At 38.1% G+C, this 126,332-nt stretch overlaps 1 protein-coding gene across 1 annotated transcript; it reads right to left on the bottom strand.

Moving 5' to 3' along the window:
* Window positions 1-61,043: 61,043 nt before the first annotated feature.
* On the bottom strand, window positions 61,044-121,147 carry LOC114198974 (uncharacterized). Its single transcript, XM_028090697.2, has 6 exons — window positions 120,931-121,147; window positions 119,326-119,481; window positions 104,842-104,899; window positions 72,078-72,204; window positions 71,672-71,767; window positions 61,044-64,267 (listed from the first exon to the last, which is right to left on the bottom strand). Exons 2-6 carry the CDS (start codon window positions 119,328-119,330, stop codon window positions 62,445-62,447), a joined length of 2,109 nt encoding a protein of 702 aa, XP_027946498.1. The 5' UTR covers window positions 119,331-119,481; window positions 120,931-121,147; the 3' UTR covers window positions 61,044-62,444.
* Window positions 121,148-126,332: the final 5,185 nt, after the last annotated feature.

Genomic DNA, 126,332 nt, shown 5'->3' with positions numbered 1-126,332 from the left:
TTTTCCAATTTACTATTTTTTGGAATTTGTTTAGGGTCCTCTTTTGCCATGGAAAATGATTTTTATGTTATCTAATTTACGAGTATTTTCTTTTAAGCCTTCCGAGTTTTTATGCATATTAAAAAGGCCCTCTGCATCTTGAGATAATTTTAAAATGGTCCCATGATTTCTACTGTTAACTTTTGCTTTCATTTTTTTACATTAAAGTTTTTTGTGCAAGAATCTAATTTTGCCACTATGTTATACTCCATTTCTCAGCACCATTTACAAATAATCCATCTTTTCCTACTTATTTGAAATGTCACCTTTAGCATATACCAAATTACCACACGTATTTGGGTACATTCATGTAATTCCTATTCTGTTGCATTAATTTGTCAAGTCTACCATCTCTAATTGTTTTGATATTGCTGGGTATAATTGTGAATTTGTCTATTTCTCTTTTTCAGTTCTAGCAGTTTTTGCGTTATGTGTTTTGAAGCTCTTGCAGGAAATGGCAAACATTTGGGATTGTTACACTTTTTTTATTTCTTAATTACATTGCTGTCTATTTATCTATCTATCTATCTATCTATCTATCTATCTATCTACCTATCTATCCATCCATCATCTATCTGTTATGACCAGATAGGGTTTATTACAAGAATGCAAGCCTAGATCAATCAATATCTGGGAATTTGTCAACCTTTAACAATATAATTCATGATAATATGGAGCTTGTAAACATAAAGTAAAAGAGAAACCCTACAGGATTATGTAAATAGAAACCAAAATTTTGATAAAATTTGGCAGCTCTAATACACTTCTTTTTTTAAATTTTTAAATTTTTTTAAAGTAGGCTCCATGCCCAGCATGGGGCTTGAACTCATGACCCCAAGATCAAGAGTTGAATGTTCCACTGACTGAGCCAGCCAGGCACCACTAATACACTTCCTTTTTTAAATCTTTTTTTTTTTCTGTAGTGTATGGTTGGTTTTTTTGTTTTGTTTTGTTTGTTTTTTTGCAGGAGGTATAGTTGACACACAATGTTACATTCGTTTCAGGTGTACAACATAGTGATTCAACAGGTTTATACATATTATGCTATATTCACCACAAGTGTAGCTACCATCTGTCTCCATACATTACAATGTCATTGACTATATTCCTTATGCTGTTTCTTTTATTCTTGTGATTTATTCATTCCATATTGGAAGCCTGTATCTCTTACTCCCCTTCACCCATTTTCCCTCCCCCCTCCCATCTGATAACCATCAATTCTCTGTATTTATGGGTCTGATTCTGCTTTTTTTTGTTTATTCATTTGTTGATTGTTATGTACTTTTAATCGATCCTCTTATCATTATAAAACAATTTTCTTTGTCCCTGGTAATATTTTTGTTCCCAAATCTATTTTGTCTGATATTAATATACACACTTTAGCTTTTTTTAATTAGTATTAGATAGCCTATCTTTCCCCATCTTTTTACTTTTAACCTATTTGTGTCTTTCTCTTTCTTTTTTCAAGTAAGCTCTACACCCAAAATGGAGCTTGAATTTACAGTCCAAGACTAAGAGTCATGCTCTTCCAACTGAGCCAATCAGGCATCCCTGTGTCTTTCTATTTAAACTGGGTTTCTCATAGGCAGCATATAATTTGTTTTTAATTTTTTTTTAAATTCAGTCTGAAAATCTTTGCTGCTTAACTGGGGTGTTGAGACCACTCACATTTTAAGAATAATTTATTGAGGTGAAATTCACATAATATGAAATTAGCCATTTTTAAGTGAACACTTGGCAGCATTTAATACATTCACAATGTTGTGCAACCACCATTTCTCTCTAGGTCCAAAATATTTCCATCATTCCAAAGTAAAATTCCTTACCTATTCAGCAATTTCTCCCCATTCTCCTCTCCCCTCATAACCTGTCAACCACTAAACTGCATTCTATCTCTATTGATTTATCTATTTTGGATATTCCATATAGATGGAACCATACAATATATGATCTTTTGTATCTGGTTTCTTTAGCATAATGGTTTGCAGGTTCATTCATGTAAGCATTATCTGTACTTCATTCCTTTTTATGGTTGAATAATATTCCACTGTATGCAAATACCACATTTTGTTTATCTGTTAATATGTCGGCAGAGATTTGGGATAGTTATACCTTTAGTCCACTGTGAATAGTACTGCTATGAACATGCATGTACATGTCCTTCTTTTCAGTTCTTTGGGGCATATGCCTAGGAGAATTATTGAGTCATATGGTTATTTTGTACTTAACTTTCTGAGGAACTGCCAACTGTTTTCTAGAGTGGCTGAGCATTTTAGATTCCCAGCGGCACTGTTCAGTGGTTCCAGCTTCTCCACACCCTCACTAATGCTTACTTTCCTTTTTTAGATTAAGCCATCCTAATGGATGTGAATTGGTACGTCATGTGGTTTTGATTTGCATTTCCCTAATGACTAATGATGTTAAATATCTTTTCCTATATTTGTTGGCCATTTGTATATCTTTTCTGGAGGAATGTCTATTCAAGTCCTTGCCCAGATTTTAACTGGGCTGTTTATCTTTTTGTCAAGTCTTAAAGAGTTCTTTATATATACTGGATACCAGACCCTATTGTATATAAAAATTTGCAAAGATTTTTCTCCCATTCTGTAGGTTATCTTTTCATATTCTTGATAATGTCCTTTAATGCACAGAAGTTATTAATTTTTATTAAGTCTAATTTACGTGACCACTGAGATGGAAGCAATAGGGATGATTGTCATTTCTGTGCCTGCTTTCTCTGACCTATTGGCGGGGAGGTAATGGGAATTTTAACATCCCCTTTTGCCCCAAAGATGGAAATTTCTTGTTCAGGGAAGCAGAACTATCCCATCAATCTTTGACTGCTCCTACCTAGACTCTTATATGAGGGAGAAATAAATATATGATATTTACATCACTGTGTTTTGGGGTCTTTATTCTATCAGTTTAATCTGTACCCTACCTTATACAACCCCAGTGTGCCATACAAATATTACCATTTTCTGTTTGTGCTATGATGAAGGTTGGAAATCACCATGACTTGGATCACTTCTTCTTTGTCCCTTTTGCTAGCACCTTCTCCTCAGTTTCATCAAGGGGGAAATCCTTTCCCTCCTACCCATCCAGGTAGGGATATAGATTGGATACCCCCAATTCTTGCAGAAAAATTGGGCATATAGTGGGTGTTGGCCATAGGAAGCCACTGCCTTGCTTTGGGTGGCACCTGGGGTAAAGCTTAGTGAGCCTCAGTGCTGGAAGTCCCAGGATGGCCCCACCCACAACCCCTCAGGATCCCAGCACCCATGAAAAACTGTGCCTGCATCATGGGTTGCCCTGGCATAGTGTGTTTCCTCAAGTGTTGCTTTTCTAGCTGGGAGACAGGAGTTTTGCCTCCTCCAAGACAGACACCTTTCATTGTTGTTTCTGCAGCCCTCACAAATCTTTATCCTGGTCTGAGATGAACAGTGATACCAGGGAAACCGAGCCTCCCAAAGGTTATCTCCACGCCTCTGAGCTAGGTTATAAGGCTGCCAAAATTAACGTGAACTGCCGGCTTCTTGGCTCACTAGTACCTTTGGACAAGCATCACTAGAGCGCTTCTCTCCTAAGAGTAGCCCCCCCCCCCCCCCCCCCCCCGCCAAGGGCTGCCAGACAACAGCACCTCCGGGCTGCGTTGGTGGGGGAGGAGTCCATAGAACTGTTCCTCTTACATCCTTTGGAGCTTGTTCCTTTCTACTTCTGATTTCGGTGCCCTTCATCCACTCCCTCCGCTAGTACCCCTTCTCCTGTGCAAAAACACCGCTTGAGGCCAAGCCCTAGCTCGGCGGGCTGGAACCGGAAGCGGAGGAGATTTGGCCCTGGGTCTTACTCTGCCCACCACCTGCGCGGGTTAGATTACTCGGAGCACCTGCTTCTCGCTCCTGAACTAGGAGCCCCAGAGTCCTTCGCGCAGGATCTGTTCCAGCCTTCCCTCGCAGCTACGCTTCCCAGAGACCACCGGGGCCCGATTGGGTCTTATGACGCACGTGGCAGCGTCCGTGCCTGGCATTTCTTAGGGTGAGAGGGGTGGGCGGCTGATTCTTGTTTCTGTCGGTTGCGTCGGGGGGTAATCGGCGCTGCTTCTCTCCCGCGGCGCCCTAGGTAGTGCGGCACGGTGCCCTCTCACCCCCTGTTCTGGAGAGAAAGTTGTGAACTCAATCTCCTAGAGCCTAAGGCAAGTTCCGTGGAAAAATGCAGCCATTTTGACCAGGGATGTGGGCTCTCTTGGGTGTCTGAGGGACGCAACCCCAGCCTTTTGGGGTTTTTTTGGGGGGCTGAAGAATCTTGTGTATCAGGGGCCAGAGAAGGAAGCTTGCTTCCTTTGTTTCAAATGAGTTTCAAATCATGTGTTTGGAAGCTAGAAGTCTTCTGTCTCCTTTTTCTTCCTCCAGTCCTATGGAACTCGGTACTACTCACCAGAGGAGCCTGAGGGAAGAAGTTTGCACCACTTAAGCCTTAAAATCATGGCCCAGATGAATTGCTATCTTCCTTCTTTCCTCTAAACGCCATCTTGTTTTTCATGACTTATTTTGTCTAAAGTTTGCTATCCTAACAGGCTCTCTTGGCAATTGGTCTTCAGTTCTTCCTATTGCAAGAATTGAATAGTGGGCGAGAGGGCTAAAGAAATGTTCTCAAATAACCCACTTCCCACTCTTATGATCTCTTCCCTCCCCGCTCTCTCTTCATGTATTTACTCAGGAAATTATTCCACACATCCAGGGAACTCAGTGCTCTGCACAGCTCTGATGGTGCAGAAATACGTGTCTTGGAGGGAATTAGAAAGCTTTGCAACCTGTGGTGTCATCTGGAATATTGACCAGCCTATAAGGCACAGGAACTGGCCAGCCAGAAAGACAGGTCAGAGATGGAGCAAGGCCTTGGTAGCCACCTCATAGATCTGATATTAACCCTTGGTTTCAAGATTGAGGGGAAATGGGGAAAGGGATTTGAATAGTTCAGTTTGGAGGGTGGTTGGTGTAGGAGGTGTTTACCAATCATTTTATCAATCCATAAGGCTCTAAGACTGACACATTCTCTACGCATTTTAACAATTATGAAATTGAGATGCCTTTTTATCAACCAATGGTATATTCAACTTGATGAAATACAGTAACATTGCCTACATCATACATAGCAGTTTTTAAGGCCAGAGGGGAGATAGTCCTGATACCTGATAGGGGGCACCTGCTTTAGGAGGAATTTAAAAGGTTTGTCATTGAGGCCTTTAGCAGAGATGCGGGTCAACAGGGTAGGAGTTCAGACAGGGAATCGATGGGAGATGAAGCACAAGGTTCATTGTTGAAGGGTCTGGTTTAAAGTTGAAGCAGTTTGGGTAATGAAGATCTGTGTGCAACTTTGGGTTAGCCTTCCCAGCTCTCTGTTCATCAGGGTGTGGTGTGGCCCAGTGGACAGTTAAATGTCGCAAGTAAGGAGCTGATCTCCTTAACCTGAAGTTTGGGGACTCCCTGAACAAGTTTCTAGGGGTCCATGAACTCTCTGTGTGCACAGTGAGTTGTATGTACAGTGTTGCATATTGGGGCCTTGCTGTATTTTTCTAGGGAACAGGTCCAAAATTTGGCTTATATTCCTAAAGAGATATATAACTCCTGTTTTAGTTCAGGCTGCTACAACAAAATACCATAAACTGAATGACTTCTGCAACAAACATTTATTTCACACCGTTCTGGAGTCTGGAAGCCAGATTCAGGGTGCTAGCAGGGTTGGGTTCTGTCCAGGTTGCAGACTGGCAACTTTGTATATCTTCACATGGCCCAAAGAGTGCTCTGGTACATTTGTCTTTTTTTTTTTTTTTTTAAGCTTTTATTTATTTATTTGACAGAGAGAGACAGTGAGAGAGGGAACACAAGCAGAGGGAGTGGGAGAGGGAGAAGCAGGCTCTCCACTGAGTGGGGAGCCCGATGTAGGGCTTGATCCCAGGACCTTGGGATCCTGGGATCCCATTTTGTTAGGTGCCATACAGAGTATTTTCACTGCCCTAAAAATCCTCTGTGCTCTACCTGTTCATCCTTCCTGCCCCACCCTCAACCCCTGGCAACCACTGATCTTTCTACTGTCTCCATAGTTTTTTTTCCACAGTGTCATGTGGTTGAAATCATACTGCCTGTAGCCTTTTAAGATTGGCTTCTTTCACTTAGTAATATGCATTTAAGTTTCCCAAATGTCTTCATGGCTTGACAGTACATTTCTTTTTAGTGCTGAATGATACTCTGTTGCCTGGATGTACCACAGTTTATTCATTTAACTACTGAAGGACATCTTGGTTATTTCCAAGTTTTGGCAGTTGTGAATAAAGCTGCTATAAACATCTGTGTACAGATTTTTGTGTGGACATAAGTTTTCAGCTCATTTGGGTAAATACCAAGGAGTATGATTGCTGGATTGAATTGTTAAAAGAGTATGTTTGGTTTTGAAAGAAACTGCCAAACTTCCAAATTGCTGTACCATTTTGCATTCCCACCACTAATGTATAAGAGTTCCTGTTCTACATCCTCATCAGCATTTGTTAGTGTTCTGGATTTTGGCCATTTTTTAAAAATTTTTTTATGATTTTGGCCATTTTAATAGGTGTGTGGTGGTATCTTGTTTTAATTTCATTTCTCTGATGACATATGGTGTGGAGCATCTTTTCATATGCTTATTTATCATCTGTATGTCTTTTTTTTTAAGTCATCCTTTTTTTTTTTTAAGATTTTATTTATTTATTTGACAGAGAGAGACTCAGAAAGAGAGAAGGAACACAAGCAGGGGGAGTGGGAGAGGGAGAAGCAGGCTTCCCGCTGAGCAGGGAGCCTGATGTGGGGCTCAATCCCACGACTCTGGGACCATGACCTGAGCCAAAGGCAGATGCTTAACGACTGAGCCACCCAGGTGCCCCTCATCTGTATGTCTTTTTTGGTGAGGTGTCTGTTCAGATCTTTTGCCCATTTTTAAGTCAAGTTGCTTGTTTTATTGAGTTTTAAGAGGGCTTTGTATATTTTGGGTAACTTCTTTACCAGATATATCTTTTGCAAATATTTTCTCATAGTCTGTAGCTTGTTTTCTCATTCTCTTGACATAGGTAAATATTTAAAAAAAAATTTATCCTATTTTTTGAAATAAGTTACAGAAAAATTTTAAAAATGTCATTAGGAAAAATATTAAATAGTGTTCACAGTGACAAACCAGAATACTCCAGAAATTAAAGTGTATTTAAATAGTATTTATGGTAAAAAAAATTTTTTTTTAAATCTATTGTAAAACAAGTATCTGCACATGGGTATTTCTTTAAATTGGTTATTTTTGTGGGGGAAAGGTCGGAGGAATTCACACTTATGTAGCATCTACAATGGGATATCGCACCATGCCATCTGCTTTATCTCTGTTGTTTCACAAGTTCTGGTCTAAGATTTCACTTAAGGCCCATGTTTCCTTATTGATTTTCTGTCTGGATGATCTATCCATTGATGAAATAGTAGGGGTATTAAAGTCCCCTACTGTTATTGATTGATGTCTATTTCTCCCTTTAGGTCTGCTAACATTTGCTGTATATATATTTATGTGTTCTATTTTGGGTGTATAAATATTAACAAATGTTATATTCTCTTGTTAGATTGACCCCTTTATTATTATATGATGACCTTCTTTGTCTCTTATTACTTTCTTTGTCTTAAAGTCCATTTTGTCTAAGTATAGCTACCTCAGCTTCCTCTTGGTTTCTATTTGCATGGAATATCTTTTTCTATCCCTTCACTTTCTGTCTGTGTATGTCCTTACATCTGAAGTCTCTTGTGACAGATGAAACTTGTTGTTCAAGCATACCCTAGCTCTTGGTTGTCTAATTTTTGTGATTATCCAAGTAGCCTACTTTGTTCTTAGTGGCTCCTGTAACCAAACCCAAGTTCGTCTGCCCAATGCACAGCAAAAGGCAATCACTTAGACATGGAGTATGCAGCAAGGAAAGGGTTTATAAAATAGGAAGTTGAATGAAGAAACAGAAAAGCAAGCCTTAAATCTGACTCCTGGAAGCAGGGAGAGTCAAGGATTTTTTAAAAAGATTTTATGTATGTATTATTTAAGAGAAAGAGAGTGAGTGGGGGTAGGGGCAGAGGGAGAGAGAGAATCCCAAGCAGACTCTGCACTGAGCACAGAGCCTGACAAAGGGCTTGATAGCACAAGCCTGAGATCATGACCTGAGCCAAAATCGAGAGTTAGATGCTTAACTGACTGAGCCACCCAGGTGTCCCAGGAGAGTTAAGGATTTTTAAAGGCAGTGGAAAAGGGCCTGGGTAAATGGTAGAGGAGTTATGTGACTCAAAATCAGGTAAAGGAGGGTACTAAGTAGAGGAAGATTAATTTCATTTTGTTGTGCTCAAAGAGAGGTCAGTGGTTCTCACCATTTCTGGCTGGCTTCTTGATGATTAATTGAGTCTCTGCAAAACAACTAAATCAAGACTTATTTATCATGGTATCAGGCAAGAATATTCTCTTATAGAAACATGGTGGCAGATAGCATGCTGAGAACAAGCAAATTCGGGTAAAAGAGACCTAGCTCTGCTCATCTGCCCTGTTAACTCTGTGGTTACCAGTTTCACTCCTAGTAGTTGAGGCTGTGCCAACCCTTGTCAGTGATCCAAAGTAGAAGATTTCGGTCAGCAATTCAGGCTGACTGGAAGCCAGACCCTCAGGCAGCTTTTAAAGTATGCAGGGGAAGACGGGGAGATGGGTATCTCCATCTGTCCCTTCTGCACTGAGCCCTGGGGGATGGTTAGTTAAGAGCCGTTTCTTTGTTTGCTGGTGTACTGTTGAACCCTTGAGCACAAGCCCTACAGGCCACCAGAGCCAGGTGCTCCAGGACAGCAGCCACAAAAGCCCGGGTGCCAGGTATGTCCACAGGCTTCTTTCTGGTAGACGCTGCTGACCTGGGGTGGAACAGAGAGAGAGCATGGAACTGGCACCCACCAGCCTTCCTGATCTCTGGAGAGGATTGGCCTCTAGATGTGTATTTAATCAGGAGTCTGGCCTTTAGGCCACAGCTATGAAGATAAGCTGTTAGGCCTCTTTCACAGAAAGACAGGGAGGTGTAGTCTGCTGCCTATCTAGAAGTGCCCTGGCTGGGGGATAGCTCCTTAAGGTCTCTTTCTCTATTTGTTACAGTTCTGTGGGACCCCTGGATGTAAGCCTTACTGGCCAGCAGAGCCCTGGTGGTCCCTGGTGGCACCCACAAAAACTGAGATTTTAAAGATGTGCCCAAGCTCCTTTCCAGGAGATCGCAGAGACCCGGATCAAGGCAGAGGGAACAGCATGAAGATGGTACCTGCTGGCCTCCACGGTCCGATCTATCACAGCTGCTAATTCAGGAAATGAACGGTAAGTCTTGGTGCATTGCCGAGGCCAACTGCTCCGCTCCATCCTGGGGAATCCCGAAGGGAATGGACAAGTTGAAGCATAGCTCCTGGCTGGGTTTGCCGACACTGTTGCCAAACAAACTTGGATAAAGCTATTGCAAGAGAAGCCAGTAACTCAAGAGATGAGGGTTTGGAAAAGAGGGAGAAATTTATCTTGGGTGCCAGCAGCTAGCTCGGGGAGGTGGCAGGCTCAGGCCTTAGCAGCCATCCTCTCCGCCTGTAAGATTGATACCTAGATTTTTATAAGGAGAGGTTGGGAGGGTATGTGCAAGAGAGCAGATTTTGATCATGGGCAGGTAAGGGGACGTGTGAGATGTGGTCTTCTAGGCATTCCAATAGCTGTCAGGGTTTTTCTGGCCTGATGGTGGGAATATTCCAGTCATTGTCAATGCCTCAAGAGTATGCGATAAGAAATAACTGTTGAGGGGCGCCTGGGTGGCTCAGTCGGTTAAGCGGCTGCCTTCGGCTCAGGTCATGATCCCAGGGCCCTGGGATCAAGCCCCACATCGGGTTCCTTGCTCAGCGGAGAGCCTGTTTCTCCCTCTCCCTCTCTCTCTGCCTGCCTGCCACTCCCCCTGCTTGTGCTCTCTATCTCTCTCTGTGTGTCAAATAAATAAATAAAATCTTAAAAAAAAAGAAACTGTTGAGGTCTAGTTGAGCAAGAGGGCTCACTGACATTTGGAGAGTAATGTAGGCCCCTAAATGTGGGTTAAATACCTGCCCCACAGGCTAAAGCTTTAAGAAAAGCAAACAGTTTTCTCTCACAGAAAGAATGGATGCATTTCAGTCATCTGCCTTTGTGCTGGGCTCTGTGAGGGTAAATAGTAAGTCTGGCCAAGCCCTCAAAGAACTGTTTCTGTTTGTTATAGCCTCATGAGTCTCATGGACGAAAGCCCGGTTGGCTTTCAAAACTTTTGGGGTCTTGTCTCTTAGGTGCAGGTCTTAAAAGTTGGGGTTCCAGATGAGGGGTTAAAATCCTTTGCCCCTCAGGAAGAAGCTTGGAGTTGTGGGTTTCCCTCCTTATTTTGGTTGCTGTGCCGGGGGTGAGGTTTATGGTGAGATTGTGTCTCAGTCTCTCCTACCCAGTCCCGTGTGAGTTCTTTCTTTTTCACCCAATGTGTGGGAGTTGCTTAGCTATATTTTGAGTTTCTTTCAAAGGGAATTGTTCCATCTGTAGTTGTAAATGTAAGGTTACCATCCTGAACTAGAACCTCATTCTTTTTTCTTTAAGGGTAATACATGTTCAAAGCCAGATAGCTCTATTGTCTTGTCCTATAGAATCTCAGAAGTCCAACAGATTTCCTTCATCCCATCCCATTTTCTCTGCTGCATTTAGACCCAACTGGCAGTGTGTCTGCTGGTATAATCCCATTCTCTATTCCTGTCTTCAACTGAGATGCCTGATTAAAGCCATTAGTAATCTCTTATGGAGTGATTGTGGAGTCACACTCTTGCTCTTTTATCCAGAACACACCTTCTCCCTTTTTTTGCAATATGGGTAGGCTGAGAATTTTCCAGATCTTCAGGTTCAGTTCCTTTTTGCTTAACAATTTCAATTTATCTCCCTCTCCTCTTGCATTTTACAATAGCAATAGGAAACCAGGCTGCACCTTCAATACTTTGCTTAGAAATCTCTGTAGCTAAATATCCAAGGTTGTCAGTCACAAGTTCTACCTTCCACAGAGCACTAGAACACGGGCTTTGTCACTTCCTAACAAGGATCACCTTTATTCCAGTTTCCTAGAGCATGTTCATAATTTCCATCTGATAGCTCACCAGAATCACTCTTAATTTGTAGCTTTCTACCAATAGTCTCTAATGCAATCTAGTTAGGTTGTGAATTTGAGACCTTTCTTGTTTATTGAGAAAGGCTTGTATTGCTATATATTTCCTTCCTAGGACTGCCTTTGCTGCATCCCAAAGATTTTGAACAGCTGTGTTTTCATTTTCATTTGTTTCCATGAATTTTTAAAATTCTTCTTTAATTTCCTGGTTGACCCATTCATTCTTTAGTAGGATGCTCTTTAGCCTCCATGTATTTGAGTTCTTTCCGAATTTCCTCTTGTGATTGAGTTCGAGTTTCAAATCACTGTGGTCCAAAAATATGCAGGGAATGATCCCAAGTATCTTTTGGTACTGGTTGAGACCTGTTTGTGACCCAGGATGTGATCTATTCTGGAGACTGTTCCATGTGCACTAGAGAAGAATGTGTATTCCATTGCTTTGGGATGGAATGTTCTGAATATATCTGTGAAGTCCATCTGGTCCAGTTTGTCCGCTATTTCCTTGTTGATCTTTTGCTTAGATGATCTTTACATTTCAGTGAGGGCGGTGTTAAAGTCCTCTATTATTGTATTACTGTTGATGTGTTTCTTTGATTTTGTTATTAATTGGCTTATATAATTGGCTGCTCCCATGTTAGGGGCATAAATATTTATAATTATTAGATCTTCTTGTTGGATAGACCCTTTGAGTATGATAGTGTCCTTCCTCATCTCTTATTATAGTCTTTGGTTTAAAATCTAATTTGTCTGATATAAGGATTGCCACCCCAGCTTTTATCTATTAGCATGATAAATGGTTTTCCACCCCCTCACTTTAAATCTGGAGGTGTCTTTGGGTCTAAAATGAGTCTCTTGCAGACAGCATATCAGTGGATCTTGCTTTTTTATCCAATCTGATACCCTATGTCTTTTGCCTGGGGCATTTAGCCCATTTACATTCAGGGTAACTATTGAAAGATACGAATTTAGTGCCATTGTACTGCCTGTAAGCTGACTGTTACTGTATATTGTCTCTGTTCCTTTCTGGTCTATGTTACTTTTGGGCTCTCTTTTTGCTTAGAGGACCCCTTTCAATATTTCTTGTAGGGCTCATTTGGTGATCGTAAATTCTTAGTTTCTTTTTGTCCTGGAAGCTTTTTATCGCTCCTTCTATTTTCATTGACAGCCTATCTGGATAAAGTATTCTTGGCTGCATATTTTTCTCGTTTAATACCCTGATATATAGTGCCAGTGCTTTCTGGCCTGCCAGGTCTCTGTGGATAGGTCTGCTGCCAATCTAATGTTTCTACCATTGTAGGTTACAGACCTCTTGTCCTGAGCTGCTTTCAGGATTTTCTCTTTGTCAAAAATATCTTTTTGGTATTAGCCATTCTGACTGGTGTTGAGGTGATATCTAATTGGGTGCTCCTTACTATTAGATGTCAGGGTGTTGACCTATTTTTATTGATTTTGAGGGGGGTTCTCTGTGACTCCTGGATTTTGATGCATTTTTCCTTCCCGAAATTAGGGAAGTTCTCCGCTATAATTTGCTCCAATATACCTTCTGCCCCCCCTCTCTTTCTTCTTCTTCTGGGATCCCAATTATTCTAAGATAGTTTCACTTTATGGTGTCACTTATCTCTTGAATTCTCCCTTCGTGATCCAGTAGTTTATCTCTCTTTTTCTCAGCTTCTTTATTCTCTCTCCATTATTTGGTCTTCTATATCACTAATTCTCTTTTCTGCCTCATTTATCCTAGCAGTTAGAGCCTCCATTTTTTATTGCACCTCATTAATAGCCTTTTTTATTTCAACTTGGTTAGATTTTATTTCTTCAGAAAGGGATTCTCTAGTGTCTTCTATGCTTTTTTCAAGCCTAGCTAGTATCTTTATAATCTTTATAACTCTAGTTCCGACATCTTACTAATGTCCATATTGATTAGGTCCCTGGCAGTCGGTACTGCCTCTTGTTTTGTTTTTTTTTTTTTTTAAGATTTTATTTATTTATTTGACAGAGAGAGACACAGCGAGAAAAGGAACACAAGCAGGGGGAGTGGGAGAGGGAGAAGCAGGCTTCCCGCTGAGCAGGGGGCCTGATGCAGGGCTCAATCCCAGGATGCTGGGATCATGACCTGAGCTGAAGGCAGACGCTTAATGACTGAGCCACCCACCCAGGTGCCCCTCTTGTTCTTTTTTTTGAAGTGAGTTTTTCCGTTTTGTCATTTTGTCCAGAGAAGAATGGATGAATGAGACAACAAAATGCTAAAAGGGTAACAATGACCCCAGAGAAATATACACTAAACAAATCAGAAGAGACCTTGCAGAAAGTGGTCGCTTTTCTGTTCATAGAGTTGCTGCTATTTTCTTCGATCTCTTGTTGAGTTTGTAGGTGTCAGAACGGTTTGACAGCTATCTAGCTGAATTCCTGGAATTCCTGAAATTTAGGTCTCCTATTCCTCCGCCATCTTGGACCACATCTCAAGTACCCTCTTTAATACCCATCACTCATCCAGCCCATCCCTCACCCACCTCCATCAATCCTCAGTTTGTTCTCTATTGTTAATAGTCTCTTATGGTTTGTTTCCCTCTGTCCTTTTCCCCCCCTCCCCATATGTTCATGTTTTCTTTCTTAAATTCCACATATGAGTGGAAGGCCCGCAGGGAGATGGAGAGGCCGTATCACTCTCTTAAATGTACTCCAAGCAGGAGAACGACTTCTCCCCATGTTACCCTGGGGGCCCTCAGGCTGCCCACCCTTGGGCTTCACCCTGCTTCCCCACTGGAGCACCACTGAGCTCCCTAGGCCTGACCCTGGCCATGTCACAGACATCCAAAACTTCAGACTCTGCACTCCACTGTTTATAAAAAACTGGCAGTATTGTAACACTCTCCTTTTTTCCCATCAATGGTTTTGGGGAATATTTTTCTTGTGCAGTCCCCTGCATGTGTTTTCACTCTTTTTTTTTTTTCTTTTCCACACTTTCTTCTTTCTCTCTCACTACTCCCTCCCCAGTCAGGGCTCCCTACCCTGGGCAGCACTCATGGCTCTTTTATCCCATGAATCAACTCTCTGCAGTTCCTACTTTCCACAGGTCGTTTTTCCATTTTGTGGATGTGCAGTTTTGTTCTCTAAGACTTCCGATTGATTTCTTGGGTGTTCAGAATGACTTGATACTTATGTAGCTGTGTTCCAGTGAGAAGGGAAGCTTAGGGCCCCTACTTCTCCGTCATCTTACGTCTTTCCCCTACACCACATCTTCTTCATCCATTCATCAGTCAGTGGACACTTGGGCTTTTCCCATAATTTGGCTCTTGTAAATAATGCTGCTATAACATCAGTGTGCATGTGTCCCTTTGAATTAGTATTTTTGCATTCTTTGTATACCACATCTTCTTTATCTATTCATCTATTGATGGACACTTAGGTTGCTTCCATATCCTGGCTATTGTAAATAATGCTGCAACAAATATAGGGGTTCATATATCTTTTTGAATTAGTGTTTTTGTTTTCTTCAGGTAAATATCCGGAATGGAATTATTAGGTCATGTGGTATTTCTCTTTTAAATTTTTCCAAGAACCTCCACACTGTTTTCCATAGGGGTTACACTAATTTACATTCCCACCAACAGCGTACAAGAGCTCCTTTTTCTCCACATTTTCACCAACACCTGTTACTTCTTTTTGATAAAATTTTTAAAAGATTTATTTATTTATTTTAGAGAGAGTGAGTGAGCATGAGCAGGGGGAGGGCCAGAGGGAAAGGAAGAATCTCAAGCAGATTCCCCACTGAGCTTGGAGCCCATCATGGGGTTTGATCTCGTGACCCTGAGATCATGTCCTGGGCTGAAATCAAGAGTCGGATGCTTAACCAGCTGAACCACCCAGGCACCCTGTTTCTTGTCTTTTTGATTTTAGCCATTCTGACTGGTGTGAGGTGATATCTAATTGTGGTTTTGATTTGCATTTTCCTGATGATTAGTGATGTTGAGCATGTTTTCATGTGTTTGTCTTTTTTTTTTTTTTTGAAAAATGTCTATTTAAGTCTCTTGTCCATTTTTTAATCAGATTCTTTTTGGTGTTAAACTTCTTTCACCCAGGAAAACCATGTCTAGTTCCTTTATTTTAACTGCTCCATAATATTCCACCTTTATTTGCCCATTACCTGAGTGATGGATACTAGATTGCCTCTCAACCCACCATCAAACACCACCCCTTCAGTAACACAACAAACAAGACTGATTAAATTCTTATAGATCTCTCTTAAGGAAATGTAAAAATTTCTCTGGATTATTTTCCTGGGAATGGGATTGCTCTATCATAGGGTTCACTTGTACTTAATTTGACTAAGAACTGCCAGGCCACTCTCCAGAAGGGCTGTATATTCCTGCCAGTGGTGTATATGGGTTCCTCTTTCCCACACTACTACCAAGATCTGGCATTATCCAGCTTTCTAACTTTTCACCATCAGGCAAGTATAGTTGGTATCTTGTTTAAATTTTATTTATCTGACTACTGAAAAGTTTGACTATTGTTTATTTGACTTCTTAACTGTTTGGTTTTCCCATTCTGCAAATTGACTTTTCGTATCTTTTTTTTTTTAACTGGGGTATTTATCTTTTTCTTTTTGGTTTGCATGACTTAGTTGTGTATTCTACTTCATAGTCTAGTTGGTAGTTAATGGTAGTGTTAGATGTTACAAACATCTTCTCTTAGCCTTCACTTTTTTCTGGTAATTTTGGGGTCCTTTGCTTAATAAACATTAATTTTGGTGTAGTAAAAGCCATTAATTCCTTTTTCTACTTAGTTTTTGCTTTCTTGGATCTGTTTAAGGTCTCCCCAATTTAGATTACAAAAATATTCTACAAGATTTTCTCCCATTAGTTTTATCTTTCACAATTAGGGTTTTATTCCACATGGAATTGTAATTTGTATAGGGCACAATGTAGTAACCCACTTTTATTTTTTCTCATGTAATGAACAGTTTCCTAATACTATTTCCTTTTTTTTTAATGATTTTATTTATTTGAAAGAGTGAGAGTGAGCAGGAACGGGGGAAGGGGAGAGGCAGGAGAGGGAGAAGCAGACTCTCCACTGAGCAGGGAGCACAATGCAGGATCCATGGGATCATTTTGATTGAAGGTATAGTTTCAGTACTCCCATATAAAGGAATGTCACAAGAGTCACAAGATTTATTATCACTTAGGGATCCCAGAAGTGAAGGGGTGAAATTGAGCTTGGGGAAGGGCAGTCTTCTATCCCAGGTCATGAGCAAGCAGGACTTAATGAACAGGGTAGCAAGCACCTATTACTTATAAGGTGGTTGGGGTGGAGGTCACTAACTTTTCACAGGCTTACCTCTAAGTGGTTATTTAAAAAGGTGCCCCAGAAAAGTAAAGTTCGGCATCCTAAACTCAAGTCCTTTTCTAAATGTTTAGACTCTGGATGTGAGCAGGGTTATCATAGTGTAAAATGCCTAGGTACCACCTTAGAAAAACAAAGGTGTTTTCCTCAACGGTTGTTTTTCTCATCACACAATGGCCTAGAGACTACATCCTGGAAGCCAAGAGAAAAGGCCAGAACTCTTTTTGGGCAAGGTTAAATTCTTTACTACACAGTCTGTTTGTCTGATATTATGCCAGCACAATGCCATTTTCATTACCTCAGCTTTGTAGTTTGTTTTTAATCTGATGAGGCAAGTCACTTCTTGATATTCTTTTCTACGGTTGACTTAACTATTCATGGATTTTATTCCTCTAAATAGATTTTAGAGTAAGATTTTAAGATAGCTCAGAAAATTCCACTGGAATCTTACTGGGAATCTCATTGAATTTATATATTAATTTGGAGAAAATTGATATCTTTATTTTGTTGTCATTTGATCCAAGAAGGTAGAATATCTTTATCATTATATTTACTCAGAATTTCTCCTTTAACAGTTTAAAAACTTTTCCATAGAGCTTTGTGTGCTCTGTGTTAATTCCTAGATACTCATTGCTCATGTAGAGAAATACTGTTGCTTCTAATAAATTAATCTTGAATCTAGCAAACTAGCTAATTTCTCTTCTAACAGTTTACATGTTGATTTGGGTTTTCTAAGTAGATTATCTTAATTTCTTCAAACATTGACAGTTTTCTTCTTTCCATTCAAGGCCTTCCACACCTTATTGTCTTAGAGCATTGTTCAGGAATTCTAGTAATGTCACTTACTAGTAGTAGTGGTCATTCTTGTTTCTTCATTATGAACTACAATTTGCCATAGGATTTTGGTGTGTAAGTTGCATCTAATTATCAAAGATCTCTTTTAGCCATAATTTGTTAGAGGTTTTTGTTTTCAGTGACTAGTTCTTGAATTAAATCAATTCAGTATTCACCTATTGAGATTACTGTATTTTTACCCTTTTACGCTATTAATGTGGGGAATTATTGGGGTTGACTTTTGGTGTGTTGAACCATTATTACAGTCCTAGAATAAAATTTACCTGAATGAGAAATAGGCTTTGAGTACAATTTAAATTCCTTTAAAGGTTATTGGTACATTCTATTTTTTAAAAAGATCTTAATTACTTTACCAGAGAGAGAGAGCACATGTGCACAAGCAGGGGGAGTGGCAGGCAGAGGGAGAAGCAGGCTCCCCATTGAGCAAGGAGCCTGATGTGGACGGGACTCTATTCCATGACCCTGGGATCATGACCTGAGCTGAAGCAGATGCTTTACTGACTGAGCCACCCAGGCGTCCCTTATTGATACATTCTAGAGTTCTATTTCCTCTTGTGCCTAGTTTGGTATTTTAAATAATTTGTCCAATTCATTTTGGCTTCCAAAGTTATTTGTGTATAGTGGCTCCTAATATTTTATTTCTTTAATCTCTTCTTTGTGGTTAGTTATTTCTGAACTTCTTTCCTATTTACTAGACAATATTCAGAATTTTGCTTCTTATTTCATATCCATGCCTCCTTGCCCTTCTCTCCTAGGCTGATGTCTCCAGTTTCCTTGTGGGTATAGTCTTTTGGTTTTGTGGATGGGAAGAAAACTTGGAAATCTCTTTGTTTTGAATACAGACTTGCAACAAACTTCCTATTTTCAGCCTCCTCCACTATGACATCAGCCTCCTTTTTCTTGCATCTCCTGACTCTCCTGAGTCTTTCTAGGGTTCTATGAGGCAAATCACCTCATTTTTCATTGGTATGTCTTTCTGCATGTACTAAATTGCAGAATTATCTGCACTGCTGAATCAGTCATTAGTATTTCATACTTTTATCTTCTTTTAAAAACTACACAGTCACTATATGCAACACAGTGCAGTCCTAAAAATCATCATGCTATGCCAAATGGCCCAATAAAAACCACACGGCTTATTAACAAGAATAGAGGCACAATGTCCAAAATTTTCACCATTGACTCAAAAAATATAGGAACTTAATAAAAAATGGCAGCACAGTTTTTTTAATGGCTAAGTACATTGAATATTATAATAAATACAGTAATTTACCTTGAAAAAGACCTGAAGTTTTCTTATGGGTGTGGGCATCTATGTTCCCAGTGGCCAGCCAGTCCAGCTCTCACTCCTGCCACCGAATGTGCAAGAAGTAAATGAAAGAGAGAGAGAATAACAGTAAGAGAAAAGACAAATACAGCAAAGGACACAGAGGGAAATAGATTGAGAGGAAAGAAGGGGAAATGAAAGGGAGATATGAGGCTGCAAGGCCAGGAGGACCATGTTGTGAGTTATTGTGAAGTTATGGGTAGATGGTTATCTGAAATTGGACAAAAAGTTGTAACACATGGATCGGTGTGACGCATTGTTCTTATGAGGTGTGTGTCTATATGTGGTTAGTGTTTTCCCATATAGCTTGGTTCAGCTGAGTTACTTTTTGCATTCACTTAGTGTTCCTCAAATGAAATTACACTTAAGCAAATCAAAATCCATATTATGCTCAAGTTATTTCCTAATGTATAATCATGTTAATACATGCTCACATTTAAAAGCAAGGATTATCACAGAACTGACTATATTTGAAATCTTTGCCCATTGTTTTCTCCTTACTTGTCCTTATCCATGTGAATGAATTCCTGTTATGTGGTTTCAGGAGGAAGACATGTGGTCAATATATTATGCTTAACCAGAAGTCCTAAAATGACTATTCTTAGAATCATAGCTCTGTATCTTTTTTTTTTTTAAAGATTTTATTTATTTATTTGAGAGAGAGAGAATGAGAGACAGCATGAGAAGGAAGAGGGTCAGAGGGAGAAGCAGACCCCCTGCTGAGCAGGGAGCCCGATGTGGGACTCGATCCTGGGACTCCAAGATCATGACCTGAGCTGAAGGCAGTCACTTAACCAACTGAGCCACCCAGGCGCCCATAGTATCTCTGTATCTTGCTAGCTGAGGTATGGACTTAACCCCCATTGATCTTTTTTTTTTTTTTTTTTAAGATTTTATTTATTTGACAGAGAGAGACACAGTGAGAGAGGGAACACAAGCAGGGGGAGTGGGAGAGGGAGAAGCAGGCTTCCTGCTGAGCAGGAAGCCCGATGCAGGGCTCGATCCCAGGAGTGTGGGATCCTGACCTGGGCCGAAGGCAGATGCTTAATGACTGAACCACCCAGGTGCTCCTATCTTTGATTCTTTATTTGTAAAAGGAAGGCAGTAACTTTAACCTAATTGTATATTGTTGAGAATAAAATGCACACACCTGATATAGAATACTAGGAGAAACTGAAAAAGTTGTTACAGATGCTATTTTTATAATTCTCAATTTCTTTATGGAAAATGTAGGATATATAACCAGAGTCATTCAGTGAGAATTACATTTTTTATAGTTCTGAAACATCTTTATTGTAGTATAATTAACAAATATTAAACTACACATATTTAAAGTTGTTCAAGTTGATACATTTTGACATATGTATACACATGTGAAACCATCACCACAATCAAGATTGCTAACATGGGGCACATGGGTGCCTCATTCAGTTAAGCGTCTGATTCTTGGTTTCAGCTCACATCATGATCTCAGGGTCATGAGATCAAGCCCCATGTCAGGCTGCACACTCAGTGGGGAGTCTGCTTGAGATTGTCTCTCTCTCCTTCTTCCTCTGCCCCTCCCCGTCCTCTCTCATGCACACTCTCTTTCAAATACATATATTTTTTTAAAGATTGCTAACATATTCATCGTCCCCAAAAGTTTCCTCATGCTCCTTTGTAATCCTACCCTCCTGTTCCCTTGTACCTCCTCCCAAATACCCATTCTCTCCCTATAGATTAGTTTGCATTTCCTAAAGTTTTCTATAATATGTACTCTCCTTTTATCTGGCTTCTTTTACTCAGCATGATTATTTTGAGATCCATTCATGTGGCAATAATCCATTCCTTTTTATTGATGAATAGAATTCCACTGGGTGGATACTACAATTTATCCATTTACCTATTGATGCAATTTTTTTTTTCCTGAGGATCTGGCTATTATAAATATAGCTGTTTTGCACATTTCTACAAGTCTTGGTATGGACATCTGACTTCATTGGAAAATATTTAGGAGTGGAATGCTTCAGTCATGGTAGTTATGTGTTTAACTTTAAAAAATATTTTAAAAAGTTTTCTAAACTGTTTTCCAAGGTGGTTGTACCATTTTATATTTGTAAAAGTAGTGCATGAGAGAACCAGTTCCTCCATGTCCTTGCCAACACATGGTATGGTCAGTCTTTTTAATTGTACACATTATAGTAGGTACACAGTGTATCATGTGGTTTTAATTTGCACTTTCCTAATAACTGATGATGTTATGATGTTGAGCATCTTTTTATGCTTATTTGACACCTGTATATATTCTTTTTTTTTTTTTAAAGATTTTATTTATTTATTTGAGAGACAGAGAGAATGAGAGAGAAAGCACATGAGATGGGGGGAGGGTCAGAGGGAGAAGCAGACTCCCTGCTGAGCAGGGAGCCCGATGCGGGACTCGATCCAGGGACTCCAGGATCATGACCTGAGCCGAAGGCAGTCGCTTAACCAACTGAGCCACCCAGGCGCCCGTATATATTCTTTGATAAAATATCTATTGAAATATTTTGCCATTTTTTGTATTTACGTTTAAAAAACTTAAGTACAGTTGACATGTAATGTTAGTTTAAGGTGTACAATACAGGGGCGCCTGGGTGGCTCAGTTGTTAAGCATCTGCCTTCAGCTCAGGTCATGATCCCAGGGTCCTGGGATCGAGCCCCGCATCGGGCTCCCTGCTCCGTGGGAAGCCTGCTTCTCCCTCTCCCACTCCCCCTGCTTGTGTTCCCTCTCTCGCTGTGTCTCTCTCTGTCAAATAGATAAATAAAATCTTTAAAAAAAAAGGTATACAATATAGTGATTGAACAACTCTATGTTATGCTATGCTCACCATGAGTGTAGCTACCATCTGTCAGCACACAATGCTATTACAATACCATTGACTATATTCCCTATGCTGTACCTTTTTTTCCTGTGACTGGTTCATTCCACAGCTGGAAGCCTGTATCTTCTACTCCCCTTCAGCTATTTTGCCCATCCCCCTCCCTCCCCTCTGACAACCATCAGTTCTCTGTATTCATAGGTCTGATCCTGCTTTTTGTTTGTTTTTTAGATTCCAAACATAAGTAAAATTATATGCTTTGTTTTTAGATTCCATATACTAGTGAAAACATATGCTCTTTGTCTTTTCCTTGTCTGACTTATTTCACTTAGAATAATATCACCTTGTTCCATCTGTATTGTTGCAAATGGCATGATTTCATCCTTTTTATGGCTGAGGAATATTGTGTGTGTGAGTGTATATATACATCCTGTTAATCCGTTCATCTGTTGATGGACACCTGGGTACATATATCTTTTTGAATTAGTATTTTGTTTTCATTGAGTAAATACTCAGCAGTGGAATTAGAGGATTGTAAGGTTTTTAATTTTTTGAGGAGTTTCCATACTGTTTTACAAAGTGGCTGTACCAATTTACATTCCCACCAGCAGTGCACAAATACTCCTTGTTCTTCAAATCCTTGCCAACGATTGTTATTTCTTGTCTTTTTTATTTTAGCCATTCTGGCAGGTGTAAGGTGATAATTTCATTGTGGTTTTGTTTTGCATTTCTCTGATGATTAGTAATATTGAGCATTTTTTCACGTGTCTATTGGCCATTTGTATATCTTCTTTGGAAAAATGTCTCTTCAGGTCCTCTACCCATTTTTAATTGGATTATTTGTATTTACGGTTTGGATTGTATAAGTTCTTTATATATTTTGGGTATTAACCCTGTATCAGATGTATCATTTGCAAATATCTTCTCCCATTCAGTAGGTTGCCTTTTTGTTTTGGTTTCCTTCACTGTGTAAAACTTTTTATTTTGATGTGCTCCCAATAGTTTTTCTTTTTGTTTCCCTTGCCTTACCAGACATATCTAGAAAAATGTTGCTATGACCAATGTCGGAGAAGTTACTGCCTATGTTCTCTTCTAGGAGTTTTATGGTTTCAGGTCTCACATTTAGGTCTTTAACCCATTTTGATCCTTTTATGTATGGTATATAAAACTTACCTGGTTTCAGTTTTTTGCATGTAGCTGTTCAGTTTTCTTAGCACATTTGTTTTTTAATTTAAATTTTTTCATCGTGGTAAGTGTACTCTTTAATCCCCATCACCTATTTCACCCATCCCCCCACCCACCTCCTCTCTGGTTTGTTCTCTCTAGTTGAGTCTGTTTCTTGATTTGTCTCTATTTTTTCCATTGCTTGTTTCTTTTATTTCTTAAATTCCACATATGAGTGAAACCATATGTCATTTGTCTTTCTCTGACTGACTGACTTCACTCTGGCTCCATCCATGTTATTGCAAATGGCAAGATTTCATTATTTATGGCTGAGTAATATTCTATTGTGTATATTTATACCACCTCTTTATCCATTCATCTATTGATGGATACTTGGGCTGCTTTCATAATTTGACTATTGTAAATAATGCTGCTCTAAACATAGGGAGCATGTATCCAGTTGAATTAGTGTTTTTGCATTTATGGGTGAATACCCAGTGGTGCGATTACTGGATTGTAGGGTAGTTCTATTTTTAATTTTTTGAGGAAACTCCATGTTGTCTTTCACAATGGCCACACCAGTTTGCATTCCCATCAACAGTGCATGAGTTCCTTTTTCTCCACATCCTCATCAACACCTGATGTTTCTTATTGATTTTAGTCATTCTGATAGGTGGGAGGTGATATTTCATTGTAGTTTTGATTTGTATTTCCCTGATAGTAAGTGGTGTTGAGTATTTTTCATGTGTCTATTGGCCATATCTTTTTGGAGAAATGTCTGTTCATGTCTTCTGTCCGTTTTTCAACTGAATTATTTTTGGTGTTGAGTTGTATCAATTTTTGTTTTCTTTTTTCTTTTTAAAATTTATTTAAATTCAATTAGGAAACATAGTACATCATTAGTTTCAGATGTAGAGTTCAGCAACTGATGACTTGTATCAATTTTTTATATTTTTTGGACACTAACCCTTTATCAGATATGTCATTTGTAAATTACTTTGCCCATTCTGTAGGTTGCCTTCTAGTTTTCTTGATTGCTTCCTTTGCTGGGCAGAAACTTTTTAGTTTGATATAGTCCCAATAGTTTATTTTTGGTTTTATTTCCCATGCCTCAGGAGACATATCTAGAAAAATGTTGCTTTGGTTAATGTCAGAGAAATTACTGCTTATGCTGTCTTCTAGGATTTTTATGGTTTTAGGTCTCACATTTAGGTCTTTAAACCATTTTGAATTTATTTTTGTGTGTGGTGTAAGAAAGTGATCCAGTTTCATTCTTTTGCATGTAGCTGTCCAGTTTTCCCAATACCATTATTGAAAAGACTGTCTTTTTCCCATTGGATATTCCTGCCTCCTTTGTTGAAGATTAATTGACCATATAATTGTGAGTTTAGTTTTGAGTTTTCTATTTTGATCCATTGATCTATGTGTCTGTTTTTGTGCCAGTACCATACTGTTTTGATTACTGTAGCTTTGTAATATAACTTGGAGTCTGGAATTGTGGTACCTCCAGCTTTGCTTTTCTTTTTCAAGATTGCTTTATCTATTTGGGGTTTTTTGGTTCCATACAAATTTTAGGATTGTTTGTTCTAGCTCTGTGAAAAATGCTGTTGGTATTTTGATAGGGATTGCATTAAATGTGTAAATTGCTTTGGGTAATGTAGACATTTTAACAATATTTGTTCTTCTGATACATGAACATGGAATGTTTTCCATTTCTTTGTGTCTTCTTCAATTTCTTTCATCAGCATTTTATAGTTTTCAGAGTATAGGTCTTTCACCTCTTTGGTTAAGTTTATTCTAGGTATTTTTTTTTTTTTTTGGTGCAGTTATAAATAGGATTATATTGGGGTGCCTGGGTGGCTCAGTTGTTAAGCATCTGACTTTGGCTCAGGTCATGATTCCAGGGTCCTGGGATCAAGCCCCGCATTGGGCTCCCTGCTCAGTGGGAAGCCTGCTTCTCCCTCTCCCACTCCCCTTGCTTGTGTTCCCTCTCTTGCTGTGTCTCTCTCTGTCAAATAAATAAATAAAATCTTTAAAAAATAGGATTATCTTAATTTCTCTTTCTGCTGCTTTATTATTGTCTAGAAATGAAGAGATATCTGTACATTGACTTTGTATCTGAGAATTTACTGAATTTATGAGTTTTAGAAGTTTTTTGGTGGAGTCTTTAGAGTTTTCTAGATATGTTATCTGCAAATAATGAAAGTTTTACTTATTCCTTGCTGATTTGGATGCCTTTTATTTCTTTTTGTTGTCTAATTGCTGTGGCTAGCACTTCTAGTACTATGTTGAACAAAAGTGGTGAGAATGGAAATCCTTATCTCTTGTTCTTGACCTCGGGAAAAGCTCTCAATTCTTCCCCCACTGAGTATGATGTTTGTTGTGGGTTCTTCAGATAAGGCCTTTATTATGTTGTGCTATGTTCCCCTCTAAACGTACTTTGTTCAGGGTTTTTATCATGAATGGATGTTGTATGAATCATCATGAATGATGTATTTTGTCAAATGCTTATTCTGCATCTGTTGAAATGATCATATGGTTTTTATCTTTTCTCTTATTGATGTGATGTATCACATTGATTGATTTGTTAATATTCAATCACCCTTGCAACACAGGAATAAATCCCATTTGATAGTGGTGAATTTTTTAAAAATGTATTGGATTCAGTTTGCTGATATTTTGTTGAGGAGTTTTGCATCTATGTTCGTCAGAGATACTGGCCTGTAGTTTTCTTTTTTTTGTGGTGTCTTTACCTGGTTTTGGTTTCAGGATAATGCTGGCCTCACAGAATGAGTTTGTTTTTTCCTTCCTCTTGTATATTTTGTAATAATTTGAGAAGAATAAGTATTAACTCTTCTTTAAATATTTGGTGGAATTCACCTGTGAAGCCATCTGGTCCTGGACTTTTGTTTGTTGAGAGTTTTTTGATTACCTACTCAGTTTCCTTGGTAGTAATCTGTCTGTTCAAATTTTCTATTTCTTCCTGCTTTACTTTTGGTAGGTTATATGTTTGTAGGAGCTTATCCATTTTTTCTAGGTTGTCCAATTTGTTGGCATATAAGTTTTTATAATATTCTCTTACAACTGTGTTTCTGTAGTGTTGGTTATTATTTCTCCTGTCTCATTTGTGATTTTGTTTGAGTCCTTTCTCTCTCTCTCGATAAGTCTAGCTAGAGATTTATTAATTTTGTTGATTTTTTTTTCAAAGAGCCAGTTCCTGATTTCATTGATCTGTTCTATTGTTTTTTTTTTTAAGTTTCTTTATCATACTTTCTGCTCTTATCTTTATTATTTCCTTCCTCCTGCTGGGTTTGGTTTTTGTATGTGGCTCTTTGTCTAGCTCCATTAGGGGTAAGAATACGTTGTTTATTTGAGATATTTCTTGCTTCTTGAGGTAGGCCTATATTGCCATAAACTTCACACTTGGAACCGTTTTTGCTGAATCCCAAATATTTTGGACCATTATGTTTTCATTTTCATTTGTTTCCATGTAATATTTTTTATTTCTTCGTTGATTTCTTGGTTGACCCAGTCATTGTTTAGTAACATGTCATTTAATCTCCATGTATTTTTGCTCTTTCCAGATTTTTTCTTGTGGTTGATGTCTAGTTTCATAGTGTTGTAGTCAGAAAAGATGACTTGGTATGACTTCAGTGTTTTTGAATTTGTTGAGACTTGTTTTGTGGCCTAATACGTGATCTATTCTGGAGACTGTGCCATGTGCACTTGAAAAGAATATGTATTCTTCTGTTTTAGGATAGAATGTTCTGAATGTATGTGTTAAATCCATTAAATTCATTGTGTTATTCAAAGCCACTCTTTCCTTGTTGTTTTTGTTTCGATTATGTGGCCATCAGTGTAAGTGGGATGTTAAAATCCACTACTATTACTGTATTGCTATCAATTATTTCCTTTATGTTTGTTATTTATGTATTTGGGTGCTCCCATGTTGGATGCATAAATATTTACAATTGTTAAATCTTTTTTTTTAAGATTTTATTTATTTATTTGACAGAGACAAAGAGCACAAGTGGGGAGGAGAGGGAGAAGCGGGCTCCCTGCTGCAGGGCTTGATCCAGGACCTTGGGATCATGACCTGAGCTGAAGGCAGATGCTTAACTGACAGCCATCCAGGTGCCCCAGTTGTTAAATCTTCTTGTTGGATTGTCTCCTTTATGATTATACAGTGTTCTTCTTTGTCTCTTGTAATAGAATTTGTTTTAAAGTCTAAAGTGATAGAAGTATTGCTAAACTGGCTTTCTTTTGATATCCACTTGTATGATAAATAATTCTCCATCCCCCAACTTCAGTTTGCAGGTGTCTTTCAGTCTGAAATGAGTCTCTTGTAGGCAGCATATAGATGGGTCTTGTTTTTTTATCTACTCTGTCACTCTGTGTTTTTTCATTAGATTGTTTACTCCTTTTACATTTAAAGTAATTATTGATAGATATATTTTGCCATTTTGTTACTTGTTTTGTAGTTGTTTCTATAGATTTTCTCTGATCCTTTCTTGCTTCTATGGTTTGTTGGCTTCCTTTAGTGATATAATTGAATTCCTTTCTCTTTTTTCTTTGCATAGCTGTTACTGGTTTTTGATTTGTGGTAGCATGAGGTTTGTTATACTACTGCATATACCAGTCTATATTAAGTTGATGGTGGTTTAAGTTGAACCCATTCTTTACTTTCTCCTTTACATTTTAGGTATATAGTGTCATAGTTTACATCTTCGTATTTAATGAATCCATCCACTGATTTCTTTTTTTACAGAAAAACTTATTTTTACTGCTTTGTGTTTTTAACTTTTCATACTCTCACTTCTGTTCTTTCCTTTCCACTCATAGAATCCCCTTTAATATTTCTTCTAGGGCTGGTTTAGTGGTCATGACTCCTTTAGTTTTTATCTGAGAAAATCTTTACCTCTCCTATTCTGAATGACAGGTTTATGGATAGAGTATTCTTGGGTGCAAATTTTTCCTTTCAGCACTTTCAATATATCATGCCCCTCCCTTCTGACCTGCAAAGTTTCTTCCCAGCACATTTATTGAGGAGACTTTTTCCCATTGTATATTCTTGTTTCCTCTGTCATAGATTAACTGACCGTATAAATGTGGGCTTTTTTTCTGGGTTCTCCATTCTGTTCCATTGATTTGTTTTTGTTTTGGTACCATGTTTTTTTTCTTATTATTATGTTAGTCACCATACAGTACATCATTAGTTTTTGATGTGGTGATCCATGATCCATTGTTTTTGTATAACACCCAGTGCTCCATGCAGGACGTGCCCTCCTTAATACTCATCACTGGGTTAACCAACCCCCCTCCCCCCTCCCCTCTAAAGCCCTGTTTGTTTCTCAGAGTCCATAGTCTCTCATGGTTCATCTCCCCCTCCAATCCCCCCCCCCCGCTCATTTTTCCCTTCCTTCTCCTAATGTCCTCCAAGCTATTCCTTATGTTCCACAAATAAGTGAAACCATATGATATTTGACTTTCTCGGCTTGACTTATTTTACTTAGCATAATCTCCTCCAGTCCCATCCATGTGGATGTAAAAGTTGGGTATTCATCCTTTCTGATGGCTGAGTAATATTCCATTGTCTGTGTGGACCACATCTTCTTTATCCATTCATCTGTTGAAGGGCATCTCAGCTCTTTCCACAGTTTGGCTATTGTGGACATTGCTGCTATGAACATTGGGGTGCATGTGGCCCTTCTTTTCACTACATCTGTGTCTTTGGGGTAAATACCCAGGAGTGCAATTACTGGGTCATAGGGTAGCTCTATTTTTAATTTTTTGAGGAAACTCCACACTCTTTTCCAAAGTGGCTGTACCAACTTGTATTCCCACCAACAATGTAAGAGGGTTCCCCTTTCTTCACAACCTCTCCAACATTTGTTGTTTCTTTCCCTGTCCATTTTTGCCATTCTAACTGGTGTAAGGTGTATCTCAATGTGGTTTTGATTTGAATTTCCCTGATGGCTAATGATGACGAACATTTTTTTATGTGTCTGTCAGCCATTTGTATGTCTTCTTCTGAGAAGTGTCTTTTCATGTCTTCTGCCCATTTTTTGACTTGATTATTTGTTTTTTGGGGGTTTGAGAAGTTCTTTATAGATCTTGGATACCAGCCCTTTATCTGTAGTGTCATTTGCAAATATATTCTCCCATTCTGTGGGTTGCCTCTTTCTTTTGTTGACTGTTTCCTTTGCTGTGCAGGAGCTTTTTATCTTGATGAAGTCCCAAAAGTTCATTTTTGCTTTTGTTTCACTAGCTTTTGGAGCTCTATCTTGAAAGAAGTTGCTGTGGCTGATGTCAAAGAGGTTACTGCCTATGTTCTCCTCTAGGATTTTGATGGATTCCTGTCTCACATTGAGGTCTTTCATCCATTTTGAGTTTTTCTTTGTGTATGGTGTTAGAGAATGGTCGAGTTTCATTCTTCTGCATGTGGCTGTCCAATTTTCCCAGCACCATTTATTGAAGAGACTGTCTTTTTTTCATTGCATATTTTTCCTGCTTTGTCAAAGAAGATTATTTGACATAGAGTTGAGGGTCCATATCTGGGCTCTCTATTCTGTTCCATTGGTCTATATGTCTGTTTTTGTGCCAGTACCATGCTGTCTTGGTGATCACAGCTTTGTAATATAGCTTGAAATCGGGCAACGTGATGCCCCCAGCTTTTTCTTTTTCAACATTTCCTTGGTGACTCGGGGTCTCTTCTGATTCCATACAAATTTTAGGATTGTTTGTTCCAGCACTTTGAAAAATGTCATTGGAATTTTGATCGGGATGGCATTGAAGGTATAGAGTGCTCTGGGTAGCATAGACATTTTAACAATGTTTATTCTCCTGATCCATGAGCATGGAATGTTTTTCCATCTTTTTGTGTCTTCTTCAATTTCTTTCATGAGTGTTCTGTAGTTCTTAGAGTATAGATGAGTATAGATCCTTTACCTCTTTGGTTAGGTTTATTCCGAGGTATCCTGTGGTTTTTGGTGCTATTGTAAATGGAATCGTTTCTCTAATTTCTCTTTCTACAGTTGCATTGTTAGTGTATAAGAAAGCAACTGATTTCTGTGCATTGATTTTGTATCCTTCCACATTACTGAATAGCTGTATGAGTTCTAGTAATTTGGGGGTGGAGTCTTTTGCGTTTTCCACATAAAGTATCATGTCATCTGCAAAAAGTTTGACTTCTTTGCCAATTTGAATACCTTTTATTTCTTTTTGTTGTCTGCTGTTGCTAAGACTTCTAGTACTATGTTGAACAACAGTGGCAAGAGTGGGCATTCTTGACGTGTTCCTGATCTTAAGGGAAAGGCTCTCAGCTTTTCCCCATTGAGGATGATATTCACTGTGGGTTTTTCATAGATGGATTTTATGAACTTGAGGAATGTTCCCTCAATCCCTATACTCTGAAGAGTTTTAATCAGGAAATGATGTTGTATTTTGTCAAATGCTTTTTCTGCATCAATTGAGAGAACCATATGGTTCTTCTCTCTCCTCTTATTAATGTGTTCTATCCCATTGATTGATTTGCGAATGTTGAACCAACCTTGCATCCCGGGAATAAATCCCACTTGGTCGTGGTGGATGATCCTTTTAATGTACTGTTGGATCCTATTAGCTAGGATTTTGTTGAGGATTTTGGAATCCATATTCATCAGGGATATCGGTCTGAAATTCTCCTTTTTGATGGGGTCTTTGCCCAGTTTGGGGATTAAGGTAATGCTGGCCTCATAGAATGAGTCTGGAAGCTTTCCTTCTGTTTCTATTTTTTGAAACAGCTTTAGTAGAATAGATATTATTTCTTCTTTGAATGGTAGAATTCCCCAGGGAATCCATCAGGCCCTGGACTCCTGTTTTTTTGGGAGGTTTTTGATCACTGCTTCAATCTTGTTACCGGTTATTGGCCTATTCAGGTTGTCAATTTCTTCCTGTTTCAGTCTTTGCAGCTTATAGGTTTCCAGGAAAGCATCCATTTCATCCAGATTTCTCAGTTTATTGGCATATAGTTGTTGATAATTTCTAATAATTGTTTCTGTTTCCTTGGTGTTAGTCGTGATCTCTCCCCTTTCATTCATAATTTTATTAATTTGGGTCCTTTCTCTTTTCTTTTGGATAAGTCTGGCCAGTGGTTTATCGATCTTATCAATTCTTTCAAAGAACCAGCTTCTAGTTTCGTTGATCTGATCTACTGTGTTTCTGGTTTCTAGTTCATTGATCTCTGCTCTAATCTTAATTATTTATCTTCTGATGCGTGGCTTAGACATCGTTTGTTGCTTTTTCTATAGTTCTTTAAAGTGTAGAGTTAGTTGGTGAATTCGGGATTTTTCTATTTTTTTGAGTGAGGCTTGGATGGCTATGTATTTCCCCCTTAGGACCGCCTTTTCAGTATCCCATAGGTTTTAGACCAATGTGTTTTCGTTCTCATTGGTTTCCATGAGTTGTTTAAGTTCTTCTTTGATTTCCTGGTGGACCCAAATATTCTTGAGCAGAGTGGTCTTTAGCTTCCAAGTGTTCGAATTTTTGCCAAATTTTTTCTTGTGATTGAGTTCCAGTTTTAAAGCATTGTGGTCTGAGAATATGCAGGGAATAATCTCAATCTTTTGTTATCGGTTGAGACCTGATTTGTGACCCAGTATGTGGTCTATTCTGGAGAAAGTTCCATGTGTGCTCGAGAAGAATGAGTATTCTGTTGTTTTAGGGTGGAATGTTATGTATATATCTATGAGGTCCATCTGGTCCAGCGTGTCATTCAAAGCTCTTGTTTCCTTGTTGATTTTCTGCTTAGATGATCTGTCCATTGCTGAGAGTGGAGTATTGAGGTCTCCTACAATTAATGTATTGTTATCAATATGACCCTTTATTTTGGTTAACAGTTGGCTTATGTAGATGGCTGCTCCCGTGTTGGAGGCGTAGATATTTACAATTGTTAGATCTTCTTGTTGGATAGACCCTTTAAGAATGATATAGTGTCCTTCTGTGTCTCTAACTACAGTCTTTAGTTTAAAATCTAATTTGTCTGATATAAGAATTGCTACCCTGGCTTTCTTTTGAGGTCTGCTGGCATGGAAGATCGATCTCCATCCCTTCACTCTGTCTTGATGTATCTTTAGGTTCAAAATGAGTCTCTTGTAGACAGCATTATGGATGGGTCCTGTCTTTTTATCCAGCCTGCAGCCCTGTGCTGTTTCATGGGAGCATTTAGGCCGTTCACGTTGAGAGTGATTATTGAAAGATAGGAATTGTCATCATGTTGCCTGTGAAGACCTTGTTTTTATAGATTATCCCTGTAAATTTCTGTTGTATATCTCTCTTGGGGTCTTTCTCCTTTTTTTTTTTTTAAGATTTTATTTATTTATTCATGAGAGACGGAGAGAGAGAGGGAGAGAGAGAGAGAGAGAAGCACAGGGAGAAGCAGGCTCCCAAGGAGCAGGGAGCCCGATGCGGGACTCGATCCCAGGACCCTGGGATCATGACCTGAGCCGAAGGCAGACGCTTAACCATCTGAGCCACCCAGGCGCCCGTCTTTCTCCTTTTATAGAGCCCCCCCTTAATATTTCTTGCAGAGCCGGCTTAGTGATCACATATTCTTTCAATTTCTGCCGGTCTTGGAAGCTCTGCATCTCTCTATCCATTCTAAATGACAGCCTTGCCAGATAAAGTATTCTTGGCTGCATGTTCTTCTCGTTTAGTACTCTGAATATGTCTTGCCAGGCCTTTCTGGCTTGCCAGTCTCTCTGGATAGGTCTGACATTATTCTAATGTTCCTCCCTCTGTACATAAGGAATCTCTTCCCCCTAACTGCCCTTAAGATGGTTTCCTTGGTTCTAAGATTTGCAAGTTTTACTCTTACATGCCGGGGTGTTGGCCTGTTTTCCTTGATCTTGGGAGGGGTCCTCTCTGCCTCTAGGACGCGAATATTTGTTTCATTCCCCAGATTAGGGAAGTTCTCAGCTACGATTTGCTCAAGTATATCTTCTAGTCCTCTCTTGCTCCAGTCCCTCCGGGATTGCGATAATTCTGACATTGGAACACTTCATGGTGTCACTTATTTCTCTGATTCTATTTTCATGGATTCTGAGTTGTTTTTCCCTGGCCTCCTCTTTTCCCTTTTTATCTATTAAATTGTCTTCCAGGTCGCTTATTCGTTCTTCTGCCTCAGTTACCCTAGCTGTTAGATTATCTAGATTAGATTGGATCTCATTGATGGCATTTTTAAGTTCTGCCAATTCAGCTTTCATTTCTGCCCTTAGAGACTCTATGTTGCCATTAATTGATTTCTCCATTCTAGCTATTGTCTTCACAATTGCCAGCCTGAATTCCATCTCCAACATCTTGGTTATATCTCAATCCATTTGTAAATCTGTGGCATAAGTCATAATCTCTGAGTCTTTCCTATTTTGGGGGTTCCTCCTCCTAGTCATTCTGTTGATGGGTGTTTTAGGGAGTGTATAGAGTCCAAATTATTGACCACAGTCCAAGCAAGATGCACCTGTTTTCTAGGGACCTTAGGGTTGCTGACCTCTTGTTTTCCCAGGCTGTCTTCTGGGGGAGAGGCGTGCTGTGCTGTTACTCAGGCAACCCTGTTTGGGCAGAATGGCCCTGCCCCCTGGGGGGGGATGGGCTCAGTGAAAACCGTTTTGGGGGGGCTTTTGTTCTCTAGCGGCTTTCCACATCTCTTATATGAGAGTCAGACCAGAAGAGACCCATTTCCAACCCTTTGCCTCAGAGCAGAGAGATCGCAGTCTGTGCTTCAGTGAGCTCTCCAGGCCACACTATCTCCGTTTCTGTCTGTGCTGCTATAAACTGCAGTGTCCTGGGTTGTGCTCCCCTCAGCAGGGCTCCCAGTCCTCGCCTCCAGGTTGGGCATGTCTCTGTCCTTTGTGCTTCTAAAACCACCAGCTGTCCCCAGTTCCCACGCATGACCCTGCAGCTCCAGTTTCCATCGGGGGGCTGCCCTAAAGTCCTTTCCCCACTGCTACTGGTCTGCAAGTCTGTGTCCCGTCCCTGGCACAGGAGGCTATTGCTCACTGGCGGTGTAGGATCCCCATGGACAGACTCCCTCCTGTTGCCATTTATCCTCCGATATCTGCCTGTGGAATCACGGCTCCCCGCTTCGTACCTCAAAAACAATTGCCTGTGATATTCTGTTTGTAGAGATCCAGATCTTCTTACATCTCAGGCTGATTTTGTGGGTGCGCAGAATGGTCTGGTAGATATCCAGCTCAATTCTGGGGACCAGTTGGAATAGGGTCCCCTACTCTGCCATCTTTTCAAAATTCCCCCATATGGTTTTGATTACTATAACTTTGTAGTGTATCTTGAAATCTGGATTGTGATACCTCCAGCTATTCTTTCTTAAGATTGCTTTGACTCTTCTGGGTGTTTTGTGGTTTTAGCATTATTCTAGTTCTGTGCTTTTGGTATTTGGTAGGGATTGCTTTGAGTCTGTAGATTACTTTGTGCAGTATGGATATTTTAACAATATTAATTCTTCCAATCCTTGAGCATGGAATATCTTTCCATTTCTTTGTGTCATTTTCAGTTTCTTTCAACAATGTTTTATAGTTTTCAAAGTACAGTCTTTTACCTCCTTGGTTAAGTTTATTTCCAGATATTTGGTGCAATTGTAAATGGAATTTTTTTTCATTTTTCATTCTGCTACTTATGAGTATATAGAAATGCTACCAATATCTGGGTATTAATTTTTTATCCAACTTTACTCAATTCATTTATTCTAATAGGTTTTTGGTGGAATCTTTAGGGTGTTTTATATATCATGTCATCTGCAGGTAGAGACAGTTTAACTTCTTTTTGGTACTGATGCCTTTTCTTTTTCTTGTCCAATTACTTTGGCTAGGAATTCCAGTACTATGTTGAATAAAAGTGGTGAGAACAGACATCTTTGTCTTGTTCCTGATCTTAGAGGAAAAGCTTTTAGTTATTCATCATTGAGTGTGATGTTAGCTATGGGTTTTTTTTTACATATGGCCTTTGTTATGTCAAGGTGTGTTCCCTCTATACCCACTTTGTTTTGATCATAAATGCATGTTATGTTTTGTCAAATACTTTTTCTGCATTTAGTGAGATGATCATGTAATTTTTATCCTTCATTTTCTTAATGTGGTATATCATATTGAATGTTTTGCAAAGATTGAACCATTCTTGAATTTATAGATAAACCCCACTTCATTGTGGTGAATGATCTTTTAAATGTATTGTTGAATGCAGTTTGCTGATATTTTGTTGAGGATTTTTGCACCTATATTCATCAGGGATATTGGCCTGTAATTTTATTTTTTGGGGGGTGGTTCTTTGTCCATTTTGTTATCAGGGTGATGTTTGCCTTGTAGAATGAATTGGATGCTTTCCTTTCTCTTCTACTTTTTGAAATAGTTTGAAAAGATACTCTTCTTTCAATGTTTGATAGAATTCATTGGTCTCATGTATGGTCATCCCCTGTGTAGACTGTGTGCGTTTGGTGACTTTCACTGGCTGGATGGAGCTGTTGCTTACATGGGCTGGGGGTTGTGGGGTACTCTTTGCTGGGGCTGCCCTGGCAGGACGGCTGGGGCCAAAGTGGACACACACTGGGGTGTTCCTGAGGCACTCCGCATAGAGCGTTCTCTGGCAGGAAAGCTGATGCTGATGCAAGTGCAGGGTGAGGTGTCCTGGGACCCTACACACAGAAGGCACCTTGGTAGGATAACAGAAGCTGAAGTGGTCACAGTCCAATGCAGCCCCTGTGCTCTCTGTGCATAGGGCACCTTGGCAGAACAGCAAAAGCTGACATGGATGTAGACTGGAGTGGTCCCTGGGTTCTACATGGGACACCCTGGCAGGACAACAGAAGCTAAAGTCATTGTAAGCCTGAGTTTTCTTGTTCTGTGTAGATGATGCCCTTGCAGGATGGATGGAGCAGAGGTGGGCATCAGCCAGTGTGGTCTTTGGGCTCTCTATTAAAAGTATGCCTGGCAGGACAGCTGAAGCTGAGGTGGATGTCAGCTGGATGTCCCAGGGTTCTCTGTACTGAGGGTGACCTAGCAGAACAGCTGAAAGTGAGGTGGATGCAAGCTAGGGTGTCCCTGGGTGCTCATTGCTCATGGCAGTGTGTGCCCTGGTGGAGTGATGGCACTTAGGCTAGTATAGGCAGCGCCATCCTAGTGCTTTCCATGCAGGGGGTGCCTCTGTGGGGTGGATGAACCAAAGCAGGCATGGGCCATTGTTTCCTGGGGTGCTCCATGAAGGGTGGGGCTGTCCCGTGCTCTCCAAGCAGGAGGTGCTTCGGCAGTGTGGCAGGGCTGAAGCAGGTATTAATGGGAAGGTCCTGCAGTATTCTGTGTTGGGGTGCCCTAGCAAGCCATCTAAAGCTGAAGTGGCGTAGGCCTAGTATGTTCGAAGGTGCTTTGTGCCTGTGTCACCTTGATGCAATGGCTGGAGCTGTAGGGAGCACTGACCAGGTGTATCCTGGTGTGCACTGCCCTGTGTCTACCTTGGTGGGACAGTTGGGGCTGGTGTGGGCTAGGGGCCTGGGGCTCACTGACGTGGCAGACCAGGTTAGGGCACTGGATCCTGCTCACATTCATGATATCAAGATGGAGGGAGAGTGTAAACCATGTTTCTCACCAGCCCCCCAACCTGGAGAGTTCCAGGAGCTTTTCCAGCATTTGGCAGAATTCTAGGGCCGGCTCTTCTATATGTTAGTTGCTCTTTTAAATTGTGGCTTTCTTTCTGTGTCCCTGAGTGTCTGGGGCTGGTCTAGGCTAGGAACATGCGCCACTCTGAGGTGACAGGCCAGCTGTGGGATCTGGACCCTGCTCCAGTCTGCACTCTCAAGGTGGAGGAGTAGTGTAAATCATGGTGCTCACCAGCCCCACCAACCTGGAGGGAGTTCCAGTAGCTCTTCCACCATTTGGTGGAATTCTAGGGTTGGATTTTTTTTTTTTTAAAGATTTCTTCATTTTAGAGCAAGAGAGCCAAGTGTGTGTGTGAAGGGTGGGGAGGGGGGGGGGAGCCGAGGGAGAGAATCTGAAGCAGGCTCCCTGCTGAGCACAGAGCCTGACATGGGGTCTGATCTCATGACCCTGAGATCATGACCTGAGCCAAAATCAAGAGTTGGACGCTCAAACCACTGAACCACCCAGGCACCCCTGGGGTTGGATCTTTTATATAGTAGTTGCTCTTTTAAACCATACCTTTTTACCTGTGCCCCAGGGCAGATGAATCTGCTTCTGGTCCCTCCATGCTATCCTTTCCCACTGCAATTTACTTTATCGGAGATGGGTGTTCTCTCCATTACCATGTCTCAGTCTCTCTCGCTGTTCTCAGTTGTTCTAGGTTTTGTTCTGCAGAAGCTGTTCAGTCATCCCTCAGTTCTTTAGGAGGAACTGATGTATAAATAGGTATAGATCTGGTCTGTGCAGGAAGTGAATTCAATGTCTTCCAAGTCCAAGTCACAATCTTGGACTAGACTTTCATGAATTAAATATATTTAAGTACCTCTTTATACCAATGGGGTAGAAGGTAGATTCCTAAACAGGGTTAATTACTACATAATTGCTGAATTAATCATATAGGCTATCCTTATGACAAATATGAATTTTATTGAGTCTTAAGGAGAAAACATTGTATAGTAAAGGGCATATACTGTGGTACCAACTAGATATGAAATTTATTCCTAGCTATGCCATTTTCTCCATGTTTCCTTATCTGCAAAATGGGGTTGCTGTGAGAATTAAATTGGAAAAAGACCTAAGCTAACTGTACCCAAGAACTGGTCAATTATTATTAAAGACAGGATGCACAGTATTTAGGTATAGGGGGTGAGTAGGGATTCCTGATGAAAAGTGAGTTAGATATTCTTCAGAGTAAAATCATTTGACTAAATTAGATTACTTAAGTTATATTTAATAATGTGGTTATGTGTATTCCAGATGACATGCAGCCTCAGGTGCCTCATCTGGGACATTCTCAGACTCGTTTACCTAAAGAGTGGCAGCTAATGTTCTCTCCCCTGAGCCTTTAACACATTGTTGCTCATAGGGTACCTGGAAGATGATGATGGAGGTTTTAGCCATAGAAGGGGCTCAAATATTATTCTTCCTTCCCTCTTCACATTCCAAGGAGCATTACTGAGGTAGCACTTTTTTTTTCCACCCATGTAGGGCTTTTCCTCCCACTATTACAGGTGTAGGATACTCCCAAATCCTGCCCTTCCCATGCAGGAGATGGGAGACTTAGCCTTGACATTTCTTCTCTGTCATTTGCTTCCTCTGGAAATGACTCGCCTGGAATCAACAAGATATCTGTGATGGATTAAAAATAAGCCAGGAGTCATTTGACATTTTTCTTATTGTGGAGAAATATCTAATGCCTTACCTCCTGAATCTGGGATGTTCTTAATGGTTTGGTTGACCAATAGAATATGGCAGAATTAATGTTCTTTTACTTCTGAAGCGAGGTTATAAGAAGCCTGTAGCTTCTGCCTAGTTGTCTTGGAACACTCAATCTTGGGATGCTCCATATTGGAACCCAACCACCATAGTGTAAAAAAACAAAGCCAACCTGGGGTCATATTCAACTGCCATTCATATAAGTGAATAAATAGTGAGCATCCCAAATTTCATGAAAGACCTAAAACTACACATACAAGAAACTCAATGAACTTCAAGGAAGATAATCTCCAAGGTCCACACCAAGACACGTAAAATAAAGTGGTTGAAAGACAAAGAGAATATCTTGTCACAGACAAGGGATCGTCAATAAAATTAACAGCTGATTTCGCATGAGAAATCACATGGGCTAGAAGGCAATGGGATGAAAAATTAAAGTACCAACCAAATGTGTATTGGCAAAACTTCCCTTTGAAAATGAAGGAAAAATTAATACATTTCCAGATAAACAAAGGGCAAGAGAATTTGTCTCTACTAGACCTGCCCTGCAAGAAATGCTAAAAGGAGTTCTAAAGGCTGAAATAAAAGGACACGAGACAGTAACTCAAAGTCATACAAAGAAATAAAGATTACCAACAAAGGTAACTACATAGGTGTACATATGAAAGCTAGTGTATTTCTGGCTTATCTGTTTCCTACATGATTAGAAGAAAAAAGCATAAAACAATAATTCTAAATCTATGTCAATGGGCACATGATATATAAACACGTGATTTGCAAAATTACAACAAAAATTTGGGACAGAGTTGGATAGGAGCTACTGAACTAATTTGGCATTAGTTCAAAGTAGATTGGCATAAAGTTAGAATGTTAACTGTAATTCCCATAGTAACCTCTAAGAAAATGTATTAAAAAGGAAGGGAAATAAAAATGTCACACTAGAAAAAGAAGGTATTAGAAGAGTTGAGGGACAAAAATCATATGGAAAATAGTAATAGCGGAATGAGTCCTGCATAATCAGTAATCATTTTAAATGTAAATGAACTAACGAATTAAAAAACGAGTCAAAACGGATTAAAAAATGAAAGAAAAAACAATGCAACTATATACTGCACAGAAGAGACTCATTTTAGACCCAAGACACTAGTAGATACAACGTTAAATTATGGAAAAAGATATTCCATGCAAATAACAACCAGAAGAGTTCTGGGGTAGCTATATTAGTATACAAAATGTGTTTTAGGTTTAAATTGTTACAAGAGACAAAGAAAATTATATAATGATGAAAGGGTCAATTCATCAAAAAGATAAAGATATATGCACCAGACACTCAAAATATATGAAGTACACATGGACAGAATTGAAGGGAGAAATAGTTCCACAACAGTAGTTGGGAGACTTAAATACCTTACTTTCAGTAATGGATAAAACACATAGACAGAAGATCCATAAGTAACTGGAGGACTTGAACAATACTAAAACCCAAATAACCCTAACCAATATATTTGGACACTCCACCCAACAACAGCAGATACACATTCTTCTCAAGTGCACATGAACATTGCAATTCTTAATTTAAAACAAAAGACTACAAAGTATTTTCTCTGACCAATAGAATGAAGCTTGGCATCAATAGTAGAAGGAAACTAAATTTCACAAATATGTGGGAATTAAACAACATACTCTTAACTGGTTAGTCAAAGAAATCACTGTGTAAATTAGAAAATACTTTGAGATAAAGTACAATAAAAAAAAAATACCAAAATTTATGAGAGGCAATGAAAACAAAATTTAGAAGGAAATTCACAGCTGTAAATGCCTACTTAAAAAAAAGAAAATGTCAACCTAACTTTATATCTTAATTAGAAAATGAGGAGCAAACTAAATCCATAGCTGGAGGAAGGAAGAAAATAGATTAAAACAGAGATAAACAATATACAGAATAAAAAAATATAGAGAATCAATGAAACCAAAAATTGGTTCTTTGAAATGATCAACAAAATTGACAAACTTTAGATAAACTGCTTAAGAAAAAAAGAGAGTGCAAATAATTAAAATTGGAAATAAAAGTGAGAACATTACCATCCTTACAAAAATTGAAAAGGATTTTAGGTGAAAAACAATTGTACCTCAAATAATGTAGATTAAATGTATAAAACTCTAGGGGCGCCTGGGTGGCTCAGTCGTTAAGCATCTGCCTTCGGCTCAGGTCATGATCTTGGGGTCCTGGGATCGAGCCCCACATCGGGCTCCCTGCTCCGCGGGCAGTCTGCTTCTCCCTCTCCCACTCCCCCTGCTTGTGTTCCCTCTCTTGCTGTGTCTCTGTCAAATAAATAAATAAAATCTTTAAAAAAAAAAATCTACATAAACAGAAATTACCAAGATTGACTCAAAAGAAATAGAAAATCTAAAGTGACTTACAACAAAAGATTGAATCAGTAGCTCAAGACCTCCAAAAAAGAAAAGTCAAGAACTAGATGGCATCATCAGTGAATTTTAAACATTTAAAGAAATGTAACACCAGTCCTACTCAAACTGTTCCAAAAGAGGAGGGAATGCTTCCTTGAAGCCAGCCTTATCCTGATACCAAAGCCAGACAAAAATACCACTAGATATGAAAACTACTGATGAATATCTCTCATGGCCACAGATACAAAAATCCTGAACAAAGTATTAGCAAATCATATCCAGTAGCACATTAAAGGGATTATTACAGCATGATCAAGTGGGATTTATGCCAGGAATGCAAGGTGGTTCAACATATGAAAATAAATCTACATAACACACTGCATTAATAGAACAAAGGGGGAAAACCCCACATCATCCTCTCAATTGATGTAGAAGCAGCATTTGAAAAAAGTCAACACCTTTTCAGGATAACAGTGCTTAGCAAACTAGGAAAAGAAGGGAATTTCCTTAACGTGATAAAGGGCATTTATGAAAAACCCACAGCTAACATCATTCCCAGTAGTAAAAGACTGAAATCTTTCTCAACATCAGGATCAAAACAAGAATGTCAGCTTTTACCACTGATACTCAGTTTGCTGCTGAAAGTTGTAGCCAGAAAAATTAAGAAAAATAAATAAAAAGCATTCCAATTGGAAAGGATGAAGGAAAACTCCAATTGGAAAGGATGAAGGAAAACTATCTCTGTTTGTAGATGACATGATTCTAAATATAGAAAAGCCTAAGATATCCACACAAAAGAACTGGCCATTAGAGCTAACAAATTGAGCAAAATATAGGGTACAGGATCAGCACATAAAAATCAACTGTGTTTGTATTCACCAACAATTAACAGTCCCCAAAGGAAAGTAAGACTATGATTCTATTTATAATAGCATTCAAAAGAATAAAAAAACTAGGAATGAATTTAAGGAAATGAAAACTTCAAAATATTGCTGAACAAAACTCAAGTCATAATTAAATGTAGACATTTCATTTTCATGGATTGGAAGACATAATATTGTAATAGTGTGCTAGGGCTACCATAAAAAAATACCACAGACTGGACGGCTTGAAAAACAGAAATTCATTTCTCACAGTTCTGGAGGCTGGATATCCAAGATCAGGGTGTTGGCAGATTTTTCCTGAGGTCTTTCTTCTTGACATGCAGATGGCCACTTTCTTGCAGTGTCCTCACATGGCCTTTTCTCTGTGTGCTTTCCTGGTGTCTCTTCTTATAAGAACATTATTCCTATTGGATTAGGGCCCCACCCTTATGCCTTCATTTGACTTTAAATGACTCCTTACAGGCTCCATCTCCAAATACAGTCACATGATTGGTTAAGGCTTCAACATATGAGTTTTGGGGACACAATTCAGTTTATAACAACTGGTAAGATATCAACATTCCCCAAAGTGATGTACAGATTCATTGCAATTCCTATTAAAATTCACAGTCTTCCTTTGTAACCTGGAAAAGCTGATCCTCAAAATCATACAGAATTTCACCAGCCCCAAATAGCCAAAACAATATTGAAAAGGAAAAGCAAAGTTGGAAGATTCACACTGCAACTTCACTACTTACTTCCAAGCTACAGTAATCAAAACAGTGTGGTACTGACGTAAGGAAAGACATAGGGACTAGTGGAATAGAGTTGAGTCTAGAAATAAACCCAAACATCTATATTCTTTTGATTTTTGATGATGATACCAAGACCATTCAATGGGGGAACAAATAATCTCTTTAAGAAATGGTGCTGGGACTACTGGCTAAGTACACGTACAAGAATTTAAGTGGACCCTTGACTGACTCCGTATATAAAAATTAACTTGGAACTGACCAATGACTCAAATTTAAGAGCTAAAAGTAGGATGGTTCAAGATGCCAGCATGGGAAGATCCCGAGCTTATTTCCTCCAGTGAACACAACAAATCTATGACTACAGATGGGAATAACTCCCTCTGAACTAGAAACTGGATGAATCGAGATGGGTAAAATAAACATGGATACGGTCTTGCTAAGGGGAAAAAACACACCCCAGGTGTGGTGTTCCATGGTTGGGAGGTACCTCAAAAGTAGAGAACTTTTATCAGAGGAACAAGAGATTCAGGAGAGAGGAGAGATAAAAACACCTCGCTTTGAAAACCAACAGGGAATATGTCTAGGGAAACTACAGAAATGTAGATAAAGGAAAACTCGCTCTTAAAGGGCTTACACAGACTCACTTGGCCTGGAAACCAGTAGAAAAACACCAGATCAAAAAGTGCATAGATCATACATGAAGGAGATTCACTTACTAATCTTGGAGCCTCTGTTGGAAAGGCAAAAGGAACCTGGGCCTTTTCCCTGGGGACTGAGACACTGGTGGAAGTTATTTTTGCTCTCTTATTCTGCCCTGATGATTCTGCTCTGGCAGGTGCCATTCTTTAATCCTCCCTATAGACTGTTGATGCCAGAGGGCATAGGCTGCTGAGTGCCCCACACAATCCTGCACTTTGGCGAGGCCTTGCAGCCAACAGGATGATAACCCTGCTTACCGGCCTCCCCACAGCAGTTTCAGCCAGGCTGAGGGCCAGCCCTGTGCATGGCACATATGCAGCAGTAAGGCTCCACCAGGACAAGAGGGTGCACACCCCCCACAAACTGGATACCCCTGGAGCAGCTGGCTCTAGTGGCCAGGGGGGATTGCACTTCAGGGCTCCATAGGCCATCTCCACCTAAGGCCATTCCTTCAAGTCTGGGAGATGTAGCTGAACTACCTAATACATAGGAACAAAGAGGCAAAAGGAGGAGACAGAAAAATACGTTTCAAATGAAAGAGTAAGACAAAACCTCATGAAAATAGCTGAATTAAATGGCAATAAGCAGTCAACCTAATGAGTTCAAAGTAATAGTCACAAAGATGGTTTTTGTACTCAGGAGAAGAATGGATGCACACAGTGAGAACTTAGAAAATAGAAGGAAGTACCAATCAGAGCTGAAGAATACAATAACAAATGAAAAATAGAGGGAATAAACAGCAGATGATACAGAAGAATAGATCAGCAATCTGGAAGACAGGACAGAGGAAATCTTGCAAACTGAACAGCAAAAAGAAAAAAAGAATTTTTAAAAATGAGGATAGTTTAAGGGACCTCTGGGACAATGTCAGATATACTAACATTCACATTAGAAGGGCCCAGAAGGAGAAGAGAGAAAGGGCAGAAACCTTATTTGAAGAAATAATAGCTGAAAAATTCCCTAAGCTGGCAAATGAAACACCAAGTCCAGGAAGCATAAAGAGTCTCAAACAAGATGAATGCAAAGACATCCACACCAGGACACATAATTAAAATGTCAAAAATTAAAGATAAAGAGAATCTTAAAAACAGCAAGAGAAAAGCAACTCATTATGTATAAGGAAACCCCCATAAGATTAGATTATCAGCCGATTTCCCCCCCCCCAGGAGATACTTTTCAGGCCAAAGGCAATGGTGCAATGTATTTGAAGTGCTGAAAAGAAAAAAACGCATACAACCAACTATATACTACCTGGCAAGTTTATCATTCAAAATTGAAGAGGAGGGTTCTGGTCCAAGATGGTGAAGTAAGACCTTGACCTCCCCTCCTCCATAGAACACACCAAATTATACCTATTTATAGTGCAGTTCCTCCTAAAGAAGAACTGAGGGCTGACTGAACCGCTTCTACACAAAATCTAGAATGGCAAAAGAGAACAGCAAGAGAGCTGGAGACATGGTAATGTACGGAACTCCCATCCCCACTGCTGTGAACTGCAGTGGGGAGGGACAGAACTGAGCAAGTGCGAACAGATTCGTCCATCTATCCTTGGGCACAGGTTTAAAAGAGCAACTAGGTTATGAAAGAGCCAGCCCCAGAACGCTGCCAAATGGCAGAAAAGCTGCTGGAACAATTGTGGGGGGTGGGGTCAGAGGGACTGGAGGTTTACGTTCCTCCCTCCACCTCGAAAGTGCAGATGGGAGCAGGGTCTGGACACCATAGCTGGCCTGGCACTTCAGGCCAGGTCCCCTAACTCACACCAGTTCTGGATGCACTGGGGCACAGAAAAAAAAAAAAGCCACCATTTAAAAGAGCAACTAGCATATAAAAAAGCCAGCCCTAGAACTCCACCAAATGGTGGTGGGGGGGAGGGGGTGGGGGACTGCTGGAAAACTCTACATACCTAATGGGCATGCTGCCTCAGAGAACACTGGGGATCCCTAGCCCACACCAGCCCTGGATGCACTGAGGAACAGAAAAAAAAGCTCTGGTTTGAAAGAACAAGCAGCATGGAGCCACCCCTAGAACTCCACCAAATAACGAGGGAGCTGCTGGAACTTTCCCCTGGTGGGAAGGGCTGATGATGGACATGGTCTATGCTCCCCCTCCACATGGAAAGCACAGACCAGTCAATGGTCCAGGTACCTTAACTAGCCTGTAGCCTGATGCCTCAGTAAGCCACAGGCTCATGGCCCACACTAGTCCAAGTTATCCCACCGGGGCAGCCACTGGGCAGTGCACACCAGAACACCCCTGCTTAAAGTGCACTGCAACCCCAGCCTTGCACCGGTGATGCAGGCACACTGGACCCTGCAACACTCCAGGCCCTCACCAAGTCAGCTTCAGTTTCTTTGCTAGAGCACCCCTGGCAAGAGACAGCTTCGGAGACTTCTGGCTGGCATCTGCCTTGGATCTAGCTGCCCTGGTAGGGTGCCCTGGTGTGGAGTACCTTGGGAATCCCCAGCCCATGTCTACTGTGGCTGCAGCCACCCTGCCAGGCCAAATCCTACATGGAGTGCCCTGCCACACTGCTGCCTGCACTTGCCTCAGCCAGGGCACCCCATGCTCTGAGCACACTGAGACACTCCAGCTTCTAACCACTTAACTTCAGCCATCCTGCCATTGCACGTTTTGCACACAGAGCCCAGAAACCACATCGGCTCACACCAAGTTTAGCTTTGGCTGTCCTAGCAGAGTGTCCCAAGTGCAGGGCACCCCGAACTACCCCCTGGCCTCTACCCCACCGCAACATACTAGCCACTCCTCCAAGGCATCATCTGTGCAGAGTTCTGGTTTACACCCACTCAGCTTCTGCTATCCTGCCAAGGTGCCTTCTGTGCACAGGGTCCCAAGACACCTCACCTTGCACTTACATCAGCTTTCCTGCCAGGGAACACTCTATGTGGAGTGCCTCAGGAACACTCCAGTGTGTGTTCACTTCAGTCCCAGCTATTCTGCCAGGGCAGCCCCAGAACAGAGTACTCCACAACCCCCAGCCCATGCAAGTCACAGCTCCAACCATCCATTAAAAGTCACCAAGTGGGGCGCCTGGGTGGCTGAGTCAGTTAGGCGTCTGCCTTCGGCTTGGGTCATGATCCCAGGGTCCTGATCCCAGGGTCCTGGGATCGAGCCCTGCATCGGGCTCCCCGCTCCACAGGAGGCCTGCTTCTCCCTCTACCACTCCCCCTGCTTGTGTTCCTGCTCTCGCTGTGTCTCTCTCTGTCAAATAAATAAATAAAATCTTAAAAAAAAAAGAAAAGTCACTAAGCACACACAGTCTACAGGGGTGACCATACCTGAGACCATTCCTTCAAGTTTAGAAGTAGCTGTTCTGCTTAACTCATAGAAACAAGCACAGAATGTCAAGCACAACGGGGAGACAGAGAAATATACTCCAAAAGAAAGAATACAACAAAACCATAGAAAAAGAACTAAATGAATCAGAGATGAACAGTATGCCTGACAAAAATTTAAAGTAATAACTGTGAAGATGTTCACTGGGCTGGAAAGAAGAGTAGAAGAACTCAGTGAGACCTTCAAAAAAGAGAAAACATAAAAAACCAATCACAGTTGAAGAATACAATAAGTGAAATGAAAAATATACTAAAGGAATCAACAGATTAGAGAGAGTATGCAGAAGAATGGATCAGCAATCTGGAAGACAGGATAATGGGAATCACTGAAGGTGAACGGCAAAAAGAAAAAAAGGATTTTTATGACCCCTCTGCTTCAGGTTTTGTGAAATGCTGCTTTATGTGTAGAGAAATAAAAGAGGGTAGGTGGGAAATTAAAAAAAAATAATAATGAAGTTAGGTTAAGGATCTCTTGGACAATGTCAAATGAAAAAAGGTTCACATTATAGTGGTCCCAGAACACGGAGAGAGAAAGGGCAGAAAACTTACCTGAAGAAATAATAGCTGAAAACTTCCCTAGCCTAGGGAAGGAAATAATAGATATCTAGGTTCAAGAAGCGTGAGAGTTCCAAACAAGATGAACCCAAGAAGGTCCATGCTATAATACATAACAATTAAAATGCCAAAGGTTAAAGATAAAGAATTTTATAAGTGGCAAGAGAAAAGCAAAACATTATGTATGAGGGAAACCTTCTAAGGGTATCAGCTGATTTTTCAGCAGAAACTTTGCAGACCAGAATTGAGTGGTATGATATATTCACAGTGCTAAAAGGAAAAAAACTGCAATCCAGGAAGATTATCATTCATTTTTGAAGGAGAGAGTTTCCCAGACAGACAGACATTAAAGGAGTTTATCACAACCAAACTGGCCTTACAAGAAATGTTAAAGGAAGTTCTTTAAGGGGAAAAGAAATGGCTATAGAGATAGGAAAATTATGAATAAAAAGATGTGAAATATGACAGCATATACAATAAAACCTGGAGGAGGGAGTAAAAAAAAAAGTTGATTTCAAAGAATGTGTTTGACACTAAATGACCATCAACTTAGAATATGCTGCCATTTACTTTGGTTACCGCAAGGTTCATATATATCCTGAGATTCAAAACCTATAATAAATACCCAAAAAAGAAACAAAGCCAAATATAACACTATAGAAACTCACCAATCACAAAGAAGGAACACAGAAAAGTACAAAAACAAGAAAACAATGAACAAAATGGCAATAAGCACATACCTCTCAACAATTACTTTAAATGCAGATGGGCTAAATGCTCCACTCAAAAGACATATGGTGGTTAAAAAAAACAAAAAAACAAGACCTGGGGCGCCTGGTTGGCTCAGCCAGTTAAGTATCTGCCTTCAGCTCAGGTCGTGATCCCAGGGTCCTGGGATCGAGCCCCACATCGGGCTCCCTGCTCTGTGGGGAGTCTGCTTCTCCCTTTGCCTCTGCCTCTCTCTCTCGTGAATGAATAAATGCATGCATGCATGAATGAATGAATAAAATCTTTTAAAAAAAATAAAAATGCCAAGACCCAGCTATATGCTATCTACAAGAAACTCATTTCAGACAAAGAAACACACAGGCTAAAAGTAAAGGGATGGTTAAACATTTACCAGGCAAATGGGAACGAAGCAAAAGCTGGGATAGTAATACTTGTATCAGACAAAACAGACTTAAAAAAAAAGCATAATGATAAAGGAATCAACACAACAGAAAATCCAACATTGGAGCACTAAATATGTAAAGCAAATATTAACAGACATAAAGGGATATATTGATAGTACTACAATAATAGGAAGGGACTTTTTTTTTTTTAAGATTTTATTTTATTTGACAGAGAGGCACAGCGAGAGAAGGAACACAAGCAAGGGAAGTGAGAAAGCGACAAGCAGGCTTCCCACTGAGCAGGGAGCCTGATGCAGGGCTCTATCCCAGGACCCTGGGATCATGACCTGAGCCAAAGGCAGACGCTTAACGACTGAGCCACCTAGGTGCCCCAGGAGGGGACTTAAACACCCCACTTACATCAATGGATAGATTAACCAGGCAGAAAGTCAATGAAGAAACAATGTCTTTAAGCAAATTATTAGACTAGATAGATATAACAACTATAGGACATTCCATCCAAAAAGAACAGAGTACACAGTGTTTTTAACTCTACATGACACATTCTCCTTGACAGAGCACATGTTACATCACACACATCACACTATATATAGGAACTCATCAATCACAAAGAGAGCAAGAGAAGAAAAGAATATAGAGAAGAACTACAAAAACAACAAAATGGCAATAAAGCACATACCTCTCAATCATTACTTTAAATGTGAATGGCCTAAATACTCCATTCAAAAGACACAGGATGACAGAATGTATAAAAAAAAAACAAGACCTACCTATATAATGCTTACAAGATGCTCAGCTCAGATCTAAAGACACCTACCAAGTGAAAATGAAGAGATGGAAAAACATTTACCATGCAAACAAGTATAAAAATTTGTATAATACTAATATCAGACTACATAGACTTTAAAACAGACTGTAACAAAAGGAAGGTCATTACATAATGATGAAGGGATAAGTCCAATAAGAGGATGTAAGAATTGTAAATATCTATGCACCCAACATTTGAGCACCTAAATACAGAAAGCAAATATTAATGGATATAGAGAAATTGCTGGTAATTTGATAGTATGAGGGGACTTTAACACCCCACTTATATCAATGAATAGGGCAGCCATGCAGAAAATCAATCATGATATCAGTGTCTTTGAACAACACATTAGACCAATTGGTCATAACAGATAAATACAGAACATTCTATCCAAAAACAACAGAATACACATTCTTTTCAAGTGCACATGGAACATTCTCCAGAATACATTGCATGTTAGACCAAAAAACAAGTATCAAGAAATTTAAGAATACTGAAATCATAGCACACATCTTTTCTGATCACAATGTTATGAGCTAGAAATCACAAGAAAAAAAACTGGAAAAAACATGAACACATGGAAGCTAAACAACATGCCACTAATAAGCAATTGGTCAAGGAAGAAATTTTAAAAATACATAAAGACAAGTGAAAATGAATACACAATGGTTCAAAATCTTTGGGATACAGTGAATGCAGTTTTAAGAGGGAGATATATAGGGATACAGGCCTACCTCAAAAGCAAGAAAAATCTCATAATCTTACACCTAAAGGAATAAGAAAAAGAATAAATAAAGGCCAAGGTGAGTAGAGAGGAGGAAATAAAGAGAGCAGAAATAAAGGATGTAGAGACTAAACAGAAAGAAAAAAAGAAAAAAATCAATGAAACCAAGAACTGTTTCTTTGAAATGAGAAACAAAATTGATAAACTTTTAGCCAAACTCATCAAGAAAAAAAGAGAAAGCATCCAAATAAATACAATCAGAAATGAAAGAGGATGTATTTAGCATGAGCCCTGAAAGAGGCTATATGGAAAGCTGAGCGTCAAGGCAATAAATATTGCAATTACCCAGTTTAAAAAAAAAAAAAGAAATGAAAGAGGAGAATAACCAACAAAATAGAACTACAACGGATTATAAGAGAGTACTATGAAAAATTATATGTCAGCCTATTTGACAATCTAGAAAGAGATACATTCCTAGAAACATACAATCTTTCAAAACTGAGTAAGGAAGAAATAGCAAATCTGAACAGACCAATTATTAGTAATAAAATTGAATCAGCAATTTAAAAAATTACCCCAAAATAAAAGTCCTGTATCAAATATTTTTTCATGGACTTCTACCAAACATTTAAAAAGAATTAGTACCTTTTCTCCTGAAACTATTTCATAAAGTGGAAGAGGAAGGAAAGCTCCCAAATACATTCTACAAAGCCAGCATTACTCTTCCAAAACCAGACAAAGACACCACTGAAAAAAAACCCCAAAGCAAGAAAAGAGCCATTATCTCTGATGAACATAGATGCAACAGTCTGCAGTAAAATATTAGTAAACTATATTCAACAATACATTAAAAGGATTATTCCCCATGATGAAGTGGGAATTATTCCAGGGATAAAAGGATGGTTCAGTGTTTGCAAATTAATCAGTGTGATACACCACATTAACAAAATGAAGGATGAAGATCATACGATTATCTCAATAGATGCAGAAAAAGTATTTGACAAAATTGAACATGATTTGTGATTAAATTCTCAACAAAGTAGGTTTAGAGGGAACATACCACAACGCAGTGAAGGCCACATATGAAAAATCCACAGGTAACATCATACACAATGGTGAAAATAGAGCTTTTCTTCTGTTCTTCTAGGATTAGGTAATTAGAGAAGAATAAGAAATAAAAGTCATCCATTTTAGAAAGAATTTAAACTGTCACTACTTGCAGATGACATGATAGTATACATGAAAACCCTAAAGATGACACACACACACATGCACACACAAACTATTAGAATGAGTGAATTCAGTGAAGTTGCAGGATACAACGTTAATACCTGGAAATAGGCTGTATGTCTGTATGGTCATACCAAAATAGCAGAATGAAAAATTAAGACAACAGTTCCATTTACAATTGCACCAGAAAGAAAAAATACCTAGGAATGAACTTAACTGGGGAGGCTAAAGACCTATATTCTGAAAACCCTAAAACACTGATGAAAGAAACTGAAGATGACACAAATGGAAAGCTATTCCATGCTCAAGGATTGGAAGAATATTGTTAAAATGTCCATACTACACAAAGCAATCTACAGATTCAATGTAATCCCTATCAAAATACCAACAGCATTTTTCACAGAACTAGAACAAATGCTAAAATTTGTATGGGACCACAAAAGACAGAATAGTCAAAGCAATCTTGAAAAAAAAGAACAAAGTTGAAGGTAACACAATCCCAGATTTCAAGATATACTACAAGCTATTATAATCAAAACAGTATGAAACTGATACAGAAATAGATCAGTGGAACAGAGAGCCCAGAAATAAACTGACATTTATATGGCCAATTAATCTATGATGGAGGCGGCAAGAATTTACAGTCTCTTTAATAAATGGTGTTAGGAAAGCTGGACAACTACCTGCAAAAGAATGTACTTGGACCACTTTCTAAAACCATACACAAAACCTCAAAATGACTTAAGGACCTAAATATAAGACTGTGAACCATAAAATTCTAGAAAAGTATACAGGTAGTAATTTTTCTGACATCAGGCATAGTACAAGTTCTCTAGATATATCTGTTAAGGCAAGGGAAACAAAACCAAAAATAAACAATTGGGAGTATACCAAATGAAAGTTTTGAACAGCGAAGCAAACCATTAACAAAAGAAAAGGCAACTTAATGAATTGAAGATATTTGCAAATGATATATCTGACAAGGGGTTTATATCCAAAATAAAGAACTTATACAACTTAACAACCTAAAAACAAGTAATCTGATGAAAAAAATGGGCAAATGACCTGAATAGATATTTTTCAAAAGAATACAAAGATGGCCAACAAACACATGAAAAGATGCTCATCACTAATTATCAAAAAATCCAAACCACAATAATTTATCATCTTATATCTGTCAGAATGGCTAAACTAAAGACAAAAAAATAATAAGTGTTGGTAAGGATGTGGAGAAAAATGAACCCTCATGCACTCACTGCTGGTAGGAATGGAAATTGGTACAGCTACTGTGGAAAACAATATCATGGTTCCTCAAAAAATTAAAAATAGATATACCATATGATCCAATATTTCCACTATTGGGTATTTACTGAAAGAAAATGAAAAGAGTAATTTGAAAAGATACATGCATCCCTATGTTTATGGCAGCATTATTTAGAATAGCTAAAATATGGAAGCAAGTGTTTATCAATAGATGAAACACATTAAGGAAGATGTGGTACAATGGAATAATACAATGGAATATTATGTAGCCACAAAAGAAGATTAGATCTTGCCATTTGCAACATCATGGATGGACCTAAAAGGTATTATGCTGTGAAATAAGTCAGACCAAGTAACATAAATGTCGTATGATTTCACTCATATGTAGAGTCTAAAAAACAAAAGAAATGAATAAAGAAATAAAAATGGAATCATACCTATAAATACAGAGAACAAGGTGATCATTGCCAGAGGGGAGGTGGGTAGAATAGGGTGAAGGGGAGTGGTGGAAGATACGGCTTTCAGTTATGGAATGAATAGATCACGGGAATAAAAAGCATAGTATAGGGAATCTCATCAGTCATTATGTAATACCATTGTATGGTGCCAGATGGTATAACAGAGAGAAGCTGAATCACTATGTTGTACACCTGAACATAATGTAACATTGTGTGTCAACTACAGTTAAATAAGAAAAGTATAGAAACCTTTGAAGAGGCAATAATGAGTTTCCCAGATATGTAAAAGCTAAAGGAACTGTTTGCCATTGAATGAGCTTCATAAGAAATATTAAAGAGACTTTTTTAATCAGAAAAGGCCATAACTGGATATAAAAAAATATATGAAAGAGAAAATCCCATTGGCAAAGGTGATCATATAGTAGTGGACCAACCACTTATAAAGCTGCTATTAAAGTTAAAAGACAAAAGGAATATGAATCATATCTACAACAGTTATTTAAGGGATACACACAAATGTCAAATATGACAAAAAACTTATTACACGCAAGGGGGGTGGTGAAAAAAATGTAGTGCTTTTAGAATGTGTTTGAATGTAAGAGATCACCAATCTAAAATATATTGCAATCTACAAAAATAAAGAGAAAGGAATCCAAACATGACACTAAAGAAAGTCATTAAGTCACAAGGGAAGAGGGAGAAGAAGAAATGAACTACTAAAACAAAAAAACAACAAAATGGCAATAAATACATATATAATTACTTTAAATGTGAATGGAATAAATGCTCCAATCAAAAGATAGGGTGGCTGAATGGATTAAAAATCAAGAAGAACCTATATGCTGCTTACAAGAGACTCACTTCAGATCTAAAGATACAGACTAAGGCAGAATGGATGGGAAAAGATTCTATGCAAATGGAAATGAAAATAATACTGGGGTAGCAATACTTATTTAACAAAACAGTTTAAAACCAAGGTGTAACAAGACAAGTGCATTACATAACAAATGAGTTGATCCAATAAAATACAATACTTGTATATATTTATGTGTTCAACATTGGAGTACCTAAATATATAAAGGTAGTATTAATAGACACAATGGAAAAAATTGACAGTCATACAATAATAGTAGGGGTCTTTAACACCTCACATCAGTGGGTAGATCACCTAGATAGAAAATTAATAAAAAAAGCATTGGCCTTATACACATTAGAACAGATGGATTTAACAGATATATACAGAACATTCCACTCCAGAATACACATTCTTCTCAAGTGGACATAAAACATTCTCCAGGATAAATCACATGTTAGGGCAGAAAACAAGTCTCAATAAATTTAAAAGACTGAAGTCATATCAAGCATATTTACCAACCACATGTATGCAACTAGGAATCAAGAATAAGAAGAAAACTGGAAAAACACAAACGTGGAGACAAAACAACATGCTAATAAACAACCAATGGGTCAATGAAGAAATCAAAGAGGAAATTAAAAAAATAGCTTGAGGCAAATAAAAATGAAAACACAATATTCAAAATCCATGAGATGCAGCAAAAACTGTTCTAAGAGAAGTTTATACCAATACAGGCCCAGGTAAAGAAACAAAAGGAAGGAAAGCTTCCAAACATTCTGTGAGGCCAGCATTACACTGATACCAAAACCAGACAAGGAAGGGAGGACAGGAGAGAGGGAGGAAGGTAGTAAGCAGCAATTATCCCTGATGAACATGGATGCTAAAATCCTCAACAAACTGAATTCAAAAATACGTTGAAAGAATCATACACCATGGTCAAGTGGATGGTTCAATACATGCAAATCAAGCAATGAGATACACCACATTAACAAAAAAGTATAAAAATCTTGTGATCATCAAAAGATCCAGAAAAACCAACCTGACAAAATTCATCACATATTTATGATAAAAACTCTCAACCAAGTTTATACAGGGTGTGTACATCAATACATAATAAATGCTGTATATGATAAACCCACAGTAAACATCATACTCAGTGGAGAAAAGCTAATAGCTTTCCTCTCTAAGATCAGGAACAAGACAAGGATTCCCACTCTCACCACTTTTATTCATCATAGTATTGGAAATCCTAGCCATAGCAATTAGGTAAGAAAAATAAGTAAGGTGGGGAACCTGAGTTGCTCAGTCAGTTAAGCGTCTGCCTTCGGCTTGGGTCATGATCCCAGGGTCCAGGGATCAAGCCCCGCATCGGGCTCCCTGCTCGGCGGGAAGCCTGCTTTCCCTCTCCCGCTCCCCCTGCTTGTGTTCCCTCTCTGTCTCACTCTCTGTCAAATAAATAAATAAATTCCTAAAAAAAAAAGTAAGGCACCCAAATCAGAAAGGAAAAAGTTAAACTGTCACTATTTGCAGATGACATGATATTGTATATAGAAAACCCTAAGACTCCACCAAAAATCTATTAGAATAAATGAATTCAGTGAAGTTGCAGGATACAAAGTGAAAAAGTAAAATCTAAAATTAGTATTTATTAGTAACAATCTGTTGCCTGTCTATATACTAATAAAAATTATCATAAAGATAAATTAAGAAAAGTCTCATTTACAATTGCACTAGAAAGAATTAAATACCTAGGAATAAATTTAACCAAGGAGGTGAAAGAACTGTTCTTTGAAAACTATAAGACACTGATGGAAGAAATTGAAGGTGACACAAACAGGGCGCCTGGGTGGCTCAGTTGGTTAGGCGACTGCCTTCGGCTCAGGTCATGATCCTGGAGTCCTGGGATTGAGTCCCGCATCGGGCTCCCTGCTCGGTGGGGAGTCTACTGCTCCTTCTGACCCTTCCCCCTCTCATGCTCTATCTCATTCTCTTTCTCAAATAAATAAATAAATCTTAAAAAAAAAAAAAGTGACACAAACAAGTGGAAAGATACTATGCTCATGGATTGGAAGAATTTATACCCAAAGCAACCTACAAATTCAGTGTGATCCCTATCAAAATCTCAATGGCATTTTTCACAAAACTAGAACAAATGATCCTAACATTTGAAGAGAACCACAAAACACCTCAAATAACCAATGCAATCTTGAGAAGAACAAAGCTGGAGGTATTGTGCTGTCTTATTTCAAGCTATACTACAAAGCTATAGTAATCAAAATAGAATGATATTGGCACAAAAACAGACATATATATACAATGGAACAATATAGACAGCCCAGAAATAAACCCAGGCTAATATGGTCAATTTATCTATGACAAAGGAGGCAAGAATACACAATGGCGAAAGACAGTCTCTTTCATAAATGGACCAGTTTCTTATACCGTATACAAAAATAAACTCAAAATGGATTAAAGACTTAAATTTGAAACCTGATACCGTAAGATTCCTAGAAGAAAACATAGGCAGTAAACTCTGACACCAGTCTTAGCAATATATTTTTGGATCTCCTTAGGCAAGGACAACAAAAGCAACAATATACAAATGGACTACATCAAATAAGAAAGCTATTGCACAGCAAAGGAGACCATCAATAAAAAGAAAAGGCAACATACTGAGAGAATGTATTTGCCAGTAGTATGTCCAATAAACAGTTAACATTCAGAATATTTTTAAAAAGTTCTCATACAACTCAACATAAAAGTAGTCTGATTAACAAAGGGCAGAAAATCTGAACATTTTTCCAAGGAATATGACACATGAAAAGATGCTCAACATCACTTAACTATCAGGGAAATGCAAGTAAAAACCACAATGTGATATTACCTTGTATCTATCAGAATGGCTTTTATAAACAACAACAAAATGTTGCCAATTGCAACAACATGGATGAACCTAGAGAATATTATGCTAAGTGAAGTCAGACAAAAAAAGACAAATACTGTATGATTTCATTTATATGTGACATCTAAAAAACAAAACAGAAACATAGACACTCATAGATATAGAGAACTGATGGTTAGTGGGGAGCAGGTGGTTTGGACAAAATAGTGAAGGGTCTTATGAGGTACAATCTTTCAGTTATAAGACACAGGATGTAATATACAGCATAGAGAATATAGTCAATATACTATAAAAATTTTGGTGACAATAATTGGATTATTGTGGTGACCAATTTGTCATATATATAAATATTAAATCACTATGTTGTACATCTAAAACTAATACTGTATGTCATTTATTCAATTTAATAAGAATGGAAAAAAATGAAAAGTGTAAACTCTTAGAAAACATAGGAGTAAATCTTCCTGACCTTGGATTTGCCAGTGGATTTAGATTTCACCCTAGAAGCAAAAGAAAGAAAAGACAAATTGGAGTTTAGAAAAATCATAATCTATTATCTGTGAAAGGACATTAAAAAGGTGAAAAGAGAACATATACAATGGGAAAAAATGTTTGCAAATCATAAATTTTTGTTGTCTTCTGGTTGGCTTTTTATTTGATTTTAGTAAGGAAAGAACAGGGAAATGAAGCTGATTTAAAAGTATCTACTGAAAATATCTACACCTACCCAGAAATTAAGTTAGTTAACTGGCATTCTTGCCTCTCCCCAGTTTTATTGAGATATAATCAAGATACTTCACTGTATAAGTTTTAAAACATAACGATCTAACTTAAATATATTTTGAAATCTAACATTCTATAGATACGAAAAAAAAAAACTTGGGATGAGAAGTTTTAGATCTACTCTCTTAACTTTAAAATATACCATATGGCAGTGTTAACCACAGTCATCATGAGGTACATTACATCCCTAGTACTTATTTATCTAATAACTGAAAGTTTGTACCTTTTGGCCACCTTAATTCCCCCTCCCACCGCCTCTGGTAACCACAAAACTGACCTCTGAGTATTCTGTTTTTTACATTCCACATGTAAGTGAGAGCATATGGTATTTGTCTTTCTCATTTGACTGACTTCACTTAGTGTAATGCCCTCAAGGTCCATACGTGTTGTCGCAAATGGCAGGATTTCCTTTCTTGTGGTTGAATATTCCATTGTACGTGTGCATGTGCCACAAATTCTTTATCCGTCCATCCATCGATAGACACTTAGCTTGCTCCCTGGTCTTAGCTATAGTAAATTATCTTGCTGTGAACATGGAAGTGCAGATACCTCTTTAACATAGTGTTTTTGTTTCCTTTGGATGTATTCCCAGAAACAGAATTGCTGGATTATATGGTAGTTTGTTTTTGTTTTTTGAGGAATCTGCATACTATTTTCCATAGCGGCTTGAACCAACCTCAATACCAACAGTGCACAAATGCTCCCTTTTCTCCACATCCTTGCCAGCATTTATCTTTTGTCTTTGGTGACAGCAGCTTTAACAGGAGTGAAGTGTTACTTCATTGTGGCTTTGATTTGCATTTCCTTAGTTACTAGTGATGTTGAACATCTTTTCATGTAACTGTTGGACATTTGTATATCTTCTGCTCAAGAGATTCAAATCCTAACACCACTCAGCTTGTTTGTGGCTCTGGTCATTTTAATTAAAGAGAAAAAAAGCAATCAACTTTTCATCCTCCCCTTTATCAGAGCCCAGTGAACTGAATTTCTGCTCCCATCCAACAAGCTCTAGCAACAAGGTGGCGCTAGTTATCACTGTTTCCTCTCCATTCTTCACACTCCTGTTTTAGCTGGGCTGAATGGGAGACTGAACTTCCACCCCTATCCATTGAAAATAGGGTGGGCATCAGTGCTCCACTTTTGCTTGAGTTGAGTCAGTGGGCCTCAGTAGGGAGCCAAGCATCCACCCCCACCTGGACCCTCAAGCTATGCCTAAACAGGGTGACTGCCTGCAAAAAGGGAGGTTAAGTAGGATCTAGAGTCTCAGAATGCAGTACACAAAATGTCCATAATAGAAATGAAAATCACTCATTGTATCAAAAACGGGAATATCTCAAATTTAATGAGAAGACAAAAGACATCAACACCAAGGTGATTGGAGTTATCTGGCAAGGAATTTAAAGCAATCATCATAAAAGTGCTTCAGTGAAAAAATTATGTACATACTTAAGCCAAGTGGAAAAAAACTCAAGGAAAAACATAAGGAACATGAAATATTTTGAAATGAAAAATACAGTAAAGAAAACAAAAGACTCAGTGGATGTCCTCAAGAGCAGAATGGCAAGTACAGAGGAAAGTATCGGTGAAATTGGAGATAGAACAAGATAAATTACCCATTATGAACAACAGAGAGGGAAAATATGCTAAGTCTTACAAGGGAAGAATAAAAAAGTTTGAGGCTGAAAAAGCACCCAAAGGAATAATGGCAGAAAATTCCCCAACTGTGGCAATAAATATAAGCCTACAGATTCAAGAAGCCGAGCAAACTCTAAACAGTGTAAGCCCAAAGAAATTCATGCCAAGATGCATGATAATCAAACTTAAGAAAACTGAAGACTAGAAACAATTCTTGAAAGCAGCTAGGGAGAAACAACACATTATGTATAGAAGAACGGTCCAAATGAGAGTTTGTTTTTTTTTTTTTTAAGGATTTTATTTATTTGAGAGAGAGCACAAGCAGGGGAAGCAGCAGGCAGAGGGAAAGGGAGCAGGTTCCCCACTGAGCAGGGAGCCCAACACAGGACTTGATTCCAGGACCCTGGGATCATGACCTGAGCTGAAGGCAGCCACTTAACTACTGAGCCACCCAGGCTCACCCGAATGAGATTTCTTATTAGAAAATGTGAAGGCCGGAAAGAAGTGGCACCTTTTTCAAGTGCTGGAAGATTGAGCAATCAGAATTTTCCATCAGCAAGAAGTATCCTTTAGGAACAAAGGTGAAATGAAAACCTACTCAGATGATGGAAAACTAAGATAATTTGTCACCAGGAGACCTACACTAAAAGTAGCTAAAGGAAGTTCTTTCAGCAAAGAAACATGGAACATGAGGAATGACGAAAGAACAGAAAAAGTGAAGATAAAGGTACATTTAATAGACTTATCTTTCTCCTGTAGAGCTTCCTAAATTATGCTAGATGGTTAAAGCAAAAATGGTAACACTGTCTCATATAGTTCTCAAGGTATACAGAGGAAATATTTGATACAATTATATAATAAAGTGAGGGGAAATGAAAGAATCTCAGTTGAGATAAGGTTTTGAACTGGTTAAATGTTGACACAAGTCGACTATGGAAGTTATGTATGTATAATGTAATGCCCAGAGCAACTACTAAAAAATCCACAGAGATACACTCAAGAACTCTAAAGTAGAATTCTAAAACATGCTAAAGTAACCCACAGTAAGGCATGAAAAGGACAGAGGAACAAAATAGAGGGAATGACCAACCAATAAAGTGGCAGATTAATGTTCATAGCAGGTTTGTGTACTAACCAAAAATTGGAGGGTGCCTGGGTGGCTCAGATGGTTAGGCATTTGCCTTTGGCTTGGGTCATGATCCAGGGGTCCTGAGATCAAGCCCCACATAGGGCTCCCTGCTGAGTGGGGAGCCTTCTTCTCCCTTTCCCTCTGCCTGCCACTCCCTCTGCTTGTACTCTCTCCCTAATAAAAAAAATAAAAAATCTTTAAAAAAAAATTGGAAACCCAATGTCTTTCAAAGGCTCAAAACTATGATATATCCATACCATGGAAAAATACTGGGAAATTAAAAAAACAAAAAATGAATGTATCAGGAACAGTGGGGATTTATCTCAAGGGAATCATGTTGAATGAAAAACACCAATCTCAAAAGGTTATATAGTATACGATTCCATCTATTTTTTAAGATTTTGAGAGAGAGGGTGAAGGGGAAGGAGGGGCAAAGCGTCTCAAGCAGACTCTGTGCTCAGCACAGAGCCTGACGTGGGACTCAGTCTCAGGACCCAGAGATCATGACCTGAACTGACACCAAGAGTCCAACACTCAATGAACTGCACCACCAAGGTGCTCCAATTAAAACATCTTTTGAAAGTCCCAGTAGAAAACAGACAAAATATATGAATGAGCTATTCACAGAAAAGGAAATCTGAGTTCCATAAATATTTGAAATCAAGGTCTAAATATAAAACATTTTAGATGTGGTACAGGGAAGTGAGCTTTCATATCCACTGGGCACATACCTTACACATCTAAAATCACCAGCATCTGCACCCTCATTTAAGGATTCAGAAACCAAATAAAGCTTTGTTGAGATATGCTAAAATTCCATTGCTCTGATGCAGGCATCTATACTTGGCTTGACACTGTCAGAACACTAATCATGTTTTACATGTATGAATGGTCTCTCCTCAGTTTGAAACCAAGCCAAATGTAGGTGATTTTCTTTTCCAGATGGAGAGCCAATTATCTCAACAAATGACTATTTCTTTTGTTTCTTCACTGCTTTCAACTAGAGAATTTGTGTTTGAAATGAAAATAAAAAATTTTAAATTTGCATCAAGTAAATGCTATGTATATACTGCTGGTTTTTATTATCTGAATTAATATTGTGAGGAGAGGGTAAGCATAGTATCATCTTAATTCAGTTTGGTTTGTGTATTATTAAAGATAATTTTCTATAAATGTTAGTATTTGATCATAATCCATTTTTAAGTTTTTTCTATAGGTCGTGTCCTTCACCCATTTGATTCTTAGAGAAATAGGAAAATAAAGGCAAGACTACAAAAGATAGCAACATAATCTTAACAACCAGATTTGTTACAAGCATATTTGCTTTCATTCTTTTATTAAAGAAATGTTACAGATAAATATAACAATTCCATCTAATCCTCTCCCACTTCCTGAAAGGCAACCAATGTCATAAATGGATGTATGACCAATACACAGTACTGTTCTTTGCATTATTTTATTAATACAAATGTTACATCTTTTCATTGTACATTTTGCTTTTCTCTCAATATTTATATTGTGATCTATGTAACTATATGTTAAATTTGTACCTTCTCTCTAAATACTGCATTCTATCATGGCAATAATTACATGGTATTAGTCTATCCTTCTACTGAGAATTTGTTGTCCAATTTCGTAATACAAATCACGACGAACATAGAGATGTATATCTTCGTGCCTCTGAATGCAATACACCAAAGTAGAAAAGACTAATTCATATTTATGTGTTTTTAGAGTGATCCAGTTACTCTAAAGTAAAAAAATCTTTTTCATTTTCATCAGAGTTTTAGAATTTTGCTTTTTATATTCTGGTCTTCAATCTACCTGGATTTTATTTTTGGATATGGTATAAAGTAGAGAGCTATCATTTTTGTTCATATGACTCTTCCATTTATTCAATAGGCCATTCTTTCTCCAGTGACTTCAATAGCAGTACCATACACAAAATTTCGATTATCTTTCTTCAATCCTTGTTTTGTTTCCACTGATTTATTTACTTATCAGGAACATATTGTTTAGACACACCAGCTTTAAATAAAATATGTGATGCCATCTGGTAGACTGTGTCTTCTCTTTTTTCACTTGTTTCAGCTATTTGTGGTCCTTTATATTCTCATATAAAATTTTAAATCAGTTTGTGAAATTCTTAAAATTTAGCGAAAACTTTGAGTGGAAGTACCTTAGAGACTTATGAATTTATATTTTTGAAAATGTGTTTTCAGACAGTGTTATTTTTCTCAAAATTTCAGGTCCTATTTTGTGCCCGTCAAAATGTTTTCTAACTTTATATATATGTGTGTGTCTTGTAATTACTGTTGTTTATCCTTAAACATTTTACATCAACACATTTTCGAATTAACTATTTCTTGTGTAAGAGGATATTTTTATAGTTTCTCTCTTTTTCCCCCAATCTTCTTTTTCTTAATGCAATGGCTAGGATAGGAGCTCAACTGTGATGCTGATATGCTGGTACAGATACCTCATTTCATATTTTAATAAGATTGCTGCATAAATATCAACAGAGGTCTATGAAGGTTTTTGATGTTCAGTTTATTCATTACACAATTTGTCATGTTGTGTAAGAATTCTCATGTTTCACAATTATGTGACTTCTTCCAAAGGCTTTTCACATTCATAGTTTTCTGCTCTAGAACCGATTATGTAATGTGAAAGGAGATGCTAATTCTGAAGGCTTTTCCATCTTCACACTATTCATAGTGTTTCCATTTCTACTGAGTATGAATTCTCTGGTGTCTAACAAGGTGTGACTTTTGGCTAAAAGCCTTACCACACTCATTACAATGATAAGGCTTCTCACCTGTATGTTTTCTCATATGAAGTGTAAGAGATGAGATTTGAGAGAAGGCTTTTCCACATTTACTACAGTCAAAGGGTTTCTCACCTGTATGACCTCGTATATGTATAGTAAGGGATGAGCTTTGAGAGAAGGCTTTTCCACATTTATTACATTCATAAGGTTTCTCACCTGTATGACCTCTCATGTGCACAATAAGAGAAGTTCTTTGAGAGAAAGCTTTTCCACATTCATTACATACATAGGGCTTCTCACCAGTATGACTTCTCATATGTAAATTGAGCAATGAGCACTGAGAGAAGGCTTTCCCACATTTATCACATTCATAAGGCTTTTCTCCTGTGTGACTTCTCAGATGAAGAGTAAGGGATGCAATTTGAGAAAAGGCTTTACCACATTCATTACAATCATAAGGTTTCTCTCCAGTGTGAACTTTCTGATGTGTAATAAAGTTTTGCTTTTGGCTGAAGGCTTTACCACATTCATTACATTCATAGGGTTTCTCTCCAGAATGAATTTTTTCATGGGCAATGAGATTTGATTTCTGGCTAAAGGCTTTGCCACATTCCTTACATATGTAGGGTTTTTCTCCAGTGTGAATTCTCTGGTGTCTAACAAGATTTGACATCTGAATGAAAGCTTTCCCACATTCATTACATTCATAAGGTTTTTCTCTAGTATGAATCTTTTGGTGTGTGATGAAGTTTTTCTTGTGGCTGAAGGCTTTTCTACATTCCTTACATTCATAAGGTTTTTCACCAGTATGACTTCTCATATGTACAGTAAGGGCTGAACTTTGAGAGAAGGATTTTCCACATTCATTACATTCATAGGGTTTCTCACCTGTATGAATTCTTACATGTATAATAAGCATGGAAAACTGAGAGAAGGCTTTTCCACATTTATCACATTTATAAGGTTTTTCTCCTGTATGACTTCTCATATGAAGAGCAAGGGATGCAATTCGAGGGAAGGCTTTACCACATTCATTACATGCATAAGGTTTCTCCCCGGTATGAACTTTCTGATGTGCAGTGAGGCTTTGCTTCTGGCTGAATGCTTTCCCACATTCATTACATTCATACGGTTTCTCTCCAGTATGAATTTTTTCATGATCAATGAGATTTGATTTCTGGCTGAAGGATTTCCCACATTCCTTACATGCATAGGGTTTCTCCCCAGTATGAATTCTTTGATGTCTAATGAGATTTGACATTTTAATGAAAGCTTTCCCACATTCATTACATTCATAAGCCTGCTCCCTACTATGAATTTTATGATGTTTAATGAGTTTTTCCTTCTGGCTGAAAGCTTTTCTACATTTTTTACATTCATAAGGTTTCTCTCCAGTATGAATTCTCAGGTGTCTGATGAGGTCCAAGGTTTGACTGAATCCTTTCCCACAATGATTACACTTAAAGGGGGTTACTGCAAGATGGGATGGATTAATGCAAAATGATTTTATAGGTTCATTATATTCAGAATGTTCCTTTCTTATAAAGATTCTACTATTATTATGACAGTCAAAATTATTATGTTCTAAACACTTCCCATACAAGTCATATTCATAGAGATTGTGACTGGAAGGAAAAAAGTCCGAGTTAAGAGGAAATGCACTTGCAAATTTCTTACGACATTCATTGACTTTTTCTTCAGTCAGTGTTTTTGTGAATTTATCTTCAAATTGTGTCAAAAGTCTGTCCCGGATTTTCTGTTCATCAATTCCCCACATTTCTCCTAAAACAGATTGCAAATAAATAATCACTTGAAAAATTTTCCAATATTGTAAAATGAAGAAAATTTCAGAAAATATGCTATCATGGGATTGATTCTTGGCTTAAGGCTTAGTTTCCCATTATAAAGCAAATTTCATGTGCATAGATCTCCTATTTTCTAAGCTTTAGGAAATCCCAGGAAAAATAGGAGTAGAGGAAAATAAGAGAACAAATAGCTTTGATTGTGTTTAAAAATGGGATCTGAAACAAAATAGATGACTGCTGGGTAAATAAAAGGGAGAATGCAGAATGTACAAATAAAGTAAGAAGATAGGAAAAAACAAAAATAGGAAGTTAAAAATCATTCTGTAGGACTCTGTTAAAATAAACTCTTACAAACTTCTCGATATAAATAATTTTTTGGAAAATGCAAATTACCAAAACTGAACCTGTAAGAGGCAGGAAACCTGTATGAACCAACTTCCACCAAATAAAGAGAAAAATAATGAAAAAGCAATTCCATAAAAACAAATCAGAAAGGCCCAGAAAGATTCACATGAGACTTTGAACACTTAGGGGACATTTGCTTTCATGATTTACAAAATGTTATAAAAGAAAAAAGAGAATTTCCAATTTTTTGTGTGTGAAACATAACATTAATACCAAGACCTGAAAAAGATAACAACCAAAAAAGCAAACTACACACCAATTTTACTTATGCATACCAAGGTAAGTTTCTACCTAAAATATCAAAATAACCCAAAGGAAAAAAAAAGTGACCTAGAACACATGAAATATAAGCTACATCATACTTGAGTAGGTGTTACTGTTTTTTTTTTACAGATACAAAAGTATGTTTTACTATTAGAAAAATCTTCTATAAGCAAATATATTAAAAGGTCAAAGTAAAAAAATCAAGTAATCATTTCCAAAGATATTTTTAAAAATGATAAAACTAAACATCGATTTTCCACAAAGAAACCTTCAAAAAAAAAAAATGGGAATACTTATTTAACTTGAGAAAAAGTACCGTGTAACTTAAACATGAGCACCATATTTAAGAAGAAAAATCCACCCCCAGCCAAAAAAAAAAAAATCCCAAAGAACTGACATAAGTACTATCACCACTATTATTACAGTACTTCATAATGCATTAAGAGAAAGAAATCAGAGGTAGAAAAACGTGGAAAGGAAAGATAAGATTAACATTTTTGTCAACAATAAAACAATTTACCTGCAAAATCAAAAGTGAAAAATTATTATAAAAGATAAAAACGTCATTAAAATCACTATATATTGGATATTAATACTTGGTTTCAATAGCATTCATATACACAAACACTATTTAGAAAACGTAAGACTATACTTAACAATCACAACAAAAAAATATGAAAAATATGGGAATCCAAGATCTTCAGAAAACTAAAATGCACACACAGATTTGACCAAATGGAGAAGTGCTACAGGTTGAACTGTTTGTACTGCAAAAAAGATATGTTGAAATCCTAATTCCCAGTACCTCAGAATGTGAAGTTATTTGGAAAAAGGGTCACTGAAGATGGAATTAGTTAAAATGAGGTCATACCAGAGTAGGGTAACTCATAATCTGACTGGTGTTCTTATAGAAAGGATGCAACATGAACAGACAAACATAGGGAGAACACTATGTGAAAATAAGGACACAGACTGACTTTATGCCATCAAAAGCCAAGGAATATCTAGGGCTACTAGAAGCTGAAAGAGGGAAGGAAGGGTCTTTACAGGTTTCAGAGGGAGCATGGCCTGCCAACACCCTGATTTAGTATTTCTAGCCTCCAGAACTGTGAGAATAAATTCCTGTTAGTCTAAGCCACCCAGTTTGGGGTACTTTGTTATGGCAGCCCTAGGAAACTAAGAAAAAAGGTATATCACATTGCTGGTAATGAACATTCAACAGCAAAAATGACACTTATTCACAAGCTAACCTGACAAAGTAATTTCAATAAAAATGTTTGAAAATACAGGTACAGCTCAAAGGAAAATGAGGCTACGGGTTGCCACCTTAAGAGAGGAAATGTGTAAGAGAAGAGCTACTTTTCAATATGTATCCTTTTGTACTTCAGAGATGTATTATGTATTTTAAAAAGTAAATAAAATTGTTCTGAATACTGCAGTAATAAAGTGAGAACAAACAACGGGCAGGTAAAAATTTGATCAAAGAGTTGGAACATAAAACTGGAAGAGCCTACTTAGCATGACTGGATAGGGAGTAAGTACTGTGAGTAGAAGGGAAAACAAAGAGGGAGAAATTGAGCTTAAATATGGCATAATAAATACATGAATTTATTTCATCCCACCCCAAATCACACCAATGTGAGATAAAGAAAAATGCATAAACTAACAAAGACTATCAAAAAGGAGATGGAAGATCACTGTCTTAAGAAATGGAAGCAGAGGTGGTGTGGTCTGCGTGCGGAACTGTGCAGGTCACGTCTTGCCATCTGGATTCGTTCTTGGTGTGTGAGACCCAATTGTGCGAAATATGAATTGGCAAGTAAGGTCAACATTCAGACCTAGAGCAAGATGAGATGATGAAAAATCTTTGCAGCCAGTTGGGCCTGTGATTGCCCAGCTGCCTCGCGCTGAGCAACCTCTAGGGGAGGAGCCACCAACTAAGCGTCAGAATAGTATACCTGATCAAGAGAAAAAACAAGGAGCATCTATGGTTCAAGGGTCTGCCCTGGAACCTTATCAAAAGGAACTGGCTGGTGAAAAGACTGGGCGTGAGCGTGGAGATGGTTCTGCTGTCAAAGGGAGGGGACTTGCAAATCTAGAGCCCCTTAAGATGCCAGGGGCAGGTGAATGGAAACCAAAGGTTTAAACGAAAACAAGCTGAAGCCACATGGGCAGTTCTTGTGTTGAAAAGTGGCTAAAATTCTCTCAATAAAGTTTTGCAGTTTTGTCCAAAGAAGAAAAAAAAAAAGAAATGGAAGCAAAAATGCTATCAAGTCAGGGACATGAGGCAGAGGATACAAAATAAAAGAACTGGCTCAAGCACAGAGTAAGTGCAAGCCTACATACTGAAGGATAACATTCAGTTCCCTGTTCCTGCTGAGCTCCAAGACTGGAAAATGGAGATTGTTCTCCCTCTCTGCCAGACTGATAATAAAGGAAGGAAAATTCCTGTGCAGCTGTAAAGCAGATAAAGTTAGAGACTTGGTTGCAGATTGCAAATGTAGAAAAGAAGGCAGAATACTAACCTTTTGGGTCACTTAGGGGAAGAAGAGAAGTTCCTTAAGCAAATGATGTTGAAAAAGGTAAGATTAGGTTGTCAAAGTACCACCCAAAGAGAAATGAAAAAGAATTCCAAGGGCACAATCAAAATATCAGATGTGACACAAGACTCCATGTTTTAAGATGGTGGAATGGAAAAGCAGCTGATTCTACAAATAATGGGAATGAATTCTCATTGATTCTTGAATGATCCTAGGGGTGGCTATAACCCCAACTATAATAAATGAGTTAGTGTTGACAAATACAGTGAAGGCTGGCACAGGGGAAGAAGGATTCTAAAAGACAGCTGTTCATGCTGATCTTGGGCAGAACAAGCAGCTGACAGTGTCAAAATGGATATCACACCTTGAAGGTTAAAATTAATTATCCCATGATTACAACAATGAAATTTGGGAGTGTAGACTGGTTACAGGAGACTTGTTATCCCAAGATATCCCAGCCAGGACTGAACAAGGAAGCACTGTAACATTTACTTTTTTAGGAAGAAGTCTGTTGGGGTGGTAGTGTAAGATTCAGAGTTATGAGAAATGTTGCAGCTGCAGTTCCTTTTTGGATGAGGAAAAATAAAGCCTAAACATACTTTTATACATAAAACCATGTAGAATAAAGGGCTTCAATATGAAGAACAAATGCATTCATATACATCAAGAATTGGTAAACTTTTTCTTAAAGTGTCAGATAGTATATATTTTCACACAATCTTTGATACAACTATTCAATTTTGCCATTATACTGTGAAAGAAATCCTACACAAGATGTAAATGGGTGTGGCTATGTTTTAATAAAACTTTATTTACAAAAATAAGTGGCAGGCCTACAAACCAGTTTGCTGATGATCCCTGTTGTAGACTGGAGTACTCATTTTCTTTCCCTAACATTACCCTTTTTTAAAAAAACAAGTCAAGGAAGAACTAGCCTACCACTAAAAATGAGAAGGTGCTGAACTCAGATCTATAAAAAGTATTACAAGAAAAAAAGCATAAAAGAAACATGATATAAAGCAGACAAAAGGCACCAGCTAAAACAATTATGGCACACAGTAAATGAAAATGTTGACTATTTCCATGAATGGAAAAACTTAATGAAAATAAATCTATACATCAAGAGCTCAAAATATAAATAAATGAGGAAGAAACAATAAGAAAACAGAAAGGGATGGCAGAACCAAGGAAAGAAACGGAAGAGTAAAATAAAAACAAAGAATACCATGCAAGTTGGGGGGGAAAAGAGACTAGATAGTACTTTTAGTATTGAAGTTATGGTATGGTAACCTCACACTGAAAAATAAGATAATGGTAAAACAAACTTTGATGCGGGGTGCCTGGGTGGCTCAGTCATTAAGTATCTGCCTTCGATTCAGGTCATGATCCCAGGGTCCTGGGATCTAGCCCCGCATCAGGCTCCCCGCTCAGTGGGAAGCCTGCTTCTCCTTCTCACACTCCCCTTGCTTGTGTTCCCTTTCTTGCTGTCTCTGTCAAATAAATAAAACCTTTAAAAAAAAAATTTTTTTTTTGATGCATTACTGGGCTTATAGAAAGTAGCATAAATCTCCAAGAACACCACAATACTCTCCATCCCACAACTGAGTATAATACACTAAAAAATGAGAAAAACAAAAATAAGTATTAGCCAAAATCAGGTCTGCAAGAGGGATTTAGAAAACAAGCTGGAAGATGAATCTGACTTGACTACCTAGGCAAATGAAAGCCCTATGAACTGAAGCATAAGCCTCAGGCCAGGAATAAGGAAAAAGACCAACTGAGGTTCCTACAAAAAGGACATTCAAAGAAGGTCAACTGGTCTTCACTTGGTAATACCTGTTGGCACCTACCAGAAGCACATGTGAATCACCTTCAGAAGAATGCAACCCCCCAATTCCGGACAGTAAGATTATTGCAAAAAGGTTTAAAAATGCCGAATTCACAATCAGTAGTCATCAAGCATGTGAAGAATCAAATACAATAAAATCATCAAAAGAAGATATTTAACCAAGGACTTAAAATATTAGAATTGTCAGATACAAAAAACAGAAGAGCTATATAGAATATTTTTAAAGAAGCAAATGATAAAAACACAAACATGAACAAGCCACAGAAATTAATAGAAAGGGCCAGAAAGACGTAGGGGGGAAAAGCGCCAAAAACAACAAAACAACAACAACAACAACAACAAAAAAGGGAGGAATTTCTAAAAGTACAAAATAGTACTACTGAATTTTTTTAAACAAATGAGATAAAAGATGAATAAACACAGCTGAAGAGAGAATGAGTAAATCTGAAGCTATATCTGAGTTAATTACTGAGAAGTCAACATAGAAAGAGAGGCGGAAAATAGTAAAGAAAATGAAAAAAAAAAAAAAAAAAAAGATGGAGGTAAAAAGATCTAGCCTTTATCTTTAGGAGTCCCAGAAGGAGAGTGTAGAGAGAATGAAGGAAAGCCAATATCTGATGATGTTGGCTAAGAAGTCTGCAGAGTTAGTGAAGACAAAAATAAGAGAACACTATGGGAAATTTTATACAAACAGATTGGAAAATAAAGATGAAACAAGTGGTTAAATATACCAGACTACCTCGGAACATCTGTATATGGTAAACACCTTTACAGATACAGAGCAAACTTAAATATTTACAGAAATTATGTTGTTCAACTCTGTACAAATTAATTTGAAACTCAGAATTAAGTGGGTAATTTTCCAGAATATAACCTATTACCAAAAACTAATGCCAAAAGAGACAAAACATCTACAAAGAACAGTTATAAAGTAACAAAGGATAAAAGCTATCAAGAGCATTTTCCTTCAATAACCCACAAGGTCCAAAAAGGTGAACAAGTAAGATAAACCAAAATTTTAAGGGAGTTATGTGTTATTATAAGTATTTCAGAACAAGAAGAAATGGTTTTAAATTCTATTTATGAAACCAGCGTAACAATGAATTCAAAGCCTGAAAAAGCTGGAACAATTATTTACATTCATGGCAGAAATGTGAGGATGAGTAATTACTAAGAAGTATGTAGACATAATTCACCTATATACATAAAGGAAAAAAATCATAGGATAATCTCTTGTAAGAAAAGATTATTTTAACTAAATGAAAATTAAAAAAAACTTAAGGTGGCAAAAGTACTTCAAAGAGGAATGTCCAACTGTGAAAAAATACTGGAAAAACATACAACAGATAAAAGGCTAATCATAATCATATCAGTATATTCATACAGATTAAGAATTCAACAGAAAAGGGGGCAAAAGACATAAGCCGTTTATAAAGAAAAATATAGAGAGAGTTTAAACATATGAAAACATCCTTGACTTCACTCATAATAAAGAAAATACAAATTCCAAACTAAAATGAATTGTTTTCACCTATCAAATTGGGAAAGTTTTTAAAAATGCTAAGACTATGCTGGCAGAAATCACTGGTAGAAATAAAAATGTAGTTTCTTTGGAGGGCAAAAAAAGATTTGGCAATATCTACCAAATTAGAAATATACATGTGTGTGTGTTTATACATACTGTCTATATGTGTATGTATGTATACATATATGTATATAGGTACACGTGTGTATAAACACATGCAGACAATTCTGTGCACAAATACATGACAAATGTAGCAGAAAACTATCAGAAAAGTATCACTGACTTTAAAACTTATTGAGTAAAACAGCTGTAGCCATTACTGAAGTATGAGAGCAAAAGCCAAAAACACAGTGGGAAATGTGACTACGAGTACAAAATACAATGCTAAGGCATTTATAACAGAAAGAAGAGGAGAAAGTCTTCAACATAAGTTTATTTGAACAACTGGTTATGTGAATATGTGAATGCAAAAGGAAAGGATTCTATGTAACAAGGTGGGGAGAGACTGAAGATGCTAATAATAAAATGATTGTCAAGGTAAAGCTGGAAATTAGGAAATATTGGTATTTAGCACACAGGTAAAAAGGCCAACTAGTCCTTTAAGTTCTATGGAAAGAAGAATGTTATCTAGAAAAGACCATCTTAGGTTAATAAATTATTCACACAAATTATCACTTAAAAGTCTACAGTCTTTAGGAAAATAACTTTGAAAAACATTTCAGAGGGGTCAACTAGTCATGGATTAATCATTAAAGAGTCATGGCCCCTTCTCACCCATCTGTTCCCTCCCTAACTAACCTGGACAGTGTCGCCTTAACACTTCTTCCTCCACCACCCAAGGTTCTTCTTCTTGCTCCAACTTGAAAATCACATCAGGTTTGGTGAATGGACAGCCTGTCGAAGGGAAGTAACATAAAACGTGGGCATAAATACCAGGAACAAAAAAATCATTCAAGAATTGACACTGGCCCAGGGAAATCAGGCTTTCTGAAGGACAAGGACATGGTTTGTGGGGATACTGCCCCTGAAACATAAGCAAGGATGACCTTTTGTTTTGAAAGCTGCAGCACCCACATTCATGTGAGTAAAGGCACCTAAAGGCCAAATTCACTCTAACATTTAAAGGTTCCACACATTTCAGAAATTTGGGGGAAAAAAGGTACTTTACTCCCAGAATTTGAGTTATACAAGAAACTACCCTTACCCACTGTGATTAAGTTGTTATAGTTTTCTAGCATCACATTCCGGTACAGGTTCCTCTGAGCAGGATCCAACTGCTGCCACTCTTCCTGGGTGAAGTCAATAGCCACATCTTTGAATGTCACTGTTCCCTGTAACAACATACTCCTACTCAATCTGAAGTCATCCATTTTAAATGATGTGGACAAAACATACTGAACCATGTTCTCATAGTATCCAAAGGTAAGAGGTTATTTAAAAATTTACCTGGTTTTGTTATTTTCTAAAAACAACAACATATTAACAATATTCTGTCAGTTTATATTCATTCACAGAATCAGGAAGCACGTATCTTTAATACCTACCATGGGTTAAAGAGATCTCGGGCACCAATTTATACTGAGTGTGGAAAAGGGAGGAATATACAACTTTACTCAACTGGTTTGGGAACTCACTAGATGCCTGTGACTCACTGAGGCAGGAAAAAATGAAAACTGGATTTGGATGGAAGCAGAAGCAGGGAGAGAATGAAATGCACAATTTGAAGTACAGTAGCAGCTGGATGTACTATTCATTAGATCAGGAGAAATCTAGAAAAATGAGGCTGTATTGTTCATAAGCCTATAATAAGTGTCTGAAGCCATGAAAATGGGATATGAGTGTTAACAAAGTTCCCATATATTAAAAAGAACAGACAGTAGCATACAAATAACAGATAAATTAAAAAAAAAGATTCATTAAGAAAGTTTTTTAAATGGTCTGAACTAGAATTACAACTAGAACCATGAGAAAACAGTATCAAGAAAACTTTAGAATAAGTTCCAGAAATGAGATGCTGGTGACAAGTTTCATGAGAGCAATATGATTTATATATAGAAATATAATGCAATCTTCCTAATTAAAAACTGAAACATTCAAAAGAGTATAAACATAAGAAAAAAAATCTTCAACAGCAACAGAACAAAGATCTGTCCAAATTTCCTATGCTTTGAGGAATTTCTAGGAGAGACTGGGTGAGATAAAAAGAAATCACCAGGAGCTAATTCACAATCAGTATTTTTAAGAATTTTTTTGTAGGTCTAGAAGGACCCTATGAGGGGCGCCTGGGTGGCTTAGTCGGTTAAGCATCTGCCTTTGGCTCAGGTCATGATCCCAGGGTCCTGGGATCAAGCCCCACATCGGGCTCCCTGCTCAGCAGGGAGTCTGTTCTTCCCTCTCCCTCTGCCTCTCTCCCCAGCTTGTACTCTCTCAAATAAATAAGATATTAAAAAATAAATAAAAGGGGGGCCCTGGGTGGCTCAGTTGTTAAGTGTCTGCCTTCGCCTCAGATCGTGATCCCAGGGTCCTGGGATCGAGCCCCGCATTGGGCTCCCTGCTCGGCGGAAAGCCTGCTTCTCCTCTCCCTCTCCCACCGCCCCTGCTTGTGTTCCCTCTCTCGCCGTGTCTCTGTCAAATAAATAAATACAGTCTTAAAAAATAAATAAATAATAAAAAATAAATAAAAGGACCCTATGAACATGAACATCTACTAACACAAAGGGTTCAGAGTAGGCTGTGGGACTGAAATTCTCTTTTGGAATCCTATCTAATAAATATCAAGGTCTTTGAAATAAACTGGTTTAAGAAACCAAAGGCCATATGCCTGAATAAGACATCCCCCATTTGTTTTCCTGCCTCAACAACAATTTGGTTTCCATCTATGGACAAAAGTACCTTTGTGGGAGCTGCTGGATAGAGCACCATACACCAAGAGACTAAGGAGGAGACTTGCCTACTCATGCATTGGGTAACAGACATATAAGAGCTCAACCCAAGGTGTGGATTCTGTGATGATCCATGAACCAACTCTACCCCTCTTGGTTGTGGTCCAGAACCCTTGGAAAAAGTGGTCTTAGACAATCATTCGTGGGTAAGAGAACTTTTGTGGAAATCCAGTCCACAGCAGAGAAGTTCCAACGTATTGCTGGGAGCAAAAAATATGAGTTTGGACCCATCACAGAGGGTAAGAGGAACAGTTTGATTTTACTCATCACCTATCTCCCAAGGCAGCACACACAGCTTAGGACCATGAGAGATGTTCATGGTCAATGAACTTATCTGTGGAGGAAAGTGAGAATGTATGAGTGAGCACTCGGTTTCCTAGCTGTGTGGGACAGTGCCAAAGTGGTTTACTTCTTCTCACCCCATCTAGAGTACTGAATTCTGAGCTGCATGACTGGAGGGTAGAATGAATCTGGTTGAACAGGAGATAGGAGTCTCATAAGGCATTAAAGGGATCCAGATCCTACTGTGTTGCAAACTCCACTAAGAAGCCTGCTCATGAGCTGCTCCATGTACTTTGCCTAGAGATCCCTTCCCCCATGGGCACCCTCAGAGCTCTGCAGACCACACCCCTACAAACTCCCACCCTGTAGCAGAGAGCTAGTCTGAATGCAGGCCAGGGAGAGACCACAAACGTGAGCTTTAGTGCCACCTTTGGAAAAACAAAAAAGAGGCTGTCAGCAAGCACCCTGGTGTGCTACAGGATCAAGAAAAGGCATACAAGCTTAAGAATTCTGCCACAAGAGAGAGCAAGAATAGTGGGGCAGGTGTATTGATAGAAGTTCTGAGAAAGCCTCAGAATCCCTAGCAGTGCTGATGGAAGTTATTTCTCTCCTGAAGGTAGTTAACGACTGGAGGAGGGGAGAGCTACTTCAAATGCAAAGATAGCAATGCAAACTTCAAGAACCGTGAAAAAATCAGGAAACATGATATTGCAAAAGGAACAGAATAATCTACCAGTAACTGATCTCAAAGACATGGAAATGTGATTTTTCCAATAAAGAATTCAAAATAGCTGTTTTAAGGAAACTCAAAGAGCTATGAAAAAATACAGAAACATGATATTAGGAAAACATACATGAATAAAATGATAAATTTCACAAAGAAATCATAAAAAAAGAACCAAACAATGGAACACCATATCAAAAACTAATGATGTAATGTATGATGACTAACAACGTAATAAAATTAAAAAAAAAAAAAAAAGGACCAAACAAATTCTGGAGCAGAAAAATACAATAAATGAAATGCACTAAAGAGCATCAATAGCACAATGGATTAAGCAGAAGAAAGAATCTGTGAGTTAGAAGACGGGAACTATAAATTACCTAGTCAGAGGAGAAAGAGTGAAGAAAGTCTATATGAATTATGGTGCATCAGCAAACGAAACTACATTCACATTATGAGAATCTCAGAATGTGAAGAATGAGAAAAAGGGCAGAAAGCCTATTTAAAGAAATAATGCCTAAAAACTTCCAAATCTGGAGAGAGATTTTGATATCCAAGTTCATAAAGCTCAAAGGTCACCAAACTCAATTCTAAAAAAATCTTCTCCAAGACACATAAAAATCAAAAACAAAAAGAATCTTAACAACAGCAAGAGAAAAGAAGCTTGTAACTTACAGAGAACCCCCATGAGGCTAACAGATTTTTCAGCAGAAATCTTACAGGCCAGGAGAGAGAGCAGGATGATGTATTCAAAGTACTGAAGGAAAAAATCCACAAACCAAGAATACACTATCCACCAAAGTTGTCCTTCAGAAATGAAGAAGAGAGAAAGATTTTCCCAACAAGAGTTGAGGGAGTCCATCACCACTAGAACAATCTCCCAAGAAATGCTGAAAGAAGTTCAAGCTGAAATGAGACACTAATTAGTAACATGAAGACAAAGGTATGTAACACACTGGTAGAAGTAAATATATAGATGAATTCAGAAAACTTTAATACTATAATATGGTGGTTGTTAAACACTTAACTCTAGTATAAAGGTTAAAGGACAAGAACATCAAAAACTAATGACATACTTATATGTTGGCTAACTGAATTTAAATTAAAAAATTTAAGAAATAACGATAGCTACAATAGCTTGTTAATGAATACAATACTGCAACATCAAAAACATTAAAAAGGGGAGTAAAAAATAGATTATTTTTGTCTGTGATTAAAGTTAAGTTGTCACTAGCATAAAATAGAATATCCATAAAGTGTTTTATGTAAGCCTCATGGTAACCATAAAGCAAAACCTACAGCAGATACACAGAGGATAAAAAGAAGGGAATCAGAGCATGCCATTACATAAAATCATTCACCAAAGCAAACAGCAAGAGAGAAGAAAACCACAGGAGAACTAAAGAATAGCCAGAAAACTATGAATACAATGACATAAGTTCTTACCTATTAATAATTATTCCAAATGTGGATGAATTCTTCAATCAAAAGTCATAGAGTGTTTGGATGGATAAAAAATAAGACCCAACTACATGCTGTCTACAAGAGACTCACTTCAGTTTTAAGGACACATATAGGTTCAAAGAGAAGTTACGATAAAAGATTCTCCACACATGCAGAAACCTAAGGTAGCTATCCTTATATCAGGCAAAACAGACTTTAAACTAAAAACCATTAACAAGAGACAAAGAAGGTCATTATAAAATGATAAAAAAATCAATTCATCAAGAAGATATAACAATCATAAATACATAAACACACACATTGGAGCACCTACATATTAAGCAAATATTAACATCTGAAGGGAGAACTAGACGACAATGTAAGAATTGTAGGGGGCTTCACTTTTAATCATGGATATATCATCCAGATAGAAAATCAAATAAGGAAACACTGGAATTCAACTATACTTTAGAACAAATAGACCTAAAAGATATACAGAATATCCCATCCAAAAGCACCAGAATACATATTATTCTCAAATGTACAATGATCATTCCCCAGGACAGATCTTTTGATAGGTCAGAAAACAAGTCTTAGTAAACTGAAGAAGACTGAAATCATATGAGGTATCTTTTCTGACCAAAATGGAATGAAACTAGGGAACAATAACAGGAGGAAATCTAGAAAAATCACAAATAAGTGAAAATTAAACACCACACCCAACAATCAGTGGGGTCAAGGAAGAAATCAAAAGGGAAATTAAAATATACCTAAAAAGAAAATGGAAACACAATATACCAAAATGTATGGGATATAGCAAATTCGTACTAAAATGAAGTTAAAAGCAATAAATACACACATTAAGAAAAAAACATAGATCACAAATAAACATAACTGTACACTTCAAGGACCTAGGAAAAAGAACTAACCAAGTTGAAAGTTAGCAGAAGTAAGGAAATAAAGACCAGGACAGAAATAAACACCAACCAAGAAAACAACAGAAAAGATCAATGAAACTAAGGATTTTTCTGACAGACATAAAAAAATTAGAAGAGTCGAATAAAATCAGAACTCAAAGAGGAGACATTACAACACATTTGTTGTTGGTAATTCCATTACCACAGAAATACAAACGATCGTCAGAGACTACTATGAACAATTATACACCAACAAATTGAATAACCTAAAAGAAATAGATAAATTCCTAGAAACATACCACCTACCAAGACCAAATCATGAAGAAACAAAATCTGAACGGACCCATAACAAGAAAAGAGATTAAATGGGTAATCAAAAATCTCCCAAAAGAGAAGAGCCAGGATTGGATGGTTTTCCTGGTGAATTCCAGCAAACATTTAAAGAAGAACTGGCAAAAATTTTTCTGAAATTTTTCTAAAAACTGAAGAATACTCCCAACCTCATTTTATGAAACCAGCTATACCGTGATACCAAACCATGTAAGGACATTAGAAAACTATAGGCCAATATAATAGCAAGCCAAATATATTAGCAAACCAAATTCAACAGCACATTAAAAGGATCATACACTATGATCAAGTTGGACTTATTCCTAGGATTCAAGGATGGTTCAACATATGCAAATCAATAAATGTGATACACCACATTATCAGAATGATAAAACCATATGATCATCTCAATAGGTGCAGAAAAAAGGTAGAGAAAAATACCATTTTACAATAACAATTCTCAAGAAAATGAGTATTCAAGTAAAATATCTGAACATGATAAATGAATAAATGACAAACCTACAGGTAACATCATACTTAATGGTAAAAGGTCAGTAACAAGGTGAAGGTGCCCACTCTCATCACTCCTATTCAACACAGTCCTGGAAGTTCTAACCACAGCAATCAGGCAAGAAATAGAGATAAAAGGTATCCAAAGAGAAAAGAAAGAAGTAAAACTGTCTTTGTTTGCCGATGATACGACCTTACATATAAAAAAATCTCCTAAAGACTCCACCAAAAAACTGTTAGAACTAATCAGTGAATTCAGTAAAGTTGCAGGATATGAAATCAACATACAGAAATCAGTTACATCTATACATTAACAAGATATCTGTAAAAATATGAAATAAAATCCCATTCATAATACCATCAAAAACAGTAAAATACTTTGGAATAAATTTAACCAAGGATGTGAAAGATCTGTATAGTAAATATTACAACACTCTGATGAAATAAATGGGAGAAGACACAAACAAATGGAAAGATATCCCATGTTCATGGATCAGAAGAATTAATATTGTTAAAATGTGCTTACTTCCTAAAGCCATCTACTGATTCAGTGAAATCCCTATCAAAATTCCCAATGTGCAATGGTCCTGGGAGAATTTAAGGGAACAATACCACAGCCATTTCCCTCCACGTTATTTCTGTCATGTGTTCATGATTGCACATTCTAAGTTTACACAATAAAACCTCTATTTCTAATGTCTATAAATTCTTAGTTTACTAAAGGAAGTACCACATGGTCTGGGTAAATAAAACCAGATTTAGTACTCAAAAAAAAAAAAATTCCAATTTTTCCATAGACATAGAAAAAAAATTTGTATGGAACCACAAAAGACCCCACATACCCAAAACAATCCTGAGAAAAAACAAAGCTGGAGGAATCACCTTTCCTGACTTCAAACTATAATACAAAGTTACAATAATTAAAACAGTATAGTACTGGCATTAAAACAGTATGGTACTGGCATAAAAAGACATATAGGCCAATCAGAATCAAGAGTACAGAAATAAACCCATGCATACAAGGTCAATTAATATTTGACAAGGGAGTAAAAAATACTCATGGGGAAAGGATAGCCTCTTCAATAAATGGTGCTGGGAAAATTGGATAATCACACGCAGAAGAATGAAAATGAACCCCTAGTACAACATGCACTAAAATTAATTCAAAATGGGTTACTAACTTAAATACAACACCAGAAACTATAAATCTCCTAAAAGAAAACATAGGGAAAAAGCTCCTTGACGTTAGTTTTGGCAATGAGTTTTTGGATATGACATCAAAAGCACAAGCAACAAAAAGCAAAAATAAAGTGAGACGAGCAAACTAAAAAGCTTCTACACAACAAAGGAAACAATAAAAAAGTGAAAAGGTGATCAATAGAATACAGGAGAAATTATTTGCAAAACATGTATCTGATATGGGATTAATATCCAAAATATACAAAGAACTCATACACTTCAATAGCAAAACATCAAACAATCTCGTTAAAAATTGACCAGAGACCTGAACTGACATTTTTCCAAAGAAAACCTACAAATGGCCAAAAGGTATATGAAAAGATATATCACATCACTAGTCATAAGAGAAATGATGATTACCCCAAAACCACAATGAGGTATCATCTTACATCTGTTAGAATGGCTATCATCAAAAAGAAAACAGATTAAGAGTTGATGAGCATGTGGAGAAAAGGGACCCCTTGTACACTTTGGTGATATGGCCACCATGCAAAAGAGTATACAGGTTCCTTAAAAAATTAAAAATAGAGGGCGCCTGGGTGGCTCATTGGTTAAGCGACTGCCTTTGGCTCAGGTCACGATCCTGGAGTCCCGGGATTGAGTCCCGCATCGGGCTCCCTGCTCGGCGGGGAGTCTGCTTCTCCCTCTGACCCTCCCCCCTCTCATGTGCTCTCTCTCTCATTCTCGCTCTCTCAAATAAATAAAAATCTTAAAAAAAAAAAATAGAATTGCCATATGATCCAGCAATTCTGTTCTGGGTATATGTCCAAAGGAAATAAAATAAGAATCTTGAAAAAATATCTGCACTCCCATGTTCACTGTAACATTATTCACAATAGCCAAGATATGGAGACAACCTACATATCTAAGGATGAATAAATAAAGATGATGTGGTATGTACACACACACACACACACACACACACACACACACACACACACACACACACACACACACACAGGAGTTTACTCAGCCATGAGAAAAGGAAGTCCTGCCATCTGCAACACTGGGTGGATCCTGAGGGTATTATGCTAAGTGAAGTAAGTGAGACAGAGAAAGACAAATACTCTATGATCTCACTCATATGTGAACTCTTAAAAAGCCAAACTCTTAGAAACAGAGTAGAGTGGTGGTACCAGGGGCTGGGAAGTGTGGGAATGGGTATAAATGTGAAATGTTGGTCAATGGGTATAAACTTCTAATTATAAGGTAAATAATTTCTAAGTATTTAATGTACAGAGCAAGGTGATTACAGTTAAGAACAATGTATTCTTGGAAGTTGCTGAGAGAGTAGGTCTTAAATGTTCTCAACACAGAAAGAAATGGTAATCATGTGACAGGATGGAGATATTAGCTGGTCCTATGGAGGTAATAATTTTGTAATACACAAATACATCAAATCAACACCATTTATTATTTTTTAAGTAAGCTCTATGCCCAATGTGTGGGTCAGACTCACAACTCTGAGATCAAGAGTTGCATGCTCTGCTGACTGAGCCAGCCAGGTGCCCCACCATTGTACACTTTAAACTAACACAGTATTATATGTAAATTACATCTTAATAAAGCTGAAGAAAGAATTATTTAAAAAAGAAAGCAAAATGTCAAATTTTTAAGACCCTGAAATTCAGGGAGTTGTTGGGAATTCCCCTAACTGGGATAATGACCAAACTAAGCTTGAACAAAGGACCTGGTTAAGAAGTAGGACTGAGGAAAAAACATAATGCAGAAAGCTGGGATCAGCAAAATGGTTTCACTAATCACACTGAAGGACAGAAGCATATAAGATGAATTCTTGATAATACTGCCTCAGCCTCAGATTTCTCCTAAGATGGATCAATAAACTAGTAAATAAAATTTAAAAACCAACACCACAGATTTGACAAGAAAATCCTAACTGCACCCAGCTCAAGAGTGAGAGAATTCAAAAAGAAATCATTAAAATAATCTTGAAAATACTTAAGAAAAATAATTTTGTAAACATGAAAATATAGTCTTAAAATGAGAAATCTAGGACTTACATACATAAATCTCCATATTTAAAAGTTGACGTTTTTAAAAAAGATTTTATTTATGTGTCAGAGAGAGAGGATGCGGGATTTCATCCCAGGACCCTGGGATCATGACCTGAGCTGAAGGCAGACACTTAACTGACTGAGCCACCCAGGCGTCCCTAAAAGTTGATGTTTTAAACATAAATAATGAAGCAGACAAACACTAACCCTCTCCATCTACCCTGCTAGCACTGTGTGCCCCCACCTGATGTCCACATGCCAACCTTCCCCATCCAACTCATCCACCTCAGCATGCATCTCTCTAAAGCAGCTCCTACCTCGTCACCCTGGCAGGTAGCCCTGGACAGACTTGTGCCGCTCCAACTGACTCCTGCCTTGGGGAGGAGGACCAATAACCCCACACACCAGTGCACATGCAGTTCCTGCAGCAGGGTCTCTTAGCTCATTGTACAGGAAGCAAACCCTGCCCTTCAGTGCACCTACAGCTGTGATAGGCTAATTGTAGACAGGTAGGCTAAAAGTTGGCCCTACCCACCAACAAGCCCATGTTGGTGGCAGCCAGGTCCCTCAATGACTCAGGGAGCAAATCCTGCTCAGTGTGCCCACAAAAAGCAAAGCAGGGGGCACCAGGGTGGCTCAGCTGGTTAAGTGTCTGCCTTTGGCTCAGGCCATGATCCCAGGGTCCTGGGATTGAGCCCCACATCAGGCTCCATGCTCAGTGGGGAGCCTGCTTATCCCTCTCCTTCTGCCACTCTCCCTGCTTGTGCTCTTATTTATTAAATAAATAAATAAAATCTCAAAAGCAAAGCAGATCATTGCAACTAGCTTGGCTGAAGGCAAATACAGCTCAGGCACAACAGGAGAGAGCATGAAGCCTACACAGGGGACACCACTGGAGGACCTGGTTCTGGTCACCAGTAAGGATTGCATTACAGGGAACCACAGGACCTTTTCTCATAAGTCCTCAACTTTCAAGATAAGGAGATGTAGCTGGCCTACCTAATACACAAAAAACATACACAGAAAATAAGACAAAAAGAGATAGAATATGTCCCAAATGAACGTACAAGACAAAATCAAGAGTAAAAAAGCTAAACTAAAGGGAAATAAACAATATGCCTGATAAAGAATTCAAAGTAACGATCATAAAGATTCTGACTGGACATTAAGAGTGGATGAACTCAGAATTCAGTAAAGCGATAGAAAATATGAAAAAGAACCAGTCAGAGCTGAAGAATTCAACAATTGATATAAAAAATATACTAGGGGGAATTAACAGCAGATTAGAGAATGTAGAATGGAGCAATGATCTGGGAGAAATGAAACAAGGTGAACAGCAAAATAATAATAATGTGAAGAAGGAGGTGGAGGAGGAGGAGAGGAAGAGGAAGGAAGAAGAAAAGTGAAGAAGAGAGATTTAAAAAGGCAGCAGATGCAGAATAATAGGTTAAGGGAACTCTGCAAGGTCATTAAGAGAAATAACATTTATATTACAGGTATCTGAAAAGGAGAAGAGAGAGATGAGGGGGCAGAAAACTTGGGAGAAATAATAGCTGAAAACTTTCCTAATGTGGGGAAGGAAAGAGCCAAGTTCAGGAGCTACAGAGAGCCCCAAACAAGATGACCCCAAGTAGGTCCACACCAAGACACACAGTTTTAATGGCAAAAAGTTGATAAAGAGAGAATTTTAAAGCAGCAAAAGACAAGAAGTGTTACATACAAGGGAAACCTCATAAGGCTATTAGCTGATTTTTCAGCAGGAACTTTGCAGGCCATTAAGAAAGTGGCATGAAATATTCGAAGTGCTGAAAGGGAAAAACCTACACCAAGAATAATCCACACAGCAAGGTTATCATTCAGCATAAAAAGACTATGGACTCAAGAAACAAACTGAGGATTTTAGAGGGGAGGGGGTGGGGGGATGGGTTAGCCTGGTGATGGGTATTAAGGAGGACACATACTGCATGGAGCACTGGGTGTTATACGAAAACAATGAATCATGGATCACTACATCAAAAACTAATGATGTATTGTATGGTGACTAACATAATAAAATTAAAAAAAAAAAAAAAAAAGATAGTTTCCCAGACCAAAAAAAAAAGTTAAAGGAGTTCATCACCACTAAACCATCTCTACAAGACATGTTAAAGAGAACTCTTTTAAGTGGAGAGAAAAGGCCAAAACTAGGAGTGAGGAAATTATGTAAGAAAAAAATTCACATATAAAAGCAAACATATAATAAAGGTAGTAGGTTAATCACTTAAAAAGCCAGTACAGAAATTAAAACACAAAAGTAGCAACATCGATTACATCTATGAAAATTAGTCAAGGGACACAAAAGAAAAAGATGTAAAATATGACATCATATACATAAAATGTGGAGGGGGAGTAAAAACTTAGTGCTTTTAGAATGTGTTCAAACTCAAGCAACAACTTAATATACACTGCTATACACAAAAGATGTTACATATGAACCCAAAGGGTAACCACAAAATCAATATAATACCTATACAAAAAATAAAGGGAATAAAACCCAAGCATAACAGCAACCATCCAACCACAAGGGAAGAGAGCAAGAGAAGAAAAAACAGAAGAGCTACAAAAATAAGAAAACAATTAACAAAACGGAAATAAGTACATACCTATCAATAATCCTATTAAATGGAGACTAAATGCTCCAATCAAAAGACACAGGGTACTAAATTGATAAAAAACCCAGTATCTATCTATATGCTTGCTGCCTATCAGATTCACTTCAGACCTAAGGAAACAAAGAGACTCAATGTGAACAGATCGAAAAACATATACCATGCAAATAGAAGCCAAAAAAAAAAAAAAAAAGCTAGGATAGCAATACTTTCATAAAACAGAACAGACTTAAAGACTAGCAAGAGACAAAGAAGGGTACTGCATAATGATAAAGGGATCAATCCAAGTGAAGGATATAACAATTGTAAATATCTATGCACCCAAAACATATATAAAAGAAATTGACATAAAGGGAACATTTGATAATAATACAGTAGTAGAAAAGGCTTTAACAACCACAACACACTTACACCAATGGACAGATCCTTCAGACAGATAATCAACAAGAAAACAGTGGCTCTGAATGACACATTAGACCAGATGGACCTAACAGATATATACAGAACATTACTTCCCAAAACAACAGAATACACATTATGTTCAAGGGGAAATGAAAAATTCTCCAGGACAGATCACATTTAGACTCAAAAGAAGTCTCAATAAATTTAAGACTGAAATCATATGAAGCATCTTTTCCAACCTCAATAGTATGAAAATAGAAAAAAAAAAACTGGGAAAAACAAAAACACTGAGGCTAAACAACATGTTATTAAACAACCAATGGGTCAACAAAGAAATCAATGAGGAAATTAAAAAAAAAATCAAATGAGGAAATATGGAGACAAATGAAAATGAAAACAGCAGTCCAAAATTTAGGGGATGTTGCAAAAGCTGTTAGAGAAGCTTATAGTGATAAATGGCCTACCTCAAGAAACAAGAAAAATCTGAAATAAACAATCTAATCTTACACCACAAGGAGTTTGAAAAAGAAAAACAAATGAAGCCTAAAGCCAGCAGAAGAAAGGAAATGATAAAGATTAGAACAAAAATAAAGGATACAGGAACTAAAAAAACAATAGAAAAGATCATTGAAACCAGGAGCTGGGTCTTTGAAAAAATTAAAAAGAGAAAGGACCCAAATAAATAAAATCACAAATGAGAGATGAGAAATAACAACACCACACGAATTCAAATAATTATAAGAGAATTATGAAAAAGTATATGCCAACAAATTGGAGAACCTGGAAGAAACGGATAAATTCCTCCAACATATAAACTACCAAAACTGAAACAGGAAGAAATAGAAAACCTGAATAGATAAAGAACCAGAAAAGAAATAAAATCAGTAATAAAAAAACTCCCAACAAACAAAAGTCCAGGACCACATGGCTTCAGAGGTGAATTCTACCAAACATTTAAAGAAGAGTTAACACCTATTCCTCTCAAACTATTCCAAAAAGTAGAGAAGGAAGGAAAACTTTCAAATTCATTCTATGAGGCCAGAATTACCCTGATACCAAAAGCAGATAAAGACATCACTAAAAAAGAGAACTACAGGCCAATATCCCTGATGAACATAGATGCAAAAATTCTCAATAAAATACTAGCAAACTGAATCCAACAATACATTTAAAATATCACTCATCACGATGAAGTGGGATTTACTCCTGGGTTGCAAAGGGTGGTTCAATATTCACCAATCAATTAACATGATACATCACATTAATAAAAGAACAGATAAGAACCACATGATCGTTTCAGTAAATGCAGAAAAAGCATTTGAACCAAGTACAGCATCCATTCATACTAAAATCCCTCAACAAAGTAGGATTAGAGGGAACGTATCTCAACATAATAAAGGCCACATATGAAAAACCCACAACAAATATCCTAAATGAGGAAAAACTGAGAGCTTTTCCTCTACTGTCAGGAACACGACAGGGATGTCAACTCTCACCACTTTTATTCAACATAGTACTGGAAGTCTTAGCCACAGCAGTTAGACAACAAAAAGAAATAAAAGGCATCCAAACAGGTATTGAGGAAGTAAAACTTTCACTATTTGCAGATGACATGATACTATATATATAGAAAACCCAAAGACTCCACAAAAAAACTGCTGGAACTGATAAACGAATTCAGTAAAGCCACAGGATACAAAATCTACAGAAATCTGTTGCATTTCTATTCTTCAATAATGAAGCAGCAGAAAGAGAAATCAAGGAATCCCACTTAAAACTGTACCCAAAACAATTAAGATACCTAGGAATAAACCTAACCAAAAGAGGGAAAGACCTGTACTCTGAAAACTATAAAACACTGATGAAAGAAATTGAAGATGACACAAAGAAATAGATATTCCATGCTCATAGATTGGAAGAACAAATACTGTTAAAATGTCTGTACTACCCAAAGCAATATACATTTAATGCAATCTCTAGCAAAATATCAACAGCAGTTTTTCACAGAACTAGAACAATCCTAAAATTTGTATGGAACCATGAAAGACCCAGAATAGACAAAGCAACCTTGAAAAAGAAAAGCAATGCTGGAGGCATCACAATTCTGGACTTCAAGTTATATTACAAAGTTGCAATAATCAAAAAAGTATGGTACTGGCACAAAAACAAACACACAATCAATGGAACAGAAAACCCAGAAATGAACCCACAATTATATGGTCAATTAATCTTTTCCAATATCCAATGGAAACAACAGTCTTTTCAACAAATGGTGTTGGGAAAACTGGACAGCAAAATGCAAAATGCAAACACTAGTTCAAAAAGATATATGAACCCCTATGTTTACTGCAGCCTTCTTTATAATAGCCAAGATATCAGTGTCCACTGATAGATGAACGGATAAAGAAAATGTGATATATATATATACATACATACAAATATGATGGAATATTACTCAGCCATAAAAACAACATAAATGTATCCAGAGGGTATTACGCTTAGTGAAATAAGCAAGAGAGGGAAAGACAAGTATCAGCTGTTTCATTTCTATGTGAAATCTAAAATACAAAACAAATGAACATATAAAAAAAACCAAAATAAAGACTCAAATACAGGGAATTGGTAGTTGCCAGAGAGTAGGTGGGTGGGGAGAATAGAGGGGATTAAGATGTATGACCTCCCAGGTATAGAATGAGTAAGTCACAAAGATGAAAATTACAGCATAGAAAATATAGTGAATAATTTTTTAATTTTCTTGTACAGTGATTGATGGTGTAACCACTTATCATGGGGAACAATGAGTAATGTAAGAATTGCTGAATCAATATACTATACACTTGAAACTGAAATAGCTTGTGAATTACACTCCAATAATAAAATAAAAGGAAGTATGAAATATACATGATCTAAAAAGAAAAAGAAGAAATCCCATAATAGTGTGCTACTTTAGCATAGAATATTACTCTTCTACCCCAGGATGTATTCTTCCTCTTTTCCAAAGTATTGGCTGGGCTCATGGCCTCCTGAAAAAAATTATCATTCTTCAATTCCTGGAATCTATGTATTTTTATACAGTCATATTCTAGATAATGAGATGAAAGTAGAAATATTATGTGCAACTACCGGTGAGTTTAAAGGGATGAGATACCTCTTCTGTCTTCCTACTTCCTGTGGAATGGTAAGGAAATGTGATAACCAGGCAAATCTAGTCATTTGGGTCAATGAAGCAGAAGCCAACTATTAGAGGATAATGAGAAAGAGCAATGATATAGAAGGATTCTGGTTCCCTATTCCTTGGAGATAGAAGACTAGATCTGTTTGTTGGTACCTGAACTTCTACATGAGGGACAAATAAAATTCTGTCTTGTTTAAGCATCTGTTATCTAGGATTGCTGTCATAAGCCGTCAATAGGCAAATCTATAGAGACAGATAAAAATGCTCATGCCAGACAGAGAGCATTTCAAAGTACTATCTTTGCAGCAACCATGGAGGTATGTTCTTAGATCTCCTTCGAGAGAACCAGCTTTGAGAAGCATAGTTGGTGAACATCCTCCAGCTGTTCATCTTTGCTTCTACTATTGAGTTCATGCTGAGACCATGATCTTCCCAAGCTACTCCCAGCCAAGACTAACAGTGAGAGTATTAGAGCCTGAACCATTTCTACCTGATATGAGACTCTTCTAATGGGAGAGCTTTGGTCAGCAACTTTCCACTGGCCTGGCTAAGGCTCTGTCAGAGTTGCATGGTGATCTGAGTTAGCAGAAGAAAAATCAACAAGTTTAGAGAGAAAGAGATCAAAAGTAAATATGCAATCTAAGGAAGAAAGAAAAATTTAAAAAATGAACGCAGACTTAGAGAAATGTGAAACAGCAATAATCACATGAACATATGAATATATGAACATCAGAGAGGAAAGAACAGAAAAACATTGAAAGAAATGGCTGAAAACTTCCTAGTTTTTGATTTTTAAAAACCCCCTAATACAGAAATCCAAAACCCTCAAAGAACCCTAAGCAGGATGAACATGCAGATACAAACCTAAACACATCATAATCAAGAGGTTAAAAGTAGAATTCCAGGGAAGACGGTGGAGCAGGAGGACACTAAGCTCACCTGTCCTACAAATACAACTCACATGACAGTAAGTAACCCAGAAAATGTCAGAACAACTCACTACAGCTAAATATAGAGAAGAGGCACCATCAAATAGGGTAGGAAGGGTGGAGACATGGTCAGGAACTAAACAGACCCACGGGACTGTATTCGAGGGGAAAGGATGCCGCTGGCACAGACAGTGGAGAGAAACAGACACTCTCATTGGGGAGGTCCAGTGAGATGAATTCCCCAGAATATTGGCTTTGAAAACCAAAGGGGCTAAGACTGAGAAGTTCTTACAGTAAGTGGGACTCAAGGGGCGCCTGGGTGGCTCAGATGGTTAAGTGTTTGCCTTCGGCTCAGGTCATGATCCCAGGGTCCTGGGATCAAGCCCTGCAGCGGGCTCCCTGCTCGGCGGGAAGCCTGCTTCTCCCTCTCCCACTCCCCCTGCTTGTGTTCCCTCTCTCGCTGTGTCTCTCTCTGTCAAATAAATAAATAAAATCTTTAAAAAAAAAAAAAAAAGTAAGTGGGACTCAAATCCTGGAACTTTAAAAATCAGCAGGCTCAGGTCTGGGAGAAGTTGGAGAGAGGAAACTGAGCCCCTATCCATAAAGAGCATAAAAAGCCCCACAGAGATATAACATAGAAACAGCAGTTTTAAAAACTCCCAGGGTATACGGGAGGGAGATTTGTTTACTAATCTCAGAGCGTGTGCTAGAGAGGCAGGGATCCTCGGGAGGCTTTTCCAGGAATAGCAAGAACCAGTACAGTGGCTACACTGGCTACCTAACTTGCTAACAGTGTGCCCTGCCCACATGCCTCTGCGGACACACTCCTTCCAGCCAGGCCTCAGCTCCAGGTCCCCTTACACAGCAGAGCCGGGCAAACCTTGCTAACAGTATGCATTCTGTGGATTCGCTTCTGTGGATTCGCCCCCTGCAATATGCTCTTAGGAGAGCCCAACCAGAGCAGTGCCACAAGCCTGGCAGTGGGTAAGCAGCCCTCACAGGGGCCAACACCACTCCAAAGTGACCCCTGCCCTGGTGAGAGGGGAAGATAACCATGCACAACAATCAGACTATGGCCTTAGTAATAGGCTGGGAGCAACAACACAAGAAACAACAAGTGTTGGCAACAATGTAAAGAAAAAGAATCCCTTGTGCAATTGTTGTAGGCATTGTGGAAAATACTATGTACGTTCTACAAAAAATTTAAAAAACTATCATGACCCAGTTATTACCCTACTGGTATTTACCCAAAGATTAAGAAAATACTAATTAGAAAAGACATATGCACCCCTATGTTTATTGCAGTATTATTGATAATAGCAAAATTATGGAATCAACCCGTTTCCCATTGATAGATAAATAAAAACGATGTAGTACACACACACAGACCATCCAATGGAATACTACTTAACCATAAAAAGAATGAGATCTTGCCATTTGTAGCAACATGGATGGAGCCAGAGAGTATAATACTAAGTGAAACAAGTCAGAGAAAGACAAATACCATATGATTGCACTCATATATGAAATTTAAGAAACAAAACAAAGAAAAAAAGGGGGGAGGGCCTGGGTGGCTCAGTCCTTAAGTGTCTGCCTTCGGCTCAGGTCATGATTCCAGGTCCTGGGATCGAGCCCCGTTTCGGGCTCCCTGCTTGGCGGGAAGCCTGCTTCTCCCTCTCCCACTCCCACTGCTTGTATTCCCTCGCTGTATCTCTCTCTGTCAAATAAATAAAATCTTAAAAAAAAAAAAAGACAAAGCCAGAAACAGACTCTTAACTATAGAAAACATACTAATGGTTACCAGAGGGGAAGTGGATGGAGGGATGGGTGAAATAAGTGAAGGGGATTAAGAGACACTTATAATGATCACTGAGTAGTATACAGAATTGAATTACTGTATTTTATACCTGAAGCTAATATAACACTGTAGGTTAACTATACCGGTTTTAAAATAAAATAAAACTTTAAAAATGCTGAAAGTAAAGATAAAGAGAAAACCTTATAAACAGCAAGAGAAAAGTAATCCATTATCTACAGATCACAATAAAATTTAACAGCTGACTTCTCATCTGAAACACTGAAAGCCAAACGGCAATGAGACAATATATTCAACATGCTTAAAGAAAAAACACTATCTAGCAATATTTTTTTAAAAGATTTACTTATTTGGGGGGCGGAGCAAGATGGTGGAGGAGTAGGAGACCTGGATTTCGTCTGGTCCCAGGAATTCAGCTGGATAGGGATCAAACCATGCTGAACACCTACGAACTCAACAGGAGATCGAGCGAAAGAATACCAACAACTCTCTCAAGAGAAAAGCGACCACTTTCTGGAAGGTAGGACCGTGCAGAGAAGTGAATCCAAGGCAATATTTGATATTCGGGAGGATAGACGGCGGGGGGAAGGGGGCCTCCAGCCACTGCTTCTAGCAAGTGATAGAGCAGTGGAGCACAAAATTAGAACTTTTAGAAGTTGGCACCGCTGAGGGACCTTGCTCCAGTGGCTAAAGAGGGGGTGGAACCCTCGCGGGACAGTGTGGTCTCAGGACCCTCGGGGTCACAGAAAGACGGGGGGTGCCTGAGTACGGCAGAGCTCCCAGGTATCGGAGTGGGGAAGCCAGCAGCAGAGACGGAGCAGAGGAGTGGGCTCTCAGCTCAGGGTTGCCATAAACTGTGATCCACGGCACAGTCGGGCCACTGCTCTTCCAGCAGGGACCCAACAAGGGGCAGATCCTGGGAGACTCCCCTTCCTCCCCTGGGAGGAGCGGTGCGGGAGCACACCGCAGGAATCTGCTGGGTTTGGAGAATTCACACGGGGTTGGGTGCTGGAGATAGAAACACTCAGTCACAGGCCAGGTGAGCATGGAGTGCAGCCGGAGACTGGGGAAACAGGAGTGACTGACTGCTTTTCTCCGGCTCACTGAGGAGTGGGACCCCGAGTTCTCGGCTCCCCTGCGGTAGAGATTGGGAAGCCGCCATTTTCACTCTCTTCCAAAGCTGAACGGAAAGCTTGCAGGGAACAAAAGCTCCCAAGAGCAAACCCGAGCAGATTACTTACCCCGGACTGGCAAGGGTGGGACAATTCCGCCTCCGGCAAAAACATTTGGGAACCATGGCAAAAGGCCCCTCGCCTAGATCAGCAAGAACAGCCAGCCAAGACCAAGTTTACCGATCAATGAGAACGGCAGAACTCCAACACTAGAGGAATACTGCACATAGAATTCATGTTTTTTTTTTAACCACGATTCTTTAGTCTTTCAACGTCAATTTTTTAAATTTTTTTGAATTTTTCTTTTTCTGTCTTTCAACCAACATCTTATCAATCCCTTTTTTAAAACACATTTTTATTTTTCATTTTTAGAGTCATATTCTATCCCTTCATAGCAGTTACCCTTACTTTTGCATATAAGTTGTTTTCTCTTTAAAATTTTGAGATACAGTTTCTTCTAACAGATCAAAATATACCCTAAATATCTAGTGTATGGCTTTGTTCTAGTCTCCTGCCTGATCACATTCTCTTTTTTTTTCCTTTTAAATCCTCTTCTTTCTTTTTTCAAACTTCTTATCAATTCCTTTTATAAAATCTTTTATAATTTTCATCTTTACAATCATATTCCATCTCTTCATCGTATTAACCCTTATTTTTGTACATATATTTTTTCTTTCTTTAAAATTTTGGGAGGCACTTTCTTCGAACAGACCAAAATACACCCAAAATCCAGTGTGTGGCACTGATCTATGTACCAGTCTGATCATATTCTGTTTTTGTTTTGTTTTGTTTTGTTCTGTTTTTGTTTGTTTTGATCTTTTTCTTTCTTTTTCTTTTTTCTTTCTTTCCCTTTCATTTCCCCTGGTTTCAGGTCTTTTCTGATTTGTTTAGAGTATATTTTCTGTGGATGTTGTTACCCTGTTACCATTTTGTTCTCTCATTCATCTGTTCTCCTCTGGACAAAATGACAAGACGGAAAAAATCACCTCAACAAAAAGAACAAGAGGCAGTACTGACTGCCAGGGACCTACTCAATATGGACATTAGTACAGGGTCAGAACTAGAGTTCAGAATGATGATTTTAAAGATACTAGCTGGGCTTGAAAAAAGCATGGAAGTTATTAGAGAAACCCTTTCTGGAGAAATAAAAACTAAAATCTAACCAAGGTGAAATCAAAAAGGCTATTAATGAGGTGCAATCAAAAATGGGGGCTCGAACTGCTAGGATAAATGAGGCAGAAAAGAGAATTAGTGATATAGAAGACCAAATGATGGAAAATAAAGAATCTGAGAAAAAGAGAGATAAACAACTACTGGATCATGAGGGCAGAATTCGAGATAAGCGATACCGTAAGATGAAACATTAAAATAATTGGGATCACAGAAGAAGAAGAGAGGGGCAGAAGGTATATTGGAGCAAATTATAGCAGAGAACTTCCCTAATTTGGGGAAGGAAACCGGCATCAAAATCCAGGAGGCACAGAGAAGCCCTCTCAAAATCAATAAAAATAGGTCAACACCCCGACATCTAATAGTAAAACTTACGAGTCTCAGAGACAAAGAGAAAATCCTGAAAGCAGCTCGGGACAAGAGATCCGTAACCTACAATGGTAGAAACATTAGATTGGCAACAGACCTATCCACAGAGACCTGCAGGCCAGAAAGGACTGGCATGGTATATTCAGAGCACTAAATGAGAAAAATATGCAGCCAAGAATACTATATCCAGCTAGGCTGTCATTGAAAATAAAAGGAGAGATAAAAAGCTTCCAGGACAAACAAAAACTAAAGGAATTGGCAAACACAAAACCAGCCCTACAAGAAATATTGAAAGATGTCCTCTAAGTAAAGACAGAGCCTAAAAGCAACATAGACCAGAAAAGAACACAGACAATATACACTAACAGTCACCTTACTGGCAATACAATGGCACTAAATTCATATCTTTCAATAGTTACCCTGAATGTAAATGGGCTAAATGCCCCAATCAAAAGACACAGGCTATCAGATTGGATAAAAAAACAAGACCCATCGATATGCTGTCTGTAAGAGACTCATTTTAGACCCAAAGACACCCCCACATTGAAAGTGAGGGGGTGGAAAACCATTTACCATGCTAATGGACACCGAAAGAAAGCTGGGGTGGCAATCCTTATATCAGACAAATTAGATTTTAAACCAAAGACTGTAATAAGAGATGAGGAAGGACACTATATCCTACTTAAAGGGTCTATCCAACAAGAAGATCTAACAATTGTAAATATCTATGCCCCTAACATGGGAGCAGCCAATTATATAAGGCAATTAATAACAAAAGCAAAGAAACACAATGACAACAATACAATAATAGTGGGGGACTTTAACACCCCCCTCACTGAAATGGACAGGTCATCTAAGCAAAAGATCAACAAGGAAATAAAGACTTTAAATGACACACTGGACTAAATGGACTTCACAGATATATTCAGAACACTCCATCCCAAAGCAATAGAATACACATTCTTCTCTAGTGCCCATGGAACATTCTCCAGAATAGATTGCATCCTAGGTCCCAAATCAGGTCTCAACCGGTACCAAAAGACTGGGATCATTCCCTGCATATTTTCAGACCACAATGCTTTGAAACTAGAACTCAATCACAAGATGAAAGTTGGAAAGAACTCAAATACATGGAGGCTAAAGAGCATCCTACTGAAGAATGAATGGGTCAACCAGGAAATTAAAGAAGAATTAAAAAAATTCATGGAAACCAATGAAAATGAAAACACAACCGTTCAAAATCTTTGGGATACAGCAAAGGCAGTCCTAAGAGGAAAGTATATAGCAAAGCCTTTCTCAAGAAACAAGAAAGGTCTCAAATACACAACCTAACCCTACACCTAAAGGAGCTGGAGAGAGAACAGCAAATAAAGCCTAAACCCAGCAGGAGAAGAGAAATAATAAAGATCAGAGCAGAAATCAATGAAATAGAAACCAAAAGAACAGTAGAACAGATCAACAAAACAAGGAGCTGGTTCTTTGAAAGAATTAACAAGACTGATAAACCCCTGGCCAGACTTATCAAAAAGAAAAGAGAAATGACCCAAATCAACAAAATCATGAATGAAAGAGAGATCACAACCAACACCAAAGAAATACAAACAATTATAAGAACATATTATGAGCAACTCTATGCCAGCAAATGAGATAATCTGGACGAAATCGATGCATTCCTAGAGATGTATCAACTACCAAAACTGAACCAGGAAGAAATAGAAAACCTGAACAGACCTATAACCACTAAGGAAATTAAAGCAGTCATCAAAAATCTCCCAACAAAAGCGCAGGGCCAGATGGCTTCCCAGGGGAATTCTACCAAACATTTAAAGAAGAATTAATACCTATTCTTCTGAAACTGTTCCAAAAAATAGAAATGGAAGGAAAACTTCCAAACTCGTTTTATGAGGCCACCAATACCTTGATCGCCAAACCAGACAAAGACCCCATCAAAAAGGAAAATAACAGACCAATATCCTTGATGAACACGGATGCAAAAATTCTCACCAAAATACTAGCCAATAGGATCCAACAGTACATTAAAAGGATTATTCACCACGACCAAGTGGGATTTATCCCTGGGCTGCACGGTTGGTTCAACATCCGCAAATCAATGTGATACAATACATTAATAAAAGAAAGAACAAGAAACATATGATCCTCTCAATCGATGCAGAAAAAGCATCTGACAAAGTACAGCATCGTTTCTTGATTAAAACTCTTCAGAGTATAGGGATAGAGGGTACATACCTCAATATCATAAAAGCCATCTATGAAAAGCCCACAGCGAATATCATTCTCAATGGGGAAAAACTGAGAGCTTTCCCAATAAGGTCAGGAACACGGCAGGGATGTCCACTCTCACCACTGCTATTCAACATAGTATTAGAAGTCCTAGCCACAGCAATCAGACAACAAAAAGAAATAAAAGGCATCCAAATTGGCAAAAAAGAAGTCAAACTCTCACTCTTTTCAGATGATATGATACTTTATGTGGAAAACCCAAAAGACTCCACCCCAAACCTCTAGAACTCATACAGGAATTCAGTAAAGTGGCAGGATATAAAATCAATGCACAGAAATCAGTGGCATTCCTATACACCAACAAGACAGAAGAAAGAGAAATTAAGGAGTCAATCCCATTTATAATTGTACCCAAAACCATAAGATACCTAGGAATAAATCTAACCAAAGAAGCAAAGACTCTGTACTCAGAAAACTATAAAATACTCATGAAAGAAATTGAGGAAGACACAAAGAAATGGAAAAACATTCCATGCTCATGGACTGGAAGAACAAATATTGTGAGGATGTCAATGCTACCTAGAGCAATCTACACAGTCAATGCAATCCCCATCAAAATACCATCAACTTTTTTCAAAGAAATGGAACAAATAATCCTAAAATTTGTATGGAACCAGAAAAGACCTCGAATAGCCAGAGGAATGTTGAAAAAGAAAAGCAAAGCTGGCGGCATCACAATTCCGGACTTCCAGCTCTATTACAAAGCTGTCATCATCAAGACAGTATGGTACTGGCACAAAAACAGACACATAGATCAATGGAACAGAATCGAGAGCTCAGAAATGGACCCTCAACTCGAGGGTCAACTAATCTTCAACAAAGCTGAAAAGAATATCCAATGGAAAAAAGACAGTCTCTTCAACAAAAAGTGTTGGGAAAATTTGACAGCCACATGCAGAAGAATGAAACTGGACCATTTCCTTACACCACACACAAAAATAGACTCAAAATGGTTGAAAGACCTAAATGTGAGACAGGAGTCCATCAAAATGCTAAAGGAGAACACAGGCAGCAACCTCTTCGACCTCAGCCGCGGCAACTTCTTCCTAGAAACATCGCCAAAGGCAAGGGAAGCAAGGGCAAAAATGAACTACTGGTACCTCATCAAAATAAAAAGCTTTTGCACAGCGAAAGAAACAGTCAACAAAACCAAAAGACAACTGACAGAATGGGAGAAGATATTTGCAAATGACATATCAGATAAAGGGCTAGTATCCAAAATCTATAAGGAACTTCTTAAACTCAACACCCAAAGAACAAACGATCCAATCAAGAAATGGGCAGAAGACATGAACAGACATTTTTCCAAAGAAGACATCCAAACGGCCAACAGACACATGAAAAAGTGCTCAACATCGCTCAGCATCAGGGAAATCCAAATCAAATCCTCAATCAGATATCACCTCACACCAGTCAGAATGGCTAAAATTAACAAGTCAGGAAATGACAGATGTTGGCGGGGATGAGGAGAAAGGGGAACCCTCCTACACTGTTGGTGGCAATGCAAGCTGGTGCAGCCACTCTGGAAAACAGTATGGAGGTTCCTCAAAAAGTTGAAAACAGAGCTACCATACGATCCAGCAATTGCACTACTGGGTATTTACCCCAAAGATACAAATGTAGGGATCCGAAGGGGTATGTGCACCCCAATGTTTATAGCAGCAATGTCCACAATAGCCAAAGCGTGGAAAGAGCCAAGATGTCCATCGACAGATGAATGGATAAAGAAGATGTGGTATATATACACAATGGAGTATTATGCAGCCATCAAAAAGAATGAAATCTTGCCATTTGCCACGACGTGGATGGAACTGGAGGGTATTATGCTGAGCGAAATAAGTCAATCAGAGAAAGACATGTATCATATGACCTCACTGATATGAGGAATTCTTAATCTCAGGAAACAAACAGGGTTGCTGGAGTGGTGGGGGATGGGAGGGATGGGGGGGCTGGGTGATAGACACTGGGGAGGGTATGTGCTATGGTGAGTGCTGTGAATTGTGCAAGACTGTTGAATCACAGATCTGTACCTCTGAAGCAAATAATACAGTGTATGTTAAAAAAAAAAAAGAAGAAGATAGCAGGAGGGGAAGAATGAATGGGGGGGAAATCGGAGGGGGAGACGAACCATGAGAGACGATGGACTCTGAAAAACAAACTGAGGGTTCTAGAGGGGCTGGATGGGAGAAGGGGATAACCTGGTGATGGGTATTAAAGAGGGCACATTCTGCATGGAGCACTGGGTGGTACAGCAAACAATGAATCACGGAACACTACATCAGAAACTAATGATGTAATGTATGGTGATTAACATAATAAAAAAAAGATTTACTTATTTTACAGAGAGAGAGAAAGAGCACGCGCATGCATGGGGGGTGGGGAGGCAGGAAGGGAGGCAGACAGAGATTCCCAAGTAGACTACGCTCAGTGCAGAGCCCAAGGCGGGGCTTGATCTCACAACCCTGACTGAGATCATGACCAGAGCCAAAACCAAGAGTCAGATGCTTAACCAACTATGCTTCCCAGGTGTCCCTCAACTAACAATCATATATCTAGCAAAGTGATCTTTCAAAAATAAAGATGATTATAGTAAATAAGCGAGACATAAAAGGTAACATATTTTATGATTCTACTTATATGAATTATACAAAATAGGCAATTTTATAGAGACATAATGCAGACTGGTGGTTGCCAAGGGCTAGGGGGAGAATGGGATGGGGGAGTAAATGCTTAACATGGGGTTTTATTTTAGAGTAATGAAAATGTTTTGGAACTAGATAGAGATGGTGGCTGCACAACATTGTGAATGGCACAGTGAATGCCACTGAATCGTTTGATTTAAAATATTTATTTTATATTCTGTGAATTTCACCTTAAGAAAAGGAATACGAAATATATTTCCAGATAAACAAAAACAGAGAATTCACAGCAGGCTGGCCTCACCAGAAATAATAAAGCAAGTTCCTCAGACTCAAAGGAAGTGACACCAAACATTAGTTAAAATCCTCATGAAAAAATGAGGAGCTCAAGTAAAGGACTTAGCCAAATGCGGAGTACACAGTAGGCTTGTCAATTTAATTTTCCTAGGCACTCTGCTCTATGTTTCTGGAGAAATGAACCTGTTATTTCCAGATGAAAAACAGATAATATGGCAAGAAAAGTACAAAATGGGATATTCTTTCTCTAGTGCCTAATTTTCTTACTTCTGAATAGATCCACTTTGTCATCAATATCCTGGGCCCTTCCATGGCCTTCTTTTATACTACGTCAGGCTTCACACTGGCACTCACAGACTCCAAATATGTGTATCTATATTAGGTTTCCTTATTTCTTGTGCCCTTTTTCCATTTTAGTTCTATTGAAAAAGACAGAGGGTAAATTGGAAGAGGAAAACCTTCTCCTTCCCCTTGGAGGCCTGGGAGAGAAAAGACAGACCATGGACATAGAAACGTAGGCAGTTAAATATGTGCTCAGAACTCCCCACACTCCAGCACATTAAGGTGGAGTCAGATACGCAGTAGTTAAGAGGGCAAAGTGTCATGGTCAAGTTGGAAGGACGTTAAATAGCCTTTGGTTCCCATTGTAGCATACATCCTGAGTAGGGTGTGATAGGGCCCTTGCAGAAGACAAGGGGGCCCCACAGGTTGTGGGATATATGGAATCCAGGAACTCTTTGAAGGACATGACAGAGACTCAAGAAATCTATGGAGGGAGCAAGATCTAAAGGAGGACAGTTGAAAAGGAGAGGCTCTTGTACCATGACTGAGATGAAACATAACACAAATTCATCAGCTATAGAATGCCGAAAGAAAGGAGCCAGCTAAAGCAGATTCACTGGAGACCAGCCAGCTCACATTCATGAAGGGACCAGGGACCATCCTCCTTCCCAAGTTATAAAGATCTTTTTCCATACCTCAGACACCACCTTAATAGACGATGGGGGTACAGAGGGGAATCTGAATGACTAATTATTCAAAGAAACAATTTACTAATGTACTAAGTTTCGAACCAGACTGCTTTAAAACTAGCTTTTTTTCATTCTATTAAACAGAACTCATAAAGGGTTATCAGAACATATTTTTAATAAACTATATTTTTAATGCACATCTCAGTGTAGTATGAGTAATTGTGACCCTTATACATATGAAATCACTGAATAAAGTTAATGGACAAAAAACATGGAGTAAGATATGAGGAGGTAAACGAGAGTCAGACAATGTTCAAATTCTCTAAAGAATTTATAAGCACAAAATTGACTTTACTAGACTAGCACTGGCATTGGGCAAAATTCATCTTCATAGTTTTGGACATCTCTGTCCAAAGAGCATTCACTGAGTACTTGTGGTAGGCGCTACAGGAACTCTGCTAAATAAAACAAGTTTGCAAGGCACTTATATCTTGGTTCCACCCTAACTTCTAATGCCAGACGTCAACCTACAAAAAGCATGCTTTCAAGAAAGTTCTGGGGGCGCCTGGGTGGCTCAGTCGTCAAGCATATCTGCCTTTGGCTCAGGTCATGATCCCGGGGTCCTGGGATCGAGCCCCGCATCGGGCTCCCTGCTCTGCGGGGGGGCCTGCTCCTCCCTCTCGCATTCCCCCTGCTTGTGTTCCCTCTCTCGCTGTGTCTCTCTCTGTCAAATAAATAAAATCTTAAAAAAAAAAAAAGTTCTGATATCTGTCAAATATACCTTATTATAAATTACTGTATTCACTCTCCAGGAAAAAAAAATACCCAAGTGGGTATACACCCACCAGGGTTAGTTTTGTAGTTGACAAAATTAACAGAAAAACGGAGAAAACATTGATCAAGATCATATATACAAGTATTTGACAAAACTTAACACCAATTTATGACACTCTTAGCAGACTAGGAATAAAAGGAAATTTCCTTGGGTGCCTGGGTGGCTCAGATGGTTGAGCGTCTGTCTTCGGCTCAGGTCATGATCCCAGGGTCCTGGGATCGAGTCCCGCATTGGGCTTCCTGCTCCTTGGGAGCCTGCTTCTCCCTCTGCTTCTCTCTCTCTCTCTCTCTACCCCCCTCTCTCTCCTCCTCTCTCATGAATAAATAAAAAAAAAATCTTTAAAAAAAAAAAAGGAAATTTCCTTGAACCAGATTATTTAGAAAAATACCTACACCAAATTATCATACTTACTCATGAATTACTGAATATATACCCCTAAGTATACGGGACAAAGATCACTCACTACCACATCTATTCAACATTCTATTATGTTTAACAATCAAAATTAGGCAAGAAAAAAAAGGGGGCATGAGGGTTTAAAATGAGTAAAACTGTTCATTTGCAGATAATATATTTGTAAACATAATTCAGTGTCAAATTCTCAGCAGTTTTAATTGTGGAAATAGACTAATTCTAAAATTTATAAGGAAATATAAATAGCTACAAACAGCTAAGGCAATGCTGAAAAAGATGGAGGATTCACTTGCATTATCAGATCAAGACTTATAAAATAGATATGGTAATTAAGATAGTGTGGGATTGACACAGGAAATCAAAACAATGGAAAAGGACATAAAGTCAGAAAGACATATATTAACATGAATAAGTCTGAAAACACAATGTGGAGTGGAAAACAGATGAGTTGCAAAACTGTAAGTCCATCAGGTTCCCAGTTATTTATTTATTTATTTTTAAGATTTATTTATTTATTTGAGAGAGAGAGAATGAGAGATAGAGAGCATGAGAGGGAAGAGAATCAGGGAGAAGCAGACTCCCTGCTGAGAAGGGAACCCGATGTGGGACTCAATCCCAGGACTCCAGGATCATGACCTGAGCCCAAGGCAGTCGCTTAACCAACTGAGCCACCCAGGCGCCCAGGTTCCCAGTTATTTAAAAAATCTAAAACACAGAGCAACATTAAGTAGTGTTCATATATACAAATTTATGTGGTAAAAATATAAAACCATGAACTCTATGGATACAGATAGAGTGACTGCCTCTGGGGACAAAGTATCTGTAATATTCTGATTATTTTGTTGAAAAAAATCCTGAGGCAAAATGACAAAATATTAAAACATGCTAATTTGGGGAGCTGGGTATGTGGCTGCTTATTCTACTTCTCCTACCTCTTCCTAGATTTTAAAATAATAAAGAAGAAAAACAAGAGAGACAGAGGAAGAAGCAGCTCTTTATTAGTTCTATTTTGTGTTTTTCTAACTCACTGACTTGAACTTTATTCTTACCAATTCCTTTTTTAATTTTCTCATTTTGTTTCTAATTACTAGAATGGTGTATTTTGTTCATTTACTTTCATTCTTTTACGTTTATTAACATATTTTTTCAGCCTGTAGGTTTTCTTCTTTTATTTTTCAAGATGTTCTGTAACAAATTTTTATGTCCCCATTGATCTGAGTTGCTTATGCTAGTTAAAAAAATTCCATGTGAATGTTTTTCTTTTTGAATCTTTTATTATTAACTTCATATTTAATTGCATTGTGGAACTATTGCCACGTATAGTTTCTACTTTGGAAAAGACAATTTTTAAAGATTTTATTTATTTGACAGAGAGAAAGACAGTGAGAGAGGGAACACAAGCAGGGGGAGTGCGAGAGGGAGAAGCAGGCTTCCTGCTGAGCAGGGAGCCTGACGCGGGGCTCGATCCCAGGACCCGGAGATCAGGACCTGAGCCGAAGGCAGACGCTTAACAACTGAGCCACCCAGGCACCCCTCTTTTGAAATTTATTGAATTTTATTCACACTTAATACACGGTCAGTTTCTAGGTTATTTCATATCCAAATAAGAGATAGTAACTGTTTCCAGGCTATAAGCTATCTTAATCTATTAGCTCTATCAAATTATTATTGGTAGATATATATCTATTTTTTTGTCTAGCTCATCTAGCATGAGCTAAGACAGATGAAAGTTTCCCTACTGATATGTATCTTTTTATGTTCAGTGTTCCTTATAGTAAATTTGCTGCAGGTTATTTGATAAGGAAGCAGTCCTAAACTATTTATCTTTATTATCTATTGCACCCATTTTAAAACACTGTTCTTTTTGTTTAAAGCTTATGTTTGACTTTTATCTTACCTGATATTAACACAGACTTTTCCTTTCTTTTAAAGTGAAATTTTGGACAACCACTTTGGAAAACTGCTTGGCAGTATCAATAAAAGGTAACCTATGTATGTGACCTATAACTCAGCAATTCTACTTTTGGTTTACATACAAAAGAATGTGTACATATGTGCAACAAAAGACATTCACAAGAAAGTTCATAGCAATAGTATTTGTAATTGTCCTCAAATAAAAACTACCTAAATGGCAATCAATAATAGAATGGATAAATAAAATTGTATTTTATTCACATAATTGAATAATATAAAGCAATGAAATTAACCAAACTACAACTACATGCAATAATTCAACATGAATCTGACAAACATAGTATTAGGCAAAAGAAGCCAGACACAGAGTATATACATTAATAAGGTTCAAACTTAGGCAGAGATAATCTGCGGTGATATAAGTTGAATAGTGCTTAGCCCTGGGATAGGGGTGATGACCTTGGAAAGGTGCAGAAGAAATCTCATGGCTGTTAGGGTAATGTTCTAATTCCTGATCTATTGCTTTTGTAAGTTACAGTGTTCACTTTGAAAATTAACTGAGTTTGAAGAAAAAAATGGATAAGCAGAGAAGCTGCTAATTGGGACACATAATCAAAGAAAGATGTATCTCAGTATCTGAAAGCTTTGAGCTGAGGGTGAAATAGCAGTAAAGTGAGATATGTTTAATAGCTAAGAGTGCAGGATAAATCTGTAAAGAGAAAGATTCCAAAGGAAGTATGAAGGATGAAGTTCTGAGGAAAAGGACTTATCCTTGAAGAGGAGGCAGACATCAACTTTTTTTTTTTTTTTTTAAGATTTTACTTATTTGAGAGAGAGGGCATAAGCAGGGGGGAGGGGCCAAGGGAGAAGCAGACATCTTGCTGAGCAGGGAGCCCCATGCAGGGCTCCGATGCAGGGCTTGATCCCAGGATCCTGAGATCATGACATGAGCTGAAGGCAGATGCTTAACAGACTGAGCCACCCAGGCGTCCCGATATCACTTACTTTAAGAGTAAAATAAACAAGGAACCATGGATTCAAGTCACTAAAACCACAAATATTCACAAAAACTATGCATACCAGGCATAGAATGTCCTAGGGGCTGGAGACACACCAGTAAACCAAATACTCTGAAATGTTCACATTTCAGTGCCTAAAATTATAATAATTTACCAGAAATTATTAGACTGTGGCCCAATCTGTAGCAAATACTCATTGAAAAATATAATTATGTAGAGTCATTTGAGAGACACATATCTCATCTATTTCTTCAGATATTCTAGTATTCTTTAAAATTATGTATGATACATATAGAATAATGTGGTAAAATGCACTAATTTTTTTTTTTAAGATTTTATTTTTAAGTAATCTCTGCACCCAATGTGCGGCTCAAACTCACAACCGCAAGATCAAGTGTCACATGCTCTACTGACTGAGCCAGCCAGGCGCCCCTAAGATGCACTAATCTTAAGTGTACAACATGATACATTTTTATACATTTAAATATTTATGTAATCAGGTCAAAATAACCACATTTTCAGCACTCCAGAAGATTCTCTCATATCCCTTCCCAGTTAACATCCTTTTAGGGGTAACTACTATCCTGATTTCTAGCACAAGAGATTAGTTTCCCCAGCTTTCAAACTTCATATAAATAGAACCATCTATTTTGTTTCTGGCTTCGCTCACTCCAATGTTTATGAAATTTATCTTTATTGTTGTGAGTAACCAGTATCTGCCATTTTTTTTTTTAAATTGTTGTGTGGTCTTCCATTGAATGAAAGGGATAATTCATTCCTTTTTCTGATAATCTTCATTTGCATTCTTTCCAATGCTGTCTATTTTAACATATATTCTTTATTTTATCCTTTATCAAAACAGATCATCAAAATAGCTGGGTTTGTCAACTACAAGAGGTCACACTATAATATATTTATTGCCCTAGGTACCAAAGGAAAGCTTACTTCTCCTAAGAAAAGTTCATTTTAATCCTTATTTACAATGCAAATTATGTAATGAATTTTTTGCTCTAGTTTGTTTCACCTATAATAATGAAATTGAAAACTGAAGCCCAACTTTAATCTCTCTGAATGAACACCTTTCTGCATCACCATATTTTTTTTAAAGATTTTATTTATTTATTTGACAGATAGAGAGACAGTGATGTTCGACAGATAGAGAGACAGCGAGAGAGGGAACATAAGCAGGGAGAGTGGGAGAGGGAGAAGCAGGTTTCCTGCCAAGCGTGAGCAGGGAGCCCGAGCAGCAGTGTGGGGCTCAATCCCAGGACCCTGGGACCAAGACCTGAGCCTAAGGCAGACCCTTAACTGAGCCACCCAGGCATCCCTGCATTACCATATTTTAACTCTTCCCTGGTCTTAATCTTCCAACTCTATTTCGTCTGAAAAAGCTTTATCTATAGAGGATTTTCCAATTTACTATATGGATTACTATAATTCTTTTAAACTACACTGTAGAATAAAGCAGAGAACAAATATACTACTTAAAATTTACCTGGGATTCAGTCATTTCCTCTTCTTTCTGGTAAAAGACAGGGCTTGAAAAGGCAGAACTGGGAAAGAGAAGAAAAGCCATTAGATCAGGCATGCTTTGTGGTTTCAGAACCTGCACCCACAAGGTGGACTAAAGGTCACCCTGTAAATGATTCTTGGATCCATCAGAAAGGCCAAGAATATTCATACCAGAGGTACTGATAGGTTTAAGGATGACTGGTATGATCACATATTGCTTAGGCATAAGGTGGATAAGAATAAAAGTTCATATGTGAGAGATGTCCCATGAATTTGTCAATAGTTCTGTATCAGGGAAAAAAACAGTTCACAAGGAACAGGAAGATATATAGCTTCATGAAAGAACATAACCAAGAAAATTATGAAATTTACAAAATACCTAAGGTATTTTAAAGTATTGAGACATTAACAACTAAATGGGAATTTAACCAAAATGGTAACATATTTCAAGGAAGGAGTAAGGAGAAGTTTGTGTCTGAGTGATGAGTATCAGAGATATTGGTGGTGCTAAGAGAGTTAAATTCTTATTTGCCATAGTAAAATATATAAATATAAATCTGAAAAGTGTCAAATAATAACAACATAAACATGATTTGGAAAAACTGAAGAAATATAAGAAATCACACTTAGGAGCTGAAAGTGCTTCTCTTTGAGAACAGCAATTAGGGATGGGGAAAACAGAAACAGGGTATAGTTTTTCATATTATTACAAGTCTAGTAGCACTGTTTCGTTTTTTAAAATAAAATTCACATATTTTCCCCAAAATAAAATTTAATCAAGAAAACACATATCATTGCAATCAATTCAAGCAATACTACAGTGTATAATGAACAGCACAGATGTCCTCCCCTGTCCCCATGCACTGTCCCTTTCCCAGTTTTAATTTGATTAAGGAAAATTAATCTATTAATTTATTCAGCAAAAAAATTTTTTTGGTTGTTGTTGGCTTGTAATTAATTTTTGTCACTCATCTGAAGTTTTTTCTTAAAGTATCTTTTTAAAAAATCGCTAGAACAGATGAATTATAGTGGAAAAGAACAGTGACCTGAGATTTGCTTTCTAGTCTCTCTACCACTAATAAGCACTGTGACCCTGGGAACCCCACATTCTTAGAACCATCATAATCAATCTTTAAAAGAGGACAGCAGAATAAGATGGGTGTCTCAGCAGTTCCCCAGCAACAACAGTGCAAAATCCTGGAAAATCTGATACCTTGCTAAGGATAGAGAACCAGCATATTCCAAGCCATATGTGGCAGATAATGTTGCCAACAATAGCCACTGTCCTCACCTTATTCCTTAAAAACTAAACCTTGATTTTTCACAGGGCAATATACCTCCTCCTAGGGATGAATCATGACTGATCTAGGTCAGTGAAAGTAATTCTATTCCCCTTTTCTGGTTACACACTTTCCTAGCATCCCTTGCAGCTACGAGTTACAATGTGACACAATATTGGCTAACAGGAGTTAAGGTATTTATTAGGGGAGAAGGGTTATGGAAAAATTTGTGATATGTTATTTATTTTTTCTGCATATTATCTCCTGAACATAGCAGCCCCTTGGGCCTGGGGGTGTATACCAGCATATTCTGTTGTCAGGACTGTTCCAGTTCTAGTATGGGCATGGGTCTATGTGGGCACAGATTAAAAGAGGAATTATTATATTAAGAGCAACTGCTTACAGTGAATTGAAGTCATCAACTAGCTTAAGAGTGGACACCAGTTAGGACTCCCCCAACTCTCCTTCCCTAAATCATTGAATTTCTCAAGGCAAGAAACAGAAAGTGGGGGGAAAATGACTCCATTAATTTCTCTGAAGCACCTAATGATGGATTTTCTTTTAAGATTTTATTTATTTGACAGAGAAAGCACAAGCAGGCAGAGCAGCAGGCAGAGGGAGAGGGAGAAGCAGGCTCCCCGCTGAGCAGACAGCCCGATATGGGGCTTGTTCCAGGACCCTGGGATCATGACCTGAGCTGAAGGCAGATGCTTAACCAATGGAACAACCCAGGTGCCCCATGATGGATTTCATCATAGAATTTCTAATAGCAGCAGGGGTGTCTGGGTGGCTCAGTCACTTAGGCATGTGACTTCAGCTCAGGTCATGATCTTAGGGTCCTGGGACTGAGCCCCACATCAGGCTCAGGTCACGATCTCAGGGTGCTGGGATCATGCCCTGCATTGGACTCCCACTCAGGGGGGAATCTACTTGAGATTCTCTCTCCCCTCTCCCCCTTCCCCTTCCTCTAACCCTCCCTTTTTCCCTCCCCCTGCTCTGCTCTCTTTCTCAAATAAATAAATAAAATCCTAAAAAAAAAAGAATTTCTAATAGCAACAGTATGTGAACTGGATGGTTCAACAAAAATGACTTTATATTTTGTTAAGGACTTACAAATGAGGAAAAGAAATGAGAGCTTTTAACGAGGGTTTCTTCTCTGTCACCTTCAACAGTTATGTCCTACATTTATATAATAGTACAGGTAAATAAATGTCTCATTCTGCCTTCCATTTTGGGTTCCACCTCCATCCTCATAGATACCTATAAAAAAGATTGCTAGGAATGTGATTGGGATTGTGTTTAATCTATAGATCAAATTAAAGAGAAATGAAAAAATGAGTCTTCCAATCCATGAATATAGTATATTTCTCCACTTATTTTTTATTCATCACAGTTTTTTTTGTTTGTTTTCAGCATATAGTGCCTACACATATTTTTTAAGATTTTATTTATTTGACACAGAGTGAGAGAGGGAACACAAGCAGGGGGAGTGGGAGAGGGAGAAGCAGGCTTCCCGCTGAGCAGAGAACCCGATGTGGGGCTTGATCCCAGGACCCTGGGATCATGACCTGAGCCGAAGGCAGACAATTAACGACTGAGCCACCCAGGCGCCCCTGCCTACACATATTCTGTGAGATTTATTTTTAAGTATTTTATTTTGGGGCATGCTAATAAATTTTTATTTCAAACTCCAATTGCTCATTGCTGGAATATAAAAATGATTTAACTTTATATACTGATTATGTATCCTACAACCATGCTAAATTCATTTAAGAGGTCTAGGAACTTTTTTGTAGTTTCTTTGAGGTTTTCTATCTAAATAATTGTGTTGTCTGCAATAGAAACAACTGTATTTCTTCCTCTCTGATTTGTATGCTTTTGTCTTTCTCTTGCTTTACTGCACTAGTTAGGACTTCCAAAACAATGATGAACAATGGTGGTGTCAGAGGACATCTTCACTTTGTTGCCAATCTTAGAAGTAAAGCATTATCTCAGCACTAAGTACAATATAAGCTCTAGGATTTGGGGTTTTTTTTGTTTTGTTTTGTTTAATCTTTAGTAAAGAACATTTCCTTCTGTTCATTTGCTGAGAATTACTTTTTTCATGAATAAATATTGAATTTTGTCAAGTGCTTCTTTTGCATCTATCAAGATGATCATACAGTACTTCTTTAGTCTCTTCTGGTGAATTACAGTAACTAATTTTCAAATAATGAACTTAAAATTTATCTTGGGGGCACCTGGGTGCCTCAGTTGGTTAAGTGGCCAACTCTTGATATTGGCTTAGGTCATGATCTCAGGGTCCTGGGACTGAGCCCTGTGTTGAGCTCCCCACTCAGTGGGGAGTCTGCTTGAGGATTGTCTCTCCCTGTTTATGTTCTCTCTCTAAAAGAATCTTTAAAAAAATTATCTTGTATTTCCAAAATGAACCTATTTAGACATGTTATATTATCCTTTTTATACTGGTAGATTCAATTTTTCAATTCAATGTTGAGGATTTTTGTTTCTAAGTCCATGAGAAATACTAGTTTGCAGTTTTCTTTTCTTGTAATGTCTCTGTCTGGTTTTGATATCAGGGTAAGGCTGGTCTCATAACATGAGTTGGAAAGTGTTCCGCTTCTTTTACTTCCTGGAAAAGCTTATATACTATTGTTATGATTTCTTCCTTAGATGTTTGCTATTTCACTTGTGAAATTATCCGGGTGTGTAGTTTCCTTTTTAGAAAGTCTTTTTGTTTATTAAGATATAATTGAGAGGCGCCTGGGTGGCTCAAGCAGTTAAGGGTCTGTCTGCCTTCGGCGCAGGTCAGGATCCCAAGGGTCCTGGGATCAAGCCCTGCATCAGACTCTCTGCTAAGCGGGGAGCCTGCTTCTCCCTCTCCTGCTCTTCCTGATTGTGCTGACTCCCTCTGTCAAATAAAATCTTAAAAGAAAAAAAGTATAAGTGATATATGGCATTATATAGGTTTCAGGTGTACAATATAATGATTCAATATTTGAGTACATTGTGAAAGGATCACCAAAATAAGTCCAGTTAATATCTAACACCTTACATAGTTACAAGAATTTTTTTATTATGTGAAAACTTTTAAGATCTACTCTCTTAGCAACTTTCACATATGCAATACGGTACTGTTAACTATAGTCACCATGCTGTACATTACATCCCTAGGACTTAAAACCAGAAGGCTGTACCTTTTGACTACCTTCACCTATTTCTCTCATCCTCTACCCTACCCTCTGCCTCTGGCAACCACCACTCTGTTCTCTTTATCTATGAGCTTGGTATTTTAGGGTGGTGTTTGTTTTTTTATTTTTTTTTTTAGATTTCACATATAAGTGAAATCATATAGTACTTCTCTTTCACAGACTTCACTTAGCATAATGCCCTCAAGGTTCATCCATGTTGTCACAAATGGCAAGATTTCATTCTTTCTTATGGCTGAATAATATCCCATTGTATGCATGTATACATTCATTCATTCTCACACACACACACACACACACACACACACACACACATTTTCTTTACCTATTCATCTATCAGTGGGACACTTAGGTTGCATCCAGTATCTTGGCTATCGTAAATAATGCTACAACAAACATGGAGTTACATATATCTTTCTAAGTTAGTGTTTTTGTTTTCTTCAGATAAATACCAAGAAGTGGTATTGCTGATCATATGGCATTTCTATTTTTATTGCGGAGTCTCCATACTATTTTCCATACTGGCTCTAGCAATTTACGTTCCAATCAACAATGCATAAGTGTTTCCTTTTCTCCCCATCCTTGCCAACACTTGTTATTCCTTATCTTTTCAATAACAGCCATTCTAACAGGTGTGAGGTGACACCTTATTGTGGCTCTGATTTGCATTTCCCTAATCACTGAAGATCACTAATCACTGAATATCACTTTATCTTTTTATGTATCTGTTGGCCATATGTATGTCTTTTTTGGAAAAATGTCTATTCAGATCTCCTGCCCATTTTTAAAATTGGATAGTGTGGGGTTTTTTGCTATTGAGTTTTATGAGTTCTTTATATATTTTGGATACTAACTCCTTATCAGGTATGTGATTTGCAGATATTTTCTACCCTGTAGTAGACTGCCTTTTCATTTTGTTGGTTTCCTTTGCTATGCATAAGCTTTTTAGTTTTATGTAGTCTCGTTTGTTTTTAATTTTGTTGCTTTTGGTATCATAGGTTTTTAAACAACTAATTCAATTTCATTAATAATACAATGATTCAGGTTATTTCTTACTGAGTAAATATTGGTAGTTTGTGTCTTTCAAAAAAAGTACCCATTACCTAAGACACTTATTGAAGAGACTTTCTTTTTTCCATTGGATATTCTTTCCTGCTTTCTTGAAGATAGTTGACCATATAGTTGTGGGTCCACTGGAGAATTCATGGACTTTGAGTATTTGTAGTATTCCTTTACTGTCCTTTCAAGGTCTGTCAGGTGAGTGAGACCCTGTCTTTCAACTCCAAAAATGGCAATTTGTGTTTTGTCTCCTTTTCTCATGGTCAGACCATCCAGAGGTTTAACAATTTTATTGATCTTTTCAAAGGACTAGTTTTGGTTTGCTGATTTTCTCCATGATTTGTTTTCAATTTTACTGAATTCTGCTGTAGTCTTTAATATCCATTTCTTTTTATTTGCTTTGGGTTTAATTTGCTCCTTTTCTCCCATAGTTCTTAAGTGGAAGTCAGTACTGATTTGAGCTTTTTCTAATTACTTATAGCATTTTAGTACTATGAATTTCCCTCTAAGTACTGAGTTAGCTGTCCCACATGTTATGATATGTTGCATTCCCATTCAAAATATTTTTTAATTTCCTGTGAGATTTCCTCTTTGACTCATGGGCTATTTAGAAGTATGTTGTTTAATTTCCAAGTGTTTGAAGATGACCCAGATATCTTTCTGTTCCTGATTTCTAGCTTTATTCTGGTATGGTCTGAGAACACATTTTAAATGGCTTCTATTGATTTGAAATTGCTAAAGTTTGTTTTATGGCCCAGAGTATGATCTATCTTAGTGAACGTTCATGTGTACTTGAGGAAGACACATATTTTGCTCTGGTTGGGTGGAGTGCTCTATAAAGATCATTAATATCTGAACACCAAAAAATTGACATTAAACACTTGAATGTTGGCTGATAAATGTTTGTCAGTTCTTCTATATCCTTACTGACCTTTTGCCTCCTTTTTTCAACAATTACTGAGAGAGGAGCTTTAAAGCTCCCAATTATAAGTGTGCATTTGTCTATTTCTCCTTAGGGTTCTATCCGGTTTTGTTTCATTTGTTAGCTACACCTACATTTTGGAACTGTCATGTCTTCTTAGAGAAGTGACCCCTTTATCATGATATAATGTCTCTTTTCATCCCTGATAATATTCCTTGTTTTGAAATCTACTTGTCTAATATTAAAACTGCTACTCTATCTTCCTTTTGGTTCATACATCTTTGATATATTTTTCTCTGTCATTTCCTCTCAATGCATCAATCTTTATATTTAAAATGGGTTTCTTGTAAACAGCATTTAGGAGATCTCTTATCCAATGTTGCTAAACATCTTTATCTTTTAACTGGTGTGTTTAGATCAACATTTAACATAATCATTGGTATAGCTGGATTAAAATCTATCATCTTAGCTGTTTTCTATTTGCTCCATTTGTTCCGTTTCTTTGTCCCCACATTTTCTGCTTTGGCTTGGCTTAATTGAGTACTTTTTATTATTCCATTTTTCTCTTGTACTGAATTATTATTTGTACCTCTTTAAAAAAATGTTAGTGGTTTCCCTAGGTTTTACAATATACTACACTGCTTTACTTGTACTAGAGTAAATTTATAATGATCCATTCCAAATTCCTCCCTCCCATCCTTTGTGCTATAGTTGTCATAACATCTCAGACAAGATGTGCTATTCATTGCAAATGTTATTTTTCTTCCTCCTCTGCAAAGAACTTACTGTGATATATAGCAATTTGTTCAATTTCTGAACTACCATGTATTATTACCTCCTAAAATGAGCTCCAATACAGTTAAAATACACATAACAATTTAGGCATCACCACCACCACCATCACCATCTATGCCTGCCTGAATCCAAATTTTGCCTAATATCCAAAAATCATTGAGAGCCCTACCCCTGGCTACATTTACACAATTCTCTAGATAGCCTGAGCTAACTTACACACTGGGGATTTGGCTCCATGGTGGATAACTGAGTATTTTATTTCCACCACCACCCCAACTCTTCCCCAGTCTTCACTCCACTACTCTCATGTGTCTGTGGATTCCATTTGACAACAAATGTTTAAATCACATGATGTGCCATTTATAATTATGTGCCTTTAAAAGTAGAGAGCATTTGTCAACTATACTCATATTTAAAAATTTTTTTTAAAAAAGCTAAGAAAAAAAAAAAGAGCACTTGTTCCCTTAAAAGCCACTGTATATCATTTCCCCACCACCTGGAAACCCTCTCCTGATTACTGATCAGCTCCATCATTCAGTAAACCAATTCCTTCTTGTCCTTAAAGAAGTCAAATTAAGAACTACTTTATCCCTTGACTGAGAGATTTCTCTCTCTCTGGATCTATTTTACTCCCATATTCAGGATGCTCAAAAAACACCAAGCAGGGTAAATACCAAAAATCCATACCCAGGCATATCATACTGAAATTAAAGAAAACCAAAAGAAAAAAAGAGAGAGAAATGATCAAAGAAGCCAGAGAAAAAGAACAACTTAGGGATAGAGCCACAAGCATAAGAATTACAGCAGAATTCTCATCAGAAACCATATAAACAAAACAAGAGTGGAGTAAAATATTTAAAGTATTAAAAGAAAATCCCACCAACCTAGAATTCACTACCCAACAAAATTACCCTTCAAAAGTGAAGGAAACTAATATTATACAGTATGTTAACTGGAATTTAAATAAAAACGTCTTTTAAAAAAGTGAAGGAGAAATAGGGACACCTGGGTGGCTCAGTCGGTTAAGTGTCTGCCTTCTTTAGGCAGAAGAAAAATGATATAGGTCAGAAACTTGGACCTACATAAAGAAAAGCAGTACATCAGAGAAGGAATAATGAAGGTAAAATAAAATCTTCTGGCTCTTTCATTCTTAATTTATCTAAAAGATAATGTTTGGGCGCCTGGGTGGCTCACATGGTTAAGCGTCTGCCTTTGGTTCAGGTCATGATCCCAGAGTCCTGGGATCGAGTCCCACATCGGGCTCCCTGCTCCTTGGGAGCCTGCTTCTCCCTCTGCCTCTCTCTCTCTCTCTCTGTCTCTCATGAATAAATAAATAAAATCTTTAAATATAAAAATAAAAAAAATAAAAGATAATGTTTCCTGGGGGGCCTGGGTGGCTCAGTTGGTTAAGCATCTGACTTCAGCTCAGGTCATTATCTCAGGGTCCTGAGACTGAGCTCAGCGGGGTCTGCTTCTTCCTCTCCCTCTGCCCCTCCCCTTGCTCATGCACTCTCTCTATAATAAATAAATAAAACCTTTAAATAAATAAATATAAAAGATGTTTATTTAAAGAAATAATCGTACTAGGTGATTAGGTGCTTATATGCATTAGGTGATTATAGCACATGCATGAGTGAAATGATGACAGGAATGAGAGGGTGGACTTGGGAATACAGTCAACCCTTGAACAACGCAGGTTTGAACTGTGTAGGTCTATTTATATAGGGATATTTTTCAATAAATGCAGTACAGTACTGTAAATGTATTTTCTCTTCCTCATGATGTTCTTAACCTTTTCTCCAGCTTACTTTACTGTAAGAATACAGTGTATAATACAGATAACTTAAAAAAATGTGTTAATCAACAGTTTGTTTTGTCAGTAAGGCTTCTGGTCAATAGTAGGCTATTAGTAGTTAAGTTTTGGGGGAGTCAAAAATTATAGGTGGATTTTTGACTGCTCAGGGCTTGACACCCCTAACTCCCACGTTGTTTAAGGGTCCACTGTACTCTGTTATAAAGTTCCCTGCACTATATCCAAAGTACTATAGCATTTTGAAAGTGAACACGGATTAGTTAAAGATATATATTGTAAAATCTAGAGTAACACCAAATTTTCTTCTTAAAAGGATAAGATATAGTAAAACAGTAGGCAAAATGGAAACATACAAAATGCTCAGTGAAAAACAGAAGTCCTGGGTGGCTCAGTTGGTTAAGCGACTGCCTTCGGCTCAGGTCATGATCCTGGAGTCCCGCATCAGGCTCCCTGCTCGGCGAGGGGCCTGCTTCTCCCTCTAACCCTCCCCGCTCTCATGTACTCTCTCTCTCTCTCATTCTCCCTCTCTCAAAATAAATAAATAAATCTTTAAAAAAAAAAAAAAGGAAGGGAAAAAAAGAAATAGCAAATGCAGCAAACAGAAAACAGTTACAAAGATGGTTGATATTAATCCAACTATATAAATAATCATATTAAGTCTAAATGGTCTAAACACACCAATGAAAAAACAGAGATTGCTAAGTGGATAAAAACACCAAGAACCTGGGGTGCCTAGGTGGCTCAGTAAGTTAAGTGTCTGACTCTTGAGCTCAGCTCAGGTCTAGATCTCAGGGTCATGAGTTCAAGCCCCATGTAGGACTCCAATCTGGGCGTGGAGCCTACTTATACCAAGACCTAACTATATGTGCCTACAAGAAACACATTTTAAATATAAACATTCAGATAGGTTAAAAGTAAAGGAATAGGAGTGACATCAGCAAAAATGTAAGAGTAGGAAACTCTAGGCTTCCATGTCTGCCCAGAAACTGAAAGAGCTGGCAAAACCTGTCAGAATCAACCTTACAGCAATTCTGGAAAATAGTCAAAGGTTACAACCAAGTAAATGCTTAAACAGGAGAGGTGAATTAAACACAGTAGGAGATCTGTGTGGCATTATAACTAACCTATTCACAATCACAAAAGCAAGAAAAACACTAAGGTACTAGGAATATTACAAACAAAAGCTGTGTAAGAGCCTAATCAAGAAAATTTATTCAATTTATTGATGTTCATAAAAGTAGTGTTAATAAATATGCTTAAAAATAGAAGTGAGCATGATAAAAATAACACTTTTCCCAATATTACCTATAAAATTAATATAATTCCAATAACAATTCAAAAAACGTTTTTTATTCAACTTGTCAAGCCAATCTTCAAATTTAAGATGAGCTGAGAACAGTGAGATTAAAAAAACATGGAAATTGTAAGCTAAAATTTATCTAAGAGGGATGGCATGAATATACACACATTAAGCATATTTGCTCATATTAAAAAATGAAATGTAACACTAAAACATTTCTAAAAGTTACTAAAAAAAGGACGCCTGGGTGGCTCAGTTGGTTAAGCGACTGCCTTCAGCTTGGGTCGTGATCCTGGAGTCCCGGGATCAAGTCCTACATCGGGCTCCCTGCTCAGCGGGGGGTCTGCTTCTCCCTCTGACCCTCCCCCCTCTCATGCTCTCTTTCTCTCAAATAAATAAATAAAATCTTCAAAAAAAAGAGTAGAGAGAAACAAGATGGTAGAGGCAAAATAGAATATAAACAAGACTCCTTGACCTTTTCTGACAATGCTATGAAACTAGAAGTTGACCACAAGAAAAAATCTTGAAAGACCACAAATACATGGAGGTTAAACATGCTACTAAACAATGAATGGGTCGGGGTGCCTGGGTGGCTCAGTCAGTTAAGCATCTGCCTTCAGCTCAGGTCATGATCCCAGGGTCCTGGGATTGAGCCCCGTGTCAGGCTCCCTGCTCAGTGCAGAGTCCGCCTCTCCCTCTCCCTCTGCCTCTCCCCCACTTGTGCTCACACACGGGCTCTGTCAGATAAATAAACAAAATCTTAAAAAAACAAAACAATGAATGGGTCAACCAGGAAATCAAAGAAGAAATTAAAAAAAAATACATGGAAACAAACGAAAATAAAAACACAATGGTTCAAAACCTCTGGGATGTAGCAAAAGCAGTCCTACAAGGGAAGTATACAGCAATACAAGCCTACCTTAAGAAGCAAGAAAGCAGAAAGAACACCACAAAGCTTAAAGCTAGCAGAAGGAAGGAAATAATAAAGAGTAGAGCAGAAATAAATGACACAGACACTAAAAAAACAATAGAACAGATCAATGAAACCAGGAGCTGGTTCTTTGAAAAAGTTAATAAAATTGATAAACCTCTCGCCAGAATTATTGAGAAAAGAGAAAGGACTCAAATAAATAAAATCACAATGAGAGAGGAGAAATAACAACCAATACCACAGAAATAAAAACATGGATGGACGAGCAAATAAAACATACAAAAATAAAACCAAAGTAAAAACCGGGTAATTCTAAATTTTTAGAATTGGAAATAGCAATATAAACTCATGAAGTCCATCCTGTTAAGAATATATTTCCTGCTACAAAATTAATGAACACTGAAAATATGCCAAGTGAAGGAAGCCAGTCACAAAAGATGACATATTGTATGATTTCATTTATATGAAATGTCTGGAATAGACAAATTTATAGAGACAGAAAGCTGATTAGTGGTTGATTAAACTAGGATGAGGGAGGGGAAAAGGACATTGACTGCTAATGGGTACTTTAGTAGGGACAAAAGTGCTCTAAAATTACATTATGGTAATGGGTGTACCTGTGAATTTTTTTAAAAAAACATTGAATTATACACCTTAGATGGATAAAATATATCAAGCTGTTAAAAAATAAAAAGGGGGTGCCTGGGTGGCTCAGTCGGTTGAGCATCCAACTTTGATTTCCGCTCAGGTCATGATCTCAGGGTGGTGGGATCAAGCCCCGAGTCAGGCTCTGTGCTCCACACGAAGTCTGTTTGTCCCTCTCCCTCCACTCCTCCCCCCACACTCTCTAAGTAAATAAATAAAATCTTTTAAAAATTAAAAAAATAAAAAGAATATATTTCCTAGCTCTGTCCACCAAGAAAAAAAAAGTCTAGAAACAATGACCATGCCAGTAACAATAAGCCTGTAACTGTGGTCTCAAAATATCATTTCCCAATAAAAGGAATCAGGGCACCATAAAGAAATGCTTGATTCCATGCCTAGGGCAGGAAATGTTCAAAATGATCTTGGAATAACCTTTCATACCAGAAATGTAGAACACTATCAAAGACTTCTGGAGATGTGTCGGAAAGACTTATAAACCATCTCAAAGAGATAACCAAAGGTGGGAAAATTTGAGCTTCACAAAGAAAATAACCACAATGGTTTGACTCATACCAAATATGTTAAAATCCATGCATATATAACAGTAAAATAATAACTCACTGGAAAATGCTAAGGAACCAATTCAATAGCCTGAAACCTATAAAGGGAAAGAATCAATTTATTCTGCTTTTCCTGTAAAAACTTTCCTCAAGGTATCCAAAGAATTGATGACAGAAATTTTTTCTTTAAAAAATATTCCAGCCAGTAAATGAAGAAGGGATATAAAACTCGAATACCATCATTTTGTAACCCCTACTGAAATACAGCTGATAATCTTCCATGTTTTCTTAAACTGGTATGGTGGTAAAAAGGAGGGAAAATATGCTCCTAAAGGGAGGATATTCCCTTCCTAAAGGGAAAAATATCCTCCTCTCTCTCTGCCCCACTTCCTCTAGTATTTCAACCGAACAGTTCTCAACCCTATCAGGAACTTCCATTTCTTCGTTCTACCAATTTTCCACTGTCCCTCACCTTCCTATCCTGACTTTTCTACCTACCTGGCCTAAAATTCACAGTCAATCAATATAATTAATTCCTGCCAACTTAGACACTCTTGCCTCTCACATTATTCCTAATTAGTTCATGAAACAAACACTATGATTAAATCCAACTCCATCTACCCCTCCATTTCCCTCCCCTCTTCCATTTAAAGAAAAACCTGAGTTGTCTATACTTGGTATCTCCAATTTTTTTTCTCCATTTCTCTCTTTAGCCCCATACTCCACTGAAACTGCTCTTCAGGATCACCAATAACTTTCATGTTGCTAATGTCAACATTCCTTTCTCAGTCCCCATTTTACTTGGCCTATCAGCAGCACTGACACAGTTCTAATTAACACACATTTTTCCTTTGGTTTCCAGTATATCAAACTCGCCTAGCTTCCCTCCAACCATTCGAGCTAGTTCTTTTCAGTCCTTTTTGCTGGTTCCTCTCATTTCCCAGACTTTGCTGGAGTGACCCAGAGGTAAGTCCTTTACCTCTACCTTTTTCTACCTACCTTACCCTCTAACTGATTTCATTCAGTCCATTCGCTTTAAATATCATCTATATACTGATAATTCCCAAATTTATGTCTTCAGCCTAGATCTCAGATCCTTCTTTTGAACTTCAGACCTGTATATCCTACTGCCAACTTAATATCTCTACTTGAATGTCTAGTGGACATCTCATGCTTCATATACTAAATTCCAAACTGAAATCTATCTCCCTATGCCCCAAGTCAGTTTTTCCTACTTTCGTTCCTTTCTCAGTTAATAACTCCATTCTTGAAGTTGCTCAGATTAAAAAATATTGTGTCATCTTGTCACACATTCCACATCAGTTCCATCAGCAAACTGTATCAGCTCTATCTTTAAATTTTATCTAATGCGTGATGACTTCTCACCATTTTTACTACTCTAGTCCAAGTCACTGACATCTTTTCCCTAGATTATTGTAATTATTGTGTTGTATTCCTAACTGGTCTATCTGCTTCTGCCCTTGCCCCCCACCCCATCCTTCCTCCTGTAGTACTCTTATCAGAGCAGCCAAAGTGATCCACTTATACCGTAAGCAGATAATATCACTCCCATAATCAAAACTCTCCAACAGCTTCCCATCTCATTCACAGTAAAAGCCAAAATCATAATATAGCCTATCCAGATCCAACCTGATCTGCCCTCCTTCCCTCCATTTACCCGCTCTCATTTCACTAGTCTTCATCTCATTTGCTCTATTTCAGTCACACCAGCCTCTTTGCTGTTAACAGGTATGTTCCCACCTCAGGACTTTTGTAACTGTTGTTCACGCTGCCTGGAATAACCTTTCCTCAGTTATATGCATGAACAGCTCCTTTACTTCCTTCAAATCTTTATTACTATCTTTTCAGGATGCCTTCCCTGGCTACCCCATCTAAAACTCTTAATTCCGTTCTCTAATTCTGTATGTCCTTATATGTTATATTTAACTCACTTACCTCATGTATTATCTGGCCCACAACAGTGTAAGTACCATGACAGCAGAGAGTTTCTCTTTTGTTCAATGCTATATCTGAAGCATCTAGAATTGTTCCTGTCACACAGACAGCATCCAATAAATGGTGTGTTGATGAATAAATGAATACCTGAAGAATCTAGAAAATAAATTTGAAAACAGAATACTGCTTTAGAAAAATATTTTAGAAAATACATAATTCACTCAAAAAGATTTTTAAAATGCTTGACCAGCAGTAACCAAACTGCAAATTAATTTTACATCTATGAAGTTAGCAAAGATTACTAATAGTAGATAACCATTGTTATCAAGGTTGTATGAATACAGGCAATCTTATACTATGCCAATAACAGTGTAAATTATGCGAACCTTACAGGAGAATAATTGGATAGACTTAGGGAGTTGTTTTTTTTTTTTTAAGATTTTATTCATTTATTTGACGGAGAGAGAGAGACAGCAAGAGAGGGAACACAAGCAGGGGGAGTGGGAGAGGGAGAAGCAGGCTCTGCGCCGAGCAGGGATCCCGATGCGGGGCTCGATCCCAGGCCTCTGGGATCATGACCCCAGCCAAAGGCAGATGCTTAACTGAGCCACCCAGGCGCCCCTAGACTTAGGGAGTGTTTAATAAGCACATACTGACCTATCAGTTCTACCTGTAGAAGCCTGCCCCTCCCCCCCAAATTAGAAAAGTGCGTTATAACATATGACAACTAGTTGCTGATAAACACATTGTTCATAATGGCAAGAAACTGGAAAAAACAAATTACCCATCAACAGGGGTAAATGTATTGAAAAACTTTAAAATGACGACATAAATTTATAACTATTTAGATGGAAAGATACTGTGTATTATTAAATGACAAAGGTAGGTTAAAGTGTACGTATAGTGTGATACTAATTTCCAAGCTATTATGCACATATATATTAATATATGAATGCATGTGCATGTATTCGCAGAGGGGGTTAAAGATGGAAAGTGAATTTTGATAGTTGCTGGCAGACTTATGAATGATTTTTGTTTTCTTTGAGCTTTTCTGTATTTTGCGATTTGGAGCGGGCAATCGGGGGCAAGGAGCAAGAAGTTAGTACGCACACAAAACAACGTAGCTAATATACAAAAATAAAATTTAAGACAAATAAATGCTGAAGGTGTTGGGGACACTGACAGCTCTCATAAAAACGTATTTCCAATGACCATAAGGCAAAGCAAAGAAGCCCTGATACAAACAGTCGCACGAATCTACACACGCAACCGTACTCTACCTCTCATCCACGGGGTTTCTCATGCACTCACGAGCCCACATCACGCACGTTCGCATCCACGTTCCTAATGAAACATAAAAGGAAAAGCACATCCACAAAATGCGCTCACACGCACGTTCTCACGGCTACACTCTGGCAAACGGTCATATCACTCCACACTCACAGTCCTTCACGCGCCACTCCCACGGCCTCAGGGAACCATCCGCACCGGCACAGCCCTGCCGGCATCCTCCTCCAACAGCACAGGCACCGGGTCCGCAGGCCCCTACTCCCAACCAGCACAAAGGGTCCCAGACCCGGAGCTCGCGGCCTGCCGAAGACTCACCACGCAGCCCGCGGACACAGGCCCAATTCCACACCTCAATGCCGCCCAAATGGTCCCGCCGGTGCGGACCGAGTCAGAGACGCCTCTAAGGTCAGCGCCAGCGGTGGCTGAGGGCAGCACGAGCCTCGGTCCGTTAGACGCCGGACAACACTTCCCAGAGGCCCCTGCGGCTCAAGGGGGCGGGTCGGCTTTCCTGCCGGCGAGGAGCCGGAATAATCTACCGCTGCGTTTAAGGACGCCCAGATCTGCCGAGGAGGTTCAGCTGAGTTTTGCTGCAGCTGCTTCGCTTGAGCCCGGCACTCCACTCGGAGCCCGGGAGTGCAACTTGGTGCTGAGAAGAATCTGGAAATGTTCGCAACTTTTAGGCTACGGACTACATTTCCCAGAGGCCTTCACGGCCAAGTCACTTTTCTGCGAAAAGTCTCTTCCTCATGGTTGGCTGGGTCTCCTGTTCCCGGGTTACGGTGCCTGATCCGTGAAGGAAGCACCTCTGAGTCGGTTTAGTTCCGTCTGGTCCAGGCCCCAGCCGGACTTCAGGGGAGTTGAAGGTGTGGGAAAAAATCAGGGGCCTGTGGCCGGACCAGCTTGAGCCTCAAGCTTCTGGCGGCAGTCAGAACTAAGAGAGGCGTGGCGTTGTGTGACCGTGTATGGGAGATAATGGCCGTGGAGCTTGGGGTTGGGTGTCTAAGGAGTGGTGAGACTCTGAGGTCCAGTGACTTTGGGGGTCGTGCGAATTTGCGACCATTTGTGTGACCATGGTCAAGTTGTATGTTCTTGTGACCGTTTGTTTGCGACCCTGCAGTTTTTTCAGAGACAATGTGCTGGTGTTAATTCTTTGTGTTTCTGCTTTTCTGACTGGCCCCTGTTACAATATTGAAACTTAAAGTTTACGCCAATAAACCACAGCCACCAAGATAATAAATGGGAGGAATTTTAGAGGTTTGTGAATCCATATTACTGAAACACCCAAGCTTTTTAATTCTGTGTTAGTCCACATTCGGTGTGTGTTACATGGACAAAGGTGATATTGGTAATTTAGAAAGATATTGTTGAAGAGGGCAAAGACATTGGGCCATCAAATAGAAAGGTCATGTCAGGAATTCTAAATAGCCGCAACATCGGGAGTGAAAACTGTACGGGAGAAAGCAGAGAAAGAACCAGGAGCAAAAACCTAAAATCTAGCAAACCAGACTAGATGTCACTTTTGCCCTAAAGATCTCATTCTTTTTTTCAGCATTTCATGTGGGTTCGGCTCTGACTTCAGAAAAATTAAAAAACAGTTGACAATGAGAGTTGAAGACTCTGCAATAATTTTGCAGTAGAGACTAAAATGGAGAAAATGGCTATGTAAACACTAGCCCAATGCTTTTCTGCCATGGTATGTTGGAAAAGAGAACAAAATGCCGCAGACTACAGCATGCTGAGTATCAGAAGCTTGGGGTTGTTGAAGGTATGGGAGAGGCTTCTGACTCAGAAGCTTACCATGAAGCTATATAAAGGCCATATGACCGGGCGCCTGGGTGGCTGGCTCAGTGTTAAGCGTCTGCCCTTGGCTTAGGTCATGATCCCAGAGTCCTGAGCCTTCCCGGCTCAGCGGGAAGCCTGCTTCCCCTACTTGTGTTCCCTCTCTCACTGTGTCTTTCTCTGTCAAATAAATAAAATCTTAAAAAAAAAAAAAAGGCCATGTGGCTATGTTACCTCTAGGATGCAAAAGATAGTCTTTCACTAGATGATAAATGGCACTTTTTCCGAGTAGTGTGAATCTATGTCTGGGGAGGGACAAGAGACTCCCAGTCAAACACTACATGAGAGAGAACATGTCCTCCAAATAAGTTTTGCTTGTCTTTTGTCTCTACCAATAAATTTTTTTCTGTCTACTGAAGGAATTATTTTTGCTTATCATTTTGTTGAGATGATAAGAGTTAGCTGTTCTATGTCCCTCCAGCTTCCTGATTTTCTATACTTGTAGATTTGTCTATTTCTCCTTTTATTTCTGTTAACTTTGCTTTACATATTTTGAAGCTCTCTTATGGATGATAGATATTTTGAGTTGTGATAGCTTTTCTTATGGATTTATCCAACAGGGTATTATGGAATTTATTCTTTATTTATAATAATTGCTTTTTTATCTTAGTCTATTTTGATATTACTATAGTTTCACCATCCTTCTTTGGGTTATTGCATGGTTTATCTCTTTCTACTCTTTTGCTTTTAACCTGGTTTATTTTTAAGGTGTGTCTGTTATTAAACAGCATTATTTTAAAAATAATGAATCTTACTCTTTAATTTGACGTATTTAGTGAATTTACATTTAATGTATTTGGGTTTTGGTCTACTACTTTAGAATTTATTTTCTTTTTGGCCTGGCTTTTTTAAAATTTTAATTTTTTATTTGAGATAAGTCTAGATTTGCATGCAGTTGTAAGAAGTAATTCAGAGATCCCATGTGCCCTTTATCCAGTTTCTCCCAATGGTAACATCTTCCAAAATTATATATAGTATCACAACCTGGATATTGACATTGATACGGTCAAGATTTAGAATATTTTCATCATCACGAAGATACTTCATGTGTCCTTTTGTAGCCGCATCCACTTCCTTTCTGCCCACAGCCACCTCCTTAAGGCTGGGCAACCCTAATCTGTTCTCCCATCTCTGTAATTTTACCTTTCAAGAATATTAGATAAATGGAATGATAAAATATGTAATTTAAACACTGGTTTTTCATGGAGTTTAGTTCCCTGCAGATTCAGATATGTTGTTACATGTTTCAGTAATTCATTCCTTTTTATTGCTGAGTAGTACTCCATGTGGATATATACTACACTTTCTTTAGTCAATCACTTATTGAAGGACATGAGTTGTTTCCAACTTTTGGCCATTATAACTAAAGCTACTATCCACATTCATGTACAATTTTTTGTGTGAATATAAATTTTCATTTCTTTTAGGTAAACACCTAGGAAAGGTTTTAGAAGGAATTTGTCAACTTATACCAAAAACAGAAATGAAAAAAAAAACCCTATCTGAGATTTTGATTGAGATTGTGTTGAAAATACAGATGAATTTGGGAAGAATTGACATCTTTAAAATGGTGAATCTTGTGACGCATGAACACAGTATATGTCTCCATCTATTTAGATCTTCTTTCTCAGGAAGATTTTGTAGTTTTTTACATAAAGGTAATGAAATCTTTTGTCAGATTTACCCCTATTTCAGAGTTTTTGATGCTATTGTAAATGGCATTTTTAAAAATTTCAATTTCCAGTTGTTCCTTGCCAGCATATAGAAATACAATTGATTTTTGTATGTTGATCTTGTAGCCTATTACTTTGCTAAAGTCATTTAGTGTTTCTACTAGAATTTTGGAGATTCCATTGGATTTTCTACATAGGTGATCTTGTCACCTGTGAAAAAAGACATTGGTACCTATTCCTATCTGTTGCAAATAGTGATACCCATTTCTTTTCCAATCTGCAGGTACCACCCACAAAATTTGGTTGGGATGTTAAGACTGATGATCACACATACACACACCCAAGAGGGTTATGAAAAGTTTTATTACTCACATAATGAAGCTTCCTAGGAAAAGCAGGGCAGGTTTCCCAAGAAAGTCTGCAAATGGTTTGCAAAAGCAAGGAACTGAAATTGGCAGGGGGTTTTTATGTCAGAGGCTTGTGTGGTTTAAATCTCCTGCAAGTGCCAAAGGAGGGAGCACATGTTAGAGAATTAACCACATATTTTTTAGCTATTGATTTTTTTAAAAAAGATTTTTTATTTATTCATCTGAGAGAGACAGAGAGAGCGAGCAAGAGCATGAGCAGGGGGTAGGGTCAGAGGGAGAGGGAGAAGCAGACTCCCCACTAAGCAGAGAGTCCGACATGGGGCGGACTCCCAAGACCCTGAGATCATGACCTGAGCCTAAGGCAGACGCTTAACCAACTGAGCCACCCAGGCGCCCCTCAGCTATTGATTTCTAATTCAGTTTCATTTTGGAAAGAAGTTTGTTTTGCAGTTCAGAATATATTCTATCTTTGTAAATGCCCCATGTGCACTTGAAAAACAGGATTTTTTTTTTTTTTTTGCTGTTGTTGGTTGTAGTGCTCTGTAAATATCAATTAGTTCAAATGACAGTGTTTTTCAAAGATACAAATGTAGGGATCCGAAGGGGTACATGCACCCCAATGTTTATAGCAGCAATGTCCACAATAGCCAAACTGTGGAAAGAGCCAAGATGTCCATCGACAGATGAATGGATAAAGAAGATGTGGTATATATACACAATGGAATATTATGCAGCCATCAAAAACGAATGAGATCTTGCCATTTGCAACGACGTGGATGGAACTGGAGGGTGTTGTGCTGAGTGAAATAAGTCAATCAGAGAAAGACATGTATCATCTGACCTCACTGATATGAGGAATTCTTAATCCCAGGAAACAAACTGAGGGTTGCTGGAGTGGTAGGGGGGGTGGGAGGGATGGGGTGGCTGGGTGATAGACATTGGGGAGGGTATGTGCTATGGTGAGCGCTGTGAATTGTGCAAGACTGTTGAATCACAGATCTGTACCTCTGAAACAAATAATGCAATATATGTTAAGAAAAAAAAGAAGAAGAAGATAGCAGGAGGGGAAGAATGAAGTGGGGGGAAATCGGAGGGGGAGACCAACCATGAGAGACGATGGACTCTGAAAAACAAACTGAGGGTTCTGGAGGGGAGGGGGGTGGGAGGATGGGTTAGCCTGGTGATGGGTATTAGGGAGGGTACGTTCTGTGTGGAGCACTGGGTGTTATGCACAAACAATGAATCATGGAACACTACATCCAAAACTAATGATGTAATGTATGGTGATTAACATAACAATAAAAAAATTTTAAGAAATGACTGTTTTTCAAATCTATGTTTTAGCTTATTTTCTCAGTCTACTTCTTCTAGCAATTACTGAGAGAGGTATTGGAATCTCTGACTTACCATCGTGGATTTTTCTCTTTCTTCCAGTTTAATCAGTTGTTGTTTCATGTATTTTGATGGGTGCATAAACATTTATGATTGTTATTTTCTCTTGATGAACTGACCTTCATTATTATAAAATGATCTTCTTTATCCCTATAATTTTTGTTCTGAAACCTACTTTGTAGATATTAATACAGCTACTCCAGTTTTTTTTAACAGCTTTATTGAGATATAATTCACATGTCATACAATTCACCCTTTAAAGTGTACAATTCAATTTTTGGTATGTTCAATCATTAAATTTTATGTTACTATAAAATGTATAACAGAATTTGCCATTTTAACAATTTTAAGTCTGCAATTAAGTGCATTCACAATGTTGTATAATAACCAACATTGTCTATTTCCAAAATTTTTATTACCTGAAATGGAAACTCTGTAATCACTA

This window comes from Eumetopias jubatus, unplaced genomic scaffold (genome assembly GCF_037043125.1).
Source record: "Eumetopias jubatus isolate StellerSeaLion01/CBP00866 unplaced genomic scaffold, mEumJub1_p1.0 scaffold_10, whole genome shotgun sequence".
Lineage (NCBI taxonomy): Eukaryota > Metazoa > Chordata > Mammalia > Carnivora > Otariidae > Eumetopias > Eumetopias jubatus.
This window is presented reverse-complemented; position numbering and strand designations above follow the sequence as displayed.

Coding starts and splice junctions, on each gene's coding strand:
- LOC114198974 (XM_028090697.2), bottom strand. Junction 71,768..72,077: donor TAACAACTTAATCACAGTGG/GTAAGGGTAGTT, acceptor TCCCTTCGACAG/GCTGTCCATTCACCAAACCT. Junction 64,268..71,671: donor GTTAAGGCGACACTGTCCAG/GTTAGTTAGGGA, acceptor AATCTGTTTTAG/GAGAAATGTGGGGAATTGAT.